General features: G+C 47.3%; 2 protein-coding genes and 1 non-coding gene across 6 annotated transcripts; 2 read left to right on the top strand and 1 right to left on the bottom strand.

The window, feature by feature from the left end:
- Positions 1–17,074: 17,074 nt before the first annotated feature.
- DENND2A (DENN domain containing 2A) lies at positions 17,075–116,335 on the bottom strand. Of its 4 annotated transcripts, XM_055591097.1 has the most exons (21): positions 112,658–114,365; positions 104,353–104,527; positions 86,516–86,615; positions 81,928–83,085; positions 66,292–66,419; positions 64,655–64,776; positions 57,859–58,059; positions 52,636–52,729; positions 52,206–52,256; positions 50,884–51,071; positions 46,110–46,219; positions 44,820–44,889; positions 43,552–43,629; positions 40,033–40,173; positions 37,783–37,931; positions 25,353–25,530; positions 23,273–23,314; positions 20,393–20,510; positions 19,760–20,011; positions 18,274–18,360; positions 17,075–17,414 (listed from the first exon to the last, which is right to left on the bottom strand). In XM_055591097.1, exons 4-21 carry the CDS (start codon positions 82,953–82,955, stop codon positions 17,383–17,385), a joined length of 3,069 nt encoding a protein of 1,022 aa, XP_055447072.1. In that variant the 5' UTR covers positions 82,956–83,085; positions 86,516–86,615; positions 104,353–104,527; positions 112,658–114,365; the 3' UTR covers positions 17,075–17,382. The 4 variants fall into 4 exon arrangements, with proteins under 4 accessions (XP_055447072.1, XP_055447070.1, XP_055447069.1 ...); XM_055591095.1 differs by lacking the exons at positions 104,353–104,527; positions 112,658–114,365 and adding an exon at positions 116,198–116,335 and having other exon boundaries at positions 37,783–37,934; XM_055591094.1 differs by lacking the exon at positions 104,353–104,527 and having other exon boundaries at positions 37,783–37,934; positions 112,658–114,366.
- On the top strand, positions 72,118–72,190 carry TRNAG-UCC (transfer RNA glycine (anticodon UCC)). Its single transcript has one exon. It is a non-coding gene; the product is annotated as a tRNA-Gly (tRNA).
- On the top strand, positions 106,764–121,204 carry LOC129658375 (atherin-like). The gene is made up of 5 exons (XM_055589391.1): positions 106,764–106,777; positions 107,088–107,116; positions 115,888–116,531; positions 120,764–120,893; positions 120,997–121,204. The coding sequence occupies exons 1-4, from the start codon at positions 106,764–106,766 to the stop codon at positions 120,812–120,814; spliced, it is 738 nt and encodes a 245-aa protein (XP_055445366.1). The 3' UTR covers positions 120,815–120,893; positions 120,997–121,204.
- The last annotated feature ends 692 nt before the right edge of the window (positions 121,205–121,896 follow it).

Raw genomic sequence — 121,896 nt, forward strand, 5'->3', positions numbered from 1 at the left:
AAGGATGGTCATGGTTCCACAGCAATGTGAATATGTCCACCACTGGGAGCTCTAGGCTCAGGAATGGCTAAGATGCTGGTTTTATATTCTGTGCAATTTTAAATATTTTTAAAATGTTATTTTTGTTTATTACTTTTGGGTGTGCTGAGTCTTCATTGATCTGCAGGCTTTTCTTTAGCTGAGGAAAGCAGACGCTTGCAGAGCCAGGGCTCTAGGGCACTTGGGCTCCAGTAGTTGCAGCAAGTGGGCTCAGTAGTTGAGACTCCTGGACTCTAGAGCCCAGGCTCAGTAGTTGTGGCGCATGGGCTTAGCTACTCTGTGGCATGTGCGATCTTTCCGGCCCAGGGATTGAACCCATGTCTGCTGCATTGGCAGGAGGATTCTTTACCACTGAGCCACAAGGGAAGGCCCTGTTTTGTGTAATTTAATACATTTAGAAATGAAAAACTATGAATGGGTTTAGGAGTATTTGGAACAGACAACACACACAGTTGCACGCCTGTTCTGTGCAAAGCCCTGTGTAAGTCAGACCTGCACAGGAGCCCGGTGTGCTCACCCGGAAGACAGACTTCACTGCAGAGAGGATGCAGCCGGTGCACAGCAGGCAGCTAGGAAACACAGAGGTGCAGGAGCTATAAATAGCTGCTGAGAATAGCCGAGGCATGCCCTGACTTCCAGATCAGCTCAGCTGTTCACTGCCTGGGAGATGCCAGCACTCCCCGCCTGTTCACTGCCTGGGAGACACTGGTGTTTCCTCTTCCTCACGCCCCCACCTGTCCTGCCATGGTCCCCAGGTCCCCCTCCCTCTTGCATCTTCCCAGCGGCCCCATTAGCTGAAAACCCTGGGGTCCTGCCTTGACTGGGCTTCCAGGCCACTTTTCTGGGCAGCGGCTGCAGGCGTTGCAGCAGATAGTCAAGTCTGGGGTCAGAAGGGACCTCTTCACCTACTTTACAGATGGTGAGACGGAGGGCCAGGAGGTGAGGAGCTGTCCCCCAAGATCCACAGTCAGCTGGAGGCAGAGCTGGGGGAAGATTCTCTCTGTCTCCCTCCTTCCAAACCTCACTGCCCCTTGGGTGCCAGGGCCTCCCCAGGGGACAGGCCAGGATCTGGAACGGTGGCTGAAAGTAATCTCTTTCCTTCCCCAGGTGAGGCTAGGACACTCAGTTTGCCAGTGAGAAGTCCATCTATTCCCCCGGCCCCTACCCCAAACTAGTGCACAAATGTCTATGTGTGTGCGCGCTCAGTCGTGTCCGACTCTTTGCGGCCCCATGGACTGTAGCCTGCCAGACTCCTCTGCCCATGGGATTTTCCAGGCAAGAATACTGGAGGGGGTTGCCATTTCCTCCTCCAGGGGGTCTTCCTGACTCCTGGGTCGAATCTGCGTCTCTTGACTCTCCTGCGTCTCTTTTCTGCCAGTGCCACCTGTCCATTTAGAATTGAAGGCAGTTGAGAACGAATAGATGCGGGCAGGGTTCTCTGCCCTTCTGCCCCCTCTCCTCCAAAAAGCAGGGCACACATTTCCTTTGTGAAGTTTCTAGGAAGAGGGTGCAACTCTTATTCCGGAGATGGAAAGGTCAGCGTGGACATGAGTCTGCACAACCAGATCTTATAACAGAACCCCATCTGTCATCAGTTTCCCACATGCATTTCCTAGTCATTTCTCTACAGTTTATCATCCCTTGAACCCCAAGCCTTGTTTCCTTTGTTACAATGGCATATGGACCCCGAGTCTCACCATTTCTCTGATTTTCACTTACTTTTTGTGAACTTCCATGCACATAAATATCAACAAAAATTGAGCGCCTTTTATCCTGTCAACCTGTCTTTTGCAAGTCTAATTCACAGGCCGTAAGAGTGTAGAGAAAGTTTTTCCTCCAACAAAACACACACCCAGACACCCATATCAAGAGGTAGAATATTATCATGTTCGAAAAGTCCAGTCCTGCGTGCCTCTGGTTGTTGCTTTTCTTTCAGGTGCCCTGGCTTAGCTGCTCTGAGGCATGCAAGATCTTCCTGGACCAGGGATCGAACCCATGTCTCCTGCATTGGCAGGCGGATTCTTTACCACTGAACCACCAGGGAAGCCTGATTTTTTTTAAAGTTAATTTATATTGGAGTGTATTAATAGATAATGTTGTGTTAATTTCAGACGTACAGCAAAGTGAATCAGTTAGACATATATCCCTTTTTTTAAAGATTCTTTTCCCATTATAGGCCATTACAGAGTATTGAGTAGACTTCCTATTTTTTTGAAGCTATCTTTAAAAAAATATTTATTTAGTGCTGGATCGCTCTCTTTTTTTTAAAATAATATTTATTTATTTGGCTCTGCTGGGTGTTAGTTGCTCTGTGGACTTTTCTCTAGTTGCAAAACGTAGGGCTACTCTCTAATTGCAGCGCATGGGCTTCTCATTGCCATGGTTTCTCTTGTTTTGGAGTGCAGGCTCTAGAGCGTTTGGGCATCAGCAGTTGTGGTTCACAGGCTTAGTTGCCACATGGCACGTAGGATCTTCCTGGACTGGGGATCGAACCCACGTCTCCTGCATTGGCAAGTGGATTCTTTACCACTGAGCCACCAAGGAAGCCCGGCTGTGCTGGATCTTAGTCATGGCATGTAGGATCTAGTTCTCTTACCAGGGATTGAACTGGAGGCCCCCTACATTGGGAGCGTTGAGTCGTAGCCACTGGACCACCAGGGAAGCGCCTAGCTACCTATTTTACATTTAGTAGCATGTATGTGTCAATTCCAAGCTCCAGTTTATCCCCTCTCCATCCTGTGTGCCTCTTCTGTAACGCATCCTGATCCTAAGCAAATCATTCTCCTGAATCTTGTGTTAATCTTCCCTTGGGTTTTCTTTACGTTTGTTTTTACCTGCACATGGATTCCTAAATAGTACACTCCTAGGTTTGCCTGTTTTAAAATTCTGTGGAAGTTTAGTGGAATCTAACTCACATCCTCTGTTTCTTGCTGCTTTATCTTGTGTTTGTGAGATTATACTGATGCACATGGCATAGTTTATAGGTTTTTCATTGTTGCATTTGAGGACTGGAAAAGGTCAGTTTTCATCCCAATCCCAAAGAAAGGCAATGCCAAAGAATGCTCAAACTGACACACAATTGCACTCATCTCACACGCTAGTAAAGTAATGCTCAAAATTCTCCAAGCCAGGCTTCAGCAATATGTGAACCGTGAACTTCCTGATGTTCAAGCTGGTTTTAGAAAAGGCAGAGGAACCAGAGATCAAATTGCCCACATCCGCTGGATCATGGAAAAAGCAAGAGAGTTCCAGAAAAACATCTATTTCTGCTTTATTGACTATGTCAAAGCCTTTGACTGTGTGGATCACAATAAACTGTGGAAAATTCTGAAAGAGATGGGAATACCAGACCACCTGATCTGCCTCTTGAGAAATTTGTATGCAGGTCAGGAAGCAACAGTTAGAACTGGACATGGAACAACAGACAAGTTCCAAATAGGAAAAGGAGTTTGTCAAGGCTGTATCTTGTCACCCTGTTTATTTAACTTATATGCAGAGTACATCATGAGAAACGCTGGACTGGAAGAAACACAAACTGGAATCAAGGTTGCCGGGAGAAATATCAATAACCTCAGATATGCAGATGACACCACCCTTATGGCAGAAAGTGAAGAGGAACTCAAAAGCCTCTTGTTGAAGGTGAAAGTGGAGAGTGAAAAAGTTGGCTTAAAGCTCAACATTCAGAAAACGAAGATCATGGCATCCAGTCCCATCACTTCATGGGAAATAGATGGGAAAACAGTGTCAGACTTTATTTTTCTGGGCTCCAAAATCACTGCAGATGGTGACTGCAGCCATGAAATTAAAAGACACTTACTCCTTGGAAGGAAAGTTATGACCAACCTAGACAGCATATTCAAAAGCAGAGACATTACTTTGCCAACAAAGGTCCGACTAGTCAAGGCTATGGTTTTTCCTGTGGTCATGTATGGATGTGAGAGTTGGACTTTGAAGAAGGCTGAGCGCCAAAGAATTGATGCTTTTGAACTGTGGTGTTGGAGAAGACTCTTGAGAGTCCCTTGGACTGCAAGGAGATCCAACCAGTCCATTCTGAAGGAGATCAGCCCTGGGATTTCTTTGGAAGGAATGATGCTAAAGCTGAAACTCCAGTACTTTGGCCACCTCATGCAAAGAGTTGACTCATTGGAAAAGACTCTGATGCTGGGAGGGATTGGGGGCAAGAGGAGAAGGGGACAGCAGAGGATGAGATGGCTGGAGGGCATCACTGACTCGATGGACGTGAGTCTGAGTGAACTCTGGGAGTCAGTGATGGACAGGGAGGCCTGGAGTGCTGTGGTTCATGGGGTCGCAAAGAGTCGGACACGACTGAGCGACTGATCTGATCTGATCTGATCTGGTATCTCAGACGATAAAGTGTCTGCCTGCAATGTGGGAGACCTGGGTTCGATCCCTGGGTTGGGAAGATCTCCTGGAGAAGGGAAAGGCTATCCACTCCAGTCTTCCGGCCTGGAGAATTCCATGGACTGTATAGTCCATGGGGTTGCAAAGAGTGGACATGGTTGAGCGACTTTCACTTTCACCATTGCATAGTGTCCCATTGCACGGTCAGCCCATTTTACAGCTGGTGAACATTTCATTGCCTGCAGTTTTTGGCTATTACAAATGATGCTGCTCTGAATATTCCTGTACGTGTCTTTTGATGCACACGTGCATGTGTTTTGTTGGGTGTATGCTTAGGAGTGGGCTTCCCGGGTGGCTCAGTGGTAAAGAATCTGCCTGCCAATGCCAGAGTCGTGGGTTCAGTCCTGGGTCTGCAAGATCCCCTGGAGAAGGAAATGGCAACCCATTCCAGGATTCTTGTCTAGAAATCCCGTGGACAAGAGGAGCCTGGTGGGCTACAGTCCTTGGGGTCGCAAAGAGTCAGACACGACTTAGTGACTAAACAACGATAGTGCTTAGGAGCAGAATCACTGGGTCGTTGGTAATCCATTACTTGGTCAGTTTTTCAGTGTCGATACTATTTAGTCCTGTCATATCCTGCTGCTCCACATTCTTACATTTTAAACTGTATATCCCAGAGGAACTGAATGCTCTCAAGTCCCTGTTCTTACTCCAGGCTATGGCCCAAGCTGCTGCCCTCAGCAGTTTAAAAAAGATGTAATCTTTCTCAAGTGATCAAAGTGTTCTGGAGTTAAACAGTGCTGATAGCTGTACAACTTCATGACTGTGCTAAAAACCACCAAAAACCACCAACCTCTGCACTTGAAAAGGGCAAATGGTACAGAGTGTGAAGTGAGTTACATTTCGATTAAATAAATTGTCTGACTTGAACTTTTGATCATCTGTGAGGTTGGCAATGGTAACATGTAGTGGTTTGAATGCGTATTTTTCTGATTAAAATTGTATTTGAAAACACTTTCATCTGTTTATAGAACAATTGTGCTTCCGCTTCTTTTGCCTATTTATGCGTATCTTTTGCCTGTTTTTCTGCTAGATTGTTTGCCTTTTCTTATTGATTCCTAGGGGCTATTTATATATTTGAGGTCCTAATCCTTTACTGATTATACTGATTATGTGTACGTGCGCTCAGTCGCTCAGTGGTGTCTGACTCTTTGCGACCCCATGGTTTGTGGCCTGCCAGGCTCCTCTGTCCATAGGATTTCCCAGACAAGAATACTGAAGTGGGTTGCCATGCCCTCTCCTTCAGGGGATCTTCCCAACCCAGGGATCAAACTATTACAAAGTCTCTTACATCTCTTTCTTTGGCAGGCAGGTTCTTTACCACTAGCGCCACCTGGGAAGTCCCTTCAGCCACAAAAGAATGAAACAATGCCATTGCAGCAACATCAGATAAGATCAGATCAGTCGCTCAGTCGTGTCCAACTCTTTGCAACCCCATGAATCACAGCACGCCAGGCCTCCCTGTCCATCACCAACTCCCGGAGTTCACTCAGACTCATGTCCATCGAGTCAGTGATGCCATCCAGATATCTCATCCTCTGTCGTCCCCTTCTCCTCTTGCCCCCAATCCCTCCCAGCATCAGAGTCTTTTCCAATGAGTCAACTCTTTGCATGAGGTGGCCAAAGTACTGGAGTTTCAGCTTTAGCATCATTCCTTCCAAAGAAATCCCAGGGCTGATCTCCTTCAGAATGGACTGGTTGGATCTCCTTGCAGTCCAAGGGACTCTCAAGAGTCTTCTCCAACACCACAGTTCAAAAGCATCAATTCTTTGGCGCTCAGCCTTCTTCAAAGTCCAACTCTCATATCCATACATGACCACTGGAAGAACCATAGCCTTGACTAGATGAACCTTTGTTGGCAAAGTAATGTCTCTGCTTTTGAATATGCTATCTAGGTTGGTCATAACTTTCCTTCCAAGGAGTAAGTGTCTTTTAATTTCATGGCTGCAGTCACCATCTGCACTGATTTTGGAGCCCAGAAAAATAAAGTCTGACACTGTTTCCACTGTTTTCCCATCTATTTCCCATGAAGTGATGGGACTGGATGCCATGATCTTCGTTTTCTTAATGTTGAGCTTTAAGCCAACTATGGCACCCCACTCCAGTACTCTTGCCTAGAAAATCCCATGGACAGAGGAGCCTGGAAGGCTGCAGTCCATGGGGTCGCTGAGGGTTGGACATGACTGAGTGACTTCACTTTCACTTTTCATTATCTGCATTGGAGAAGGAAATGGCAACCCACTCCAGTGTTTTTGCCTGGAGAATCCCAGGGAAGGGGGAGCCTGGTGGACTGCCGTCTATGGGGTCACACAGAGTTGGACACGACTGAAGTGACTTAGCATCATTCACTCTCCACTTTCACTTTCATCAAGAGGCTTTTTAGTTCCTCTTCACTTTCTGCCATAAGGGTGGTGTCATCTGAATATCTGAGGTTATTCATATTTCTCCCGGCAATCTTGATTCCAGCTTGTGTTTCTTCCAGTCCATTTCTATCCAGAACCAGTCTGTTGTTCCATGTCCAGTTCTAACTGTTGCTTCCTGACCTGCATACAAATTTCTCAAGAGGCAGATCAGGTGGTCTGGTATTCCCATGTCTTTCAGAATTTCCCACAGTTTATTGGATCCACACATACACGGATTTAAAGATTATCATAAATGAAGTAAGTCAGACAGAGAAAGACAAATGCGATATCATATGTTAATGCATATACATGGCATCTAGGAAAATGGAACAGATGAACATATTTGCAGGGCAGGAATAGAGACAGACACAGAGGATGGGCCTGTGGACACAGGTGGGGAAGGAGAGGGCGGGACGAACTGGGAGATGAGGATCGACGTGTATACACTGTGCTGTGCTGTGCTGTGCTTAGCAGATTCTTTGCAACCCCGTGGACTGTAGACCACCAGACACCTCTGTCCATGGGGATTCTCCAGGCAAGAACACTGGAGTGGGTTCATAGATACACTATCATGTGTAAAATAGATAGGTAGTGGGAAGCCGCTGTGTGACCCAGGGAGCCCAGCCCAGTGTTCTGTGACAATCTGAAGGGGTGGGATAGGGGTGTGGGAGGGAGGCTCGAGAGGGAGGCGACACAGACACGTACGGCTGATTTCCATTGTGCAGCAGAAACTCACTCAGTGTTGTAAAGCAATTATGCTGCAGTAAAAAATATAAAACAGTGAGGGGCCTGCGGAAGTGTGGGGTGTGGTCTGGGACAGAATGTTCGAGCTGTTTCAGGTTTTGTTTTAGGGCCAAGATTCAGTGAACTATTTGAAGTCTGGATCCAGCCAGCTGATGAGTCTCTGGGAGGAGGATCCATTCGAGAGATACTGCTGGGAGTTTGGTGCGCAGAACACTCAGTAAAGCAGGGAGCGAAGGGTCGGAGGAGATGAGTCTATTAGCTGTTGTTGTGAAAATATGCTTCTCTTTTTAAATTTGTTTTTGGCCGCTCTGCCCAGCCTGTGGCTTGTGTGTTCTTGGTTCCCCTGCCAGGGGTTGAACCTGGGTCCTCTGCAGTGGAAGTGCCAAGTCCTAACCACTGGCCCCCCAGGGAATCCTGAAAACAAGCCCAATGAGCAGCGTATGAGGGGACTGTTAGTAAGACTTTGTGGTAATTATGTTATTGGTCACAGGAGTTGCTGGGGCAGTAGCCACCCCGCTACCAGAGCCGAACCCTAAGAAGGTGGAGGAGGGGTTCTCTCTCCTGAAGGGGGGGTGTGAGCAGTGCTGTTTCTAATTTCTGCAGCCCCTTGGGTCCTGTAACCTGGGGTGGCTGCAGGCTCAGCTTACCCCACACACCAAGCTTACTCTCCTTTGTCCCCCAATGGCTGGTGTCGTCTTTTACTTTCATTGAAATATAGTTCACATACTACAAAGTTCACTTTTTTTTGGTCTTATTTATTTTAAATGAAACAAAGACGAATCTTTTAAATGATTAAAGTGTACACTCCGGGGACTTCCCTGGTGATCCAGTGGTTAAGACTTTGCACTTCGAATGCAGGGGGCACACGTTCCATCCTTGTTCGGGGAACTAAGACCCTTCAAGCTGCAAGCTGCAGCCTAACAATAAATAAATAGTAAAATTAAGGGTACAATCCGGTGGTTTGTGATACAGTCGCAAAGTTGCTGTGACTCTATTAGTTGTATAACCATCACCACTGTCTAATTCCAGAACATTCTCTCATCACTTCAAGAGCTCGCACCTCTCTTCGCCTGCTGTGGGCAGCAGCTTGGGTGATGCTGCAGCGGAGGAGCCGGGCTTCAGGAGGACTCAGACCCTCTCCCACACTCGACTTCAAGTGAGGAGGTTTCAGGGCTGCCCTGAAGGTCTTCGGCGTCTGTACGGGGCACTCAGGCAAGCTGTGGGGCCTCAGACTTTGGCAGGTGTGGGTGCTGGGAAGCTGCTTGGTGAGGCAGGCATGATGGAGACCAGGGTGGGATGGCAATGTCCCCGGGGGGCGGTGACATTCAGGACAGACCCCCCCCACCCCCACCAATGGCATCTTCCCCCCTCCCCCAGCACTGGTCTTAGCTCTGGAATCCACACTTGTGGGGTTATAGCTTAAGAGTCAGCCGTTGAAAATGCCTTATGGGGGTGACTCCCCAAACAGTTATCACCAGAGCCTGATTCTCTGAGAGAGCTTATCTCTGGGCCGAGGGAAGGTGGAGCTCTGAGGCTGGAGGAGGGACTGCCTTCTAGAAAGCAGAGGAAGGAGGGAAGATGAAGGGTTAGCAAAATTCTGCTGGGCCAGGCAGACCACATGCACTTGGTCTTGTTCTCAGCCTCCATTTGTTATCCCCACACCTCTGAGGAATTAAAGGCCTCCTTCACCACCTCCTGGACCAGTCCTGCAATGGTAAGAACTCAAAGTTATAAGATATATTACTTTCCTGGGCTTCCTAGGTAGCTCAGTGGTAAAGAATCTATCTGCCTGCCAGGCAGGAGACACAGGTTCAATCCCTGGGTCAGGAAGATCCCCTGGAGAAGGAAATGGCAACCCAGTCCAGTATTCTTGCCTGGAAAATCCCACGGACAGAGGAGCCCGGTGGGCTACAGTTCGTGGGGTCACAAAACAGTCAGACACGGCTTAGTGACTAAATATTAACAACAACAGTATTTCTTTCCCACGTAGACTTAGAAAGTGTTCCCAGGATCAGTGTCTGGAGAGTGAAAGGAAACAATTGCATAGAGGAAGAAGTTGGTGTTTATCCTGTAGAAATACGGTGTGGACGATACATGTGTGTGCTCAGTCATGTCTGACTCTTTCAATTCTATGGACTATAGCCAGCTAGGCTCTTTTGTCCATGGAATTTCCCAGGCAGGAATACTGGAGTGGGTTGCTATTTCCTTCTCCAGCGGATCTTCCCGACCCAGGGATCAAACCTGCATCTCTTGCATCTCCTGCATCGGCAGGCAGATTCTTTACCATGGCAATGCCTGGAAAGCCCTTGGATAATATATTTGTTGTTGTTTAGTGGCTCAGTCATGTTTGACTGTTTGTGACCCCATGGACTGTAGCCCACCAGGCTCCTCTGTCCATGGAATTTCCTAGGCAAGAATACTGGAGTGGGTTGCTATTTCCTTCTCCTCTTCCCAACTCAGGGATTGAACCCAGGTCTTCTGCATTAGCAGGCGGATTCTTTACCATTGAGGTTAATTTAATTGCACAGAATATAAATGCATTGCAAAGTTATTGCTATGGGCTTTTTAATTGTTTTTCTAAGAAAGCAGGCACATGACATAAAATCTGATAGTTAAATCATTTTTAAGTTTACAGTTCAGTAGCGTTAAGTACATTCACATCATTGTGCAATCATCACCTGCTTTCTGTTTTTACATTTTGATGTGGCTATAAAGTGCACGACAGAGACCATCCCCCTCGGTATGGCAGGGCCCTTACCCTCCACATACCCCCAGAAGGCAAATGTCCCCATCTCGAGAGAGGGGGCTTTCGACAGCCATCTGCTTCCACAGCTCCACCTCCACACAAAGTGGGGCCTGACCAGCCTTGTGGGACCATTTGGGTGGACAGAGCCAGGATGCGGAGCCCACGGACCCCACACTGCTGGGAAGGCACCGACCCCTGACCCTGTGAGTCACCCTAGCTTGGCTGACCCTGGCTTGGCCTTGGCAGGGCTGCATGCCACCTCAGCTCCCGCCCAGAGCTTTCCCAGGCTGGATAAACCAGGGCAGAGAGGGGAGAAAAGCGTCCTCAGCCTGGGAACCACTGGGGCTCTGGTCACCCAGGGCAGCTGTCAGCTGGCCAGGCCCTGCCCTTCTTAGGACCCACGTCAGCTGCCCCCTGGCTTGTCAGGTCCGCTGCCACCCAGAGCCCCTTCAGATAAGAAGCCCTTTCACACCTGTCCAGGGGCCACGACAGCAAAGGGTGGGTCCGCCTGAATCTGCCAGAAAAACAACTCGGCCCACATTCCGCCCATGCAGGTCAGGGAATTAGCTCCGTGGCAGGAAGGACAACCTGTGGTGAGGTTTGGTTGCAGGACTACTGAACTGTGGGCTCTCAGGATTATGGTCAGGCAAGGAGGGGTGAACGTTGAGGGCAAGGAGACTCAGAGGGGCAGGTAGGGAGCCCAGCGTTGATCAAAGGTGAGACGGCTCCCTGGCCCCATGTCAGGGAGGTTGGCAGCAGGCCTCTGCTCACTGTAGCCTGGAAGAAGTTACAGGCTGGCAGCGCAACCCCATGCAACAGCTGGGTGGGGGTGAGGCGTGGCTGCCGGACAAGCCAGGGAGGGAAGTTAATTGGCCTTGACAGGCGCCAGCAGTTAAGCGGCCCTTCTCACCTGCCTACTGCTTTCCTTACTAACCTTTGCTCGGCCAGGAATCTCCCCTTCCTCCTCTGCCTGTTCCAGCCCGTCCCAAGCAGCCAAGTCTGAACTCTCAGCTCATGTCAACCCCCCTGAACTCTGAGCTGAGGCTCCAGCTTCCGCCCGCCCTGCCCTCCTCTGAGTTCACTCCCGCAGCCATCTCTCCTCAGGATTTTGGCGGGGGAGGGTCTAACCTGTACCGTGGTGGGTTTGCTTTTAAGCCTAGGCAAGGTGATTAATGCGCATGCTGTCGTGTCCAACTCTTTGCGACCCCATGGACTGCAGCCTATCAGGCTCCTCTGTCCTTGGGGTTTTCCAGGCAAGAATACTGGAGTGGGTTACCATTTCCTTCTCCAGAGGATCTTCCCGACCCAGGGATCGAACCTGGGTCTCCTGCATTGACAGGTGGATTCTTTACCACTGCACCCCCCACCCCCCAAAAAAAACACAACCTGAATTTACCAGGTCTGTGGACTCTTGTAAGCTTTCGTCAATATTTTTGTTCTTTAAAGCATTTCAGCTCTTATGTAATACTGAACTTGGGCCATGTGTGCAAAAGTCTTAATTTCAAAACTTGGCCCTAAGATTACTGTCAGTGAAACTTACAGGATAATTTACATATAAGGGAGGAGATTGGGTCACCTGAAGAAGTGAGTCATCTAAGACAGAGACCTGTTAAGTACTTGAAGATATTTGGGAAACTTGCAGCCATTCAAGGGCTCTAGGGCTTTAGTCCCAGATAAGTCAAGGTGGATTCCAGGCATCTGTACTTAATATCCCAGGTGGATCTGATGCAGGTGATGCCAATCACCCCTGAGAAACATGGGGTCCCCTCAGAGGTATGGCTGGAAGGTGATGGATATAGTTAAGAAAGCTGGAATCTGTCTGAAGAAAGGGAGGGAACATAGGAAAAGCCGGCACCCCTCATACCTTGTGGGCAGGAGTATAAAATCCTGTAACCTCTGTGGAAAACACTTTGATAGTGCTTCAAAAATTTAAATGTAGATATTAACCTATGACTTGGCGATTCCATTCGTAGGTATATACTTGAAGAAATTGAAAACAGGTACTCAAACCAATGGGTTTCCCAGGTGGCTCCGTGGTAAAGAATCTGCCTGCTATGCAGTGGAATTCCATCCTGGGTCAGGAAGATCCCCTGGAAGAGGAAATGACAATCCACTCCAGTATTCTTGTCTGGAGAATCCCATGGACAGGGCAGCCTGGAGGGCTGCAGTCCATGGGATTACATAGTCAGACACAACTGAGCATGAACAACTCAGTCCACTATTCAAACAAACACATGCGTGCGTGTGCATTAAGTTGCTTCAGTCGTGTCCGACTCTGCAACCCTATGGACTGTAGCCTGCCAGTCTCCTCTATGGAATTCTCCAGGCCAAAATACTGGAGTGGGTTGCCAAGCCCTCCTCCAGGGGGTCTTCCTGACCCGGGGATTAAAACTGTGTCTCTTACATCTCCTGCATTGGCAGGCAGGTTCTTTACCACTAGCACCACCTGGGAAGCCCCAACAAATACATGAACACGTTTGTTGCAGAACTATTCACAATAGCCAGAAGGTGGAAAAAACCCAAGTATCCATTGAGTGATGAATGGACTTCTGTGTTACGTGAATTTCCCCCCAATAAAATAAAACAAAGGAAAAAAAATGGAGGGCAGGGGTGGGGGCAGGGGAAATGTCCAGGGGAACAGACCCGCTGTGAGACAGGGAAGTCTGTTGGGCTCCCCTCCCCTCCTGGGGAGATATCCCTGCAGACTCTCCAACGCCTTTGCTCTGCTTTCCTACTCACCAAGCAACCTTCTGATTATTAATGTGGTCTCCTAGGAGCTTGGTGCTTGTGCTGAAAACAAGATATCTGAGCTACCGGAAGTGGCTGTTACAGTCAGGAGCAGGCTGACGTCTCCTGATGAAGTACTCCTTTGACTTGGAGGGGTACCCATGCATCTCTGCTGAGCTTGTACAGAGTCAGTACAGTCCCACCTTAATACTACTGTGGGAATTGTTGCTTTGGTCAGCAAACATTTACTGAGAGATGACTCTGTGCCAGGCACTGATTTTAGGCTCTGGGAATTCAGCATTGAACGTGATGGACACAGTCCCTTCCCTCATGATGCTTACGTTCAAGTGATCAAATAACACACATGATGAACTGAACACGTGTGCATGCATGCATGCATGCAAAGTCGCTTCAGTCGTGTCCAACTCTATGAGAGCCCATGGACTGCAGCCCACCAGGCTCCTCTGTCCATGGGCTTCTCCAGACAAGAACACTGGAGTGGGTTGCCAAGCCTTCCTCCAGGGGGTCTTCCTGACCCGGGGATTAAAACTGTGTCTCTTACATCTCCTGCATTGGCAGGTGGGTTCTTTACCACGACTGCTACCTGGGAAGCCCGCACTGAACATAGTAATGGGCAAAAAGAAATAATAAATAGCAGATCTTCTCATTGTTTTTGGTCTGCATGAGAAAATGTTTGTGTGATAATTTCTAAGAACTCACTTTCCCTTGTCTCAGCAGTGGTGACAGCCGCCTTCTCTTTCAGATGCCCTGTCTCCCGCCAGTTACCAAGACATGCCAGCCACACCTGCTCCCACTCATCCCTTCCCTTGCCCACCAGTGTCTCGGATAGTCTACAGCAATGAAACCCACCCAGAAGTCCTGCTCCAACTGGTTTTATGACCATGTGATTGACCCTGAATTGAAACATGATAATGGAATGCTTCTAAATACACATTCTTCTTGGAAAATGTATGAAGTTTTTCTCTTAATTTTTTTAATGGAATCAGAGGACTTGGTTCTTGGACAGACTGTTGGTGTGAGGGAAGACGAAAAGGTTGAGTGGCCATGTTCTAACACACCCATGCTTCTTGGTCACACTTGGTTTCTAAACCCAAATAGCATTGTCCATTGAAGGTCTGCCCTGGACTGTGAGCAGGGAATCATAACCCTCTTTTTTTCTCTGGTTTCTGATGCTCCCCATCCTCAGTTACCACTTTGCAAAGTGAAGGCACTTCCTTAGCTGGTTTAGCTTAAACTTAGGCAGAGGAGGGTGGGAGGGATGTTGGTAAGGTGAGCTGCACCCAGTGATATTCTGCTCCTGGGCTGGGTCCACGGATGTGGTCCTTTGTGAAAGTTTGTCATGCTGTGTAGTCATGATCTGAGCACTCTTCTGTAGATATATTTACTTCAAGCAAAAATGAAAATAGGGGCTTCCCTGGTGGCTCAGTGGTAAAGAATCCACCTACCAGTGCAGGAGACACAGACGGGTTTGATCCCTGGTCCGGGAAGATCCCACAGGCCATGGAGCAACTAAACCTGTGTACCACAGCTACTGAGCCTGTGCTCCAGAGTCCATGCTCTGCGACAAGAGAAGCTGCCGCAACAAGAAGCCCGCGCACCGCAGCTAGAGAGTAGTCCCTGCTCGCCACAACCGGAGGAAAGTCCGCGCAGCAACAAAGACCCAGTACAGCCAAAAATAAGTAAATAAATAACTTTTAAAATAGAAAACAAGGCATAGGTACTAAGAAACTTTTACAAAGATGCTTTTCTCAATGCTTTTTATGATATTAAAAATTGGAAATATCTTGCATTCATGAGAGGATTGGTAAAATATCGTTTATCATGTCTGTAAAACAGAATATTACATAGCCACTAGAAATGTTGACAAAAGTGTATATTTATTCACTGAGAGGTGTTGAATAAACAATATAATATGAAATAAGTTAGAAAAGAAAGTATATTCTAAAATATTAAGGAAGTGATCATCTTTGGGCAGAATATTGGTGTTAATGAAGTTAACTAATCTGAGGCACTTGTTACAAATTCCTGAGTCCCCACACCGAGATCCTCTTTCAGTCTTCCCCAACCCCCAGTTATACATATCTATAAAATTAAATAAATAAATTTTCGCTCAGTTGTGTCCAACTCTGCGACCCCGTGGACTGTAGCCTACCAGGCTCCTCTGTCCACGGGATTCTCCAGGCAAGAATATTGGAATGGTTTGCCATTTCCTTCTCCAAGGGATCTTCCGGACCCAGGGATTGAACCCAGGTCTCCCACATTGCAGGCAGACACTTTACCCTCTGAGCCACCAGGGAAGCCCTACATATCTATATATATATACATATCTGTACACCTAGGTAATTGCTATGTTTCTATCCTTTTGGGGGGGCCTTGGACCCCTTTCAGAATCTGATGTAAACTATGGATTCTTGCCCCCCAAACGAATGGACACACCAAATCTTGGATACAATTTGGAGGACCATGACTTTAGTTAAAAATCCCTAGTATGGGGTGAGAGGCCGACCTCTCCTCGTTTTCCTTTCCTTCTTATTTTTTCTCGGAAGACTCTTTGCTCCCATCTCCTTAAAGGTCAAGAACCTCTGCCGGGCAGCCCAGGCCCCAGGGTCAGAGCACATTCCTTTTGTGTGTTTTTGTAGGGTTCCCGGTGCCACCCAGAGGGAACCCACCTGGTGGGGTACCAGGCAGCGGGTTGGCCGCGGGGTGGCCCTGAGGCCTGCTTTAAGAGTGTGCCTGTATCACCCAAGGCTCTCCTCCCACCGGTGCAGGATAGCGCCCCCCGGAATGCAGCCTTCTCCCAACCTCCTGCCTCCTCCCCTCTGGCTGTACGAGTCTGAGGAAGCCGTCCGCAGAGTTTTGATGCTCCTTTTTTTCTAACTTTGTATTTTGTATTGGGGTATAGCCGATTAACAAAGATGTGACAGCTTCAGGTGAGCAGTGAAGGGACTCAGCCATGCATAAACATGCAGCCATTCTCCCCCAAACTCCCCTCCCATCCAGGCTGCCACATAACACTGAGCAGCGTTCTCTGTGCTGTACAGTAGGTCCTTCTTGGTTATCCACTTTAAATATAGCAGTTTGTACACGTCTGTCTCCAACTCCCTAACTGTCCCTTCCCCCCAGCCTCTCCCCCACCTCTCCCAGCAACCACAGGTTCCGTCTCTAAGTCTGTGAGTCTCTTTCTGTTTTGTAAGTTCATTCGAATCATGTATGTACCCAACATTGAAGCTTCTTCTTGACAACAGAAGTCCCTCCATTCATCCTACATGTGTAGTGTGTACGACTTTACATGTGCTGCTCTGGGCCCTACACGGAGATGAGAAAATCTCCTGCAGTAAAATAGGAATGGGGTCGAGGCCGTGGCTTGTGGTCTTTAAGGTGAGCAGCATCGTAAACTTTAGGGCCCTAAGAATATTTTATTAACATCTTACGAAGAGACAGCCTCTTTTTGCGTGTACCTGTTAAAGTCGTGGACTCCCGGGCAGGGGCGGGCTCTGTGGCCTCTGAGGGGAAAAGAGGCCGTCCAGGAGAATCAGGACCGTTTGGGACCAGAGGCGTTGGCGACATGACGACAAGCGGGCTCGGCCAGCAGGTGGCGTCACCGGCCGGGCTGAAAGAGCCGTTCATCCCAGGAAACCAAATCCTGCTGCTGTCCCCTGTCCTCCTTTCCAGCACGGACCTCACTCCACTACCTGCGATCCTTTCCCCGAGAGGACTCCCACCCTGACACCCGCAGCGTGGGGTCTGCATTGCCCACGGGTGTCGCCACGGTGCTTCTCCCTTGACCCCCCCCAACCTGTCCCCAGTTCTGCCCCGGGGAGCATCTCGGTTCCAAGTCCCTGGGGGCCGCTCCTTCCCCGTCTCCTCCTCTTGGCTCCAGGGTGAGCTGTCAGGCAGGATGAACCCGGGAAAGGTTCATGACACAGGGCAGGACAGCTGTCTTAGCCTTGGCATAATAACAAGAAAACCCAAACACTTTTCTTCTTTTTTAATAGCTAAGATTAAAAAAAAAAAAACACCCCAAATCCAACAACCCAAAACAATCCCTTTGAATGTGCCTGGTCCCAGGTCCCATTTCCAGTGCTGTTCTGAAGAAGCTGCCTACCGGCAACTCTGGGGTCCTGTTCCTGGGGACAGCCCAGGGATGAGCAGAAACCATCCAGGCCTTTATCCCAGCACCTGGGACAACCAAGGACTGACTTCTCAGGAAGACCACCAGGACTGTTTTTAAGACATGTGGTTGCCCTGGGAGGAAGATTTCCCTAGAGTCTGGGTTGAGGGCTATTTCTTGTGGAGAAACTTCATTTTATTGCCTAAAAAAAGAAAATGAGAACATTGCATCAGGCAGACAAGAGGAGCCGAGTTAAAATCGTGCCCTTTTCACACCAGCTGTGGTGTGGACAACTGGGGCTCCCACACCACCCCCGAGCTTCACCCCAGGGCCCAGGAGAAGTTGGGGGGATCCCCCTGCCTGGGTGCCCCCTGCACTCATGTGCCTCCCCTGTGAACAGGGATCTTTTGAAGGGAAGACTGTCAGAGCTGCAGGCTGTCAGTTGCTTCCGAAATGGTGACACAGGAAGCATGGACTGTCACGCCTCCCTGGGAGCCCGGCCTTGCAGGAGGTCGGCGGTCCCTTCCCAGGCACCGGCCCCCTGGGTGAGGCTCCAAGCAGGACCCTGCAGGTCCTCCGAGGCGCTGGCCTCACCGGGGCCCGCTCTCTCCTTCCCTCACGCTTTTCACTTTCTTCTCCTCGTCCATTTCCTAGCAAGGGCCTGTTTTGGCTGGTTAAACTGCAGTCCTTGCTGAAATTTTTACATTTCCACTTTTCAGGGTCATCTGGAGACTGGCCCAGGTCTCTACCGCCAGGCCCCCTTCTCTGGTTCCATTCATCATACTTCTAAGCCCCACTCCCCAAAACACTGAAGATGTGGGGGGTAAGAGTGAAAGAAGAGCAACATAGCCGGGGCCCAAGAGGGCAGGGAGAGGGCTGTGTGTCCTTAGCTTCTGCTCCGAGGACAGGGCAGAACAGGAGGGTGGTATGATGCCAACTGGGCCCAGTGGGCGCAGGCCTCAGAGTTCAGCGTCATGAGCCCCGGCCCCGGTGGCAGGAACTGGCCAAGACCCCGTGGCCCCCGGGGGCTGCTGCCGGGAACCTAGACCCCTGGGCCTCACCTAGTCCCTTCAGGAACTTGTTGACACCGCTGTGTTCTCCGCTGGGGAGTGTTTCTAGGTACTCCTGGGCTCGGACCTCAAATAGACCTGTTGACGAGAGAAATCCCAACTGCTTTAGCTCCTTCTCTTGGTGCTTCTGCACGCGTTCGTTTCCTTACTGCCTCAAACAAGAGAAACCTTGCTGCTGAGACGGAGCTCTGCTCTATAAACATGCTCTGAATCGTAAGATTTAAAAGGTTTTTTTCCTGACCTTATAATTGCCCAGCCTCCTGTCTTTGGAAAGCTGTAAAGCTAGCTCGTGCATGAAGTCCTATTTTTCCTGAACGAACACCTTCCAAGCACCTGCACTGTGTCAGGCCCCTGGTTTCAGAGAAGAACCAGATGGTCCCGGTCCTTCCCTTCTCCTTGAGATCTCCCGTAAGAGGGCCCCTGGCAAGTGGCCTGCCTCCTGGGAGCCTTGCTGCTGTCTAGGGACTCAGGAGGGCGGGGTGGGCAGGTCACCTCAGCGGGCAGGGACCTTCAGTTCTCGCCCAGGGCTGGAGCCTCAGGCTACTGTCTTCATCTCCCCCTGATCTTCTATCAGACAGTGATCTGTGGGTGTACCCGGCAGGTCTTCTAGTGAATTCTTTCATCAGGAGTTGTGTGCCTCCTCCTAGGCTCCAATCCACCTTCTTTTGTCTCTCCGGATACCCTCGTCAGAATCATCTGAAGTATGACAGTCCCCCTTTCTGCAATGCACAGAGCTCTGGGGGTGTGGAGCTTTGCTGCCTTAGCTCAGGGTCTGCAATTGCGGGACCAGAGGACACCCAGGCCTGGGCCAGCTGCTCCCGCATCCCCAACCCTCGTCACTGGGTGGCCTCTCCTCGGGGTTAATCATCTATCTCTCTGGTCCTCTGGCCTAGCTCCCACCTGGGGCAGCCTTTCCTGATATTTCTAGCTTTCAGATTCCCCAGACGACTTCAAGAGCATGGAAGAAAGAGACAGGAACGGTTTCATCCTCTTTCGCACACTTCCCGGTCCTGATCTCTAGAGGCGTGATGGAACCCAGCAACAAGGACAGGGACACTGAGGGAGACAAGGAGAACCTGAGGAGCAGGGGACGGGGTGGGTGAGTGTGTGTGTGTGTGGACAGAGGGCCCTCGGACTCCCCAGGCTGGGGGGGTGGGGGTGGGTCTCTGCTGTCCTCCTTCCCCACGGCCAGCCCGCTGGGTGTCGGTGGCAGCACATGGAGCAGAGGGTGCGGGCCAGCCTCTCCTCCTCTGTCCAGCCCCAGGGCCCAGGGAAGAGGGGGAGGAAGGAGGGCAGAAGGGACAAGAGGATATGGAGGAGAGATGCCACAGAGAGAGGAGGGAAAGGGTGTCCCTAAGAGTCTGGTCAAGCTGGGGAGACGAGGACAGAGGAGAACTCGCACCAGAACTGGAAGTGGGGTTCTGGGCGTGGGGAGGAGAGGGAAAGCGACACCCGAGGAGACGGCAGGGCCCCCGACCTTTGGCGTCCTGCCGGCGCAGCTCTCGCTCCTGGATGAAGCCCCGGAACGTCTGGGTCTCCATGAAGACCTCCAGGAACCGGCGGAGGCTCTTGGAGGAGACGGCTTTGCGGAAGGCCTCTCGCTGCAGCTGCAGGGTCCTCTCCTCGCGCTCGCCCACCGTCAGGAACAGCGAGTAGTGGCCCACGATCTCCACGAAGAAGCGGACAAAGGCTTCAGACACCACCTCGTTCAAGGGGCTGGACTCAGGGCCTGAGCAGAGCAGGGGAGGACCAGGACCGCTGAGGGCGGAGGCAGAGCCTCTGGGATAAGCCAGTCAGAAAAGACAAGGATGCTATTCCAGGTTCCTGGAAGGCCGACCGTGATGATCCATGAAAGAGGTTCCCCACAGTGAGCCTGTCATTTCTTCCCTACCTTTAAACAGATTTTTTAGAGCTAAACTGGGGGTGGGGTGGGAAAGGTTTTTCCTACAACTCGCTGCTGAAGGGGATGAACGCCAGCCTCTCTCCTTGTACACCTCGCTGCCCATTTTCCGACTTAACCCCATGTCAAGTGGACATGCCCATAGTCCATTGCTCCCTGACTCCAAGGATGGAGGCGGGGGTGCAGTCTGGGAGGTGGCTGAGCATTTACCTCGCTTGCCATCCGGGGGCCCATCATCCTGCTCACTAGCCAGGTCATTCCTCTGCTCCAGAATGTGTTCCAGGGCTACCTGAAGCTTCCGGGGCAGAATGGAGTCCTCATCGTCCATCTGTAAAACAGAAAAAATGGGAGTCATTGTCCCAGCATTTCCCGGGACGGTGGCTGCACCCTGGCCAGATGTACACAGCGGATTCTTCAGGGCAGGCCCGGCACGGTTCCTGGTTTACTGGAGAGAACGCAACTTCGAACCAGAGGCTTGAATCTTGATTCCACTCTTAACAAGCTACAGGAGCCTCAGCTTCCCCATTTGGTAAAACGGGTTACCTCACTGTGAAGATTAAATGCAACAAATAAGATGGCGATGTATGAAACTGAAGAAGATATAAAATAAATGGAAAGATATTCTGTGTTCATGGATTGAAAGAATAAATAGTTAAAATGGCCATGCTACTCAAAGCCATCTATAGATTCCATGCAAATTCCTATGAAAATTCTAATGATGTTTTTCACAGAAATAGAAAAAAAAAATCCTAAAATGTGTATGGAACCATAAAAGACTGAATAGCCAAAACAATCTTAGGAAAGAAGAACAAAGCCGGAGGCATCCTAAGTCCTGATTTCAAACTTTATCATGGAACTATAGTAATCAAGACAGTATGGGTGTTATTGTTGTTCAGTCGCTCAGTCCTGTCCAAGTCTTTGCATCCCCATGGACTGTAGCACGCCAGGCTTCCCTGTCCTCCCCTACCCTCTCCTGGAGCTTGCTCAAACTCACGTCCATTGAGTTGGTAATGCTATCTAACCATCTTATCCTCTGTTGTCCTTTTCTCCTTCTGCCTTCAGTCTTTCCCAGCATCAACTGGCATAAAAACAGAAACACAGACGAACAGTGGAGGTCAGGGAGGCCTGGCACGCTATAGTCCATGGGGCTCAAAGAGCTGGACACGACTGAGTGACTGAACAACAACAAGATAAACAGAACAGAATCGAGAGGCCAGAAATAAACCCATTCATATACGGTCAATTAACACTTGACAAGGGCGCTGAATATTCAAGGGGAAAAGGGTGGTTGCTTACCTAAATGGTACTGGAAAAACTAGACATACATATATGAAGGAATGAAACTGAACCCCTATCTTGTACCTCTCCCCCAGATTATGTGGATTTAAAAAAAATGGATCACAGACTTAAATGTAAGACCAGAAACTGTAAAACTGCTGGAAGAAAATACAGGTGAAAAGCTATTTGACACTGATCTTGGCAACGATTTTTGGGGATATGACACCAAAAGCACAAGCCACAAAAGCAAGAATTAACAAGTCGGAGTCCACACTGAAAAGCTCCTGCGCAGTCAAACGACCAGTCATCCAAACAGAAAGGCAGCCTCCAAAATGGGAGAAAGTAAGAACACACACACATACGTATATTCGCACGATGGAACAGTATTCAGCCACAAAAGAAAGACATACCGCCTTTGTGACTACACTCATAGGCCTTGAAGACACAATGCTGAGTGAGGTAGACCAGGCGGCAAAAAATAAATACTGTGCGTTCCCCCTTATATGCGGAATCTAAAATACTGAACTCAAAAAATTAATTAAAAAACTGAACTCACAAAAACAGAGTAGAGAGGTGGTTACCAGGGGTGAGGGGTGAGGAAAAGGGCAAATGTTGGTCAAAGGGCACAAATTTCCAGCTAGAAAATGAGTAAATTCTGAGGCATCTAATGTCTAGTTTGGTGACTATAGCTCAAGTACACTTAAACGTTATTGAGAGAGTAAATCTTAAGTGCTATCCCCCCACACACAGGTAATTATGTGACGGGATGGAGGGGTTAACTAATTGTATTGTGGTTCTAATTTCTCAACGTATATGTATATCAACTCATCATGTTGTACGTCTTAAATTTAAATATGTTATTTGTCAATAACAGCTCAGTAAGGCTGGGAGGAATTAAATGCAACACAATTAACTTGAGAAAGTTCCCTGCACCTAAGTGGCTACTCAATAATTGTTTCCCAATGCTCCACCCCGCAAGGTGGCTAATTCTGATCAGGGGGCTTTGGTCAGGGCAGATGACCAGTATGATTGAAAGCTGGCTTTATGATCTGGGTCTCAGAGCCGGAGGGCAGTGGGGATGGGCCTACCCAGAGGGCCCTTGGAAAGTGAAAGTAGATGGAGCTAATAATAAAAAACAGCATTATCATGCATAACTTTTCAGCAGCCACTCCAAGTTTATTTATTTGGCCATGCCACGGAGCGCGTGGGTTCCCCCACCAGGGACTGAACTGCACCCAACCCTCATTCTCTGATAATGAAAGTAGTTTATGACCATTATAAAAAATGTATGAAAATATTAAAATAATCTAAAATTGCTCATAATCTGTCTCCTTTTCAGTCTCCCACTCTAAGACAACCAGAATTGATGTTTTGATGAGTTTTCCTTTCTATCTTTCTATATATATGTATTTTTCCCCTCATTTCTATCCTTTAAAAAACAACATCAGCAAAGTAATGTATATAATTTTTATCCTGATTTTTCCACTTCGTATTATATCATGAAATTTGTTGCCAAATATTTAAAGGCATGTTGAAAAAGGTTAAGTGTCTACAGTTATAACCTATATAAAGATTCTATCAGCAAACCATTTTGTGACAGAGCCCATGGGAATCAATCCTTTGTCCAAACCCCTCTTCTTTGGCCCCTGCCTTCTGTCCTGTCCTCAGTCAAGCCCTGGCCGGGGACTGCCCCAGCCTGCTGGCCTGCTTTGGGATTCCAGGCCCACCACAGAGCTGCAAAGGCGAGCTCTAAACATCAAAGAGGTGCAAACAGAGCAAGCAGTGGTTGAAGCTGGGTTGCTTCCTACTCACCTGCCTGAGGAACCGATTGTTGACGAGGTCGACCACTAGGACCTACGAGGTGAGGAAAAGGGACTGTTACTGTTAGCAGGGAGGGCTTCCAGCATATAGAGACGGACTGTTAACCTTCTTTCTTTCTTGGCACCCAGGGAGGCAGCCGGGTGGGGGTGGAGTAGGCCAATTGTGGTTTTCTGACATTGCCACTGAAGCCACAGATGATGAAGGGGGAGGCGGGGAAAAAGCTTTCCAGACATGCATGCTTTCAACACTGTAACCGCAGGCTAGGATACATGTGGGCCAAAAGCTGGACTTCCTGCCCTGTTCCTGGACTGGCTAAGGCAGAGCCTCTCCGACTGTTTTTTAGCATGTGGGTCACTGAGTCAGAGAGGCTAGAGCCCCAGCTTGTTCCCATTCCACTGGATTCTGCCACCCCCGCCTGGCCTCCCCCTCCTACCTCCCAGTTACCCACTTAGTCTTGTCATTTCTCTTAATGGGATAAAAGGGGAGAGAACCAGAGGACTGGACCCAACGAGACAATAAGCCAAGCTGCAAGTGCTGGGCTTCCATGAGTCAAGGCTTTCAGGTAAAGCACTTTCGTCCTCCTTCCTCAGAGTGAGGCTGAGACCCGGGGCCACAACTAGGGAGAGGCAAGTGAAGGGACTAGGGCACAGAACTTAGGAAGGCGGCCACTCACAGGATCACACAGTGTGGACCACTGGCTATGATGGAGGACGAGTAGGGGGCCTGCATGCCCGCCGTCTTTCCACGACGGCAGGAACCACGGGCTGTAACACAGGAGCTGGGAGCTGAGAGGGGCTGTCCTTCCTTCTCACACCCTCTCCTGGGGGGGCGAACTGAGCCGTCTGCAGGCTCACAGGGCACCCAGGAAAACCCTCTGCAGTTCACAAACACACACTCAAAGACCTGAGTCTGCTGGTTAATCTTTAACAGGACTGTAGGACCACCTGGGCAATTAGAGGCGCTGCATTTCGGGACACCGGGAGGGTTCAGGCCTGGCTGTTCTGTGCAGCATCACTTAGTCCCCACGGTTCTGCTCTGACTGCTGGAAGCTCTCAGTACTGGAGACAGAAACCATTTAGAGAAAGGGGCTGGGACTCAATAATCATAGAGACGCTAAGCAGGGCTTTTCTCATTTGGATCCAGAACTCAATCCCTGAACACATTTAGCTTATTGCCTTTTTAACTGATATGAAAAACGACCTACTTATAGGAACAGAGTCCTTCTCAAGACTTTGTTATTGGCCCAAAGATGATTTCCAGTTACCATTAGCTCTTCGTGTGCTTTCTTCCCATGACAGAGGGGTGGACGGGGGAAGCATAGGGCAGATGGCTCTTTACCTGACTGCTGCTGCTGCTGCTGCTGCTGCTAAGTCGCTTCAGTCGTGTCCGACTCTGTGCGACCCCATAGACGGCAGCCCACGAGGCTCCCCCATCCCTGGGATTCTCCAGGCAAGAACACTGGAGTGGGTTGCCATTTCCTTCTCCAATGCATGAAAGCGAAAAGTGAAGTGAAGTCGCTCAGTCGTGTCCGACTCTGAGCGACCCCATAGACTGCAGCCTACCAAGCTCTTCCATCCATGGGATTTTCCAGGCAAGAGTACTGGAGTGGGGTGCCATTGCCTTCTCCGCTTTACCGACTAGGTGTATTAAAATCGAGTAAATCGTTGGTTGGGCTTCCCTGGTGGCTCAGAGGTAAAGAATCCACCTGCCAGTGCAGGAGACACAGCTTCCCATCCATGGACTGGGAAGATCCCCTGGAGAAGGAAATGGCAGCCCACTCCAGTATTCTTGCTTGGGAAATCCCATGGACAGTGGTCCATGGGGTTGCAAAGAGTGGGACACGACTCAACAACAGCAACAAATTGTTGACTGCAGCCTTTCTCAATGGGTGTACATGGCTGTAGGTACAGAGGGGAGACTGAGTCTGCACACAAGAGGTTCTGCTGAAGGTGACTTGGCAGGAGGGTGCCAACTCACAAAGCCATGGGGTCCCGCTACTCCCCTGACCCTGCCTGCGGGCAGAGCCACAGGCAGCCCCTTCCCCCTACCCCGGCCCCGACAGGGAGCTCACCTCCTCCAGCGGCAGCTCCCTGAGCAGCGGCAGTGAGCTGGTGAGCAGCCCGATGAGGAAGGGCGTTGGCGAGCACACGATGTCGATCATGGCGGGCGGCAGCACGGGGATGTAGGTGTGCTGCCAGGTGAAGGGGTAGATGGCCGCCACCATCGCGTGGCAGCACGTGGACAGGGTGCTGCGGCGGGACGAGAGGGGAGGAAGGGCCGCTTCAGGAGGCTTGTCCGCCTCCACGAAGACGCCAGAGAGAAGGGTTCACACGCCAGCCACACCTCCCCCAGCCACAGAAAAGCCCCAGACAACGAAAGCCTCCTTTCGCATGGGTGCTCCTTCTCTTAGTGAAGAGGCTTTGGCTTGGAGCCCATGTTCTCTCCGCCAAGTGTGAACACCTAGGTGTGGTCAGGGGAGACAGGGTGCGTCCTTCAGTGCTCAGGGGCAGCCGTCCGCTCCAAATGGCTCGGTTGTGTAAAAGCGAAATTCATATACTTCTTGCCCAGAATTCAAAACACAGAAAAATAACGTTGAGAGACAGACTCAGTCTCTTTTAAGGCAGGATGGTCACAGTGTAGCCTTGTACTGGCGAACGCTGAGCCTGACAATTGTGTGGGATTCACAAGGTTTTGCTCCGTGCCGGCATTTGTGCTCGGTTTGTGGAGTGAACGGGTGGATTACCTGGGAGCATCGCTTTATGTCATTTATGCGGAGCTGCAGCACAGTGGCGGCTGTCGGCTTCCGAGACGAGTGAGAGCAGACTTTCTCTTCCTCGAAATCGCTTATCACGAAGTGAGCCTGCTCCCAGCGGTTCCCCTCTCCTCTCATCCTAATATGCTGTTTCTAAAATGCTATGGGGTTGGAAGCTCTAGAAGCTTGTTAGAAGTGTCTAATGCAAGAGTAAACCAAAGTGAGGGTCCAGTGGATTCGCCCAAGAGTATACCGGGTCATCTTCGGTTCCCTGTAACCAGCACTGCATCTGTTAGGACACCTTCTGAATGTTCGCCCTGGTTCTCAGCTGTGCTCTGTTCACGTCAAGTTGCAAGGAAGCAGAGTTCTGGATGGATGAATGAGCCTTTACTGCGTTCCCATGATGCCGTACACCTATAATCTCGTTGCCATAAAACTTTCCTGAGCCCATCAAAAAAATCACTTAGCTCTGGTTTACTTAAGAAGAAAAGAAGTGGACTAAAAGATACTGGCTAGCAAGTGAACTCAGCCAGGCAGAACGAGACACGTACTGTATGATTCCAGTTACACGAGGGACTTAGAATCAGCAAATGCATCGAGACAGAGTAGAAGGGAAGTTAGCAGGGGCTGGAGAAGGGAGAGGGGCACACTGTTGCTTAAAGAGGACAGAATTACAGTTGAGATGATGAAAAAGCTCTGGAAATGGAGTAGTGATGGCTGCAGACACTGTGAATGTGCTAAATGCCCCTGAATTCAACACTTACAGATTATTAAAATGGTAACATTTATGGTTATGTATATTTTACTGCAATAAAAAAGCAACCCTCCCCAAATCATTTAGATTCCTCTCAATCTAGTAAGTTCCTCTGAATCTAGCACCCCCTGAGACGTCCTTAACATATGCACTAACCCTCGTTTTGATCCTGCTTCCATTTGGGGGCTCCTAACCTAATAAGTGAAAGTGAAAGTTGCTCAGTCACGTCGGACTCTTGGCGAACCCATGGACTATACAGTCCGTGGAATTCTCCGGGCCAGAATACTGGAGCTGGTAACCGTTCCCTTCTCCAGGGGATCTACCCAACCCAGGGATTGAACCCAGGTCTCCCGCATTACAGGCGGATTCTTTACCAGTTGAGCCACTAAGGAAGCCAAACCTAATAACAGCCATGTTGAATCTTGTCCATTTACCAGTATGTCTCCTGACCTTCCTGTTCTCTCTCTTAGCAAATAATCAATCTCCTGACACTCACTGGAGTCATGAGATACCTCTCAGTAGTGGAGCAGCCACATATTTCATCGATACCTGGTCTTATGTTTTCTTTCAAATGATCGCCCTCAAAATGAGAAACATGCTACCCCAATATTTTGTTTGTTATCACTATAATGCCTCTTTATTAGCTGAGTAAGGGTGAGACAGACTAAGGTTTGGACTTATACCAAAAGAGCAACATCAATAATTCAGCCAGCAGTGGGCAGTGAAGTGACTTCTGCCTTTTAAAAGATCTTCTTGAACGCCATCTAGCAACTGAACAACAGACACCTCTCAATAGCACTCTGAGGTCGTAACTATTATTATCACCATTTACTCTTTAATAACTAGTAACGGCCTCTTTCTACAACTGAAATATTAGGTTACACTATAAAAATATTAGCAAATATAGTTTTTAAACCTGTAAGTAAACCCTATCCATTATGTCAAATTAAATCCTAAGGCATTCAGACATGACACACACTTTTTTTTTCTATTCTGTAAATCATTGTTTTCTCTCTGGATTCAATAAAGTAAAGACTTAAAAATTGTCTTGAAAAGCATAGGAGCTTTATTTTTTAAGGCATCACTTTCTACCAGATAAGTCAAGAATGTTGATACTTTTGGTGAATTGCTGATCATTTACGTTTAATTTCCTTGATCTATAGATCACTGAATGGGCTGAATTTACTTTGTTCTAAAACTCTGAATTTTTAGGACTAAGCTGTATTTGTGTGTGGCCAATCTATAAAGCTGATCTGCTCAAGTATTATGGGTCATAACTTAGAAAACTAGAAGGACATCATAATATGAACAAGAACAGTTGTGTGTAGAGCAAGTTTTTTCGGACTATAATTTGCACCCTATTGGGGGTCCTGAAATAATTTCAGTAGGTTGTGATCAGTATCAAAAACAACTACAACAAAAAGAATGTAATAGAAAATAAGAGAGTATGATGCATTTTTTTCCCAACTGTAAATAACTATATGTATGTATTATGTGGGGTGTATATTAGGTCTGAATATAAAATGTATTTCTAATTGTGCACTGTAGTAAAAAGGCTTGGAAGCCAATGATTTTGACTAGAGAGCTGGGGGTGAGGTGCAGTGGGGAGTGGGTAGAAAGAGATGGTTGAGCTGGAATTTTGTTATGTTACACCTTTTACTGGGATGTTGGCTTTCATTTCCAAGTGGCTAGTGGGAGTTCTTTAAAAGAGACCCTAAGAAGGAATTTCCTGAAGGAAGCCTTGTGTATGAAACCCACCTCTTTTTTTTTTTTTTAGCACATTTGTTATTAAGCTCCTAAACATCACTTGGAGAAAGAATGGATCATGCAATGGTGTAGGTCGTGGACTCTGGCATCCATGGTCCCTTCAGCAAGTTTCTGAAATTCTCGCTTTTTTAGTCATGGGCTCCCCGAGGGACGCTAGTGGTGAAGAACCTGCCTACCAATGCAAGAGACGTAAGAAACTTGGGTTCATTCCCTGAGGTGGGAAGATCCCCGGGAGGAGAGCCTAGCAACTCATTCCATTATTCTTGCCTGTAGAATCTCATGGACAGAGGAGCCTGACCGGCCACAGTCCATAGGATCACAAAGAATTGGACACGACTGAAGCAAGTTAGCACTTTAGTCAAGTCACTAAAGGAGAATAAAAATGCAGCACTCATGTTTAAGAGTGCATTTACATTTCAGAGGTGTGGTTTAAGCATTTCTGACTCCGGGGAAGTTACAGAAGCACAGAATTTTAGACCTGGAAGCGATTTTAGAACTCCGGGAGATGGTGAAGGACAGGGAAGCCTGGCGTGCTGCAGTCCACAGGGTCACAAAGAGTTGGGTGCTCCTGAGCAACTGAACAACAGTGAACCCCAGGCAAAAAGAAGTTAAAGTAACTTCTGCATTCAGGGTGAGGGCAGGGTGGGGAGCGAGGAGTCCTGCAGATGGGAGAAGGTAGAGAGATACAGACTGAGGAATGCAGGCATGAAGAAGCATAGCCAGAAGCCTTTGGGTTTTTCTTGATTACTGCAATAGAAAAACAAGCCTGGGGACTTCCCCAAAGGTCCAGTGGTTAAGGCTTTGAGCTTCCAATGCAGGGGGTATGGGTTAGATCCCTGGTCAGGGAACTAACATTTTGCATGCCATGTAGCACGACCAAAAAACCCCAAATAAAAAGTTTTTTTCAAAGTCCAATTAAAAATTAAAAAAAGAAAAAGAAATCTGTGTAACTTTCTTTTTTTACCAATTCAGAGAAATGGCCTCCTACCCTTTTGCCTTCTTTTGGCCTCAGCCCTGGAGGGAGGAGGTCTGCAGGGAGTCTCCCCTTCTCTCCACTGCTGCTGTGCTTTGGGTCTCTGGCTGAAGCCCAGGGGTCTCGGAGCGGGGGGAGGGGGAGGGTGTGTGGCTCAGCTGCAGCGAGTGTGAACGAGCTGGGTGGGGAAGGTAGCTGGAACGAGTAGAGAACATGACGATAAGCAATGGCAGCACTAGATACACAGGGCAGGTAAAGAAATGTCATGGAAGAAGAAATGCATTCATTTAACTGGAACACAGGGAGCTGAGGGGCACGGGTACTCAGTCTGCTGTCGTCATTTAGTCGCTAAGTCGCGTACTCAGTCTCGATGGGGACAAATGACAACTCAACGTGTCACCTGTTGGCCATGTAGGTTGGTACTACCATTGTTGATTCTGCTAACAAGTGTTTTTTGTTTGTTTGCTTTTTAAACAGTCTGATCGCTGTTGCAGCTGGGTCCCCATGTTTCCCACCTGGTTTCCACTGCCACCTTGTTAGCTGGCACCTGCGGAGCACAGGCGTCAGGAGCCACCCGAGAGGCAGGCGGTGCTGGCACTGTCGCATCCCTCTTGTTCTCCAGCTCCCTCCAATATTCTAAAACAGAATTCTGCCTCTTGAAACACTAGAAGGACAGGTCAGATTCTGCAAATAATACATCAAGTGGCAGCTGTTGAGGGGCTTCCCTGGTGGTCCAGTGGTTAAGAATCCCCCTTGCAATGCAAAGCACACCAGTTTGATCCCTGGTCTGGGAAGATCCTTCATGCCGCAGAGCAACTAAGCCTGTGGGCCACCCACAACTACCGAGCCTGTGCTCTAGAGCCGAGAGCCCCAACTACTGAAGCCCGTGTGCCCTAGAGCCTGTGTTCCTCAACAAGAGAAGCCACTGTGATGAGAGGCCTGCCCACCATGAGAGAGTAGCCTCTGTTTGCTGCAACTAGAGAAACCCTCCGTATAACAACGAAGACCCACCTCACCCCCAAAATAAGTGAATCTTAAAAAAAAATGGTAGAAGAGAAAAGAAGGGATTATTCTGAGTGTAGCTTGTTGAGATTTTATTCCCCGACCCATAAAGGCTAGAGGCGCTTCCATGGGGGCGGGCACTGCTAGGACTGGTGGTTTCTGAGGAACATGCAAAGAACAGTCTACGGTTCTAGGGATGCTAAGGATGACTGTGCAGGCTCGCTTGCCACTTAATGTGGAGCCTTCTGAGCATCTGCAGTGTTACAGTGTTTTTGAAGGAAGTTCTAGGAGAGAGCCCTGGCAGCTGGCTCGCATTACAGTGGGGGTGGAGGAAAGGAATGCTGGCCCCCCACAGCTGTGATCAATTTGCACAAAAGTGAGGGAGGGAGGAGATGCCCCAGTGGGAGGTTGGCTGGGCCACAAGGTTAAAAGATGGGCACAGGGGAGAAGGGTCAGGTCCCAGAATGCTTTGCTACTTGGTGGTGGTTCCTGAGGGTTGAAGCATTAGTCCAGAGACACCAGGATATACTTGTGAGCACTCAGATTCTCCTGGAGAAGACGCCTCCGTTCTGGCTGCTACAAAGCCCTGTGCCGTATGTGTTGTTTTTGTTTAATCGCTCAGTCGTGTCTGACTCTTTCCGATTCCATGGACTGCAGCAGGCCAGGGTTTCCTGTCCTTCACCATCTCCGGAGTTTGCTCAAGCTCACGTCCATTGAGTCAGTGGTGCCATTCAACCACCTCATCCTCTGTCATCCCCTTCTCCTCATGCCCTCAATCTTGCCCAGCAACAGGGTCCTAGCCCAATTTGCGGTTAGTTATTACTATGCTCAGCAGCCTCCCAATTCACCTAGCAAACACAAAGAGTCAAGTGCAGAGCTTTCTCTAAGATGCTACCAGAAAAGTGAAGGATGAGTTTCCAGAGTTGGAGAGACCCCAGGAGTTTGCAGGGTGAGTCCATCAGCATCCTTTAGGATTCCAGGCAAAGTGTCTCTCCCTTTGTGCGTGATTCCCAGGAACCAGAGCCAGCGGTGACTCTGATGTGGTCTGGTGCCTGATGAGACCTAGTGGGAGGTGGCTGCCATGCTTCCATTACTGTACTTTCAGACCCTGTAGAAATGTGTCACTGAGTTAAAAAAGAACCCAGGCTGGACCTCAACAACACTGGGTTTGCTACACTCTGTGTGATCTCAGGTAAAGCTCTTCTCCAGGCCTCAGCTTCCTCATCTGTAAGGTAAGGAAAGTGGGCGTTCCAGCTTTAAAGTCTGCCAACCATGAACTATGAGAGACAGAGAGAAAGCCAGGAACTGGAAGTAGGAGCCAGGAGCTGAAAATAACCGACACTGAAAAAAACCCAGGCCTGGAGGGTAATTCTAGAGCTCACTGATGGAGACAGGGCAGAAAAGCAATGGTGACATCTCATTCCAAGGAATTAGGGGATACAACGTTGGCGAGTTTTTCAGTTGCCACAGCAAGCCCCTGAAAGGACTACGCTTAGAGCCAGCACAGCCTGGAGGGACCTGGCCCCAGAAGAGAGCTGGAGTATGCTACATCCGAGATTCTGCTGGTGATGGGTTTGGAGTCAAAGACAATTTGTGGCTATGCTATTGTCTAAACCTTGCTTCAAAGTTATCTTGGTGTTCATAGGCAAAAAAAAAAAAGGTAGTTAATACTTCATGTGTAATCAGTCCGATGGCATTTTCCCAGCACTCTGCTGAACTAAACATAGGTGTCTCCCTGTTAGCTTCTTGAGGACCTCTGAAGTAGTACTCTAGGTGTCGGACCACCAAGATGGCGGCTACCCCCACTCCCAAGTAGCCCTTGGCAAGCTCACTTGCCTGGAGAGGGTGTGCCACAAACCCAACCTTCTTCTGAAACACTATGGTGCAACTGATTGAGACAGGATATGGGGCCCCATTTAAACCTACAGAAATGGATTAAAAATGAACTAAAAGGAGCACACAACAAACAAGATGAAGATGCACAGCTACACATGGACTTATCTGTGTAGTCAACTTACGTCGAGGCCAAGATTCAAGCTCTACTATTTGCCCAGATTTGACCACCGAATCCCACTTATCATTCACTAGAAGTCTGTCGTTTAGCTTCTGGTGTGAATGCACTACGGAAAGATAAATAACTTTCTCGAATATTAAAAACCGTCGTCCTGCCTAAAACTTTTACACAAATTGTTTATGTGCAGCTCTGACTCTTACTCAGCCTAGTGTGTAGATTTGGCCAAAACCTTGGGAACTGAAATTAATAAACGAAAAAACAAAATGTTTATCATCAGGGAAATGAAGAAAGGGGTATAGGGAAATATTTATTTAGGTTGTTATGACAACAGAACAAGCGATCACAACAACATTCTTTCTTTCCCATCTGCTAAACTTTGGCTTGACAGAGCCTTAAGGAACACTCAACGTCCACCGTAAAGATGAAACGGAGCAAGAATGTTATTCTAAATTTGATACATTTTTGGCTCCACTTAAAACCCTTTTCTAACTCATACAATATTTGCCACAACTCCCAGCTATTTCCTCTTGCAGTGGGCAGACGCACTTGCAACGATGAGGAAATGAATTGTGTGGTGGGGAGGGTGCTGGTGGCAGTGACCACAGGCCTCCGGCAGGCCAGTGTTCACCCCGGGATGTCATGGGGCCACTCACTGAGTCTGTGGCGGGCCCTGTTCTCATGCCCTGCTCCATGGCCTTGAGAAGATGGGGGGCTACAGAAGGGAACCTGGAGCAGCCTACTTCTACTTCCAGCTGAGCAGGGCTAGAAATCAGGGCGTGCACAGCCCGTAGAGAGCAAGTGGTGCCCACTGATGAGGGCGGAAGCACGGGCTGAACTTAGGCTGAAGGCTTTCTTCAGAGGCTTTTCCAGGTCAGACGACTTGCCGCCAGCCACTGGTTTGTCATGGCCTAGCTGAAGAGTCGGACACAACTGAGCGACTTCACTTTCACTTTTCCCTTTCATGCCTTGGAGAAGGAAATGGCAACCCACTCCAGTGTTCTTGCCTGGAGAATCCCAGGGACGGGGGAGCCTGGTGGGCTGCCATTTATGAGGTCGCACAGAGTCGGACACGACTGAAGCGACTTAGCAGCAGCAGCAGCAGCTGAAGAATGCTTCAATTCCTTAGAGCTATTTTCCCATAAATCAGAAGTAGGTGGTGGCTGATTCCTCCCAGAGGAACCCCTTAGGTGGAACAGGCTGGAGAAGAGAAGATGGGTTCTGGCTTTCTCACTCAGTAACTTCACAAGCACCATGTTCTCTGGAGGCGTTTCTGTGCTCTGATCATTAGCTAGGTCCCTATTTCACAGGTGAGCCAGACTTCCTGTGTGGGCTCTCTGTTAGGGGAGGGGGCAAGTCTGAGGGTCAGAGAGACCCCCAAAGAGGAGGCTGCGCTGAGGCCCCCTCAGAAGAAAGCACTTAAAGCTGCAAGAGGAGGTACAGATGGTGCCCTGACTTCTGAGCACAGGCTAGAGCAGAGGCCTGGGAGTCCTGGGAGAGTGGATCTGTAACACGGGGTGTATTTATCTTCAACCCAGATAAGGTTAAGCGGGGAGTTAGAAGGGCACTCACAGTTAGTTACCTCGGCACCTCACCATCCTGAAGCGCCTACGTTTAGAATCACTCTCAGGAAAATGCTATCCAGATGGTTTCTACTGAACCAGACCCCCTGGGAGAGGAGTAGGCCATGTGAGGGTGGGATCCCAGAGCATCTGAGCTGGAGGGGTCCCATGGGAATCACACAGCTGGGCAGAGGAGGCGGTTGTCCCCTGGGACACAGGATGCCTGAGACGGATGAGTCCTGGGTCAGGAATGGGGGAAGGGTACTTCAGCAGGTCCGGGACCAAGATTGCTGGGTGGGCAGACACCAAGGGGTGTGGCAGACACCTGGGGCACCCCAGCCCATGGACTCAGAGGTCAGAGCTGGGAGAGACTCTGGAGGTTCCCTCAGCCACCTGCCTCATGGGGGTCCCGGCTAGAAGGGTTGGTAGGGTGGGTGGGCCCAGGAGAGGAAAGCACAGATGTCTGAGCTTCCTCAGGAGACAATTCTGGCTGGACTGCCAAGCACGTTGTGATGGCACGTTTTTTAAAAGACTGTCCTTATGTATCTGTATAGACAGACAGCCTCACAGATACTCCTCTATTCCACCCAGGCCATGGCGGCCTGCTCGCCCCCTTGTCTTCTCTGGAGCCAGCTACCCCTGTTTGATCCCAGCTCTCCCACTGACCCCTTCCTTGAGCAAAGTGACTTCACTTCCGTGTGCTTCTTAGTCTCCCGCTAACAGAACCAAACTGATGGAGCTCTCAGGAGGCTGAGAGAATGGAGGAGCCAAGCCCAGGGCAGCTCGCTGGTTCCCCACCTCAGGGCTCAGCTGTTGCTGTTCTCATCAGGTTTAGGCACACTGTGCTTTCTGCCTCAGCGCTCTCAGGGCCTTTCTCTCCTCGCTTCTTCAGATCTGCACTTAACTAGTGTTGGCTGAAAAGCAAATTTATTGAGCAAGAGAGAGAACACTTGAAGCCATTTGTAATGGGATAATCACGGGCTACTTCTGGGGACAATGAGACATCGGAGCCCTAGCAATTCAGAGCTCTGAGTGGCTGGGCACGGAGGAGCCCTTGTTTCCTAAAGGAGGAGACCCAGCGCCAGCAGCTGAGGACATTCAGACCTCCCTGCTGTCTGGGAAGGCCCCTCCCGTGGGATGAGAGCGATGTGCCAGCCTGAATGTCGCAAAGGGTCTGCAGTGTAATTTCGGTATTTCATACACACATGCGAGCACACGCACACGCTGGCTCTGGACCCAAAGAGGGCACCCAAGTTATCCACGTTCCTGCGCCCCACCCGACAAAAATCCTACCTCCTCAGCGCCCCGTGGCTGGTAGCTGCTGCAAAAGAAAACAGCCAGCGGGCAGTGAGAGCCTTACGGCAAGAACAGCGTCCTGCAGCCACGGCTGGCATTTTACCCTCTTGTGGGTGTTTGCTGCTCCGAGAGGCTCAATCTCTCAGGGCAGAGTGCCAGGCACCCTGGGAGGCGGGGTGATGACAGAAACCCCAAAGTCCCTCCAATCAGACCACCGCAGTGACTTGTCTCCTGCCAGGGCAGGAGGGGAGGGGGCTGGGAGGACTGAGCAATACCCGGCAGTGGGCAGGCCCCATGCTCAGGGAGGGGTTCCTTTCATTGTCTCTCATGACAACAGCTCTGTGTGAGTCCCACCTGTCAACCCAGAAGTCTCTCCAGGGACTAGGTGAAGTGGTCAAGGCCTTCCCCAGAGGTCTCTGTCCTAAGCCCTTGCGGGTGTCTCAGCACCCAAAGCCTCTGACATATGCCTGCTGCTGCCCTGCAGGGATGCCTCTGTCTTTGATGCGGCTCCCTCCCTTTCTGTTCCCACTGTCTCCTTTCATTGTCCCTTTGTGAGAAAAATAAATGATATTATCCCTTCTCCTCCCTGCCTGAAGAAAGCCTGGGTTAGAGTGGGGGGCCACGGGCCCTGGTCCCCTGCTCCTCTTGAGTCACATCCGTCTTCTCAGATATTTGGGCAGGCTGGACCCTTCCTGAGCCTGACATCTTTAAACCAGAAGCAAGCGGCCCTCGGGACTATTTGCCCCATCTCCACTCCCTGGAGGGCCTTCCACTTCTGACCTGGGTCTTTCAGAGACCCATCACTTTCCCCTCCTCCCAAGGAAAGCCTGAGAATCCAACAACTAAAAAAAAAAAACGGTGGAGAGTGGGGGATGGTGGGGCTTCCAGAGAATACAGAGTCACTAGAGCACTGGTGAAATCTGATCCTGGTCATGCAGGGGTTATTCCTCATCCTCAGCTTGCAGGCCCCCACCTTGAGAACTCTCTGGTCCAAATCCCCCAGTGCCCAGGGATCTTGGAGAGCTGCCCACAGCACCAGCTGCAGGCTAGAGGCAGGGCCTGCTGACAAGAGTGCACAGAGAGTACAATAACTGTGAATAGCTAACTCTCAGGCAGGCCGGGAGCAGCCTGGGAGGAGCCCGGTGGCTGCGGTCCAACGCCCGAGCGTGAGCAAGGTGACCAGATGGGCTGCGGTGGAGACAGGGCTGGATTCCATCTCCCACCATGCCTGCGGATGGACCCCACGTTCACACGCTTTGTCCTTTGCACTCTTCTTTCCCTTTTCTTCTTCCCTTTTGTTTTCTAGAGTCGAGAGTCATTATTTCCTCTCCAAACCGATTTTTACATGTTTTTGGCACGGCTTCTTTCCAGATGGACTCCCAGCTGGCCTCTCCCGCTTGGCCGGCTTATCTCGAGCCAGGACCCACAGCTCAGCCCTCCCTGGAGCAGCAGCCACCACTTGCGCTTCTGCGCCCTCAGTTCCAAAGAGAGGAAGGCTCTGATTAAGTATTTTGAAATGATGAAAATGCCAAGAATTCTTTTTTTCTTTTTTAAAGTTCAGAATTAACCCCAACCCCTATCTGCATCTTCTTCAGGATCTTCTTTGATCTGTGACCTGTGCTTTGCCAATCACCGAACGTGACCCTAGGATGTGGGTGCACCCTGCTGGGCAGCGAGTCTGTGTGTGTGGATTCTGTTAGCCCTAGACGAAGGCACACCTCTGGCTCTGTCTGTGCCTCCTGCCTGGTCCTGCAGCCCTCCTGGGAGCAGGGCCCTGCCTGCCTGCCTCTGCTGGTCCCTGGCTCTCCTCTCAGTTCCACTACCCTGAGCTGCTCTGCAGTTCCTGGAGGAACTCTTGGCCTCCATTCTCCCTGCTGTTGTACCAACAGCTCCTTTTGCCTGGAACATGCTTTCTACTTGCTCTTGGGCTTAAGATGCAGGGAACTCGTCTTGTCTATGAATAAGAATGCTCTGCCTCTAGTTGGCCTTTACAGTACGGTACTGGGTGGTCTCTTTACTTCTCCATCCCCACCCCGGACCAAGGCCTCTTGAAGCACAGCTCTGTCTTTTCCCCATTTCCCCAGCACATGGTAGGGTGCCCAGAGCCTAGCAGAATGAGTGAGCAGCAGGCCAAGTACCAGATGAGCAGAGTGCAGAAGTGCAGGCTCAGCTCACTTTACACAACTCGGGGGCCTCACAAGCCTCCAGCCTCAGCTGCCTGCTGACTCTTACTCCTTCTGCAGAGGAGCTGCCTCTGAACTCCAGGCGATCCCCCACTACAGGTTCCACCCCGTGTGAGACTGACCGTCACGCAAACACTTTAGAGACAGTGCGAGACTGACTGTTGTGCAAACACTTCAGCGGAAGTTGCCAAGGTTTGATACCTGAGCTTGTCTGCGATGAAGATGACCCTCCTTTCCAGGAGCAGGGAGGCAAAAACGCAGAGCAGGTGTCGGACGCTGAGAGAGGAAAAGAGAGACTCAAAGTCCACGTGTTCGAGCCGGGAGTCCAGCGGACGGCACAGTTCAATCACCTGCTGGGGAACACGAGCCGCATGAGGGGGCCGCCTGGTCAGCCAGGCCTCTCACGCACCGGGCAGGCCTGGGGCCCTGTGGTCCTCAGCAGGGAGGCCCACTGCCAGGGGAGGAGGGAGAGAAAAACAGGAAAACCAAAGGGACTGGGGAAAGAAAGACGGCAGGAGATTGGGAAAGGAGGTACGTTTGGTAGGGACTCAATCTCACCGGTGCGTGTGAGGGTAATTTGCGTGGAGGTGGGGAGACAGGACACAGAACCAGAGCCCCTCGGGCCATGATGGCTGGAGCCCACCCCCTCCCACCCCATCGATGACACACGTGAGCCCCCACAGGGAGTTTTGAGGGCTGGTCCCTTGGAGTCCCACAGCAGAATGTCTGATTTCACAAGGGACTTTCAGGCTCACAAAGAAGGACCAGCAGATCCAAGCACTTCTTTCAAGGCTCCTCTCCTCTACAAGGTGATTCTTAATGAACTCAACCCCATTCCAACCCCTCCCCAGGGATGGCTCTTTCAGCTTGTATGCATAGTGTGCACATATCTCCTCACTCTGTACTTGTTGACATGTTCCTGAGTTCATCTCAAGTCACTATTCATGTGCATGCTCTTGATGGTGAGCAGAACCTGGCTTCTGCTCTCAGCATGGCACTGGCCTGGTGCTGCAAGGACAGCGGGGCTCATTAAGGTTAACATCCCCATGGCCAAGTCACCTGCATCCGTATGGGGTGGTTTAGGATTCTCCAGCAGCAGGCACCCCACTCCACTACTCTTGCCTGGAAAATCCCATGGAGGGAGGAGCCTGGTAGGCTGCAGTCCATGGGGTTGCTAAGAGTTGGACACGACTGAGCGTCTTCACTTTCACTTTTCACTTTCATGCATTGGAGAATGAAATGGCAACCCACTCCAGTGTTCTTGCCTGGAGAATCCCAGGGACGGGGGAGCCTGGTGGGCTGCCGTCTATGGGGTCGCACAGAGTTGGACACGACTGAAGCGACTTAGCAGCAGTAGCAGCAGCAGCAGGGAGACTGCTGATCTCTGTGCTAGGAAGTTGAGCGGTTCCAGAATATCCCAGACACATCCTCGTCCTGCCCGTCCCCAGAGGTGACCCGCTTTTCCGAGGGCCTTTAGAACTGGAGACTCAAGGCTGAATGGGTCACATACAAGGACGGGAAGATGAAAACAAGCTCTGGTATCAAATCCCACCCAGCCAAGGAAAGGGACATGCTTCAAAGTCTGGGATGAATAAAAAGTAGCACCTGAGCTTGTCAGAGACATTACTTTGCCAACAAAGGTCTGTCTAGTCAAGGCTATGGTTTTTCCAGTAGTCATGTATGGATGTGAGAGTTGGACTGTGAAGAAAGTGAGCGCCGAAGAATTAATGCTTTTGAACTGTGGTGTTGGAGAAGACTCTTGAGAGTCCCTTGGACTGCAAGGAGATCCAACCAGTCCATTCTAAAGGAGATCAGCCCTGGGATTTCTTTGGAAGGAATGATGGTAAAGCTGAAACTCCAGTACTTTGGCCACCTCATGTGAATAGTTGACTCATTGGAAAAGACTCTGATGCTGGGAGGGATTGGGGGCAGGAGGAGAAGGGGACAACAGAGGATGAGATGGCTGGATGGCATCACCGACTCGATGGACATGGGTCTGGGTGAACTCCGGGAGTTGGTGATGGACAGGGAGGTCTGGCGTGCTGCAACTCATAGAGTCGCAAAGAGTCAGACACGACTGAGCGACTGAACTGAACTGAACTGAGCTTGTCTTCCCCGAAAAGAATCTGCTTTGCATATTAAGTGGTAGTGGTGATATAGATCAAAATCCTAAAAAGGTTCAAATACAATTTATGAAGGTGGTGGGCTATTAAGAGAAGCTAAAGATGTTCAGTGCCCTGGCACAGTTTTCTCATTCAGCAACCAACGGATGGATTGGACTTAGGGTGGAATTTATGACTCTCTCACAGATGGATGATCTGAGAAAGCTTGAGGAGCAAGAGGCCACCACTGAATGTGACAGGCCACTGAAAGCCAGCCCGTGGGATCACCAGGACCCGATCACTGTCAGGGCTATGCCCCCTGGGACAGGAGAGGAGTCTGATGGCGTACCTCAGTTCCTGACCCAGGCAAGAAGTTCTTGACCATGATGGTTTTGCCCAGGGCTGGGAAGGGGGCTTCCATAACGCTCCTCATGAGAGGCTGGACCAGGGCAGGAGAGATGCCTCGTCGTTTTTCCACCTCATCCAAGATCTGCAAGGGACAGAAAAGTCGGGCTGTGAGGTGGAGCTCTCTTCCAGATGAAGGGGGCCTGCCACCAAGGCTGCGGACCCGTGGGGAAGCCAGGGGGTCCTCATCAGGCCAAACCTCCAGTCTCTTTCACCTTGTGCGTTAAGACCCAGATCCACCCTCTCTGCAGCCACTCTTTTCCATGTGGCTCTACAAATTCTCCCACTTAAAGGGTGAAGTATAGTTCCTGCCCCCTTGACTTTGAAAACTGTCCTTCTGTCCGTTTGCATTCCCCTGTGACATTGATTATGATATACGTTCTCAATGGGAAGAATAGCGCCCCCCAAGGGGGTAAAAATTGGTTGGGGGTTGGTGAAAAAACTTAGGTATCGTGAGGGTTTGTGCCCTTCTAAGGGGCCAAAGTACGTAAACAGATATGTGATATATCTGTAGAAGTGAATTTTCTCTGGGGGGAAGCCATTAGGACCACACAAACCAAAACCAATGAGATGCCACTTGAGCCATTGGACTGTAATAAAAAAAACCAGGTAACAGGTGTTGGTGAGGAAGTGGAGAAATTGGAACCCTCAAACACTGCGGGTGGAGATGTAAACTAGTGGAGTTTTTCTTTTGAAAATCGTCTGGCGGCTTCTCAAGAAATTAAACATACATGACCCAGCAAATCCACTCCTAGGTATTTAACCAACGGAAATGAAAACATGTTCACACGAAAACTTGAACACGAATGTTCAAAGCAGCATTATTCATAGTAGCCAAAAAAGGAAATAATCGAAACATCCATTAACTTATGAATAATAAGCAAAACGTGTTACCTATATAATGGAATCTTATTCAATATGATGGGATAAAATACTGATACATGCTGCAACATGGATGATTTGAAAGTTCTGCTAAGTGAAATAAGCCAGACACAAAAGGGACAAATACTATATGATTCCACTTACATGAGATCCTCGAGTCAAACTCATAAAAGAGACAGAAAGTAGAGTAGAGTGGTGGTTGCCAGGGGCTGGGGGAGGAGAGGACAGAGGGTTAGTGTTTAATGGGCACCGAATTTTAGTCTGGGGAGATGAAAGAGTTCTGGAGATGGATGGTGGAGACGGTGGCACAACAAAGTGAATAAACATAATGCCAATCAACTGTACACTTAGAAATGACTGAAATGGTACGTTTAATGTTATGTACGTTTTAGCACAGTAAAAAGAAAATAATATGACAAAAAGTTAAAAATTTGATGGGAGGAGAGGCAACTGAGGAAAAACAATATCTAAAAAGGCTGTTCACTAGAACAATAATGAGAAAAAGTTGAGGACCACTGGGCAGGCAGGATGAGGCAGAAGTGACCATGTGCCTGTGCTAAGCCCAGGGCTTGGGAGGCAAGCAGAAACTTGCCTTACGTGTTTCTGCTTGCCTCCCTGTGCATGCATGGGACAGCTTCCTATCTCGGGGAGGGGGGGTGACAAACCCACATCCAGACTTGCAGCCTGAAGCACAGCCCAGCCAGCCTGGACCAGCCAACCCCCAGCCTACTGGAAGCACAAGGGTGAGTGAGCCACGGAGTCCAGCAGAGCAGAACCCCAGAGCCCTGCCCCTTTGTGGGAGTCAATGGTAGCTGCTTTAAGCCACTGTGGTTTGTTAACACAGCATCATTGCAACGATACTTATACTTTCTTCAGAGATTCTGAAAGCTGTTCTTATCCATTATCCTTTTGTCTTTACTGAAGGACAATTTGCCATAATGGTCCTTGCCCCTCACCTAGCAATAGCCTGAGGTCTTGGAATCAGTTAGGCCAAAGCTCTGTCTATGGTTCTATGCTGAATATTTGCCATGAGGTCTTCAGCAAGTCTTCATACTATATTCTTAAAAAAATCACAGTCACAAAACTGACATGAAAATGCAGGATTGTGCATCACACGAGTATGTTAGGATATTCGCTTGCTCTGCATCTCCTGCCCATGACGTAGCAATGCAGCTTATGTGAACTTCAGAGCTGCTGCTGGAGGCTGGCCTACCTCGCAGGAGCCATTTACTCCTAGATTCATAAGCGTTCTCACAACAATAGGGTCTCTGACCTACAGCCTCCTCTCCATGTTGAAACAAACCCATGATGAAGACTGGCATGAGCAGCAATGCAAATCTGAGCCAGAGCTTGTGAGTGATTGACTGCAATGTACAATGACTATCTCCTCACGTGGAGTGAAGGCCATGACTCAGGTGACGCTGGTACCATTAATCACTTCTGACTGTGTAAAGTACAAGCTCTACCACAGCCAGAGGTCACACTGCATCAGTCTGATTCAGGCCTCTTCTGAGCTCAGGACAGGGTGGGCAGGAGCAGGAATTTTGGTTCAGAATGCTGAGGGAGTGGGGCTTTCATCCACAGACAGTAGATGCAGGACTTCAATTCTCCAAAAGAAAACCTGGACTGAAATACATGCTTAAGGACTTAAAATACATGTATAGATTAAATATTTATGTCTCATTGACAGAAGAAACAAATGTTGAGTTACACCTAATTTTTGAGATTGGCATCAGACAGCATAGTAATTTATGCCAATCCAGAATACTGGGGTGGCTGTGCCAATTCACCACGGCAATTCCTATGTCCTGATATATTGCTTCATTTTCCAAAAAGAAGGACCAAGTTATACTAAGATTTTGATAGAGGGTTTCCCTGATAGGTCAGTTGGTAAAGAATATGCCTGCAATGCAGAAGACCCCAGTTCGATTCCTGGGTCCTCTGGAGAAGTGGATAGGCTACCCACTCTAGTATTCTTGGGCTTTCCTTATAGCTCAGCTGGTAAAGAATCTGCCTGTAATGTGGGAGACCTGGGTTCGATCCCTGGGTTGGGAAGATCCCCTGGAGAAGGGAAAGGCTGCCCACTCCAGTATTCTGGCCTGGAGAATTCCATGGACTGTATACAGTCCATGGGGTCGCAAAAAGTCGGACATGACTGAGAGACTCTCACTTTCACTTTGACAGACTTAGAGTAGTCTTACAATAACAAATCTCACACATACACAACAAATACACGTAACAAACATACAGCACACATAATGTGACAAAAGATAATGCTTATGAGAGGGAAAGTAAAGCACATGGAACATTCTGGGGGGAGCCTTTGCCCCTCCATCCTCAACTGAAATTAATTTGTCCTTTTCCCCTCCCTCACTTTCTGGGCCACAACCTTCATCCATTCATTTCCTGTCCCAATGATTATCTCAGCGAGGCTCAAGGAAGGGAGGAGGAGGAAGTGGCAAGGAAAACAGGTTGGGGAATAAGAAGATAAAAAGTCCTGGGAGTTGGGGTGTCTCCTGAGTCCTCCTGGGCCCTGCAACTCCCACGCGCTCCCTCCCTTCTCTGGGGCCCAAGTCCTCACCTTTGAAAAGAGGCTGAAGCATCCCAGGCGGCTCACGATGCAGTAGACTTCAGGGAGACGCTTTCCTTTGCCACCAGGCTTTTGGGAGTGAAACACAAGGAGATTATGAGTGTGACCAATCTCAGGGGAGGAAAGACCCCAGATGTTTTTAACATGGTGCCGACTGTTTCCACAAACCAGAGTTTTTGAAAATCAATAAGGTAAGCAGTTACTGATATCCCGTCTTACAGGTGGAACCGCTTCTGGTTACGTAGACGTGTGTTCAAATTCTCCCAAAGGGACCAAATCAAGAGTTTTGTGCACACAGTAGGAGCTCAATGTGGCCTACAGAACCATAAAATGAGGAATCTTGTTTACTCATATCACTTAACTTGTTTACTCATATTACTCATATCACTGTGGTTTTTCTCAAGGAACTTATTTATTCCTTATAATTATTATAACTCCAAATGAGAAATCTTTTCTAAAAATCCTTTTTGGAAACTATTAATTTTCAAAACCAAAAAGGAAAACAATCTCAGTACTTAAACTCCAAAGTAATTATAGTAACAGAATTTATTATCCCACTTAACTTTTTCGATTATTATCCATACTTGTTTTATTCACTAATCAGTGTGCTGCGATGCATGGGGTCGCAGAGTCGGACATGACTGAGCGACTGAACTGAACTGAACAAATATTTACTGAGCAGCCACTATGTGCCACACATTATTCTTGACTCTATTAGCCTATGTATAACAAGACTAAAATACGCTCTCAGTGGAAAATGATTTGCACTACTGAAGGTACTCCCAAAAACGGGCCTCAAAAAGACAAGCTCTAAAATGTTTTGGCATGATCATATCACTGAAGTAAGTGTCTGACTTTTAAAGGTTAATGTTCTGAAGGAGACACTTAAATTATTTGTGTCATGAACCGTAAAGCCATCCTTCTTCGGCCCTTACCAGTATTATGAAAGTTCTCTGTAAGCTCTCAGTGTCTGTTGAGCACACTTTATTAGAAAGGACACCTGCCTTAAGGGGGGATGGTCATTTATTTGGCAGGGAAAGCAGTGGAGAAAGTATTTTCTTTTCAAGGGAGGCAGACAGTGTTTCCATCCACAGTGAGGCTTGCGTGGACCCCCAAACACTCCTCCCCGTGTTTAACGACCCTGACAAACTCGCTACACCTCCAGTCCCTTCTCTTGTGGCCGGTGGTGAATGAGGTCCTAGGAAGCCAGTGGGGGCTCCGCATGGAGCTCTCGCTGCCGGACAGCAGGGGATACTGACCAGCAGTCTTCGGCAGTAACCAAACCTTCTGCTCCCATCTTCTCCAGTTAAGACAAACGAGAATGTTTCACTGTGGTTGGGAAAATGAAAGGCAGTGCGTTACTCTCCGACCACAGCGCTATGAGACTAGGTGTCAATTACAAGAAAAAAGCCGTAGGAAACACAAACACATGGAGATTAAACAAGGCATTTCTAAATAACCAACAGGTGACTGAAGAAATCAAAGGGGAGTCAAAAATCTCTAGAAACAAATGACAATGAAAACACAACTCAAAACCTATGGGATGCAGCAAAAGCAGTTCTAAGAGGGAAGTTTATAGCAATACCATCCCACCTCAAGAAACAAGAAAAACATCAAATAGACAAAGTAACTTTACATCTAAAGCAACTGGAAAAAGAAGACGAAGTGTGTTACAAAACAGAACAAAAGTTGCATCGTGCTGAGCCACCAGGGGACATTCGGGAGGAGGCTGTCAGAAAGTGCAGCTCCCTGTCCCGCCCGTCCATCTCTGGGCTGTGGCTCCGGAGTCTCTGTCAGGGATACGGGGATCTCAAGTGTTGCTGTGTCCTGAGAGGAAGTGAGGACTTTTCTTTCCACCCTCAGCCCTCATATAATCCTATGACCTGGGCCATCCCATAGAACAGACACAGTGCTCATTGGTCCTCTCCTGGGGTGAGCCCGGGAGTGACTCAAGACTGGGGGGTATGGGGGGGAGCTGGGTAGCAGTAGGCAATGGTGGTGCCCTTCTTGGGGCTGCCCATGGGGCAGCTCTCCTGGGCACCGAGGCTGCGACTGTCCTTAAAGACTGCTGGGCCAACTTCAAGGTACTCAGTGTCCCTCGAACACTTAGGATTTGGAGCCTCCTGAGTTTGGTCAGTTGTTGAGACCTCTGATACAAAAAAACCTGTCACCCAACAATATGGGTTAAAGCAGAAATGTAAACTTATGACAATCTGAGTAACGGCTAGATGTGTTGCTGAAGAAGTATTTTCACAGCACTGGACAAGGTTTTCTTGGACTATGAATTACCTTATTGCCCATCACGTCAGCTTATGAAACACATTCCAAGATGGAGTGGGAGGTCTGGGAACCTGCACATTTGGCAAAATGAGTCTTGTCTTCAGGCATGCTTTGCAAACACCGTGGGGGAAATTCATACACTAGAGTCTGTCAGGATCACTTACCAGTAGGACTGACTTATGTACAGGTTCTGCCATCGACGACCTCTCTCTAGCTCTCACTTGAGTCTTGGCAGGGCCGGGGGAGGGCGGGGAGACACCAGCACATACCTGGTAAACTGCTGGACCGGAGTCCAGTCCTTGGCATCGGGGAAACAGAACTGGGGGATAGCCTTCAGCTGGTCCTCAGCTTCTCTCATGAACTTGAACGACCTTTCCAGCTGCAGGGAGAAGGGTGAGAGGAGGCTGGAGAATAAGCTCCGGTGTGAGCAAGACAGACGCTCGACAGGCGCACAGCCCCCACGGCCCTGAAGTCATAACTGTCGCCTTAACCTCCACGCTGAGGAGGGCTTGCAGCTCAGGCTTAAGCTATTTTCTCCCTCAGGGCAGTTTCAACTATAGTCTTATGCGGGGAGCAAGGAGAAAAAAATAGTGTGCTTTAGAGAAATGTTCTCTATGCCTAACATTCTGGAATATAAATTCTAATCAACAAGGAAGAGCTGTCATAGCAACGGCTTCCGGATCCGAGACTCACAAATCTGCAAGGCAGAGCCGCAAACTAGTCGTCTGACGTCTGGACCTAGGCAAAGCTGGCCCTCTTCAATTTCGGCAGAGATGTTTTGCAGCCCTTCTTAGTGAATCCATCCAGGTAAATTACGTTATACAGTGAAATTTAATTCATTTCAGGAGGTCTTTGAATATCAGAATTAAAGGAAAACTAGACACGAGGCTGACATTCTTAGAAGAAAATAAGCCCAGAGAAGTTAAGTGATTTGTCCATGATCACACAGCTAGAATGGAATCCAGGAAAGAATCAAAATGATCTTAATTTCTGTCTTCTTCTTGCTCTCTGATTTATCTGACACATCACAGACTGGAGGAATATCATCTTACTTCAAAACGGAACGAATGGATGAAGTCTGACTTAAGAGATTATATTTAAAGCCGTGACTCTGCTTGTTCTGTGTCTGAATGGGTATCTACTTCAAAAAGCACTCCATTCTGGGGAATCTGTTGGACAGCAATGCACCTGTAGTTAACCACACTGTACTGTACACCTGGAGACGTTGGGATGCTGAATTTTATGCCATGTGTTTTTCTTTTTGCCTCAACTGAAAAAAAAAAAAGGCACTCTAGGTATAAATTTTGGGATACAAAAAAAATAGTTTATAATTAGCATAGTTTGTTTATAAATTGGTACTTCTCAAGCGCTGGGAAGAATTGTTGGCTTTTTGATGTGTTGTTGTTGATAGGTTTACACTTGTTACATTTCCCTTATAAACAGTTAAAGAAAACATAAACCATGATAAAATTGCCTTCAGTCATCTAAAATATCAGCTACTCGAACTGAGTGGAATGTGAATTTCTAAAATTAGGAAATTGTAATGTCTAATTTAAAGTCTTAATATATTATTGTCCATAATTTCTTATTTTGTTTCTCATATCTTTCCATTGGCCTCCACCTTAAACCAGGGCTTCCCAGGTGGCCCTAGTGGTAAAGAACCCGCTTGCTAATGCAGGAGACTTTTTAAGAGACTCAGGTATGACCCCTGGGTAAGGAAGATCCCCTGGAGAAGGAAATGGCAACCCAATCCAGTATTTTTGCCTAGAGAATCCCATGGACAGAGGAGCTTGACACACTACAGTCCTTAGGGTTGCAAAGAATCGGACACGAATGAAGTGACTTAGCACAGCACCACCTTAAACCAGTCTTGCATTTTCTGAGGTCTGTTGGCCAATGGTACCCCTTCACAGAGGATCTGCAAGCCTTCCCAAGGCCATGAAACATCAGAGAGAAGAGGTCTCTGAAGACAGCATCCACAGGAATAGGGCATTGGGCTGATGGCTTTCAACTCAAAAACCCACTTCTAGTATGATCCTTATTCAGCCAGATCAAATTTAACTAAAGCTGCTACTAATATAACGTTAATGCTTGAGACAACTATCGATGAATGAAACACAGTCACCATACGTAGACTTGGAGCCAGTCATTAATTTTTCTTCATCTTTCTTCTTCAGAATAAATAGTCACTCTTCCTCTACTATATAATGGTTCTCTCTTTCATCCATGACTCAGAAGATTCCAACTGGTACTGGAACAGTCTTTGAGTTGACAATTTACTAGCTCAGACTGTTGCCAAAGCAATAGTTTCTGATTACCCTCGGACAGTCTTGCAAAGAATACCAGCCGGGTGTAGTTGTTGGGGGGTCATTAATCACCATAGAGTGATGGACCCCAAACAACAAATAACACAAAAGGAAGGAACAATGACATTTTTCCATAGTGGAAACAGCATTAATTAGAGAACTGAAGAGCAAGCCTTGTAGGAGAGTGAGTTCCAGTGCTTTCAATATGGCCCAGTCACCACCTGAACACACCTGCCCTCAGACCACACGCACGACACCCACAAATATATACATACACATGTATGCATATACACACTGTCATCAACATACAAGTTATCAACTCGTGCACATACATGCTCGGACACACACAGGAGCACATTTATGGGAAGAGACACACAGAGAGCTCTCTTACAAGTACAATCAATCGCAGATGGCTGGGAAACAGCCTGATCTCTGTGAGGTGTCAAGTATTTTAATGGAATATGGCAGGAATGATTGCTAGTGCACAAATGTGGAGTGGAAACCTTGATCAAGGTGTCTATAGGAGTGGGGGATAAAACTCAAGAAAAAGAATTAAAAATGAGGAGAAAGAAGAAGAAAAAGGGGCTTCTAACAGAGGGAGCAGGTGAAGGCAAGGAGATATATGTAGTAGCCTGGCATGCAAAAAACCAGAACATTAAAGATAAACACCTAAAGAAGAGCTGGCAGCAAGATGCATTTCCAACAGAAAGAGAGCTGCTAAACAGATCAGGGCATACCCACATAATGCGGTATTATGGAATTTCAAAAATGATGTTTTAGAATTTGTATGAAACATGTTTGTAAATAATGATAGGTTTACAAAACACGATACGGAAATTACACAATGTCCGACCTCAGTTTTGTAAGAAAATTCTACTCTGAGAAAAGACTGGAGAAAGACAATGAAATGCCAACAAGGACCTCTGTGGGGCTGGAGATGACTTTTTCTCTAAACATTTCTGTATTAGTCTCCCTTTCCACAGTGACTAGGCAACTTTCCATTCAAAAAAAGTTTTAATGTGATGTCTAGGAGGCTGGAGAGTCCACGTTGGAAACTCAAGCATTTGATAGTTAGGGTGGTTCATTAACTAATTCATGGGACACTGACTTTATTCCTGGAACACTGAGCATCACCGTATGTATAACACTGTGCTAGGCCCCGAGGGAAGTAAATAAAATAACAGGCCCATCCCTCGTGTCTTGGTGCTTGCTCTGTGAGGTCCCCAACTAGACATGAGCATACGTAGCACTGAGGTTTTCAGGGATCACCCCTGGAGGAGACGGAGGAAGTGAGTCAGTGCCCGTGTGGAAGGCTGGTGCCTATGGCTTATCTCCCTTATACATATTTCCGTCCTAAACTCCAAGCCAAGGATGCAACTGCTCTGCTGGTCTCCAGTGGGCAGGACGGAAGGAAGAGTGGCTCAGGAGGAGGAGAGGGACAGCTGGACCCCAGGTCTTGGCAGATGCTTGGGTTCTGTTTGGGTGGTGGCAGCGAAGGGAGGCTCTGAGGGGATCAGGACATGAGCGCCCTCCCCTCCTCCCATCTCTGAGCACCACTGTGTGCACTGGACAGAGACTGGAACACTTTACCTCGTGAGTCTCTGGAGTATCTCATGCCCACCTGTCAGAGGGTAAGCTCCCCAAGGACAGGAAACACATTCTGCTCATCTTTGTAATCCCCTGGGGTCAAGCAGAAACCAGCTGGAATGTAATAGGGTCTCAGTAAATCCTGGCTGAGCTGCATTAGAAAGTGATGAAAGCTCTCTATCACTGATGCCAAAGCCTATGGGTCATTTATCTATGATAGGCCATGCCACTTTAGGCTTTATTGAGCGCCGTTTCATTTTAGGAGCCATGATTAATAATATAGGATGGCTTCCCTGGTGGCTCAGACAGTAAAGAATCTGCCTGCAATGCAAGAAACCCAAGTTCGATCCCTGGGTTGGGAAGGTCCCTCGGAAAAGGGAGTGGCTATCCACTCCAGTATTCTTGCCTGGAGAATCCCATGGACAGAGGAGCCTGGTGGGCTACAGTTCATGGGGTCGCCAAGAGTTGGACACAACTGAGTGACTTTCACTTTAATATATGGTAAAGCCAAATCCACACAGGACTGACCCATGTGAGAACAGAACAGGATTCTTGCACGTGCACACACAAGCAGAGGCACGCAGGGGACACAGGCAGCATGGACACAGATGTGACGCTCCTTGTGCAGTCTATGGGGAAGAGGCTTCTAGGGTGGGCTGGGGAGAGATGTGGCCGGATAAGGAGATGAGACAGTGGAGAGAATGGTACCGTCAGCATAGTGACCACAGGAAGTGAGTATTTCTGTCCCTGCTTGAGTCATGCATTGAAGGCAGGAAGAGAAGGGGACAACAGAGGATGAGGTGGTTGGATGGCATCACCAACTCAATGGACATGAGTCTGAGTAAACTCTGGGAGTTGGCAATGGACAGGGAGGCCTGGCGTGCTGCAGTCCATGGGCTCGCAAAGAGTCGGACATGACTGAGCAACTGAACTGAACTGGAGTCATGCATCTCACACCCCTCGAATTTCCTAAATTCTCCAGCAGCGTTTTTTTTTTAAATCAATATACTTTAATTAGGACCCAGTTTTGAAGTTGTGGACACTGAATGTTCCTTGGGCTCCTGCATCTCCCTGAACCGTGAGTCCCAGTAAGATCTTTCCAAGAATGCTGCAGTCCATGGCAGGCCACAGAGCTTGGCCCACTCCATACCTTCAGCGGGAACTGCTGGGTGAGTTCGGGCACGTACGCAGTCCCAGCCTGCTTCTTGTGCAGGGACACAACCACGAAGTACTCGAAAAGTTGCCTCTCCTGGTACTCAACCAGCTCCCGGTCCAGGGACGGGTATCTCGGAGCCTGCTTCAGCCGTGACTTCACATTGACCAGGCGCTGGCTGTGGGCTGGAGAGGGAGCAGAGAGAGACAGAGAGTGGAGGACCACCTGAAAATGGCTCACTCCCAATGTCAAACTGCACAGAGCTGCAACAGGTTATGGAATTCCCAGCTCAAAGTACTTTTCCTAATCCTACAAAAGCGTTCCCACATTTAACAAATTAGGATAAAGCTCTTTACTGGGGATTCTTGCCAAAGTTCTAGGAGCAGCAACCTGCCGCCAGGCTAATTGGGGTACAGAATCCTGGAACCTGGGGCCTCCATTCCACCATGGATTTGCTGTCTGGACTTGGGGCAGCGGCTTGAGTGACCCTTGGGTTCCTGTGTCAGATGGGGTGGGGACTCCTCCCTTCAGCCTCTTCCTTCACCTTTCCTCTTGAGGGCTGGGACAAAATCCAGACCCCAGAGCTTTTGGAGCTGGGAGCTTTGTAAACATCCCATGTGACTCAAGTGGCAGAGGCCTGCCTGGTCTAGAGCTCCCATCTGCCTTCTCTCCTGGCACCGCTCTGCAGTGCGCTCTGTCCACTGCGCTGCAACGGTCGGCCTCATTCCTGAGACGGGTCAGGGAGCAGGTGGGTGTCAGAGGCCGAAGAGGCAGGGCCACTGAGCAGACGGGTGGGTCACCATCACCTCGCTGAGCAGCCCTGGACTACAGCATTCCCTGGCTTGCCCCTGGGGTTCTGAAAAGTTGTGGAAAACTCACTGAGACCTAGACTAAGATCACCAGCCTTAGGTCTACAGGGACCAATAATTTCAGCAACTTCATTTAACAGATGAGGAAGTAGAGGCCCTGGATCTCAATGATTTCCTCCAGATCACAGAGCCATTTTACAGGAGCAGGGCAAGGGCCCCAGGTCTCTGGAGTCCCAGGCCAGCACGCTGTACCTTTCACAGGTGTGAAGAACACCCGTAACGGATGGGTGCAGGGACAGGGAGTCACCGCAGCGGTAGCTACCCCGAGTCTCTAGAGTGTAGCCAGAGGCTCAGGACCGCACAGGCCCACCTGGCCGGGTTCAGACACCCACGCCTTGCCCAGCAAGCTCCTGCAAGGACGCTGTGTCCCCCTCACGCTCAGCTGGAAGGGCCACCTTTGCACCTTCCCCGTCACCAACACGCACCCTGCACAACAACGGCTCTTCTCACCTTTCAGCTTCTCCTCGGTGTCACTGTCAGACTCGCTGTTCTCATCCGTCACTAAACAAAACAACAACAACAAATTGCAAATGTGGTTCTTTCTAATGCAGGAAACTTTTTCATGTGGTAGCACAAATCCCAGAGTTCTAGTTCAGAGGGGCTGTTTTCTTTTTTTTTCTGTTTAAAGGTCATGAACAAATTATGTCTTTGTCCAACTGCATGTGTTTCCAGATTAACTTGGCTGTACTTCAGATAGTACCTCTAGCAAATCCAGTCAAAGATACTGGGCCCTTCCGTGCAAACTAAGCAAAGAAGGTGGCTCCCCCACTGAGGTCACAGCATGCAGCCCTGGGCTGACATGATGGATGGACAAGGAGAGGGGAAGGGAGATCCTGTTTTCAGATTCTTGGGGGAGGAGGGACAGTGGCGGGGCCCCTACCTTTTCCTGAGTTGCTCTCTGTGGACTGGGACAGCCTCTTCACGCGTTTCTTTCCTCTCCGGGCTTCGTAGATGGCATTGATTCGCAATACCAGCTGCCAGACAGGGGGAGAAGGGAAGCCAATGTGAGTAGTCTCCTCCCTGAGAGGGGCTGGGATGCCCTCACTGCCCATTCTCTTTGAGGACCCTGGCAGACGAGGGCTGGGGGCAGGAGGTGGGGGAGACATGTCCCACTGGCCCACTGGCATCTTTTAGTCATTCTTCTCGGCCAGATAGAAGCCCGACCCGTCAGGAGCACGGCCAGCCTCTCTGGTGGGGGGTGGTGGTGTCTGACTCTAATGCATCCTTCAGAGACACAGAGGGAGCCACTTCACTGGCTAATGGTGTGACGGCTGCGCCCTTTGCGACAGTGCCATCTCAGTGTGCTTTGGGAAGAAGCCTTTGCCCTCAAAACAAAACAAGAAAAGGAAGAGACAGGAAAAAAGCTGTCCCCAGACAGGGCCCCTTTCATGGGAACCATGCCAAAGTGTGTCTGAGCAGCAAGCAGGAAGGGAGCAGGGCTGTTGTGGCTCTTGAGTCCAAGCTCGGGTCAGCAGGGAGTCAGGCCAGCCCCTAGCACGCTGCCCTTCCTGCAGGCTGGCCGAGGCCTCTCAGGACCACCCTGGTGCTCAGGAGCTGAGCCGCTCAGCAGATGCCTTCCTAAGCGGCACAACCTCCAGGCTGACTGTAGCAGAGCCGTTGGGTGATGGAGGCCCCCAGGTCACTTCCCATCCGGCTTTACAGCATCCCCTGTAACTTCCAAGAGCAGAAGCTTCCTGGGTTCCACCTGGTTGGGAGAAAGGGAGGTCTACCCATGCATAATTGAGGCGAGCCAACTACTGATGTTAAAGGCGAGCTGGCTGTAAGCTACCTTGGAAAGCTTGAAATTCTTTTGTACGTTGGGACGAACAGGAGGGATGTGCTATGGTAATCTGGGTGTTGGGTCCCAGGTGGGCACAGTTGCCAATACCCATCTCTAGCCTCGCTCTTCTGATCTATTCCCTAAAGGAGTTCACTGGCTCCTCTCTACAAGCATGGGCCTGGCAGGGCGTGGGGGGTTTATCCTCAAGGTCTCCTCGTGGTGGGTCCAGGGTCCACGCCCCCAGCTCTGCAGAGCGCTCCTGACACGGCCCTGCTGGACACCTGTGCCCTCTGGCTCCTGACAGGGAGTCCAGCCCCGGCCATGCCCACTCTCCGTGTCGGCTTCTCTCCCTAACCAGGAATCCCACCTGAACAAGGCCTCTGCCTTCACCCCCAAAGCCCTGCCGTGTGGTGGCTTTCTATGCTCTCAGTAGCCCGCCATCTCCTTAAGAGCACACCCCCCTGAAGTGGCCTTCTCTGCTTTTCAAGCATGTTCTGACTGGTAGGATATGACACTAACCCCATTTCTCCAGCTGTCACATAACTGAACTTTAACAGGACATAATTTTTTTTTTGAGTGTTCTGAAAAAATATAAAGTGTTCTGTACTAGAAGTACTGGCCTCTTTAGAAGCCATTTTTAAGTTGAAAAAAAGATTTTTAACTATAAGCTCATTTGGAAGATGGTGTGTTTCAGAGAGTCATGTGGTACTTAATTCTGCTATGGTGGCTGCCAAAGAAACAGGGCTCCACACAAACCTGCTGTGTGTGCTGAGAGGGAGCTGGCTTCTCGTTAGAAAGGATAGTGCCGTGATTCATGAATCCTGAGGACATCACACTGCTGAGTAAATAACTGCTCGGTTTCAGCTGCTGCGTTAATGAAGGTACAGGGTTGCTAGGAGAATACAGGGAAGGAGTGTCTCTTTCTCTCTCCCCTCCTCCACTGGGACCTTCATTCCTCTTATAGCCAAGGTGGGAGAAACCAAGGGGAGCATCCACGCTTCCAGAAGGGACTCTAAGTTACTCTGTTCAGCAGAGGCAGCTGAAGGAATGCCAACCAACCCACTGTCTCATCAGTTGTGAGTAGACTGTGTAGTCCTTCTTGCTAGATCAAAACACAACAGCCAGGGTTTTGGACAGCAAATGTTTTAAGGGTCCAAAATCTGGAAGTCATGAATGTGCCTGAAAAAGAACCTTTGACTTCAAGAAAAGGATTCAGAGCATCTAGAAAGAAGCTTCATACTCAAGAGTCAGGGTAAGTCTAGGTTAAGTTTAAGTAGCAAGTGACAGAACTGAGGATTCATGAAACTTAGAATAAACTATAATTAGTCATTTGTTTCTCCAGTACTCTTGCCTGGAGAATCCCATGGACGGAGCAGCCTGGTGGGCTGAACTCCATGGGGTTGCTAAGAGTCAGACACGACTTCACTTTCACTTTTCACTTTCATGCATTGGAGAAGGAAATGGCAACCCACTCTAGTGTTCTTGCCTGGAGAATTGCAGGGACGGGGGAGCCTGGTGGGCTGCCGTCTCTGGGGTCGCACAGAGTCGGACACGACTGAAGCGACTTAGCAGCAGCAGCAGCAGCGGACATTTGTTTTCTTTTTAGACATTCCTTGGGACTTCCCTGGTGGTCCAGTGGTTAGGATTCTATGTTTCCAATGCAAAGGGTGTGAGTTCGATCCCTTGTTGGGGAACTAAGATCCCACATGCTTTGTGGTGCAGCCAGAAAATAAAAAAAAATAAGCGTTCCTTTGAAGAATTGTGTACTTCACCTTTATGATTAAAGTTTTAATAGGATTTTGTTGTTGTTGTGAAAGTGACAGGTAAAACACGGTGATTTTTCTCTGGATTTGGTTGTATCTGTCAAAGCTGATTTTTTTCCAGATTTGATTATATCTGTCAAAGCCTATTTGAATAAGTGCCTGGGCACTATTTAAGTGCCACTCACTTTAATTTCAGGCAATAAACTAAGAGGAAACAAACTGCTGCTTGTAAATTAAACACATAGAAAGTGGCAGAAATAATTCTACTTTTCTTTCTACCTCTCTACTTTCATATAATATATGCACACATATTTTCCTCTCCTTAATCAAAAAATCTTTTCTAAATAATAAAATAATATGAAGGTGGTGGAAGACAGAGATTAAGTACTTATTAAGAGATCACACAGTCAAACTTAGAGTTGTATCAAAGCTCTTTTAACCTAAAGCTAATTCATTTGATTGTTCCTGTTTAATTTGCTAAAATAATGGTGGGGTTGTATAGATGTTACACTAGTTATTGTGTAACTGCACAATAATTTGTGCAATTATTCCACGATAGCAGGTTTTTGACATTACAGAGATGTGTGGGCCTTGCTAGAACAAGAAGAGGAGCAGCAAGGGTGATTCACGACCCCACACTTTGGGGTCCCCAAGAGCAGCCACAGTGACAGCACAGGGCAGTGACTCAAAGACAGTCAAAAGGAGACAGAGCGCGACTCCTCCAGGGGTGAAGGAGGCAGGGATCCACACGCTAGTGGGGACTCATCCAGCAGACATCCGATGATCAGCGTGCCATGTGCAGTGCGCCCTGGGAGGGGCAAGGCAGGGCCAGGAGACAGGAGGGGAGCGGGCCCCGAGTCCTGCCCCGGGCCCTCTCGCTGCCCTCTCCCAGCCGCCAGGCTGCAGGTGATAGGTCACCCGACTCTGACTGCCCTTCCCTTCAGAATGCACTCTTGATTATCAAGGTGACTTAATTTCACTTGAAAAAGAATGAAAGGGATGGAGGTGGTATTATGGCTCAAAATACGGATGAACCCAACTGAGTCAGGAGGGACCAGCTGGTGAAAATGTCCCTTGACTTTTAGGTCAGTGGGTCACTTTGAAAAATCGGATGAAACCTATAGACAACCCACCTCCCTTCCTTTTATCCCCTTAAACTCATCCATGCAGCTTTACATGATTTAATGCGTTTCATGATCCCCTGAAGTCCATCTGCGGACTCTGAAATGAAGAATTCCTTCTCTAAAAGTTCCTGTAGTGGGGGCTTCGCTGGTGGTCCAGTGGTTGGGACTCTGCCTTGCAACGCAGGGGACACTGGTTCGATCCCCCTGGTCTGGGAAGATCCCGCATGCTTTGGAGCAACTAAGCCCATGCGCCATAACTACTGAGCACAAGAGCTTCAACTACTGCAGCCCGTGTGCCTGGAGTCCAAGCTCCGCAGTGGGGGAGGTCACTGCAATGAGAAGCCAGCGTACCGCAGTGGAGAGTGGCCCCATTCACCACTAGTGAAAGCTCACAAAAGCAGCAACAAAGACCCACCACAGCCAAAACACAAAAGTTTTTTAAATATATTAAAAAAAAGCTCCTGTAGTAAGTTGGTACGGAAGTGGCCAGTATAGAATGCCAGGCATTGCAGGGGCTGCACTGAGCAAAAGGAAATATAGCACCAGAGGAAGAAAGAGCAGCACACTTCATGCACACCCAAGCCACTGGGCCTGCTTTGCCTTCAGGGCTGAAAAGAGCCAGAAAAGATACATATATAGTTTAATATATATATGTTTTAAAGAGGAGAGCCTTGTTCACATAAGCCCTCCATTGTTTAATTCTTTTTTGGGCCACGCCACAGGGCACGTGGGATCTTAGTTCCCCAACCAGGGACTGAACCTGCACCACGGGCAGGGGGAGCACAGAGCCTGAACCACTGGACCATCGGGGAAGTCCCAGAAAAGACGCATTTCTGACAAGAGCTCCCTCAGCACAGGCTCCATGCGGTGCCCCTCTGCAGTGGGAGGTGATGGAGTCTGAGTCAGAGCACAGTGGAGGGGGCTCTGCTTTTGAGGCCATGAAGGAGGGAGATGTGCCCTTTTTGAGGATGGGCATTGGAAACACAGTTTGGGATCATAAGAGTCGTTAAGCAGGGAAAGGGAGGGCTAAGAGGAAGGCTGTGTGTGTGCACGCTCAGTCATGTCCGCCTCTTTGAGACCCCATGGATTGTAGCCCGACAGGCTCCTCTGTCCATGGAATTTTCCCGGCAAGAATACTAGAGTGGGTAGCCATTTCCTTCTCCAGGGAATCTTCCTCACCCAGGGATTGAACCCATATCTCCTGCTGTGTCTCTCGCATTGTAGGCAGGCTCTTTATCATTAGCGCCACCTGGTAAGCCCTACAGGACCCCAATTATTATGACCAAGGACCAGCTAGCTCAGCTGCTGGCTTCCCCATGTCTACCTGGCCTGTGGTGAAGCAGGTAGGAGGGCCCAGTGATTTGATCTCTGCCCAGACTCCTTGTAGTGTGTATGTGGGGTGTACTCCTGAACACAAAGCTTATTGCAAGCCTTACCTTGGGTATCTTTCTCTTCTTCCTACCATTCTGCAGGTCCCCGAGGTTAAAGAAAGTGTCATCAGGGCTGCTGGGGGTGGAGGGAGGGCTGGTTTTGGAAGGGGACCCAGTTCCATCCCGACTCAACTTCCTTGTGTCCAGCAGTTTGAAGTTCCTCCTTTCTGAATTTTGCCGAAAAAAGGCAGGTTTGGACAAGGACTGCTGTGAGGGCAGAGGAAGAAAGAAGAGTAAATAAATACAAAGAGACCCCCTGAGAGATAAGCGGTGCTGCCAGTGACGGAGACCAAGAAGGTCAAGAGGAGAAGCTTGTCTAAGTCCCCAAGGGCACGCTGAGGTCGTCTATGCTGTTAAGGGCCTAAACACTTATCATCCAATTATGGAAAAGGAGGATGATAAAGGATGCAAGTCTAATCCACTCTCTTTTTAGACAAGTGGAAACTCACCTGGCTCTACGCAGTACCTTTACAAATGAGGCTTTCTGACACCATGTACTGGGAGTTACAAGACTTAAGTTTAGCTTTATCCCTGTCACTGGCAAGGGAAATTCCTTCTAATATAAGGAATTTCACTTCTATGAGCCTCAATATCTGATTTTTAAAAATGAGCCATTCTAAGGTCAAAAGGCCAACAAAAAAACAATAAAAAATCTGCAATTTATAGAACTTATTTGTTTCTAATACATGCTACAAGTTAATGAGAAGACTAACAATTCAAAAGAAAAACAGGCAAAAGATAAGGACTGAAGGTTTACAGAAAAGGAAATATAATAATTTTCAGATACATATAAAAGATTCTTAGCTTTGCTCATCAGAAAAAAAAAAATGAAAACGCCATTGAAGAAATACTTTTTTTTCTTGAAATCTTTATTGGAGTACAGTTGATTTATACCGTTAAGTTTCTGCTGTACAGCAAAGTGAATCCTTATTAATTAGTTATCTATTTTATATATTAATGTGTACGTATCAATTTCAGTCTCCTAATTTATCCCTTCCCCCCTGATCCCCCTTAGGGAAGAGGGGGTGGCAAGGAAGCTACGTGCCTTGAGCCTCGAAGACGGAGCTGACCTGGACTCAGCCAGGGTTCATTCACCCTTCCTGTCTGTGAATGCAGCTGGTGGCTTAACCCCTTGCAGTCCTCACATGTCCCTGTCTTACTGCCCCAGGAGACCGACAGCAGGAAACCCAAAGGGTCCTTGATATAAAATATCCCACCTCGTCTTTACCTATTTCAACCTCACTCCTCTGCTCACTTACAGAGGACTCCCCCAGGAAGCACTGGGACGCCATTCACACACACACACACAGTTGTTCACTTGTGCCCACAGGTACACATATTCACATGAACACTCAGACTATACACCCACAGGAATACATAGGCAGGCATGCGTGTTCTGACAACTGGGGACATTACACTAGCGTACCACCGTGGCATTACGTTAAAACAATGGCATACCTTGCAGGCAATACAAATCATTTTTTAAAAGAAATTAATGGCATGGGGAAATATTCATGATAAATGTAATAGAGCAGCAAAAAAGTATATATGAAAACAAATGTATATACGATATCATCCCAAATCTTTTTTTTATGTACACACACATGCACACACACACACACAGTGTGACACGGTCTGGAAGGAAGTAAACCAGTGTCAACAGTGGTTTTCTCTGGGTGTTGGGATTACATGCAATTGTTAAAAGGCTTTTAAAACACACACACATACACACACATATATACATAATAACCATCTGTTTTAGAAAAAAAATACAGGTGAGTATAAAGAAAAAATACAAATTCCCAATTACAGATGATTTTTCAAATTACACTTGTTGGTATTTAAAAAGAATTTTACAGTGAGAATGTTCTGCTTTTAGAAAACGAGGTAATTTTTTAAAAGGACACATATTGAAAGCCTAATTCTATAGCTTAAGCAAACATACATAAATAATAGTTATGCTGCAGGCACTAGTCTAAGTGGTATACAAGAATTAATTTGATTAACCTTCACAAGACCCCTCAGTTGTTCAGTCGCTCAGTCATGTCTGACTCTTTGTGACCCCATGGAGTGCAGCACGCCAGGCTTCCCCATCCTTCACCATCTCAGAGGAGTGTATTATCATTCCCGATTTTTACCAGTGACATACGGATATACAGCGATAAGATCATTTGCCCACAGTCACACAACTAGCAAGCAGTCTACGTGAGTTTGAACAGAGGCAGTCAGGCTCCAAGACCTGCACGCTTGACCAGACACTGCCCCTACATAGCCACGCGAGGTGACAGATGGTGTGTTGGTGGAAGGTGGTGTGGGTGAGCTACCCAGGTCAACTAGTGATTTTTTCCCCCCTTAAGTGTCAATACATAAGAAAGAACATTAGGTTTCCTTTATTACAAAAAATAGTTTCTACCATATTCGCTGTGCTGTTCTACGTGTGGGAATAACAAGAAAACAGCCCCTTCTCAGGAGCTTGCCTCGTGTGTTTGTAAGCGTCAGCATCGGCCCCCAGCTGCATGTCTCTCGTGTCTGAGGAAAACCTGTCCAGTCACCCCTCACCTCTCTACTAGAAAGAGGCACAATCTAGTTAAATAACCGCCCCCTCCAAGATGTCTTAGGACCTTTCTGTGGCTGGTAGAGGAGGTTGTCATGGAAAGATTGCTTCAGTAAGTTCTAAGTCCCAGATGCAGCCCAGATGTGGCAGACGCTCCATGAATACTGGTGCGCTAATGGAGGTGGTGGAGAGGTCTGCGGCTGTGGCCAAGGACGGGGACACAAACCAGACACCCAGATGTGGGAAAGCAGAGGACTGTGCATGACGCACGGTCTTCCTGATGACTTGCAAAGGCCCCAACAGCCTGCAAATATGAGTGGCAATCAGATGTGCATTGGGCAACTGGGTTATCTTTCTGCAGGATAGCACCTCTGGACTTCAAGTTCTCATTGACAGGATTACTTATTGTGTTTCACTGCTTTAAAAAAAATTAATTATTAAAAATTATTAAAATTTGATTATTTTATTTTTGGTTGCACTGGGTCTTGGTTGCTGCATGCAGGCTTTCTCTAGTTGTGGCTCAGTAGTTACAACTCTCTGGGTCTAGAGTGCAGGCTCAGTAGCTGTGGTGCACAGGCTTAGTTTATCCCTGGTACGTAGATTCTTTGCAGACCAGGGATTGAATTTGTGTCCCCTGCACTGCCAGGCAGATTCCAATCTATTGTACCACCAGGGAAGTCCTCTGTTGCACTGTTTTAGAAGACCAAGGTTTTCTCTAGCTTGGCAGGAAGGGCAAGAAAAGAGCTGCTAAGGGACTTCCCTGGTGGTTCAGGGGATAAGACTTCACCCTCCCAATGCAGGGGGCCTGGGTTCGATCCCTGATTGGGGAATTCCATCCTGCATGCATGCTGCAACTAACAAGCCCGCATTGCTGCAACAAACATGCTGAGAGCTGCAACTAAGATGTAGCACAGCCAAAATAAATGAACATTTGGGGAAAAAAAGAGAAAAGGGCTACTAAGCCTTTATTTTCTGACACTAGGGAGGATCACCCAGTTCTGCAGGCAGATTTGCTTTGGGTAGATGTTTTCCATTGTTCTGAAGAGGCCACAGAGTTCACTCCCTGCATGAAGTGGGGTAGAACTGAGTAAGATACGAACGGGTCAGACTGGGTGTGACAGCCTTCTTTTTCCTTTTTAAAAGATTTTTATTGGAGTACAGTGCATTTACACTGTTGTGTTAGTTTCTGCTGTACAGCAAAGTGATTCAGTTATACATATACATATATCCACTCTTTTTTAGATTCTTTCCCCATCTAGGTCACTGCAGACTACTAAGCAGAGTCCCCTGTGCTATACATAGGTCCTTATTAGTGAACCGTTTTATACACAGTAGTGTGTATATGTCAAACTCAACCTCCCAATCTATCCCCCACCTTTCCCCCCTGGTAACCATAGGTTCATTTACATCTATGACTCTGTCTCTGTTTTATAAATAAGTTCATTTGTACCCTTTTTTTTAGATTTCAGTTATAAGCAATATTATATGACATTTGTCTTTCTCTGTCTGATTTACTTCACTCAGCATGACAATCTCTAGGTCCATCTATGTTTACTGCAAATGGTATTATTTTGTCCTTTTTATGACCGAGTAACATTCCATTGTATACATGTACCACACCTTCCTTTTCTATTCCTCTGCGGATGGACTTCATGACCTAGCTATTGTAAATAGTGCTACAATGACCATTGGGGCATGTATCTTTTCAAATTATGGTTTTCTCTGGATATATTCCCAGGAGTGGGATTGCTGAATCATATGGTAGCTCTATTTTTAGCTTTCTACAGAAACTTCATACTGTTTTCCATAGTGGTTGTTATCAATTTACATTCCTATCAACAGTGTAAGAGGGTTTACTTTTCTTCACACCCTCTCCAGCACTTATTGTTTAAGACTTTTCTCCAAAGAAGACAGACAGATAGCCAAGAGGCACATGAAAAGATGTTCAACATCACTAATTATTAGAGAAACGGAAACCAAAACTACAATGAGGCATCACCTCACATCAGTCAAAATGGCCATCATCAAAAAGTCTACAGACAGCTTTCTTCTAAGCCAGACTCATTCACTGAGGGAAATGAAGGATTCCCTAAATGCTGAGCACATCCAAATTCCAGTGAAAACACAAACAACACATTTCAAAGGCAAGTAGAAACTATTTGTCAATTATTGGCTGTCATGGATTATTCATGATCACGCACTTTTCCATAGGAGGAGAAGACAGCAGTTAATTGGTTTTGGCAAATACTGTAGCAATTGATTTGGGCCAGTAAGATCCAGCCTTTGTGAAAGGTTTGACCTTCCACTGTCTTGAGGAAGATTCCCTTTGTGACTATCAGGCCTTATGTGTATACCCCCCACCTGCCAGCCAACGCTGACCTTGAGTGGAGCCTAGAGAGGAAGTTGGCTTCTTTTCTTAGGCTGGAAACAGATCCTTTTGATGGGATTTAAACTAATACTTGTAGCCTGGATTTGGTCTCCATTTAATTTCTTCAACAACTAAACCACTGTATAACAACTACTTACGGGAAACACAAAGAAACCAAACACATACTTTCTGACCTTGAGGAGTCTACAGTCTAGTTGAGGAGATATTTTTAAGACATATTACATGACTCAATAGATGGTTAGATAGCATCACTGACTCAATGGACATGAATTTGAGCAAACCCCAGGAGATAGTGAAGGACCGGGAAGCCTGGCACGCTGTCATCTATGGGATGGCAAAGAGCTGGACATGACTTAGCGACTAAACAGCAACAGGACTTAAGTCAGACTTCAAACCATCAAAGTAAGAGATGTCATAAGACGGAATAGACAAATTAGTGTAAAATGAATGCTTAGCCCACTGAGTGTTACAGGAGAGCAGAGGGAAACAAGTCCCAGGGACTAAGATGGCCTGGAGGTTTTCTGAAGGAGGCATGATTGAGCTGGGCCTTACAGGACTAGAAGGGAGAGGTCCAGGCAAGAGCCAAGGGCAGAGGCAGAAATGACCTAGCGCGGGGCCGGGCAGAGCACAGCCTGTGGACCACATGTGGGCCACCACCTGTTTCTGTACAGGCCACGAGCCAAGAACAGTTTCACTTTTAAATGACTAAATATATATATATATATATATTTATGTGTCATGAAAATTATATAAAATCAAATTTCAGTGTCTGTAAATAAAGTTTTATTGAAACACAGCCTCACTGACTGGTTTACATATAGTCTGTGGCTGCTCCACACCACAATGGCAGTGCTGAGCAGTCAAAACAGAGACCATATTCCCTGGCTCTCCAGAGAAAACATTTGCTGCTCCTGGAGCTACGACATCAGAGGCAGTTAGTAGGCTTTGGCTGTAGAGAAGATTTTATATGGAGGAACTGTGGGAAATGGGTGCCCAAGGATCGATTATGAAGAATGTGCAATGTTATGTTAAAGAATATGAATTCATACTAATGTGTTCTCTGTTTCTTTAATTTTGTCATTTCAAAAGCATATAAATGAAATCATGTAGTATGTAAACCTATGAGAGTGGCTTTGTTCACTTGCCATAATTCTCTGGAGATTTATCCATGTTGGTATACATCAACAGCTTATTCCTTTTTAATGCTGAATAATATTCTATCATATAAATGTACTGCACTGTATATAACCATTCATCCACTGAAGGACATTGGGGTTGTTTCCAGTTTGGATCATTATGAATAAAACTACATGTGTTAAAGAAAAAGAATATGAATTCAGTTCCTAGGCAATGTGTTGAAGTTATCATGTATGAGAGTACAGTAATATTCTCTGTATGCACATACCACAAAACTGCTGGTTCAAAAAGGTTCAAAAAGATATTCTGAGAAAATGTCAGTGTTCTTTCCTGACCTCTAGATACCCAGACAACTCTGCAGAGGTCCCTGCTAACTCATTCTTAGGGACCATTACAGAGACATTCTTGTGCATTCACAAATATATATGAGTTTGTTTTATGTCAGGACATTCTTCTTCACAGCTGTGTAACGTGGATGTACTATCTTATTTACAGCTGGGGAGAATTCTGAGCCAGACACTACAACGCTTCTTTAGGAAGCCTTGCTGAGCAGAGGGTTCCAGGAGAACTAGAGACAGGAAGTGGAGGCAGGCCACTGACGAACAAATCCAGGAGCCTGCAGTGAGGATGCCTGGCATTCCCGTGTAACCCAGAACCCCAGCCTGCTCAAGGCCATGGTGCTGGGGACCCCCTCCCTGCACCGTTTCTCTGGGGGCTCATACCTTGGCAGGTGTGTCAGGGATGGAAGAGGTGGGAGAACCTGGAAAGTTCAAGACACACTTCTTCCCGAGGCAGCGACCATGTAACTCAACGTCCTCATAAGGGTTTTCCTTCATGGGCGGATCTGCGGTCAAAGGCAATGAACAGATCAGAAACTGGGAACACCAAGGAAGCTCTCCTTATCAGATCTCTAGCCAACGCCTTGGTCTCTCCTTGTGGGGATGTGTGTTGTCTTGCTATGCATTTAGCCTTCCTCTTGGTAATGGATCTCGGTTTTCACTGGGGTAAGTCTCTGTCTCCCCATTCTCAGATGTGTGAATTTAACTCCACTCCTGGTCTCAGAGCTTAAGCCAATCTGAATATTCTGAATCCTGGCCTCAGTGACCATCTTGGAAGGGCTCATATTCCAAGCCTAAGCCCACTGTTGCATGGCATTCCTGGACTCTGAAGGTGAACAGGGACCTAACCCAGTCTAGTAAGAGTGAACCTCGGGGTGTTTGCTGGGACTTGCAGGAGACAGGCTTTCCTTTTGCGCTGCAGGCAGGGACCCTGGGGAACTGATGGCAGCCATCATGGAGATCGTGGGACACCTGCTGAGAAGGGAGCTAACCTGAGAGAGCCAACTAACTCCCTTTGTTGTTTCAGCTGGGTTTTCTGTTCCTTGTAACTGAAAGCTACCCTGCCAGGCACACACTAAGAGATCTCCAGATCTCGTACTCATTTTGGATCTACTGCATTGGCAGGAACCTGTCTCTGGCAGCTTGGACTCAGTAATTCAAATAGCTCGGCTTAGTATCCCGGCTTCTTCAAGTCTCACGTTTCCTCCCACCTAGGAGTTTATTCCAGTGCTGATGACTGTGTGCATGCAGGAACGCGTGTACCTGCCTGATCTGCCCCTTGCATAGGCACACAGATGGGTTTTCCCCTCTCACCAGCTCGTTTCTTCCCCGCCCCCCTCCCACCCCAACATATGCAGACATCTCACTGAAACTGTGATCCTCCCTGAAGATTTTAACTCACCAAATCTAAATGCACACAAGCTCTGTGAATCTGAGTCCTGTTTTGGAATCAGAGAATTCTTGGGAGCGAGGTCAAAGTTACTTTTCAAATATATTTCAGTCTGAAGTTTGATGGCGTTACTGCCGCAGTCCTACAGTTTTGGAATGAGTACAGTAGTCTTCAGTTTTCCCGCGTTCAGTAATCACTACAATTCACCAAGAGTCTGTCACAAGCCAGATATTTTACCTACCATCTTCTCCAGTCCTCTAACAACCCTGTAAGTATCTATCATCCTCCTTAGTTCAGAGATGAGAGAAACGAAGTTCAGAGACGCTAAGTCACCAGCTTAATGTCACACAGCTTACAAGTAGCAGAGTCAAGATTCAGCCATAGATATTGAGGCTCCAGGTCCCGTGGGTTTCCCACTGTGTCCACGCTGCCTCCCTGGCCATTCATCGCCAGTGCTTCCTCTCATTTTCTCTCACGTATTTCACCCTGGGTCACCCGTCCACCCGCCTACCTGGCTCTCTCATTTGAGTGCATGTTTGTCTTCCAGCGTGTGTGTGTTTCAAGCAGCCAGCCCCACCTCCCTCCCCCTCCTTCTCACAGACAGACTCATGCAGACATTTCGGCCTCTTACCTAGAATGTCTTCATAGACGTTCTCCTCCGATAAAGTGCGTGTGAGCCCCAGCTTAGTCTGTGCGTACCAGTCCACCCTGCTGTTCTCAGAGGAAGACTGCAGTAAGTCTTCAAACTCATAGGACTTCCTGGGTTGTACAAGGTGGGAAGAAAAAAACCCAAGAACTTAAATCATATTAGGTTGGTTCAGAGAATATATGCCATAAAAGTTTTTTTTTTTCTTATAAAAATTTCTAATGCCAAAATCAACTCTGTTTCTTGTAAGATAGTGTGAAAATCTTCAAATATGAGACGTGGCTTTTACTTGTGAGAATGTTTATGTTATTATGCCAACTAAAGATTGTAGAGTATACATTTAAATACAAACCCAACTTTGTAAGTAAACATATGTAAGGAGGAGATAAAAAAGAAAGGAAGTGAAACATAGAGCTATCTCAGGACTGAGGGATGGCCTCTCTTCATTTCTGCTTTTCTGGATTTTTCAAATGTTCTACAGAACACACATTAATAACCAGAAAGGAGCAGTGATGGCCAGTTCAGAGCAGAGGAGAGGCCTGGGTCCCTCCCCCTTTCTTTCACCTAAGTGGTTACAATCAGACACCCAAAGGTCAGCTGAGGCACCCCACCGAACTCTGAGATCTGTATAAACATGGCTGGCTCTCTGTCTGGGGCCTGGCTTATTACCACCCTCCCCTCATCCTACATCCACATGGGCTGTTCTAGGATTTAATAAATTTAGACACAGATCCTGAATCCTTCATTCACAAGTTTTTCCTTCTTGGATAAACTACCTGAGCTGAAACTTGGTGTCCTGATTTGTAGATAGTAATTAGGACAGTAGATAGGACTGTCCAAAAAATAGAAAAGAGAATGTCTATAAAATCCTTGGCACCTAATGAGCATGCAACAAATGTTAGTTATCATGGGAGGGGGGATAAATTGGGAGATTGGGATTGACATATCCACATTACTATATACAAACAAGGTAACTAATAAGAACATACTGTACAGGAAACTCCTCAGTGCTGTGTAATGATCCTTATGGGAGTGGAGTCTAGAAGAAAGTGGATACATTCATATGTATGGCTGATTCACTTTGCTGTACAGCAGAAACTCATACAACATTGTAAATCAACTATAGTCCAACAAAAAAATTAAGACCTAAAATGTTAGCTATTATTATACCTGCAGTAGGAATTAGCAACCCACTCCAGTATTCTTTTTTTTTTTTTTCCACTCCAGTATTCTTGCCTGGAAAGTTCCAATGACAGAAGAGCCTGGCGGGCTGCAGTCCTTGGGGTTGCAGAGTTGAACCCAACTGAGTGACTGAGCACACCAGCTATTTTTATTATTGTTGTGGTGCTACTAATTATTTATGTAGCCAGTGCTGGACTTACTGAGGGAGGCACTGTGCTCAGGGTTTGATAATGAAGGACTAAAACAGTCAGAGTCCTTGCTTCAAAGAGCTTACATTCTAAGGAGGAACACACATGTTCAACCAGCTCACACACAAATAAGTTCAATGACAGAAAAGCACAGGTTGGGAGGATATGGAGGTTCAGTTCAGGTTGGGGGATGCATTAGGGGAGGTCTCAATGAGAAAGTCACTCACTGAAGCTGAGATTTGAAGAATAAAAAGAACTTAGGGAAAGAGTGCCCCCAAAAGAGGGATGGGCGTATGAGAAAGTCCTGACGAAGGTTACAGAGACCTCGGTGCTTTTCAGGGAACGGCAGACAGACAGTCAGCTTGCTGGACTGCAGGAACAGGCTGGAGAGTGCCGTGCAACAGAAGGGCAGAAGCAGGCAGAGGCTATCTGCCTATTTGCCAAGCTTTGGGGATTTCTTGCATTTAAAATGTTTCCTTTTCCACTAGCTTCTTTCTCTTTCCTTAAACACGCATGCGACGCTCAGTCACTCAGTTGTGTCTGATTCTTTGTGATCCCGTGGACTGAAGCCTGCCAGGCTCTTCTGTCGTTGGAACTCTTCAGGCAAGAATACTGGAGTGGGTTGCCATTTCCTTTTCCAGGGGATCTTCCTGACCCAGGGATTGAACCTGAGTCTGTGGATTCTTTACCACTGTGCCACCTGGGAAGCCCAAACATGCGTGGGGTTCCTCTATCTTAAAAAGCCTTCCTTTGAAGCAATGGCCCTTGCAGTTCTGCTATTTCTCACCTTCCTTCCTTGCCAACACTTTTAACTGGGGGGAGAGGAGAAGCAGAGGTTATTCTCTTAGTTTACCATAGTTCACTGGTTTTTCTTTCCTTTACTCTCTCAACCTGTCCGTGTGCATCCTTTTTCTGAAATTCCTCCTAAAGGTCACTAGTGAGTTTCTGGTAAAACCTAACCACTCTGCTCCTTTCATTGCATGACACCACTTGGTCTGTACAGTGAAAGGCAGCAGCACTCAAAGTGCGACCCATGGGTCAGAGCTGGGGTGCCAGCTCTTACCAGTCCTTGCTAAGGTAAGTACAGAAATTGACAGTAAGTGTTTACAAACTTCTCAAGCAATCTGAGAGAATGGACTTACAAAAAAAAAAAAACAAACTTACAAAACAAACAAACTGAGGTTTGTATACTAATGAGTTTTTTTCATTTCATACCTCTTGTAATCCTTTTTTACTATATTTTACAAAAGTGTTGTTCACATTGTTCAGCAAAGGAAGGGGCACACCTCTGGAGGGTCTGAGGAGGCGGATGCAAGGCAGCCCTAACTCCACACGCCGTCAGACCACTCTTCCTGGCCTGCACTGGCAGCTCTCTTCCTCTTCCTCTTTCTGGGTGTAGGAGTTTCCCAAGGCTTCTCCTCTTTAGGATCTATACTACTGACTGATTGGTTGGCTGTGCAGCTTGCAGGATCTGAGATCCATGACCAAGGATTGAACGCAGGCCCCAGCAGTGAAAGTGTACTCCTAACCACTAGATAACCAGGGAGTTGCTAGGCCCTATACCTTTAATATCTGCACATCTGAATTCATCACCCCTTATCTCCACCCCACCCTCATTCCTTAATACTTGAACTTGGCACTTAGGAGCACAAAGACAGGGTTCCAGGCTGGATCTCTATGGCCTTAAGTCGGGCTGGGAGGCTCAAACTGTCACCTGGGGTTCTGGGGCTCAGGAGCAGAAGGTCATGCCCCAAAGGAGGGGATACCAACCCACGAGCCCCTTCTTTTTCCCCTTGAGGTGTCCAATGAGGAGAGGAAGGACTGAGCTTCAGAGCTCTAGTAGAAGGGGCTGGGGGAGGGGAAGCAGGTCTGAGCTGTTTCTCTAAGGTGGGAATGGGCTGTGCTGTGAACCCACCCTGAACACTTCCTAGTCCGGGTGCCGTTAGCCCAGGCTGGCAATAGCCAGCAGGTGCCCTGGGGCTGGAGGTGTGGCCCAGAGCACGGTCAAGTAACTGGCCGAGAAGGGCCAGAACTCCTGGGTTTCCCCTGCTGGGCCGACCAAAGTTTACATCCACTAGAGTCCTCAGCACGTGCGCTACAAGGTAGGGCAAAGGCACACTGTTCAGAATCATTCATTCAATACTTACTGAGAGCTGACCGAGGGCCTACCTTGGATCAGCACATTCAAACTTTACAACAACCTTGTGACGGATTACTGTTATTACACGCATGTTATGCATGAAAAAACGGGTCCAGAGACCTAAGGTGAACTGTACCCAGCTACAGCAGGAGAACCCGGGAAAACTGGCTGGAGTAAGGCAAGGCAGGAGGAGAGCTGCAGTCACAGGCCCCAGATTAAAACAGGTGAAGCTTCCAAAGGTTTTTGTGTGGAATCTGAACTAATTTAAAAAATTTATTTGTTTATGTATTGGCCTCACAACTTGTGGGATCACAGTTCCCCAACCAGGGACTAAACCTGGGCCCTAGGCAGGGAGAGCTAACCACTGGACCACCAGTGAATTTCCAAATTAATTCCTATATAAAATGATATTATGCATTACTGAGCACTGCCCAGGTAAGCCCTCTATCTCCCTCTATTTTCCATAATGCAACTAAACTACATGATGAAGAGATGCTATGAACCCTCACGGGACACAGGTTGGGGGCACTTCACTGGGAGCTAAGCAGTTTCTGCCACAGCGGCAGGAAGCTCTACTCCCAGCAGCAGAGGGACAGGATGGTGGCCACTGCCCACAGGTAAAGCCTTGACTGCCTGGGATTCCAGCATGACCCTGGCTAAGGTAGGTCTTTTCTTTGATTGCAGAAGGGGGCTGCAGCTGGGCCTTGCTTTGCCTTGTAGAGAGCTCTATCATTGTCTGCTGTTAAACACCTCGCATCTCATTTGAGGTATCAGTGAAGCAATATTTGTATAGGCCAAATCTTAAAATAATAAATTATATTTATGAAATAGGTGGCTCCCCAGGTGACATAGTGGTCAAGAATCTGCCTGCCAATGCAGGAAACACAACGGATGCTGGTTTGATTCCTGGGTCGGGAAGATTCCCTGGAGGAGGGCATGGCAACCCACTCCAGTACTCTTGCTTGGAGAACCCCATGGACAGAAGAGCCTGGCGGGCTACAGTCCATGGAGTTGCAAAGAATTGGACACGAATGAGTGACTGAGCATGTACACATTTATGAAATAATATCTGAGTAGTTTAAATGTTTTAATAATAAATGCCCTAACAATAAAGATGTCTGTATGCTAAAGGCTCTCCAAGTCCCAGTGGACGGCTCCCTTACTTCAAGCATATGTGACACAAGAATCTGGATCATCTGCTGGGGTTTGTTAGGATGGGATTAGCCTGTAATCCAAGTAGCTGCTGTCAGACACTCTGGGATTTCAAGCTATAATTTGAATGTTATTTATGATCTTTCCATATTTTCAAGAATAAGATGATAATACAAGGTATCAGCTGTATTTTGCATTTGATTACCAACACATAAAAGGTATTAGAAAAGCCCATTTTTAAAATGTTACAAACTTCCATTAAAAAAAAAAAGCTGATTAGAGGACAATTAATCACAGTGCAAAACTCTACCACGCAAAAGAATTCATCACAGGATTTCTTAAAAAGAAGTTCCATTTCTGTATTAAAATGTTGCTTTTCAGGTGGCTAATTCTTATACAGGAAGCCCGAAAAACAGACTTTAAAGCAACATGAAACTACTGTCCACACATGATCAAGAAGAAATCAGAAATCTTTACATGCCCAGCTTCCAGAGGCAGTGGGAAAAGAAAATTCCAAGCACAGAGTTCGCTTTCTCATCGTCCTGTGTTGGTAACATATTTTCAGCAACATCATAGCTTTATTAGGTGGCTGGTTCCTCCTCAGCACTGTCTCTGTCCTCTGCGGAAATGCCCCTTGGGGCTGCAGCCCTGTTGTTCTGAGGCTCATTGATTAAACTAATCATAATATCACTTAGCTGAGTCTTTTCTATGAAAATATTTTTTAACTCAGCAAAAGGTTTTAATACCTTTATTTACGTATTAACTTTAAAAGGAAATTTTGAAAGGCTAATGATAACCACATCTAGACTGGCTTCTTTCTCATTTACTCACTTCCATGTTTGTTCCACATCCAGTTGCATGTTTCATAAGAAAGAGAAGAAAGAAAGCAAAGTCGCTCAGTCATGTCCGACTCTTTGCGATGCCCACCAGGTTCCTCCATCCATGGAATTTTCTAGGCAAGAGTACTGGAGTGGGTTGCCATTTCCTTCTCCAGGGGATCTTCCTGACTCAGGGATCAAACCCAGGTCTCCCGCATTTCTGTCAGATGCTTTACTGTCTGAGCTACCAGGGAATGTTTCATAAGCACCTTCTTAAAGAGTGAAATTGAACTCACAGCTGGTGATGCAAAGGTAAGAAATCCCTGGGACTTCCCCAGTGGTCCAATGGTTAGGACTCCACACTTCCACTGTGGGGGACATGGGTTCAATACCTGGTTGGGGAACTAAGATCCTACATGAAATGTCATGTGGCCAGAAGCAAACAAACAAACCCCAAATCCCTGCAATTTCAAGTAGTATTTTGGATGTCATTTGTGATTTTTTCATATTTTTGTAAATGAAATACTAACGTAAGAGCTCATTCCATGTCTCCACTTATATGACATGTGGGTACTTTCCTGACAGTTCAGTGGTTAAGAATCTGCCTGCCAAGGCAGGGAACATGGGTCTGCTCCCTGGTTCAGGAAGATTCCGCATGCCTCAGGGCAGTTAAGCCCATGCTCTAGAGCCCAGAAGCCACAACTACTGAGCCTGTGCTCTGGAGCCAGTGCTCTGCAACAAGAGAAACCACTGCAATGAGGAGCCCAAGTACTGCAACTAGAAGAAAGCCCACACAGCAGTGAAAACCCAGTGCAGCCAAAAATAAACACACAGATGACGCAGGGGAAGCTCAAAATGAACTGCAAAGGCTGTCACCATCCATCCAAGTGTGTATGCCTTAAACCTGGAAGTCCTGTGCAGGTTCTTCCCCATTACTGCCCACATGGAGCCAATTAACCAGAGTTCTACCTACACAGTATCCTTGAGATCCACCGGCTTCTTTCTGTCCCCTCTGCAGTTACACCGCAGGGTGACCCCAGGTGTGTGATCTTCCTCCCATCCCCCACAACTACCCACCCTGTCCCCTGGTACCCCTGCCAGTCTCCACGCTGCTGTGGAGTGGAGGGGAAAGCTCTTAAAAAACACAAATCGGACTGTGTCTCCCCCTTCTTAAAAACCTTCAAATGCTTCCCGTTCCTCTTTAGTAACAGGCCCAACCGTTGCCTGGGCTACAGTGCTTTTTCAGAGCTGACTCTAGAGGCCCCTGGGTCTCAGCTCACACCTTTCTATTCCTCTGGCCTAACCCTTGCCTTTCACGTCCTCCAGTGGGCTCAAGCCCTTATTGCCCCAGGGTTTTTGCTTGTTTGTTCACTCAAAATGCATCCCTAATCCCGCAGCCCACCCCTGTGCCTGGGGACCTGAGGCCCTTGTACCCAAGCTGGCCCTGTTTCCACGAAAGGCTAGTTACCCCTGCTGAACATTCCCACAGCACCACCGGCTTCCTCACAGTGCTGAGAGTGGTGAATAACAGAACTAGGTGTGTAGTTCTATTACTAGCTTGTAAGTTTCATGAGGGCAGGGTCTCAGTCTACCATGTTCCTTGCTATAACCTAATACTGCATAGAAAAAAGAAAGAAAGCAAGTGAAGTCTCTCAGTCGTGTCCAACTCTTTGCGACCCCATGGACTGTAGCCTACCAGGCTCCTCCGTCCATGGAATTTTCCAGGCAAGTGTACTGGAGTGGATTGCCATTTCCTTCTCCAGGGGATCTTCCCAACTCAGGGATCGAAGCTGGGTATCCTGCATTGCAAGCAAATGTTTTACCATCTGAGCCACCAGGGAAGTCCCAATACTACATAGGTACATAGCAAATATTTGTTGGCTGAATAAATGAGTGAATATTTTAAAAGTTGGTTTTAATGGCCACCTTTACTGCTTACAATTCATCCCTATTTGGGGGTAAAAAAATTTTTATCTGTATTCTGAGAGCTGATTTTTTGAACATATTTCTCCCCCAGAATTATTTTTGGCTGTATTTAGATCTGCTTGGATGGCCTGAGACCCAGCACCTACCTAAAACATGAGCTTGAAACCAAGGATGCCGTGTTCTGAATCCCTCACCCCCGCCCCGAGCTGCCACAGACCCTGCTTCCCTCCATGGCAGTGGGCATCCCCGGTGGCTCAGACGGTAAAGCGTCTGCCTGCAATGTGGGAGACCTGGGTTCAATCCTTGGGTTGGGAAGATCCCTTGGAGAAGGAGGGGAAGATCCCCACTCCAGTACTCTTGCCTGGAAAATTCCATGGACAGAGGAGCCTGGTAGGCCCCAGTCCATGGGGTCGCAAAGAGTCGGCCACGTCTGAGCGCCTTCACTGTCCCTCCATGCCCGGTGACCAGGTGCAGCTCTTCTTCTTGGGAAGGGCATTCATACCACTGCTACCGACCAGGGTTCCTGGCCTCCTTCACCAACAGAAATTGATCAGGGACCAGACCAGCAATTCAGGCAACACTTAATTCAGGTAACTCTGCAGCAGCCGGAGCGAGAACAAACAGCAGGTTCCCTTGCTTGCTCACTGGGGAAGGTGAGCCGGTTCCTTATACCAAGTGAGGGGAGGGCTGTGTCTGGGGGTTGGGCCAGAGGGGTGACTTTGGTGTTTTGCCCATCCCTTAGGTGGCATTGTGTGCCGAAGACACGCACAGTCCCCTGCTTTTGCTCCCGGTTCTTCAGAAGTGGCAGTTGCGTTTTTTGGTCTCTTTGGATCATTTGTTCAGAATTTGCCCCAACAGTGCAGTATTTTGTTGCTGAGGAGCAAGCATTGCAGCATGTAGCAAAGGGTCCCAGGTGCCAGCCTGTCCCCAGGTGATCTGAGTAGGGGGCTAAGCAAGAGTATGCTTATTTCAGCTCTAAGCTCTCACTCTGTTACTGGGTAGCTCCTCCGTCTCACGCTATGACTACACATGTTGCGTTTCCGCTTATCTCTATCCTGGATCCAAAATAAAAAACTATCCATGGAGAAGGAAATGGCAACCCACTCTAGTATTCTTGCCTGGGCAATACCATGGGCGGAGGAGCCTCACGGGCTGCAGTTCATGGAGTCACAAAGGGTCAGGCACAACTGAGCGCACACACACATGCAACCTTACTGTGGCTATAGGAGCGACAGTCTGCCTTTGATATGCAACCATTAAAACTGATCACCTAAAAAAAAATTGGAAGCAATCATTGGTGTCACAAACAGCTGAAGTCTGGAGAAGATTTTAATAGTGTTGTAAGAATAAGACTTGGATATTGGTAGTTGATCTAAAAGGAACAAGCTGAATGACACTGTCAAAGTTAGTCTGGGCACCAGTCCTTCTGTCTCCTTATTACCTCTTCAAAGGATTTTCAAACCAATAAATAAAATATCAAGCCAATTTTACTCCTCTTTGGAGTTAAAAAAAAATCATATTTTACTCCAGGCCCTTATTAGGTATTGAATTGTTCAGTACAAATTCATATTGCTTTAAGGATACTGACCCCCAAAAAATGATATTCAGATACAGACATCCTCAATGGGTACAACCATATTAGATTTTCCTAATACTTTTAGGATGGGGAGGATTTTGGAAAATAAAAAGTTTATGAACAAAGATGATCTATTTCGACCATCTTCATCAAATTCAAAGCTAATATATGACATACTAAGGATAATGAAGCCTAGAAGGAAGCACTATAAAAGAGTGCAGCTGAATTACCCTGCACATTTTGACGCACGTTCAGTATATCCCCCTAAAAAAGGAAAGGGGAAAATACAGCTAACTCAGTTTATGATGGTCCTCAAAATTACCTAGAAAAGCTCTTCAGAGATCCTTTCTTTGCAAGAGATGGTTGTTAATTTCAAAGTAACATTGAAGCTGGGTCAAACAGAAAAATGTAACTATTTCATAGAAGAATGTTTTCCTAGAATGTTGTCAGTCATCATGGAATGCCTAAACTCTTCACAAAGAAGCAAAAACTATTTGCAGACCGTGGAGCATGCAGGACTGTAGCTTTATTCCTGAAGTGAAAAGGCTGATTCATTGCCCTCATTTTGATACCTAACAAACGCTGGAGTTTCAAAGAGAACTACTTTTCATTTTAGCTTTATCAATTTTATATATAACTTTGCTCAAATTACAGACCTTCTATGTCTCTTGCTTTTTATATAAACGCAAAAGTCTACCTTTGAAAGATTAACACAAATTGTATGCTATTTTCTGCAAAAATATGTTAAAAGTATTTTAAGCTTACAGAAAAAAAAATGACACCTTTAAAAAGATATAGCTAAAGAGATGGGACTAGTCAGACGAGAAACACTAAATGATATATTTTCAATATTTGCTTGATTAGAAATCTATAGCTTGATGTAATAAAACTATCTTGAATCATAAAAAAAAAAGAAAAACTATCCTTAGCCACTACTGTGCCTAATATCCATCATTTCCACCTTCTCATGAGAAATAAAACATGACAATTACTGTTCTAATGAAGAATAATGACCACTCTCTCATCTTTTTGTCTTCCAATGCAACTGCTATTGAAATTTTTAAATGAATTTGTAAAGTCAAGCTTCTCAGATGCTTTCAGAGTAACTTTTGCTCTAGATCTCAAATGAATCAAACAATTTGCCCCTTTGAAGATTTTAAAATATTGTTTTTAGGCATGGGAGAGTTGCCTCATGGATGCCACAGTGACCGAGGCAGACTCATAATGACAGGGACAGACCACAACGTGGCTGGCACATGAGAGACCAGACGCATGACAGCTGAGGGTGGCTGCCCAGCTGGACTGCTGAGGGGGTCCCCATCAGTCCTAGAGAAGATGGAAATTATAGAATCAATAACAGTATCATGTGATTTGGCAGCCACTTAATGACTGAGGTTTCATGTCCTCAAAAAGTTCTCGAAGTCTTACACCAAAGCCCCAAGGAAAGGCTGAATCTATGTGATGCCAAGATAATCAGTTGAAAAGTTGAAATTTTGGTCATCATGGCTATTCGGTTTCAAAAAGATCCAAAAAACTCTGTCATGTGATCAAATTAAACTAAAATTTAAAAACATGAATTCAAAACATTTTGGGGATACAGACACATGTGAATTCGGGATGCTACTTACACTTAAAAAATAACTTTTCTTGTTAAATGTCAGCCTCAAGGCATTCCTGCCGAAGTTATTAAACGTATGCCATAAAACATACATAACCAAGTTAATGCTGCTGTAGGAACCTTATCTTTGGAATTTCCTGACATGTGAGGGTTTCTCGTGTTCCATTTTAGGATTGAAGGCGTAAGTCCTTGCATTTAATTTCCTGGGGCTTTAGAGAAATGAAGAAAGAAGAGAGAAGAAGGCAAAGGAGGGAAAGGAGAGAAAAGAGGGGTAAAAAAGAGCATGAAAAAATAGGAAGAGAGAAAGAGAAGAAAAAGAAAAGGCATTTTCTCAAACCCAGAATCAGAATCCATTGGTTTGGCTCTTGCTGAGGTGGACTAATCGGCATATGAAAATAAGCTGGATACGTTCTCGGCAGTGCACAGCCTGGCCGTGTAATTCTAAACCCTCATAACCTCAAAATCCTTAATCATTTCTTTCTTCAACTTGGCTTGGCTTTCCTGCCTCAGAGAGGACAGTAAGTCTGCCAAATTCAGAGTTAAGCCTTTTCTTTTCTTTTTTTTAAGCAACAGGACCACAATAAAGAGCATATTTTGTTTTTTAAGAGTAGAAAGCGAACATCTTGCCCTCATCACCTCCATTGTACAATTTCAAACAAAACTAGAACTCCAAAGCCAAAAGTTCTTTAAACACAGCTGATGCAACCATATCCAAATTGGCCAAAAAAAATTTCATCTTTGGACTGAAACAAAGTAACTTTAGCTGGTTTTAGAGAAAATGCTAAAGGACTGAAAAGAGCAGATGGTAGCTAAGAGAGAAAAGATAATGGGAATAACTGTTCACCAGGTTGATCTGTCTGCCCACAGATGACACAGTTCAAAGACTCCAATTTCCCAGAATGAACCTGCCCCTGGGAAAGAGGCCTTCTTTGGAGGAATAGCCCAGAAAGGGCACAGAAGGGCTTCTCTGGAGAAGCACGGGGACAGAAGCAGAAAAGTCACGAGAGCACCCAGGGCTCTCAGGTTGGCGCTGGTTTGGGAAAGACTTTAGAATTAGAGACGGATTCAAATTTTCTCAGCACATAAAGAAGGAAGCCTATAAATTCTTTTATCCTTCTCCTTCTGGATGCTCAGTCATGTCTGACTTTTTGTGACCCTTGGACTGTAGCTCGCCAGGCTCCTCTGTCCATGGGATTCTCCAGGCAAGAATATTGGAATGGGTTGTCATGCCCTCCTCCAGGGGATCTTCCTGACCCAGGCATCAAGTCCATGTCTCTTATGTCTCCTGCATTGGCAGGCGGATTCTTTACCACTGAGCCACCTGGGAAGCCCTCAAATTCTTTTATAGATATCACAAGACACTAATACCAAAGCTGGTAAAGTTAGTACAATAAAATCCATGTATAGACTAGTCCCATTTATAGAATACTTATATAAAAATCTTAAAGAGAATATTAGAATTAATAGGTCAAAGAAGAAGAACCATATGATCATATGAAGTTTCTGAGAAGTAATTTGACAAAACCCAATCCTAATTTTTAGAACTCTTAGTTAAAAAAAAAAGGATTACCAGGGAACACTACCTTGATAGAATGAAAATGTAAATCCAGCAGGAGTGCTTGAAAGTAGGACACCAGAAGAATTATCATTACAGTTAGGGTGAGACAAGGCTGCCCAGTGCTATCAGCACTATTATTTCACACTGTTATGAAAGTATTAGTGCAATATAGGAAGAGAGAAAATTTGGAGGTAAAATCAAAAAGAAAAGAACTTAAAATGATAACTCTTTGCAAACAATATTATTATATACATGGAAAGTCCAAGATACTCAACTGATAATTAGAAACAGTAATAAATTTCTTCAAGGGCTGTTTTAAATGAGTAATATATAAAACTAGTTTTCTTAAATACAAAGACTATATAATGAGAAAAAAAGATTCCATTAACAATGGCAACAAAAAGATAAAATACCATATACTTAGCAAATGGATGGAATCTCAATTAAAAGCTGACATATTTACTATGTGTGAAATTTCACAGTGATACATAGAATACTTAGAAAAATACATCCAAGAATATTCAAGACATTTTTGAATAAGGAGAATAATCAGGAAACAAATAAGAGCTTTATAATTATTAAAAAGGAGACCAAATGATCACTTGTATATATATTACATGATAGAATATGTAGAATGTCCAAAAGAATCCACTGATTAATTATTAGCAACAATAAGAAATTTTTGTTAAGCTCTACTAAATGGTAAAATAGATTATGAGGTTAAAATATTTACAACTGTTCGGCCCTAGAAAAGAAATACATACCCTGATTAATTAAACAGAATACAGCCAGAAAAAAGTAACAGCTAACATTTATTAATCATTTACTACATACCAGACTCTGTTTTAACTTATGTTTACAAATATCTACTCATCCAATCTTCACAACAAAGCTATGAAGTGGTTACTATAATTATCTCCATTTTACAGATAAGTAAAATGAGGCTCAGACAAATTCAGTAGCTTGCCCAATGTCACACAGGTAGGATGTAGTGGAGTTAGTAAATTCTCTGGCTCTAGAGTCTTCTCTAATGCTATATTCTGCTCATCACAGCATTATTTGTAAACTGGAGACAACCTAAGTGTAAATCAGCAGGGAAATGGTTTAGCCACATGATGTAAAGATGGCAGTTAAAAAAGGAAGGTGAAAAGAAAAAGGTGGCAACATGGAAATATCTCAATGATATCTTCAGTAAAACATGGCTGGTATACAGCATGATTTCATTTTTGAAAGGATATAATACATATGTCTGTATTTCTAGAAACTTTAGAATAGCCAACCCTTTTTCCCCCTAGAAGAGAACATAAGAAATCACACTTTTGGCACCCAAAGAATCCTTCCTGATAGACCATGTTGAGTAGGAAACTGATATGATTGAATCTGTATTTCCAAAAGCCTCCTCTGGCTGCTGGGAAGGACAATACTGGGGTGAGGGGGGCAGGTAGATACAACGTGACTAAGGTGGCAGCAGTGGAGGAGACACACTCAGGCTTAAGAAATGCTGTAACACTAGAACCAAAGGACTTGCTGATGAATTAGACTGGCAGTGTGCGAAAAGAAGAGAAATCATAAATGACTCCTAGGGTTTGGGGCATAAGCAAAATGAAGGGTGATACCATTTAATCAGAGAGATCTATCTGGGGAGAAGATCATTTTAGTAGTGGCCTGGATTGAGAATTTAGGTTTAGACATATTAAGTCCAAGCTATTAGATAACCAAATGGGGACCTAAGCAGGAGATGACTATACAAACCAAAAGCTAGGAGAGGGTCAGGGCCAGAGACTTACGTTTGGGAATCATAAGCATGTAAGGAACATTTAAAAACATGAGTCGGCAAGACCAGTTTATGGGAGTGCATGTAGATGGAGGAGGGGAGACCTGATCCTGGGATGGGGTGTAGATGGGTTGAGGGGGGATGTTACTCAACAGGTAGATGGAGAGAAGGAGCAGCCAGTGAAGTGTGACTATCAGGAAAGCAGGAGGTCTAGAAGCCTACATCGAACATAGGATTTCAAGGGGGTGTGAGTCAAGCTGGTCCGCAAAGGCTGCTGCTAAGTCACTTCAGTCGTGTCCGACTCTGTGCGACCCCATAGACGGCAGCCCACCAGGCTTCCCCGTCCCTGGGATTCTCCAGGCAAGAACACTGGAGTGGGTTGCCATTTCCTTCTCCAATGCATGAAAGCGAAAAGTGAAAGTGAGGTCGCTCAGTCGTGTCCGACTCTTAGCGACCCCGTGGACTGTAGCCTACCAGGCTCCTCTGTCCATGGGATTTTCCAGGCAAGAGTACTGGAGTGGGGTGCCATTGCCTTCTCTGTCCTCAGAGGCTAAGTGAGGTCAATCAAGAAAAGCACAGAGAACTGACAAATTGGATTTAGCAAAGACAGAGGTCACAGGAGGACTTGGCCAACAGAAGTTCTAGGATTAGTAGCAAAAGCCCTACTGCAGGGAGTCAGGTTAAACCCAGGCGGGAAGCAGTGGTCACAGCAGGGACAGACAGCTATTTGGAGGAGTTTTTCCTCAGTAGAGGCTTTCCAGATTAGGAGGTATCAAACCAATTAGCACATGACAGAAACAGACTAGAGATCAGGTTTCAGAACAGAAAAGAAATTGTCTCCAAAGCACAGACTTTACCTTTAAGCATTCACAGGGTTTATTATTTAAAGGTATTTTAATACTGCTGCTGCTACTGCTGCTGCTAAGTCGCTTCAGTTGTGTCCGACTCTCTGTGCGACCCCATAGACGGCAGCCCACGGGGCCCCACCGTCCCTGGGATTCTCCAGGCAAGAACACTGGAGTGGGTTGCCATTTCCTCCTCCAATGCATGAAAGTGAAAAGTGAAAGTGAAGTCGCTCAGTCGTGTCCAACTCTTCGAGACCCCATGGACTGCAGCCCACCAGGCTCCTCCGTCCATGGGATTTTCCAGACAAGAGTACTGGAGTGGAGTGCCATCGACTACTGAATATTTACCGTGTGAGCATCTACACGTATAAATGAGAAAACTGAGGCCTCGAGACGTTAAGTAACTTGTTCCAAGTTAGACAGACTGTGAGAGGGCCAGGATAGGCCAGGCAGTGTGTTTCTAGAGACCAAACTAAGAAAAAACACGAAAGCAAGAGGGAGGAGAGACTTGGAGCACCAGGCACAAAGTGGGGGTGGTAGTGGCAGAATGAGCATCAGTTAGTAGATCACCAGTGTTAACACACGCTTTCATTTAACCTTTGGTTACTGTCTGAATTACAAGCACTCATTCACATCTACAGGGCGATCTTTCGAAGTGAGTATTCTGTTTTTCAGGACAAGGAACAAGCACAAGACACCCGTACATCAGTTATCACGTCTTCAGGTTTAATCAGTGAACCGTCTTAAGCTACGGGTGGTCTCGACTAACTACAAGATCCAATGGTTTAATAAACAGGCTGAGAAGAGATAGTTGCCGTGGGGCATAAAGTCACTGGTCACCTACCTGTGGTCAGCACTGGCTTTTGGTCTCCCGCTCCACAGTCTTCTGTTCACCGAGGAGGGTGGGGGAGAGGAGGGCAGGGGCGGGGGAGGTAGAGAGGGCAGAGGAGGCAGGTTCCTTCTGTCTTTCCGGAAGCGCGTGCCTAGGTTCCCATCCTTGTCCCCTTCTCCATCGTGTTTGAAAGTTCTCCGGGGTTTGGGCAAGGGGTTGATGAAGGGTTTTGTGGGGGGGTCCTCCAAGCCTCTGTACACACTCTCCAGGCTCTGGTCACAGGGCCTCCTGCACAAGCCTTTCCTTTCCTCGGCAGCCTGGAGGGTAGGCTCCCTGGTTTCCAGGTCCAAGCGGTGGGCTTTGAATTCTGAGCCGCCCCCACCCCCACGGTGCTCAGGAAGGGTGGGCGCCTCCTCGGCCTTGTCTGGCAGGCAGTGTGGGGAATAACACGTGCCTGGTAACTGGGGATCCAACCCGGCAGACCCATCCTTCAGAGCCTGCTCGAGTTTCTTGACCTGCTTCAGTACAGAGAGGCTATCGTTCTGAAAGCGCTGTTTGCCAAGCCTGGGCTCCCGGCCTCTGCCCAAGCTGGGAGCCGGCTCCCGGGCTGGCTGGCTCAGGTCCAGCCTCTGCTCAGCGTCCTGTGCCCTGACCTTTACTTTATTCCGCTCATCCCCTCTACTTTCCACGTCCAGCCTCGTTCCGTTCTGAGCCTCGGTGACCCGAGCCCTCGAACCATCACTGCTTCTCCTCTCCGTCACACAGGACATCAGGTAACCCTCCTGGCCATCTGCCTTCCTGCCAGGGGCAGGCGTGGGCAACTCCCTTTTCCCTTCCCATTCTGATATCTTGTCCTTTATGCTGAGGGACGTGTGCCGGGCCTTGCCTTGGGCGGGAGGGCACGGGTCCTGAACACTGCCCAGCTGCCTCTTGCCGGCCCTGCTGGTTCCTTTAGCGCTGAGATCTGACGCTGAGTCACTGATGATCATATCTGAGCTGAACATGTTCTGCTGAAAACAGTCCACTCTTGGCTCCAGCATCAGGTTATAGAGGCTCTCCAGGGGGCTTCTTCGGAAGGCCGGATCCTGATCAGTCTCTAGGAAAGGGATGGAGGACCTAAATGGCTGCCTTTGAGAGTCTTCCCCAGTCTTTGGACCGTCCACTTTGACCCTAAACAAGAAAAACAAACATCGAGTGAGGCATTCGTAGTTATTGTTCTTCACACGTCATAGCGATTTGCTAAAACTTAGATATAAATTGTCGGGCTTCCCTTGTGGCTCAGCTGGTAAAGAATCTGCCTGCGGTGCGGGAGACCTGGGTTCGACCCCTGGGTTGGGAAGATTCCCTAGAGAAGGGAAAGGCTACCCACTCCAGTATTCTGGCTTGAAGAATTCCATGGTCTGTATAGTCAGTCCATGGGGTCAAAAAGAGTCAGATACGACTGAGAGACTTTCACTTTCACTTTCAGATATAAATGTTAGATACCAGTTGCAAGCCACAAACATTGAAACCACCATTTAAAAAATCACTTTATGCTTTTCTCCTGGGGAGACAGCAAAACAGAATGAAAGGAGCTTTTGGACTGTGGCATTCAATCGACTTGGGTGTAAATCCTAATTCAACCGCTGACCAGTTGTGTGACCTTGGCTAAGTTGTTTAACTTCTCTAAACTTCAGTTTCTCATCTGTGAAATGGGAATAACAATAAACATACCTACCAAGGTGGCTGTAAACATTTAATAAGCTAGCTCATATTATGTATCTGGAATGGTGTGAGTGTACAATAAATGGCAGTTATCATTATTGTTAGCTTTTTCCCAATGAAAATAGAAGCTTCATGAGATAGATTATACCAACAGAAGATCCTTTGGAATGATTATTTAAAAATTAAAACAAATGCCATAAGTCATGAAGTTTTCCCTAATTCTGGGCTTGATAAATTGTCCTGACTTGAGTGGGTAAAGTCACAGTGATTGGCTGCATTTGACTGGAACCTCCTCTAGAATGTGAACCCTACTAGACTGGTTTCTCCGGGAGGATAGGGATCGTTTTGTCTATGGCTTCAACCCTAGCACCCCTAACAACACCCGGCAGAGTACATGGTCAATAATACTTGTTGCGTGAATAAGCGAGTAAACAAACAGATTCAGATTTCCTGCATGGCCTAGAACTGCATTGTCTGGTATGGTAGTCACTAGCCACATGTGGCTATTTAAACTAAAATCAGATTAAATCAAAGCTTTGGTTCCTCAGCTGCAGCAGCCACATGTCAAGAACTCAGTAACCAAGTGTGGGTAACAGTTACTATACTGGATGGAGTAGAAAACAATTTCCGTCACTGCAAAAACGTCTCACTCAACACAAACGTATGAGGATATAGGCCTCCAAATGTGATTTTAGAAGATCAGTTAGTGCCATGAAGATGTTAAAAATTATTTAGAAAGAAAAACAGAAGCTCCAATATTTTGGCCACCTGATGTGAAGAGCCGACTCATTGGAAAAGACCCTGCTGCTAGGAAAGACTGAAGGCAGGAGGAGAAGAGGGTGACAGAGGATGAGATGGCTGATGGCATCACCGACTCAATGAGCATGAGTTTGAGAAAGCTCTGGGAGACAGTGAAGGACAGAGAAACCTGGTGTGTTGCAGTCTACGGCATCGCAAAGAGTCAGACACGATTTAGTGACTGAACAACAATGAGCATGAGAGTATCGGTGTTTTGAAATGCAAAGCATTTCTTCCACCAGCAAAGGTCATGACTGAGCACAGTGACCTTAAACGTGCCAAGAAGAGCAAGCATGCATGGACCGACCTCATGGTGCACGTTTTCTAAACACACAGGCTCTTGGAAACTCCAGCTAAGGTTCACATGAGGGATGAGTAACTAGCAATTTCACGCATCCTGTTACCATCTAGCTTTCTAGTCCAGGGACTAATGGTTGTTTATATAAAGACTTCTTCCTGGCTTGAGATATTAACATGTAAATTATGTTGTTCTTGGTTGCTTAGCATAAATCAGAAACTTGTGAAATTGCAAACAAATTTTCATAGGTTAAATATGGCTATCAAAGCAGATTTCCTTATTTAAATAATCAATTACCATTCATAACAGAGCACTTACAAAAAAGAAACACTTTTTTAATAGTTCTGTCACCATTGAGGACATTAGCATAAATTCAAATTTTAGTCAGAATCAGAGTTATAATCAGTTAGCTATTCTACTGAGAATTCAAAAGCCAGAAATTTAACTCCTTGCTCTTACTGTCTAGAGGCAAGATGAAGAGACAGGACACATAAAAACACAATTCAAGTTAGTTCACACTTATTGAGAACTGATGATATAATATATAATCATTAACATCATATGTACTATTAAATAATATTGACAGTAGATGAATATATGACTTTGGAGTTAAAGGGACCTGGGTTTGGATCTTGGTTTCATTTTTCTCACCTTACAATGAGAATACTGAAATTTTATTGGTGCAGAGGCCAAATTTATTTTGTTCGCTATGCTCAATACATAGCAGGTGGTCAATAAGTTAAAAGAGTGAAAGGATGCGTTAATATATGTAAAAGTACCCACAATGTGGCATACATTGTAAGTCTTGATAGCAATAAATGGTAACTAGTGTTATTGTAATAGTTATAGTTATTGTCTAAGATCCCCAACATCTGGAGTGACTTTACAATCACTGAGGGTCCATCTAAAAACTCAAGAGGAAAAAAGGCTAGTCTGTTAGAAAACTACCCTGGAATTACAAAGCTCAAGCAGCAGCGGGAAGGATGATGAAACCAGGGGCAGAGTGCCTTCTGCACATTTGCTGGACCCAAGAACTTCTCTAGTTCCTGTTTCCAGGATTCTGTGGCCCTTGAAGGGGCTCTGGACTGGGGTGCACAGCTGTGAACAGCTCAGTGATCTGTGAACAGCTCAGTGACTGCCAACTCCACTGCAGAATGTGAGACAGGGTACCGGAGGAAAGGGCTCCATCTAGGGAGAAAACAACCCTGCTAATATAAGATGGGTAAAAAGGCTAAGTGGACAGGTGCAGCTGTAAAGCTTTAGGGCTCAACAATAACTAAAATACCTGAACAAAACAGATAACCAACGAGGACCTAGTGTGCAAGCACAGGGAACTCTGCTCAGTGTTATGTGGCAGCCTGGATGGGTGGGGGAGTTTGGAGGAGAATGGATACATGTGTATGTATGGCTGAGTCCCTTTGCTGTTCACCTGAAATTATCACAACATTGTTCACTGGTTATACCCCAATACAAAATAAAAAGCTAAAAATAAATAAATAAAATGAAGTTTTTAAAAAAGAAAAATAAACCCTGGACTGGAAGGCATACATGGGGACAAGGCCTGAAGTGGACCCTGGGCGTCAGCCAGGCCTCCCCTTGCCCACTGCAGTCCTGTGCTGTTGACTGAGCACAGGGCATGGAGACGGTTTACAGGGGAGGGGGCTCATCACGACGACTTAGACCGGAAAGCTTCCTTAGTTCAGGCAGGTGGGGTTCGTGAGGAGGGAAGGGCAGTGGAAAAAGGAAGGAGACTGAGAATCTGAGCCAACTTCTGCAGTCATGGGGGAGAAAAGTTCTTACTTGTCAGCCAACTCGTAGCCCAGGTTTTCAGTCCGGCTGTGGCTGCCCTTGGCTGGCCGGCACAGTCATCATGTCAACACCAAGAGGAGCTCCGAGTTGCCTGGGGGAACAGGGGGGCACATTTAGTGAGTGAGCATGGCAGCAAATCCAGGGCCCACACGCCAAACTACCCCTGGCGGATTCCACCCCGGAGTAGGGGGTGACAGGGTTGCACCGTATAGAATTCCTGATGTGGGGTGGGGTCAGAGGCACAGAATCCAAGGTCCACCCAGATTCAGCCCCCATGCCAACGCTTCTCATGTGTGCAAGCGTGTGTGTGTGTGTGTGTCTTTTAGATAAAAGTAACCAAAAATTTTTAGAAAACATGTAACCTTAGAAAGTGAAACAAATACCAGCACAACTTGACACTCTTTCAAGGCTCTGTAAGAACCGGTGATGTGCTGCTGCTAAGTCGCTTCAGTCGTGTCCGACTCTGTGCGACCCCATAGACGGCAGCCCACCAGACTCCCCCGTCCCTGGGATCCTCCAGGCAAGAACACTGGAGTGGGCTGCCATTTCCTTCTCCAACGCATGAAAGTGAAAAGCGAAAGTGAAGTCGCTCAGTCGTGTCCGACTCTTTGCAACACCATGGACTGCAGCCGACCAGGCTCCTCCATCCATGGGATTTTCCAGGCAAGAGTACTGGAGTGGGGTGCCACTGCCTTCTCCGAGTGATGTGCTAACAGACCCCAAAGAAGAGAAGAGTTGTTACTTAATTTGAAACAAGAAATAAACCACCTGCTTAAGTGGCAATGCCTACACAGAGCTATTCTATTCTGCTGCTGCCCTGGCGCTGGGTATAAACCTGCTGTCTTTGGCTTTAGAGCCCTGCGTGGAGAGACTCTTTCAGAGGCTCAGAATCCAGGAGCGGCAAATGCTCAGCCACTAGGTCATCTGTCTGGTCTATGAAAACTAGGAGATGGTCCTAGCAGACCCAGGCTTCCCACGGAACATCTCAAACCTGCAAGATGCTAAGGACCATGTGGGTACCAAAGGAGCAGTCTCAGTGGAGAAGCAGCAGTTTTATAAAACTTCAGGGCCTGACATCCAAATGAACTGAAGTAACTGATTAAATGTACTACTTCAATAGCAAGTCCCTACAGAACTCTGGACAAACGAGCATGGCTTAGGTGGACGTGGCTAGGAAGATGAGACCCGTTGGCAAATGCCAACAGGATCCGCCCTGCAATTCTTCTGTAAAGCATGAACGCAAGGGACTGGGGTCCCACTTGATGGAGAGAAGGTGACTCCTTGACTAGAGGTTTGGAGAATACTCAGATTCTGGAGATTCACACGTCTTCTCCACTGAAAGTAAAAGTTGCTCAGTCATGTCCAACTCTTTGCGACCTCATGGACTATACAGTCCATGGAATTCTCCAGGCAAGAAAGAATACTGGAGTGGGTAGCCTTTCTTTTCTCCAGGGGATCTTTCCAACTCAGGGTCTCCTGCATTGCAGGCGGATTCTTTACCAACTGAGCTACCAGGGAAGCCCTAACTGAACCTCCCAGGAATCCTGCTTCCAGCTCCTTCTCACATTTCCAATATTCCTAACCCCTCTCCCAGGATGGTTTACCTGCCAGGTGACAGGGTGGCTCCCCAAGGCCCAGCCTAGGCATCCCCTTCCCCCAAGAAACCAAAGGGCCAGGCTTTAAGACATGCATATAACTTTTAGGAATGAGGAAAGAAAGTCTAGAGGGAGAAAGAGAAAAAGAATAATGGACATCGGCAACAAATTAAAAAGAGGGAGGTTAGGAAATGCTGAGCAGAGAAAACAGCAAGAGAAACCCTGTGTTTGGGGAGGAGGATGGAGCTGGGGCCTGGGTGCACAGGGAACCCAGCTGCCCCTTTCCCAGAGAGTGGCACCGTGCATTTTGGGATCTGTCAGTGCTGAAAGCAAGCCTGGTTCTTGAGAGAAGCCAGGTCCCAGGGCTCCCCTCCCGTTAGAAAGGAGAGTCCTGAGAGGCCTTTGGGGGACAGGAAGAACTCAGTGCCCCTCTCATGACGCTCTGCGAAGCTTCTGGAGCCTCTCCACTCTGCTGGGCGGACAGACACTGCTCTTCTGTCGTGATCCTGGCAGAGGCCCCATTGGACTCAGGATAACAGCCACTCTCCACCGCCTTTCACGTGTTGGCATTCCGCCTCCACACAGACCAAGCCCCCAGCGACAGAGCCTTGTTCCTGTGAGCTAGCAACCCTTGCCACCCACCCTCTTCTTTCAGGCTGGCACCCTCTCAGTGGCACTAGGAATAGGTGCTAGGCCCTGTGCTGGAAGCCTTGGGGATTCACAGATGAGTAAGGCATGGCATCTGCACCCGGGGAGAGAGCACTATGTCTGTGCTCGGGTCACCATCAGCCCTACAACCCCCCTTCTCCCTAAAGGAAATGGGTTTCTCTGAAGTTCCCAGGAAGCCACAGCTTTTTCAAAAAGCACAAAGCCCACTGTGTCTAATGCACAGAGAACCATGGGTGAACTTTGAGGTTAAAGATCCAGAGACACACTTAAAAAACACAGGACTTAAGTGAACTTGATTCCCATCAGGCAATAATAACTTCCAGTCCGAAAACCACAGTCTCTAGAGATACAGCTGATACCCTTGTCTGAGAAGCAAGTTCAAGTGGACTTAAGGGGCTGGAACTGAGCAGGGCACGGACCCTGGAGCACACTCAGCAATCAGCTCACCATTTCTGAATTTATAGGAGAACGGAAAACGCTGCTCAAACAAAACTTTGACACTTGCCTTTTGTTTCTGATGTTTCAAGGTCATTAGTTTGGTGACAAGCCTAGCCTAATTTGCTACGTGGGAGTACTCTGTGACCTACATTACCAAGACAAACCTCTCTATCACTTTATAGGTCTGGGATTGCAAGATGGAGCTGTTTTCCAAAGTGTGGTCCACTGAGGATCTGATCTAGTCAAACTGGGAAACTTGTCAGACATGTAGATTCCTGGGCACCAACCCAATGTACCAAAACCAACTGTCTGGGGCCGGCCTGGAACCTGCATTTAAATATGGTGAATCAAGGAATTCCCTGGTGGTCCAGTGGTTAGGTCTTGGAGCTTTCACTGCTGAGGCCCACGTTTGATCCCCGGTTGGAGGAACTATTAGTAAGATCCCACAAGCCTCCCAGCACAACCAAAACAAACAAACAACAAAACCATAAATACGGTAAATCAAAGGCCTCGGGTGATTTTTACACAATCCAAAGTTTCTTTCATTTCTTGCTAGGTAATTTGGCCTTGTGATCTAAACAGGCTGGTTTGCAGGAGGTATTATGAATGCATGACTAGTAATACATTTTCTCATTCAACTGCCACAAAAATATAGAACTTCCCATTCACTAGATGAGCTTAATTAGTACCAATAAACTTAATTAGAATAAAATGTCACATGAAATTTTAAAGCTAGGTGATGGGCATGTGAAGATTCATGTGTTTTGCACATACAAACATTTCCAGAAGTTTTTAAATTGTTTTACAAAGTGAAAAAGATATTTTTTTAAGCCAACATCTATAGCTAATTATATTTTTCAATCTAGTCCATAACTGAATCCTGTTTTTCTCCTTGCTAAAGTGACTACTGTAAAATCTGTTCTTGACCCCTGTTTCTCTTTGGGCTCAATGTCAAGTTGATTGGAGGGCTCAGGTGAAGTTAAAAGGTGGTGGGAGAGTCTTCTAAGCTTTTAATCTGTTAGGGACTCCCTTCAAATGTCTCAGCCTGTTACTCCTAATTACTTCTCTGAATTACCTCTACTTTTTCGAGAGAAAAAGAGAGATTATAGTGAGATGTTTCTGTGAAGTCGCTCAATCGTGTCCGACTCTTTGCGACTCTATGGACTGTAGCCTACCAGGCTCCTCCGTTCATAGGATTTTCCAGGCAAGAGTACTGGAGTGGGTTGCCATTTCTCAAAAGCCCACAGAAAATTTTAACTGCTCCAGACTGACGTTAGTAGATCAAAATGCTATATTATTGTGTGACCCCTTTAAGTTTACCCACTAAGGCTTAAAATTTCAGCCTGATCTCTGAAAACACTTTTTTTGAAGGGGGTTTGGAGTACTGTGAGATCGTTAATTTAAAAACAAGTATTTCCCCCAAAAAGGATCAAGATTTTCAAAGAGATGTAAAGTGTTTTTCCACAAACAGGAAGGAGGCAGTTGACTTATCAGATCTTTCCCTGAGAGCAGTTCTTACAGGAGAACCCAAGGGTGCCTGAGTAAGGAGAGGAGCAGCGCTGTGTGAAAAGAAGCGGGGAGTCCCCAGCTGGCAGATGGTAACTCCTTTAGAGCCCGGCTCGCACCTGCCGCTCTCCCTGGTTCACTGCCACTGAAGGAGCAGCAAAGGCAGGTGAAATCCACCTGCTGGAGCCAGCACCGTCTTCAATACCAGGAGCCCAGGAAGACCGCTGCTCGTGGTCCGAGGCCTGGCTTCTTCCAATGAAGCACTGCTCGTATTTTGTTCTGGGCATTAATTAATTATCCATTTGTGATATTTTAAAATTAAATAGGATGCTACTGATTGTTGATATCACCCAACAGTAATAACCTTCCTTTTAGCTCTGGTGGGGTTTTGATGTTGGGAACAGGGAGATGATAGTAATATATGGTCGACAGAAATTTTGCTATCAAAGTCACTTAAGAAAAGAAGTTTGGATAGTACTGGTTCAGTGACTGCTATAAAAAAAAAAATGCGGACATGTTTAAGTCACAGGGAGATGGGGTGGCGGTGAAGGGAGGAAAAACTGATTCTAAATCTTTCTTTTAAAAAAATACTTAATTTCTTTGGCTGCACCGGGTCTTAGTTGTGTGGGATCTTTGGTCTTTGGTTGTGGCATGAGAGATCTAGTTCCCTGACCAGGGATCAAATCCAGACCCCTTCAAGTGGGAGCTCGACTCTTAGCCCTTGGACCGCCAGGAAAGTCCCCTCCCCAAATCTTATAAAAACAGTGATTTAAATAAAAATTGAAATCTGGAAATGTCAATCAACCGATGAATGGATAAACAAACAGAATGTGGTCTAGCCACACAGTACGTTATTCAGTTCAGTGTTAAAAGGAATAAAGGGTCATTACATGCTACAGCATGGCTGAACCATGAAAACACACTAAGTGAAAAAAGCCAGATACAAAAGGAATATTGCGTGAGTTTATATGAAAAGACCAGAATAGGTAAATCCATGGAGGGAAGGGGGAATTGGGATGATTGCTAATAGGCAAAAGTTTCTTCTGGGGCTGATGGAAGTGATCTGGAAAGAGATAGTAATGATAGCTGCAGAACACTGTGAATACATCACAAATCGCTAAACTGTGCACTTTTATCTTTTAAAATTTTTTGGCTACGCCAGGCAGCATGTAAGACCTTAGTTCCCTAATCAGGGATCAAACCTTCCCCCACACTAGTGGAAGTGCGGAGTCCTAATCACTGCAGCACCAGAGAAGTTCCTAAATTGTGTGCTTTTAAATGGTGAACTTTATGTGAAATATATCTCAACTGAAAATACGGTATAGGGATATTCAAAGGAAAAAAAATAAATTTGGGCAGCGGAGGAGGTGAAGTGAGGAATAAAATATATATAACTGTAATGTTCCCGTGCCTTTAGTGTTCTAAGGCTAGTATGTTGGTTCCAAAATATAGGTAAACATATACATATATATAACTTGATTCATAAAATAGACTTGAGATACTGAGTAAAAAACACAGTTTATATCATAAATGGTATCATGCTAATAAAACTAAATTTTCAGTGGTTTTTATTTCTGTTGCAAATAAAACAAGCTCTTCAGCTTTAATGATTCTAATAACTTAGTTTTATCAGCTTATAAAGAGCAGGCAACAGAACTGAGAAGAAACTATAACAATTACAGCAAAACAAAAATAGTTATTTTCTCAACTGAGTGTTTTGTTTTTTTTTTTAACCAAGCAGTTTGTGGGATCTCAGTTCCCTGACCAGAGATTGATCCCAGGCCATAACAGAAAGCCCAGAATCTTAACCACTGGGCCACCAGGGAACTCCCTGAGCATTTTTCTTATTAGCCAGCATAGCCAGAAGGTGTCTGCTTTCAGAAAATATGTTGAGAAGGGAAAACACACACACACAATCACATAATACCACTCTTGCTGCGTCTAACTGCTTAGTGAAGCTCATTCCTGAGCCTCTTGATGCTTCATTTTCATTATCTTCAAACAAACAAAAATAATTTTAAAAATTAAAACAGGCTGCTCTGGTTCTTTACATAACAGCTTTTGGGGGGAGTATTTTCGCAAAAAAACAAAAGCAATTTTTTTTTTCACATTTGGAAGATGGGGGATTCTGAAACAGATGAGGAATAATCGAAACCAAAGCCTACATGCTGCCTCAAAACCACACCCAGGGACCATTATTTGGGAAAATCACAGTCTGCATTCTTGGACCAAATGCTTAAACCGTGCCTCACACCATGACCAGATACCAGGTCCTCAGCACACACACCAGGTAAAGCCAAGGTAATGGCTTTTCTGTGAACCAAAGTCTTCCTATTTCTAGGAGTTCGGCTTTGAGCCCCGAAGATTCCCCCAAATCAAGTAAAAGTATTCAAGGAATGTTTGTTGAATGAGTGAACACATATACCATATCTTCTTATACTTAACAGATGACTGGATAAACAAAACGTGGTCGAGCCATACAATGGAGTATCACTCAGTTGCTTCAGTCCTGTCTCTTTGTGACCCTATGGACCATAGCCCATTAGACTCCATGGGATTCTCTGGGCAAAAATACTGGAGTGGGTTGCCATTTCCTCCTCCAATGGAGTATTATTCAGCCATTAAAAAAATGAAGGACTATTACATGCTACAACATGGATGAACCTTAAAAACATACTAAGTGGAAAAAAGCCAGCCACAAAAGAAATGTTGTATGATTGCATCTACATGAAGTGTGCAGAACAGATAAATCCATCGAGATGGAAAGTAGATTAGTGTTGCCAGGGGCTGTGTGCGCGGGGAGTGGGTAATGACCGCTGAAAGGTATGGATTTTCAGGGGGAGGAGAGTGATGAAAATGTTCTAAAATTAGATAGTGGTGGTGATGGTTGCAATAGTTAATATGCTAAAAACACACCTGTGTATTTTAAAGGGGTGAATTTTATGGTATGTGAATTATATCTCAATGAGGCTGTTGTTATTATTTTTTTAATCAGCAGGGACAGCTGCTAAAAGTGAGAAGTCCTGGCCCCACCCAGACTGAGTGAATCAGACTGCTAGAACAGGGCCTAGGAATCTGCATTTGTAAGTTTCCCGGGGAATTCACAGGCTTAGAGTCGAACCCTGGAGTCTATTTTCCAGTCACTGTCACTGTCAGTCAGCAGCAGATCCCCTCTCCTTTGTAAGGCAGCCTTTTGCTCCACGTGTCTGTTTGCTCGTTTTCAGAGCATCTCTGAAATCTGACGGAGACACTGTCAGCATACGGCACGTTGCTCCTGTCCCTCGAGCCCAGGTGTAAATGCTCCAAGACGCTCTTTCACAGATCCTCCGTATACAGGCAGGTGTCAACAACAAGGCTTGTTTTCACTCTAAGGGGTGGCCTCAAGACCAAGAGCAAGATCTGAGTAATTTAAGACTTTCTATGGGTATGAATACCCAGTTACTGACAATACTGTTTATTTTGAATAACTTGATCAGTATTTTCTTGACCCACACCTGTCCGTTTTGTGACAAATGAAACCAATGGGAATTTGTGGGCTTGAGCCTGTGGACTGGACCACACTTTGTGATGCTCTTGAGGCCAGAGATAGCAAAAGATGTTTACTGTTCTCATTTTTAGTAAACCCGGGAAGGAGTTTTCCACATCTGCAGAGCATTCTTACATAGAGAGATGTATTTGGCCACCTTAGTAGGATGGAAACACATTTTTCACTTGACAATATTTGCAAATCATGCATTTCCCCTCACTCACTCACAATGTGGAAATACTTCCATATGTTGCCTTTGGCTTCACCATTTTGTGGGGGATAAAAAGCAAAAAAGTACAATTAGGTGGCCATTTTGCCTATGAACACTAAACTACTGTGCGTGTAAGATTTTAGTGGTGTCAGCCCTCCGGAATCAAGGCTTTGTTACTATTCATGTCACCTGTCTAGAAAAAGTTAGTGTGAGTCTGCCATAAACCATAACAGTAGGAGTTATGAGAGTTATAAAATATGCTAATACTGCCAAAATATGGTTTAAAATCTGGATTCAGGTATGTAGTTTTCTTTTAAATAAAAAAGTACACTTCTTTTTGCTTTTAGGTATTACAGGTCACCAAACTGGGAAGAGTCAGGTTCTAACTTCTTTCAGCTCCCAAACAATTAAACTTGTTTTTCCTTCTGTGTTTGGCTAGGCCAGAAGCCACTTCTTATTCCTAACCTCTACAGAAGTCAAGGTCAGTGCTCCTACCATTTTTCTGATGAGGAAATCAAGCTGAGGGAAGCTGTCATTTAAGTTCATACAACAGCTCTTAAGTGACAGAACCAGGAATGAGTCTGTTTGGAGCCCAAGTCTGGTGCGCCTTAGATAGTATCTCCATGGCCTCATATTATATTATCTAAACCAGATGCGAGTTAGACTCTAGCTCATTATTCTGGGTGCTGTTAAGCTCTTTGAGATCAGCAATTGCTTTATCCTTTTACACCACGCTGAATTTAGTAAATACTTTCTGAGTGAGCTGGGAGGGAGACTGAAGGTTTTTTTGTGGGCCTCTCTTTTCATGGTTCTGTGATTCTACATTTCTGTACTTTGGGAGCCTACCTAAAGAATAATCCTGTATATGGAAAAATGTACACAGAAATGTTCATGACTATCTTATTTAAAATACTGAAAACTACAAATAAGTCAAGTGTCAAGCAATGTAATGATAGACTGTAATATATTCAATGAAATATTATGAAGCAAATTAAATTATGTTTAAAACTACTATAATTCTATAGAAATAGAAAGTAGATTAGTGGTTGCCTAGGCCCAAAGTGGGTGGGTGAGAAAAAAGGGGAGTGACTGCTAACGACTTTGGAGTGTCTTTCTGGACTGGTGAAAATATTCTAAAATTGACAGTGATAATGGTTGCATCCCTCTGTGGACACACTAAACACCATTAAAGTGTACACTTTAAATGAGAAAATTGAACTATATGTGAATTATATCTCAATAAAGCTGTTATTTTTAAAAAGGAAATTAAGAAGCTAAAGAAAAAAAAAGACTATTACTAAATGGAGAAAATGTTCATGTTGTGATGTTAGCCAAAAGGAACAAGATCCAAAAGTTTGCACACAATATGAATAAAACATGTTTTTAAAGAGGGTGGTGGGGGGAGAAGAAATCAATTCCTATTTAAAATCTCACACGTAAGAATATGACTGGAAGGAAATATAACAAAGGATTAACAGTAGCTATCATCAGTGAAGAAACTTTGAATAATTTTTTTGTTGTTCACTTACCTACATTTTCAAAAATATATATATTTCCAATGTTTTGGTAATAAACATACATTATCATGGGGGTTCTCAGATGGCTCAAGAAGTAAAGAATCCACCTGCAATGCAGGAATCTCAGGAGCTGCAGTTTTGATCCCTGGGTCAGGAAGATCCCCTGGAGGAGGAAATGGCAACCCACTCCAGCATTCTTGCCTGGAAAATTCCACGGATAGAGGAGCCTGGCAGACTACAGTCCATGGGGTCGCAAAGAGTTGGACAAGACAGAGTAACTGAGCTCACACATGCATCATTGTCACTATTGGCTTCCCTGGTGGCTCAGTGGTAAAGAAACTGCCTGCCAATGCAGGAGACGTGGGTTCAATCCCTGGGTTGGGAAGATGCCCTGGAGAAGTCAATGGCAACCCACTCCAGTATTCTTGCCTGGGAAATCCCATGGACAGAGGAGCCTGGTGGGCTACAGTCAAAGGGGTCGCAAAAATCAGACTCGAATTAGTGACTAAACAACATTATCACTATTCTAAATAACAGGGGAAAAATGTAAACTCTGCTGTTACCTGCGGGTGTCTGGTCTGCCCTGGTGCTCCCAACAGGCCACACAGTTGCTTTTCAGCCACAACCACAACTGCAGGGCATGGGTCTCAGCTGAGCCCATCACTTCATTACTTGTTTGGCTTTGCCACAGTATCTCCTGAACAGAAGGATAAGTGGTACTTTATTCTCATTACCTCCTTTCCCTTAGTGACCACCAAGCCTTGGATCCTGGTCTCCAATAACCACTTCCTAGTACAGAACCCATTCTTTCAGTGGGTTCAAAGAGATTATATGGGGACCTATGGCTATTAGGGCAATTACTCATGTAATTCATTCTTCCAATTATTAGTGTTTACTTCCCACAGGGAACTAAGTGAAACTAGGGGAAATGTGAAATAAATCATTTTTCTTGCCCTCTGAGAGCTTTCATCCTCATCCTGTGAATGTCATATTATTCACATGACAATACTGTATTATATACTTGGAAGTTACTAAGAGAGGAGTAGATCTTAAATGTTTTCACAACACAAACAAAAAAAGTTACCTGTGTGACGTCATGGATGTGTTAACTAATCGAATATGGCAATCATTTCACAACATACACATATATTGAATCATACAGTACATACTTTAAACTTAAACAGTGTGTGTGTTAGTTGCTCAGTCGTGTCCAACTCTTCGCGACCTCATGGACTGCAGCCCACCAGGCTCCTCTATCCATGGAATTCTCCAGGCAAGAATACTGGAGCGGGTTGCCATTTCCTTCTCCAGGGGATCTTCCTGACCTAGGTCTCCTGCATTGCAGGCGGATGCTTTACCATCTGAGCTACTAGGGAAGGCCCTAGTACACAATGTGAAATGTCAATTAAATCTCAAAAAAAGCTGATAGAAAAAAGATGCAAACAAACGTCTCTAATACAAAACATGACACGATAAACAAAACAGGTGACAGCGGTCCCTTTGCGTGGCTGGGCTTAGAGCGTGGGCTGAATTTCCTTTGGGGTGTATGGGTGAAAAGCACAGATGCTTGCATAATCTTCAAATGGCTAAATGTTTAAGGAAGGACAAGCCACTAAATGAAAAGCAGCACTGATTCTTTAAGGAATGACACCTAACTCATTTGCTAGATTTCCTCGCAGGAGTCAGTCGAGATGGGAACTAAGGCAGAATCTGAACACAACTTGTACAGGTTTCTGAAAACGTTACCAAATGTTACCAGAAGCAGGACGACATAATTTTTTTTTTTCAAAGGCATTTCAAGTTTACAGAACAGCTGCAAGAACAGTACAGAAAACTCACATACTCTTTTATCTAAATTCACCAAGTTTTAATATCTCCTTCAATTAAAGTGTTCTAAATTGCTCTTTTGGAGCTTCAGGGAATATGAGTGCTATCCAGCCACCAGAAGCCTTCAGTGCTTATGAATCTAAAAGAAAACAGAATTTTACAAAACCAGTTTACTGAAGTAAGCCAGCACACCATGGTCCAAAAGACAACTCAACCACAACTCACTCCTGACCCTCCACCAGGACCTCTCAGGAGGACACTGAACTCTTTAAAACCAGATTACCAAATATTCAAGAAGAGCTAGGAAAACACAGAAAAATAAAAAAACTGAGGAGCAGAGGTGACTGGCCCTACCAGATATTCACACATACTATAAAGCCTCCACAATTAAAACAGGATGGTACTGCCATAAGAATGGATAAACAGACTGGCAGAACAGACAGTCTAGACATAGACCTAAGTACTCGTGTGTGTGTGTGTTAGTCACTCAGTCGTGTCCAACTCTTTGCGACCCCATGAAGCCTGCCAGGCTTCTCTGTCCATGGAATTCTCCAGGCAAGAATACTGGAGTGGATTGCCATTCTCTTCTTCAGAGGATCTTCCCAACCCAGGGATGGAACCCTGGTCTCCTGCAACAGAAGCAGATTCTTTACCGTTTGAGCTACAGGGAAGTCCTTACTCATAGGACTTAATATATGATCAAGGGGGTATCTTAAATCACTAGCGCAAAGATGGACTTTCTCATAAATGGGGGAATAACTGACCAGCCCAAAGGTGTTCAAGTAAGATCACAACGCAGATCTGATGTGCCTGCGGTCCTGGTAAACTAAGGATGACCCTGGTCTTTCTCTCTCAGAGCCAGAAATCCAGCTGCAGGCAAGAGCTAGTTCCACAGAGGTGCTGCAGCCCTGAGGGGTTGACAGCAGCCCCTGAAGGATCTGACCACTGCCTGCCTTAACCCCTCAAAATCTCCAAATGCCCTCTGAACCTGCTATGATTTGAATGCAGTTTCAAAATTCTGACTCCCCCACCCCGCCCTAGAGTTTATCATACATTCATACAGCACCTGATTTTCACATCATACGCACATTATAACATATATAAGCCATCCTCCCAATTTTCAGGTGTAATTCTTGTTAGGCTTATTTTGAAGAGAAGATTAAGCTTCAGCGACTGGCCTAGGATCACAGTGTTTAAGTAGCATAACAGAGAATCTTATGATTTGTATCTTTCTACTCCAAATTTTATATTTCTCCTGCAAACCTTGTTATCTGCTCTCTTAGTACCTTCAACCAGAACCACCCATCAACATCTCTCACAAGTCTGATGCAAGAATCTGCTATTCAGTGGTGCCAGTACCCTTGGGGACAGTAACCTGAAGGCCTGACCCCTCTTCTTTCAAGGGCGGCAAGCAGGAAATAGCTTTCATTCATAACCTTTGGGAAGGTCAGGGTCAGGAAATGAATGCTGTTTTGTCCTGTGATCTGTCAGGCACTGCATTAAGTACTTAACCAACATAATCATAGAAATAACGCATCTCTCAAGAGAAATGAGGGCTTCCCAGGTGGCACGAGTGGTAAAGAGTTATCCTGCCAATGCTGGAGATGCAGGTTTGATCCCTGGATTGGGAAGATCCCTTGGAGAAGGAAATAGCAACTCACTCCAGTATTCCTGCCTGGAGAGTTCCATGGTCGGAGGAGCACAGCAGGCTACAGCCAATGGGGTCGCAAAGAGTTGGACTTTGACTGAGTGTGTGCATGCGCACATACACAAACGCACACACACATAAATGAAAGAACACATCCACATATGTCCTTGTAAATTAATATTCAGAGCACATTATTTTTGATAGCCATAAAGTCTATGCACTTGGATACAGTCCAAGTGCCATCAACTGATGAATAAACAAAATGTGGTACACCCACACAATGAAATAATATTCAGCCATCAAAGGAATGAAGTACTGACATATGCTACAACATGGATAAGGAGACACTAAGCTAAAGGAATAGAAGCCAATCACAAAAGGCCACATATTGTATAAGTCCATTTTTATAAGATATCTAGAACAGAGGTATCTACAGAGACAGAAAGCAAATTAGTGGTTGCTTAGGGCTGAGGTAGATGGAGCTGGGGTGGGGAGTGGTGGCTAAGGGGTATTGGGTATCTTTGTCCAAATGACAAAAATGTTCTAAGACTGATGGGTGATGGTTGCACAACCTGTGAATATACTAAAAATCATTATACACTTTAAATGGATTAATTTTTATGGTATGTGAATTATTCTTCAATAAGACTGTTATTTTAAAAAGAGAGACAGGAGGAAGGAAGGGAAGGTGGGAGAGAAGAGAAGTGGGGAAGGGAAGAAGAGTGGGTAGGGGGTGGAGAGAGACAGAGACACTAAGCATCTGGCAAGCATGTACCAGGTACATATTAGGAAGCTGTAATAGTATCCCTGGGATTTTAAGAGAGGTGTGTAGCCCCAAAGCCCTCACTCTAGTACATCATTACCTTCTTCACAAGCACTGCTGCTGCTAAGTCACTTTAGTCGTGTCCGACTCTGTGCGACCCCAGAGACGGAAGCCCACCAGGCTCCCCCGTCCTTGGGATTCTCCAGGTAAGAACACTGGAGTGGGTTGCCATTTCCTTCTCCAATGCATGAAAGTGAAAAGTAAAAGGGAAGTCGCTCAGTCATGTCTGACTCTTAGCGACCCCATGGACTGCAGCCTACCAGGCTCCTCCATCCATGGGATTTTCCAGGCAAGAGTACTGGAGTGGGGTGCCATTGCCTTCTCCGTCACAAGCACTAGCTCAAGCAAAGTAGCATGTGAATCTGAGGAACCAGGATTCTTATGAGTACAATGGTTAAGACAAATGAACACATTAGGGTTACAGAAATATAACTGGATAGTAGATCTCACAAGCACTCACTGGTGCTTGCCTACCTCACAAAGCAGCCCCTTTCCTGCAAACTGCCACTTCCCTCCTCCACGGAGGCCACAGGGACCCGGGCAGCCATGTTTGAATGATGAGCCCACCCCCAGCCACAGCTGATTGGCTCTAGAGGAGGCCTAACTGAAAGTCGGGCCAATCAGGTTCCGCTGCCAGGGAGTTGCGTCAATGTGTGTGGCCAGAACACGGAAACATGGTGCTGTGAGGCAGCCATTTTCACCCTGCAGACCAAGGAGCAGAGGGAGCTGGGCTGTTGAGGAGAAGCATGATACCCGCAGCAAGAGGGCTCTGCGCTCCCTCAGTCCAATCTGCTCTTGGGGCCAAGCTGCATTCCTGCCCACAGGTTCCACAAGATATCTTTATACCCTTGTTTGCTTAAGCAACCAAAAGAATCCCCAGTAACACAGTGTCATGTTCAATCTACGTTCAAGTACTTTCCCAAAATGAAAAAAGAAAGCTAGTGTGCATGTGAGTTTTAAACATGAATCTGCACCCATATGGCTGAAGCTGAGCCAACTACAGCTACTAAGGAAACCAAATCCCCATTAGCTTTGCCTCCAGCCTGGCACAGAAGTTGCCTGTGATCTTATCATTCCTGTTACACTATGGAGAGTCAAGAAGTTCCTTCCTCTTCCTGGGGGCACGCATCACTGAAGGTATTGGGAACATCTGAAGCCTTAGTTCATCTTTTTAAAATCAGATGGGTAAAATAACTTAAAAAATAATTAAAAACAATAATATAATTAATATAATGGAATCAAAACCTTAGTAGGCCATGTCATGAGAACTAATCTTTCTAAGGACCTGAACAACATATTATAAGCACTGATACAAGAGAATCTGCTGGACTCGAGGATGAAGTTTTAAATAGGACATGGTATCAGAAGGCCCACAGTTTCCTTCTTCTTAATAAAACCTCACAGAAAACACTCTGGCCTTACATTGGAGTGGGCCAATGGGAGGTCACTGAGGGTAAATGAACAAATAAAGGAATGTGCGCCTTCTTCGGTTCTTATTTTGGATCTACAGTATACAAGAAAGCAGAGCTCACATCACTCCCACACACTGGCAGGGACACATCTGAATGAAAAACATTTAGAGAGGTTGCATTGTCTGCACACCAGGAGAAGAGCTGAGTTGACAGTAGGAAAGGGACGGACAAGTCCTTTTCCCATCCCTCTGTCTATTTATGGGAGTCATTTCCCTTCAGGAAATGCTGAGCCCCTCTCCCAGGACCCTGTTGGGAATGACGCCTGCACTGGCTGACCCAGCCTTCCACATCCTCCTCCTGGCCTCAGCAGCTCTCCCCTTGTGACCCCCATCAGTCACTGGGAACCCAGCCTGCAAAAGACAGTGCTTCTTACAGTCCTCAGTCTAGTGTGGAAATTCAAAGAGGAAAGGGGAGATAAAGATACGTAATGCAGGTAGAAAAGCCCCTGGCATGGAGAAGCTCCTTAATATGAACAGAGGATGGGAGCAGGTAAGAAGGGCTAGAAATGACCACAATGTGGGCCAGGATTTTGTGGCTCATCTAGCCTCAGTCACCTGTCTGGGGGATGGCAGAGGCAAGAACAGGACTCAAGGCTCCTGTCACCCCATGTGGGACTCAATCACCTCCTCCGTGCTCCTTTCTCTTCCCCAGAAAAATGTATAGACTCATGTTTCTATAAGGGGGCTTCCCAGGTGGTGGTGGTGGTTTCGTCGCTAAGTCGTGTCCGACTCTTGCGACTCCATGGACTGTAGCCTGCCAGGCTCCTATCCGTGGGATTCTCCAGGCCAATATATTACAGTGGGTTCCTTCTCTAGGGGATCTTCCCAACCCAGGAATCAAACCTGGAGTGGGGTGCCATTTGCTTCTCCAGGGGATCTTCCTAACCCAGGAACCGAATCCTGCACTGCAGGCAGATTCTTTACCGACTGAGCTATAAGGGAAGCCCAAAATCCCAGGTGGTGCTACTGGTAAAGAAGCAGCCTGCCAATGCAGGAGACTTAAGAGACATGGGTTCAGTCCCTGGGTCAGGAAGATCCCCTGGAGGAGGGCATGGCAACCCACTCTAGTATTCTTGCCTGGAGAATCCCATGGTTGAAGAGCCTGGTGGACTATAGTCCATGGGGTCACAAAGAGTGGGACATGACTAAGCGATTTTTGTTCACACACACACATTTCTATAGAGAAGTTATTCCAGGGGAATCTGGGTCTACTAATTACATATCCTTCTTTTCTTCTTTCTGGGGTTAGCCCTGGCCAAACCCCAAACTGAAGTTCTTCCCCCTGTCCTCTGAATTTCTCTGGATATTTTTTAACTTATCTATACTTGGTAACCCTAATAAACGTGCATAACCATGTGGTATGTCTTTCACGGTTGGCCTCAACGGTTATTTATATGTTTGATTTAGGATTTCAGGTAGTTATGTGTGACACCTCAGATTATAAACTGCAACAGTGAATGAATGGTCACCACTTATCGAACACTGACTATTTTCTAGGCAAGATTCCACACAGATTGCTTCACCAACTCCTCACACCCACTCTACAGTTGCCTCACCTTCACAGATGTGGTAAGCAAGGCCTGGAGAGATGAACTTTCCCCAAGGCCACGTGGATGCCAAATGAATCCAGGTTGTCAGATTCAAGTCCGGGTGCTAACACCAAGTCAAGAGCTCTGGGGGCAGGTTACAGGCCTTCCCCTCCTGGATACAGACTAGCTACTCAGGGAATTGTTTTGATTGGCTTTTATTCACCCCCTCCTCCTCTCCCAGCACACCCTGGCCCCAGGGCACCGCCTGGCCATCCTGTCCATTTCCAGAGGCAGCCCTTGGGCTGCCATTTTGGGATTTATTTTTCCCTCTGAAGGGTTTCCTCATGTTCATTTTAACCTGGCCTCACTGATACTGGGGCTTCCCTGGTGGTTCAGACAGTACAGAAATCACCTGCAATGCGGGAGACCTGGGTTTGATCCCTGGGTCGGGAAGATCTCCTGGAGGGCGTGGCAACCCACTCCAGTATTCTTGCCTGGAGAATTCCATGGACAGAGGAGGCTGGCGGGATGCAGTCCATGGGGTCGCAAAGAGTCGGACATGACTGAGCGACTATCACTCATGCATTGATCAACAGTAGTACTGAGGTGGGGAGGAGGGCCCCTGGTGGGATCTGTCCTGTGTCCTGGGTACCTGGCCACTCACATCACACCAGAAGTAGCCACTTGGAGGGGATGCACAGAAGGCCATGCTTTATTTCCTTCCGGCAGCCCTCCCCGGCTCCAGCTGTGCTGCCCCAAACCCCTCACTCCCCACCTCCTCTCCCTCTCGCCTTCCGGCCCTCCTCTTCCCTTCCTCCCCCCTCAGACCCTTTCCCACCCTCTTTTTGCTGGCTTCTGTTCGCTTTCTTTCCATGAGCAGAGAGTTTCCAGCCTGGATCCCGGCCAGCACATTTGGACAAAAGGCAGCAATCTTGGAGGGAGACGTCATCTCCCATCCCCTTTGCTGGGGCCGGCACCATGGCTCCCCGAGCCCAGAGAGGGAGCCGGGGGCTGGGACCACTCCCACCCAACTCCCAGTTCTGGAAAGGAGCTTGAAAGATGGCGTACTGTGGGGATTAAAAGCAAAGGGTTTGGAAGCACACAGCCCCAGATTCAAACTCCAGCTCTGCTGCTTGACAGTCATGGGACCTCGGGCCAGTTATTTTGCTCAGCCTTGGTTCTCTCTTCTGTAAAGTGGTGACAGGAACAGCTCCTGGTTTGAAAGGCTTACCCAAGATGGCACCTGGAAAACAGTGGGCACAGTGTGTGTCCTGTGAGAAGCTCAACCCAGCTTCTGTTGTTATGAACAGAACTTAATCCTGCCAAATAATACAAGTAAAAATACAGGACTTTGTTATGATATTGATATTAATAATGACAATACTAATACAACCTCCTCAACTTATCTGCAGGGCTGCAGAAAGTGTTAGTCACTCAGTTAGGTCCAACTCTCCACGACCCCATGGACTGTAGTTCACCAGGCTCCTCTGTCCATGGAATTCTCCAGGCAAGAATACTAGAGTGGGGAGCCATTCCCTTCTCCAGGGGATCTTCCACAACCTAGGAACTGAACCCGGGTCCCCTGCATTGCAGGCAGTTTCTATATCATCTGAGTTGCCTGCAGACCAGACCCAGCCTCAATTGTTTGCAAGTGTGGTAAAGCTGTAAAACCTCTCAAACATACCGTTACTGTTACAGTGTAATCTGCGAAAACTGGTTTTGAAATTGGAAAAGGAGCTGACCCCATTCCCTATTCATTAAAGCCAGGGCTCAGCCTCGAAGCCACAAGTGAAAGTTAGGAGGAACCCACCCCATTAGCATGGTCTGCTCGCCTGGACTCCACTTCCCTCCCTCCCTGTTTTCTGGCTCCTTGGAAGCTGAGGCTCCATTTCTGTTTGTTTACTATCTATGCTTGGTGTTTTGTACTCAAGTTGTGTAATGCCTGGGAATGTGCTCTGTTTTATTTAGCTAAGTTTTGAGATACGGGCAATTTTTATTTAACTAATCTGAGCCAGCATGGATGGGTTTGAAATTAATCCACAAGATCAATCAAGGAGCTGAGCACATGAGGTGCTGCTGGGAAATACACACATGTAGGAATGGTCCCTGCCCTAGAGCTAGGGATAAAAGATGCAAACCCAATCAACCAATGGCAATGAAAGATTACAACCTTTCAACACCAAAAGATTAGTTTAAAAGTCTAGGGGATGCCTGACAACATGTTTAACAAAAGCCACAATATGAGAGGGGTTTAGGGACTGAATTCAAACCACAGTGGTAAATGTTATGAAAGAAATATAACTGAGGAATTTAGAAGTGGGCAGGCAATGAGAGTCAGAGGGGTCATGGACTGCTTCAGAGAAGACGCAGAATCTGGTGGCCCTTTGGACTAGTTGGGGGAGTCTTTCAGGTGAGGCAAGAGCATGAAGAAAGGGGACAGTATATCCTGCCCTGGACATGAGACTGACAGTGGGACGGCCGCTCTGGGACATGTGGAAACACGGAGAGGACGACAGAAGGACTGGCAGATGAGACTTGGAGACGTTCTGCAATCAGAAAGCGGAGGTATGGTTTGCTTTCCAAAGAATATAAACAGGATACATGATAGAAGGGGCTTCCCAGGTGGCTCAGTGGTCAAGAATCTGCCTGCCAATGCAGGAGATACGGGTTCAATCCCTGGGTGGGGAAGATCCCCTGGAGTAGGAAATGGCAACCCACTTCAGTATTTTTGCCTGGAGAATCCCATGGACAGGGCAGCCTAGAAGGCTGCAGTCCACAGGGTCACACAGAGTCAGACGCAACTGAGTGACTGAGCAAGCATGTGCATGATGGAAGATATGAACTGATGTATTCAAGAGGAACATATAGATCAAGCAGCCAGAGGTAGAGATCTAAGAGTCTGGTGAGAGAACAACCCTGTGGGGGTGGAGAAGAACTGGGGATGCAGCCAAAGAACCAGTGAACGTGGACAAGTTCTCCCCGGAGGGAAAGTGAAGCCAAAGAAGAGAGTGAGGAACTGAGGTGTGGGGGTGACTCTCTCTTGACTGAGCTCTTTACCATGTTTCTTCATCTGGGTCTTCCAACTGGACAGAGAAGTCTGATGGCAGAACATCTGCCTTGGGCTTCTTTATATTCCTCCATAATGTCTATTTGGACCAGATCTTGGTGTATTGTGGGTGCGGCATGAATGCTTGTTGAATGAGAAGAAAAGGAATCAGCGAAGGAGATCGTCTCCAGAGACAATTAGCATAACCCAGATGGTGTGGTGTCTCAGGGGAGGAAGCATTATTCAAAATGCTTCACAAAGGAGGGGCGTGGACTGCAACCAATTGCCAGGGCCTTACTGTTGACCCTTTCATGGCTGGATCTGGTTGTGGGGGTCCCAAAACGGTGGGACACCAGGAGTGACTATTCAGAGAAGCATTTCAGCCTTTTGACAAGTGGTGCAGACATGTCACCATAGCAGTGTTATATCGACCATGACCTGGGTCAGGCAAGTCACGTAAGGAAGTCATGTTAGGAAGCTCAGAAACCGAGAACAGTGAACTAGCTGTACAGCGGCCGCACCATCAGTAATGGGATGAAGTGTCCACAGACAGTCGGGGATGGAGGCCAGATCTCAGGGACGTGAGGAGGAGCTTGTGGTCCTGCCCTGGGGGCTCGGGCAGGTGTTCTCTCTCTCCATCCTGAAAGCAGCCTTCTTCCTCTCTCATTCTCCAGTCAACAGGCGGCCTGAACCCGGGCTGTGTATGTGTCTAGAAGCACTCTGACTCTTTTCCCTGTCACTCTTCCCTCTGTCCCAGGTCAAGGATCTTGGATTCCCTGAGTGCAGGTGAGAGGAGAGCCTGGAAGAGGAACCTCTCTTGATTCTGCCTCTGCAGTGCCGGAATCGCCAAGTCTCATCACTTGGGGAAGCATCAAGGAGCCCCTCCTCTCTGATGTTTTTCTATCCTGTTAGATGCATCAGTTCAGCTGGTGGGTAAACAGAGCACTGGTCCCTGTTTGATGTCCTGGGAGCTGTGTGTGTTTATTGATTGTCACAGACACAAACGATGAAAAGGACCAGATGGAAAGGGATGTCAGGCGGCCAGGGATTTGTATGTGGGGTTGGCTGACCACACACTTCATTTCACATCTGAACGACTCCCACCTCCAGCTCAGAGCAGCGAGTGGAGAAATCCCTCTGGACCTGCAGCGAGTTAGAGACATTGCCCTGGGAGAAGCCCAGCGCCCCAGCATGCTGCTTTGGTGGTCCGTGTCTTCCCAGCCGCCGCCCTGACCAAGTTGGTGCCTGAGAAACTGGTCCCACTCCAGCTGCAGGGATGCAGGTTCTACGTCTCAGGCTGCCCCAACACTCCTGCCCAGTGACTGCATCAGTGCTCTGTGGTTTCTCCCCCAGCTAACTTCTCTCCTGACCATGCAAGGCCAGTTTTAATCCCGATTTGTGGCACAATTTCCCACAAATACCTCTGCTTGGTCATCTGGGAGGTTGAGTCTGTATTTCCCAGGGATGTGAGAAGCACACATGAAATTATAGAAGGTTCTGCTTTAATGGTTCCAATCTGCTGGGAAAAGGCAGCTGTATTTTCTTCCACAGTGAGCTGCAGGAAGTAGGGACAGTGGTACCCATCTTCTCTGACTCGGTTAGTGGGAAGGAGTTGACACACAGCACTGTGAGCCACAGGACCCCTCCTCCTTCCCTGCACTCAGGTCTCTACCCTAGGGGGGAGTTAAGAAAAGCTGGGGGGCAGAGGGGTGACACGAAATCATGTCCTTGGGTCGGGACACTTAGAGCTGCAGGAAGAATGGATGGGCATGTCCAGCCCTTTGCCAGCTTGCAGTTTGCAGGGACGATCCCAGGACAGACTGGCTGGCTCTATAGCAATTAATAATTTATTTTTTTGTTTGTTTGTTAATGGCAAAATAGCAAGAGACAACTAGAAAACAATATATACCAACCCAGCCAATGTGGTAGATCATATCCTTAGATATGACCAATTCTACTATAAGAATTATTTTTATATTTAAAATTTGATATCGTCCCTTTCAAGTAAATACTTTCACGAGTACTTTAAGAAAAAAATGAAGAGAGGTGTGTTTAAATAAAACAAACAATTTATCTTTAGTGCTCCTTTTTTACTTTCCAAGTGTCCCACTTTGTATATATAGTTACTCTATCTGTTGTACAAAGTTGATTTGCAGAGAACTTAGGGCTAAATCAAGTCCAACCCTTATGACACAGACAGACAGGATTAAAAAGCAGAGACATCACTTTGCCAACAAAGGTCCATATAGTCAAAGCTATGTTTTTTTTTCCAGTAGTCATGAATGGATGTGAAAGTTGGGCCATAAAGAAGGCTGAACACCAAAGAACTGATGCTTTCAAACTATGGTGCTGGAGAAGACTCTTGAGAGTCTCCTGGACTACAAGGAGATCAAACCAGTCAATCCTAAAGGAAATCAACCCTGAATATTCATTGGAAGGACTGATGCTGAAGCTCCAATACTTTGGCCACCTGATGTGAAGAGCCGACCCACTGGTAAAGACCCTGATGCTGGGAAAGTTGAGGACAGGAGGAGAAGGGGGTGGCAGAGGATGAGGTGGTTGGAGGGCATCACTGACTCAGTGGACATGAATTTGAGCAAATTCCAGGAGACAGTGAAGGACAAGGGAGCCTGGGGTGCTGCAGTCCATGGGGTCACAAAGAGTCAGACATGACTGAGCAACTAAACAACAACGTGATAGAGAAAGAGGAAGACACCTTGCATCATTTCCCTGGGCTGGCTCTTATGTGTGACCCGCTCTGCCCATTCTAGGTGTCAGCCTACACCATTATGTGAACTCGTGGTTATAGGAGATCAAGATTTTCGGAACACAAACCGACAGCAAGAGACAATATTGGGACAAATTGTTGGATGACTAGCTATAAGCCATAGAAAAATTCTTAGAAACTCTAGTTTCAATATGTTGCCTTGAAAATTTTAACAAAACTCAAAATAATAGATTGCCTCTATGAATGTACCACACAATTTCTAACTTAAATAGAAATTCATAGTAAATTCAGTGGGGAACGAGGGTGAGAGAGGTAATACTATTTTACAATTTTTGAAAAACTGAGTATCAAAATCTCATTTTATACATATACACAATGGAATATTGCTGCTGCTACTACTGCTAAGTCGCTTCAGTCACGTCCGACTCTATGGACCCCATAGACGGCAACCCACCAGGCTCCCCCGTCCCTGGGATTCTCCAGGCAAGAACACTGGAGTGGGGTGCCATTTCCTTCTCCAGTGCATGAAAGTGAAAAGTGAAAGGGAAATCGCTCAGTCGTGTCCAATCCTCAGCGACCCCATGGACTGCAGCCTTCCACGCTCCTCCATCCATGGGATTTTCCAGGCAAGAGTACTGGAGTGGGGCGCCATTGCCTTCTCCGACAATGGAATATTACTCAGCCATAAAAAGGAATGCATTTGAGTCATTTCTAATGAGGCAGATGAACCTAGAGCCTATTATACAGAGTGATGTAAGTCATAAAGAGAAAAATAAATATCATATACTAACACACATATATGGAATCTAGAAAGATGGTGCTGAAGAATTTATCTGCAGGGCAGCAATGGAGAAACAGACACAGAGAATAGACCTATGGACACAGGGAGAGGGGAGGAGAGGGTGAGATGTATGGAGAGAGTAACATGGAGACATACATTATCATATGTAAAATAGATAGCCAACGGGAATTTGCTGTACGTCTCAGGAAACTCAAACAGGGGCTCTGTATCACCCTAGAGGGGTGAGATGAGAGGGAGGTTCAACACGGAGGGGATACATGTATACCTATGGCTGATTCATGTGGATGTTTGACAGAAAACAACACAATTCTGTAAAGCAATTATCCCTCAATTAAAAAATAAATTGGGCTTCCCTGGTGGCTCAGCTGGTAAAGAATCCACCTGTAATGCAGGAGACCTGGGTTCGAGACCTGGGTTTGATCCCTGGGTTGGGAAGATCCTCTGGACAAGGGAAAGGCTATCCACTCCTGTATTCTGCCCTGGAGAATTCCATGGACTGAATAGTCCATGGGGTTCGCAAAGAGTCGGACATGACTGAGCAACTTTCACTTAAAAAATAAATAAATTAAAAAAAAAAGAATCTCATTTCATTACAATATCCATCACCGGGCACGGACATATTCAATATACATTTGGCTTTGAAATCTTTTAATTTAGCAATTCCACCTCTGGGAATTTATATACAGAAATGTTGGAACAAGTGCTGGAGAGTATTTACAGTGGCTAAAATCAAAAGCAACTAATTACTCATCAATAGACAGTGTGTTAAAGAAATAAAGTCAATTCATACAAAAGAAGACTAGGTAGCTGTTAGAAAGCAAAGGACTATGTTATGTCCCACATGAAATTATTCTCACATAATACTGTTAAGTTATTCTACTTTTCTAACAAACAAACATAATATATTACATGTAAAGAAAACACGTCTAGGGGGATTTAATATACATACCGAACAGTGATCACCTCTGAGGAGGGAGTAAGTATGGGGAAAATTTTCACTGTGTTCTTTTTTTGTTGTTCAGTTGCTAAGTCATGTCCAACTTTTTGCAACCCCATGGACAGCAGCTGCCCTTTTTATGTATTGCTTGGGGCTTCCCTGATGGCTCAGCTGGTAAACGATCCACCTGCAATGCAGGAGACCTGCGCTCGATCCCTGGGTGGGGAAGATCCCCTGGAGAAGGAAATGGCAACCCACTTCAATATTCTTGCCTGGGAAATCCCATGGACAGAAGACCCTCGCAGGCTTTAGTCCATGGTGTCCCAAAGAGTCGGACACACCTGAGCGACTAGCACTTAAATGTTTTATAATAAGGATAGTTTTTATAGTTTACATATAAATACATACATGTGTATATAAAAGTAATCTTAAAGTTTTACTTCTTAAAAAAAATTTTTTTTGGCCACACCATTCAGCAGGTGGGATCCCAGTTCCCTGACCAGGGATCCAACCCGTGTCCCTGCATTGGAAGCACAGAGTCCCAACCACTGGACCCCCAGGGAAATCCTCAATCTGAAAGTTTTAAAGTACACTTTTATAGAAAACAAAAAAGGAAATGTGTTTGCTACTCTGCTTGAACTGGTCTGACAGCCCTCCTGATAAGATACGCAAGCTCTTACCATCCTGCTCTCCTCTCCTGCTGAAGCGAAGCATGGATCCTTGGGTTCCCCAATACAATACAGATCCTCTTCCCTAAGCTTGCTGCAAGGCTGACTCACCCCTTCCTTCTCTAAGGCTCGGGGAGGGGGGAGAGTTGGGAGGGAACCATAACTTGACTGTTAGTAGTTCAGCCAGTTGGAAAACGGGGTCTCAGACTCATCCCTCTTTCAGCTGACCACAGGCCAAGGATGAATGTGTCAAAGGGAAGCCAATTCTGGGCTCCCGTTGGCAAAGGGCTTAACTTCTAGGCAAACTGAGCTGGGATTAATTTTTGCCCATATCGGACAATGATTTTAACACAAGGGTCAGGATGGTCTGATTCTGGCTTCCCTTCTTTTGGGGCTAAATGCAGAGAACTGAGTCAAAGGACTGAGTCACTCAGTCACTCCAGTTCCAGCGCTGACTCGCCTCCCATCATTACAGGGACAGTTGTGTCTGAGTTCCTCAGCTGGGAGGCCAGCGCAGGGGTTTCAAAGAGCCCAAGGTGCCTGTGGCAGCTGTCTGGTTCTGGCGGAGGAAGAAGGGACCATGCCTGGGACACAGGAGACTGGGAATGACACAGGCCCAAGAAGGGGTCTCTGTCACTCTCGAGTAACTGTCAGACATTCCATGGACCCTCAGGAAGCAAAATAAAGGGGGCAGGTTCCAGAGAGCGTGGGGGAGGCTGAGTCACCTTTGCCCACAGCCAAAGCAGCAACTGCTTGCAAGCTATACTTGAGGGTTTTGGGGAAAGCCATTGAGCCTCAAAATACTACTCCTATTATCCTATGATAGATACTGAAATTCAGCTCTTAGAGATTTTTTCCTTTTGACTGAGACTTTATGCATGTTAAATGGCAAGCTACTTCTCCCAGCTTCTTTCCAATCAGGAAGACAGAGGTTGGAGAACATATATACTTGAATATCAGGAGGGAAATAGAAAGAATCCACAGCTTAGAGGCTCAGAAATCCAGACAGACAGAACTATATGGGTCCCAGGCAGAGAGAGAAAGGTACCAAGGCTTTTCAGTTTTGGCTAAGGTGAAGCACTGCATCCGACAGTATTAGACCAAGCAGACCTAACTGTAGAAAGCCTGTGATTATGCTTTTAGACTTTTTGTTAAAAAGTACTTTATACACATATACATACTAGCCTCTTACCTGTATCTGTTCAAGGTGGCTTTAGATCTTGATGGTGAAGGCTGACTAGCCAGCTGATTTCATTGTAAGCAACAGGCTTCCAAATTTTAAATTCTACAAGGTCTTTGTTTTTGGAATCTGCGATTTCAGTTCCCCTCTGGTGCCGAGCCCTCTAGGTGATGGCTAAAAGCAATCTCGCTCAACTGTGGAAGTACCTTAAAATCACCTGGGACCTTTTAAAAATACTGATACCCGGGGCCTGTTCTTAGAAATTTTGATTGACTTGGTCTGGAGCGGGGCCTGGGCATCAGTTGTTTAAAATAAACGCCTCCCCTCAGCATTTAAACGTGTATTCTAAGGTGTACCCTGAGTTTACAATGCTAAGAATTGTGATGGGAGGGCAGATGGGGTTGATTATCATTACCCCGTTGTTAAATTACCTACTCAACTTAAGACTTCTACAGCGGGCAAGCAGTGCTTTAAACTTTGGAGGGTACGTTAAGAATGCATTGACATAGATTCTGCAGCTTCACCCTTCTGCAGAAACCAATAGGAAGGGCCTGGCCAGATGAGCTGCGGAGTGCAGAACCACCCAGCTCACATCCCCTGTTCCTCTGCAACATTCCTTACGTTGCAGTGAACAGTTTTCCTGCCCTCCCTGACCTCAGCAGAGTGGAGCTCTGGTGTCTTGAGCCCCACCCTTTCCCCCACCCCTAGGAGCAGCCTTAACATTAGGTCGGAGGGCACAAAGGCCTGGACAACTGGGAGAACCGGACTTACCCAGCTAAACGGGATCCTCAAATGCTCCTGTCACTGTTTCTCTTTGGTCAGGATTTCTGAAGCCAATCTTCCCAACACTCTGCCTTACCAGGTTCCTTCTCCAGACCAGTCTCAGCCCACCTGCCTATGGGCTATACCAGGATTTTCCTGCTTCCCCCTTCATGGCTGGGCACTGGGATGCTGTGCTCGCTACATTCATCAGAGTAGGTATCATCTCTTCCTCCATTGGAGAGCCCACAGCTCCTCCGTAGGATTCCCTGGGCCCACACTGTCCTACGTCGCCATTGTCCACAGGCCTGAGCTAGCTGCATTCGGCACCCCACAGAAATCCAGTATGTCCTCAAGTCATAACAGGAAGATGGTATAGGAAAATGGTCATGTGGAGATTTATCTTCCCATCTTTTGTAACACTGACAGTGAAGGTTTTTTTTTTTTTTCCCTCTGTTACTCTTTAGTCTTTACACAAACTTCCACATGACAAATTCCCAGTTGAGTTCAATTCCAGGAAAAAATTTGTCCTGAAAATGAATTTGTATGCTTTCTCTTGTCCAAAATCCCAAACTGTGCAATCCAGAGTATTTTTGTTTGTCTCTAAGCTGCCAGAGAATTCCGAGCCAAATTCATTGTCCAAGTGTTGTAATCTGCTAAATACAGGCCATTCAAAATCTCCATTCCTTTTGCTTTGCTCTGTTTTCTCCTGAGCGTCTCTGCATTTAGTTCTCGTCTAAGTCATCTGACCCTGTCCCCAAGTCTGCCACCAGGTCCCACCTCTTTATCTCTTGGCTCTTTCCATCCACGTCACCACTGCCGTCACCCTGCGGGTCAGTAACTGCAGCTTGGGTGCTGCAAGGCCTCCGTCTCCTCCTCTCTGAGCCTCCACCCAGTAAGCAGAGTGAACTTTCTAGAATACAGAGTGATCTCCTGGCTCCTGCTTCAGGGAGATCCTTCTTCCCCCTGGGAATTACAACCATGAATTCTCCCCACACTTGCCTGTTCCTCTCCCTCCCCCTTGGTGACCTGCACAGGCTGTTCCCTCAGCCTGAAACAACCCTCTCTGCTTTTGCTTTGTTGGTGAAGAGTTTTCAGGGCTCAGCCTGGCCTTACCTATTCTGTGGGCATCCCTGCTCTGGGTTCCCCAAGGACACAGCACTCACGGCGAGGCCAGATGCCAACTGGATTTAGTTTTTTGTCTGACTACCCAGCTAGGATGGTAAGCGCCTGGAAGGAAGGCAGATACCTTATGCCCTTAGCCTAGCGCTTAGAGTTGCTAAGTGAATGAATACACAACACAGGAAAAGGGAAAAGAAGGGAAAGTGTTAGTCGCTCAGTCATGTCTGACTCTTTGTGACCCCATGGACTGTTGCCCACCAGGCTGCTCTGTCCATGGGATTCCCCAGGCAAGAATACTGGAATGGGTAGCCATTCCCTTTTCTAGGGGATCTTCACGATCCAGGGAATAAATCCAGGTCACCCATATTGCAGGTAGATTCTTCACCATCTGAGCCACCAGGGAAGCAGGGTTCGAATCTTCCAGAATGAAAGGACTGAAAGAAGGTCAGCCTTTTCACTGCCTTTCCTAAGAACAGTTACTCTTTGCCCTTGACTTCTTGTAGAATTCTGCTCATTGTAGGCAGCCCACCCCAAAGACGCTTCTGCTTCACTCCTCTGGTGTGTTTGATACTTGATGACTGGCAAGAAGAAAGGATATTGTTCTTTTCTCTTATGTAGTAACCATCGCACGTGTAAGTTTAAAAACAAAATTACTGTAGCGCCTACTACAACTCTGGGGCCATTATTATGCTGGAACATCCAGAACCTTAGAGAAGTCATAGTCCTAAAGTGTATCTCAACACCAGCTAAAAGTCCCCTGGCTCCTTCCCCAACTTGCTGTTTTAGTCGCTTGGGCCTGTCTGACTCTGTGAGGGCATGGACCATGGCCCGCCAGGCTCCTCTGTCCATGGCATTTCCCTCGCAAGAATACTGCAGTACGTTGCCATTTCCTTCTCCAGGGGATCTTCCCCACCCAGGGATCCGAACCCGAGTCTCCTGCATTGGCAGGAGGATTCCTTACCACTGAGCCATTGGGAAGCAGCTGGTGAAAAACAAAGTCAGTGCCCTACCCCTGCCCCAATCTCTGACCCTGGAGGGCAACGTCCAGATTCCCCACCCGATGCCCTCCAGGACAGGATTCCTCGGCTGAGGTCTAGCTCTCTGCTGTGGTTTGAATCCAGTTCCCTGTGACCCTCCTAAATATCTTTCTATCCTGTGTTGAGACTCCCCCTGGATTCCATCTGCTGCCAACCCCATCCTGAGGCGGAAAGCGGGAGAAATAAGATCATGCAATCATCTTCACCTTTCTGCTTTCTCAACACTACAAAAAGTCTGACCATAGTTGGGGGCGGGGGGAGGTCTGGCTGCTCAGCTTTTCCCGGTTCTTGCTAAACACACACACTTACGCCCCTGGGACTCAGCTCGGCGGAGGGCGGGGGCTCTGCCCGGTTTCTGCTGGTTTCCCGGGCGCGGGACCACGGCCTCGGGAGCTCCCGGAAGGACGTCCGGACAACACTTTGCTCTAGTCCCGCAGATCGGGCTGCAGCGCCTCTATCCCCACGTCCGCACGCGGGAAACCCCGTCTTTGGTTTGCAAAGAGCCACTCACTTCACGGCTCCGGGTCGAGGCAGCTCCGGCCGTCGTCTTTCTCCCCCCCACAAAACCCTCTCCCCGCGCGTCCCCTCCTTGGTCCCCCCGCGTCCCCTCCAGCGTCCCCCGGCCCGGCCCTACCTCCTGGCTGGCCGCGGCTCCGCGGGCTCCGAGGCGCAGCTCGGGGGCACTCGGGCGGGCGGGGGCGGCGCGCGGCGGGGGCCCGGGGCGCCATGGCCCGCAGTCCCCCGCGCTGTTGTCGGCCGGGCCTCTCCCCGCGCCCAGCGCTCGCGTGCCCGCCGCCTGGCCGCCGTGGGCGAGTGGAGGGCGGCCCCTTCCTCTGGCGGCGGCGGCTCTGAGCCGGGCCGCCCCCCGCCCGCCGGCGCTCGGTGAGCTCACCCGCAGCTGGCGGGCGCCCGGCCCGTTGCCACGGCAACGCCTCTCCCAGGGCAGCGCGGACCCTAGAGCGGCTCCGGTAAACAGGACCTTCTGCCGGACTCTTCCCCTCGCCCTTTTTTTGGGGGGTGGGGGGGTGGGGGGAGGAGATGGCGGCTTAACCCTTTCTTTGCTGGAGACCACCGAGTGGCCGGCTGCGTCTCCACCCGGCCGGGGGGTTTATTCGCGCTCAGCGCTCAGCGGGGCTCTGAGCCCTTGAGACAGATGCTGCGGAGTGGCCGCGACACTCCCTGCCCTCAGTTCACTCCAGTCGTTGTAACGCGTTAGTGGGAGCGCCGACTGGGGTTCGGGCGCAGGACTTGGGGTGGGACGTCCGAGGCAGAGTCAGCCACCACCCTTGGCTCTGCAGCTCCAAGTCGGTCTGCACCGAGACGCTGATCGAGAAAGCCCAGGGCCCCTGAGCGCGGGGCACGAGACTCCGAACCGGGCGCCCGTGGGGGGTGGGGGGGTGGGTGTCAGGAAAAGCTTCCTAGAGGAAAAGCGACTTTATGGCGCCTGCTGCCACCGCTCTCAGAGGACAAAGGATCAGGGGACAAAGCTTGATCTTTTGATTTTGATTTAGAACTGCCAAAGAAGAAGTCCACGTGAAAATGCTGTGGGCAGTTGATGCTGCGGGCCGTGCCGGGACCGCGGAAAGTTGATGAGCAGGAGTTCCCTGCTGAAAGGGAGATGGAGCTGGCAGTGTGACTTGTGGGTGTGGGGGAAGGCTCCACGCCCATCTCTATCTCCCAGGAAAGTCATTCTTGTCTTCAGTCCACGGATTCCTAAAAGGCGGAACTAAAGCCTAAGCAAGGCAAGAGAAGGGAAAGAGAGGCTTAGCCTATGAATAGAGAGAAGAGGTGTGCAGGAGAGAGGGGGAAGAGAAAGGATTGTAGAAAGTGGGGAACATTAGATACCGTCCAGGCAGTTCCTATAGACAGAGGACCTGAGGTCTGAGGGGCTTATTCAGATATCACAGTTACAAAGATGGATAAGCTGTCTCCTCCTTTGCTGAGAGGTTTGCTCATTCTACAAGATCTTTGAAGCTTTTGTAGACTTCCTTAAATCTCCCCAAACTCCACCATACCATACCATTTCAACTGAACACGTTAAACATGCCTGTATGGGATGTGGAACTTCCTTGACCAGGGATCAAACCCAGGCCCCTTGCAGTGCAAGGTATGGAGTCTTAACCACTGGACTACCAGGGAAGTCCTAAACATGGTTAACTTTCCGAATACAAATTTGCAAGGTGTAAGCAGTATTTTTTTTTTAAGTGTAAGCATTTATTGTTTTGTTTGCTAAAGCATCATTCAGTAAGTTTTCACTTCACAAAAAAAGATCAGAGACTTGGCTTCTTGACTCCCCAGTCCTGGGATATCATGAGGCAAACTGGTAAAGAGCAAACGGAGAATAATTGACCTGAGAGGTCCCCCAGGGGGGGTCCCTCAAACCACTGCACAGAACAGGTCAGTCACCTTCAGGGTTGTGGCTTTCAAACCGCCAGTCACATTTCAAATGGGCAATCAGAGAGGAGGCCAGGGAGCCCCTTATGGTGTCCCCTGATGGCAGGCCACCACTCCTTGGTCTGCTCCTTCGTTGTTGAATTCTGGACACTGACTTGTTTTAGAAAAATTTCCCTGCCTTAGCTCATCAGGTCAGACTCTGATGGGCAATGTTGGGGCCTATGTGTTGCAAGTTTCTATCCCTGCCTGCCTGTCACAGCCCCTAACCCCACTGCTCCTTAGGGCTGGCTACTGCATCCCTGGGCCATCCCATGGTTGACCCTGACACCATAGCCCTCCTTCCCTATGTGCTCCCGTCCCAGCTGGCTCCCTGGAGCTTTCCCCAGTTTGATGTTCCCCCTGGTCCCTCCCCAGTCCTGGCTCCCCAGCTCCAGGGGGCAGGGTAGCCCTCCAAGGGATTGGCAGGGAGGTGTGCCTTAGAACTTGGAAGACCCTCTCAGCAGTCCTTTCTTCTCCCTGGTCTCCCTGACTGTCCTCAGATTTTCCCCACATTGGAAAATAGGCTTGGAGCTGGAGGTAGTGCCTGGCTTCAGTATGGAAAGGTGCTGATGGGAGGAGGGGGGACGGAGTTCATTTTTCTTGAACTTGAATCCTGCTTTCTCCACCTAGAGCAGCCACAAGTTACAGCAGACCATCTCTTATCCCTGCCCTCCTCTTCCTTCAGCATCCTGATGAAGAGTACGGGGTCTGGGACAGACGGCCAAATTTGGCTCTAGAGCAGGTTGCTTGGCCTCTCTAACTGGGAGCCTCTTAACTGTGCGCTGGAAATAGCAGGTGTACCCACCGCAGGGTATTGTGGGAATTAAAGCATATCTTCAAGTAAAGGATGTAGTACCAGGCCTGGCCCATGGGGGGCACTCTCCCTCAGCTCCTGTTTGTTGGTGGTGGTGGTTCTGTGGCTAAGTGGCGACATCATGGACTGCAGCACGCCAGGCTTCTCTGTCCTCCACTATCTCCTGGAGTTTGCTCAAACTCACGTCCATTGAGTTGGTGATGCCATCCAACCATCTCATCCTCTGTTGCCTCCTGCTGTCCTCAATCTTTCCCAGCAGCAGGGTCTTTCCCAGTGAGTCGGCTCTTCGCATCAAGTGGCCAGTGTATTGGAGCTTCAACATCAGTCCTTCCAATGAATATTCACGGTTGATTTCCTTTAGGATTGACTGGCTGGATCTCCTTGCAGGCCCAGGGACTCTCAAGAGTCTTCTCCAACACCACAGTTCAATTCTTTAGTGCCTGGAAAATCCCATGGACGGAGGAGCCTGGTGGGCTGCAGTCCATGGGGTCGCTAAGAGTTGGACAGGACTGAGCGACTTCCCTTTCACTTTTCACTTTTGTGCATTGGAGAAGGAAATGGCAACCCACTCCAGTGTTCTTGCCTGGAGAATCCCAGGGACGGGGGAGCCTGGTGGGCTGCCGTCTATGGGGTCACACACAGTCAGACACGACTGAAGTGACTTAGCAGCAGCAGCAGCTTTCTTTATGGTCCAACTCTCACATCTGTAAAACCGTAGTTTTGACTATTCGGGCCTTTGTTAGCAAAGTGATGTCTCTGCTTTTTAATACGCTGTCTAGGTTTGTCATAGCTTTCTTTCCAAGGAGCATTTTTGATTTCATGGCTTCGGTCACCATCCACAGTGATTTTGGAGCCCAAGAAAATAAAATCTGTCACTGCTTCCTCTTTTTTCCCCTTCTGTTTGCCATAAAGTGATGGGACCGGATGCCTGTTTGTTATTCTTTCCCTAATCTCTCATTTCTTTGCAGGAGCATAGTGGCACTCAGGGGTCAAGGAGGGAGGAGGGCAGCAGGCCGTGTTTCTTCTCTCCTGAGTTGAATTTCCGCCTCCCCCTACCCTTTATAGGTCCAGGGCCTTCAGCCCGAGCATGGCCATCAGCCCAGAGCTGACATCCCCTCAGTATAAGCCAAGTGAAGGAGAACCGTGGGACCTGGGGAGGGAGGCTAGTCTAAATAAGACGGGGCGAGAACCTGAGAAGCAGCCGTTGAACCTCTAGTCTCCCCCAAATTGCTGAATGTCTACTTAACTTCCTTTGAGATGCTAAACACTTCCTGAGCATCATCTCCTCAGTCCCAGGCACTTCACCTCTGTCAGGGCACCTGATCCATTCCATGCTCCTGGGCAATTAGAGATCACCCCTACCATTTTCTGGGTGGGAAAACCAAGTTCTAAGAGGTGATGTGACTTATTCGAGGTCACACGGGTCCCAGCCTTTTTGTCAAACCAGGTTGCCTGAGAGCAGGGGCTATCCCCAGTGTCAGTCACTCTGGACGGGGGATTCTGGATAAGCATTTAACCCTCGTCCCATCTGGAAGCCACAGGCATCTCTGACACCCCTCCCTAGAGATAACCCTGCTTGGGTTTGTTGTTTTTTAAGTTGCTGAGTCATCCGATTCTTTGTGACCCCATGGACTGTAGCCCACCAGGCTTCTCTGTCCATGGGATTCTCCAGGCAAGACTATTGGAATAGGTAGCCATTCCCTTCTCCAGGGGATCTTCCTGACGCAGAGATTGAACCTGGGTCTCCTGCACTGCAGGCAGATTCTTTACCATCTGAACCACCAGAGAAGCCTGGTGGGTCACTGTGACCTATTCCTTTCCAAATTCTTGCCAGAATGAACTTCTCTCTCAGTGCCAGTGGCCTGCCAGTGGCATACTTGAAAGTCATGCACAGTGTAGATGATAATTGAGAGGTTTGGTTGTTTTTTTTTAATTTTCTATTATTTTATCTAGAGAGCTGGCATGGAGAGGGGAATCGTTTATCTGTGTTCTGGGCCGTCGTGACATTTGGATGAGGTCGAGCAAGGAAGGAGGCTGTCTTTGGGGCAGACAACGTGCACAGCCCCACCTTGACACACCCTTGGTGAGGATTCTCCTTATCCCTTGACCTGAGCCCGTGGAGCCATCTGGGCTGGCAGCCGGGCTTCCTCCGTCTTCCACAGCCATCCTACTCCTTGCCTCCCCAGGAAGCCGTCTTCTGCCTGCTGTTCTGGGCTCTCATCGCATCCGTGGCCCTTTCTCCCCAGCCTGGAGACAGCTGGATGCGAGCTCCTGCCTGGCCCACCACAACCCCTGGCTGCCTCCCTCTGAGGAAATAAAACCAAGTCAAGCATCCCACCCAAACCTCAGACCCAGGCTTGGTTTGTTCTTGGTCTGGAATCAAATGTTGTCCAGGAGGTATGGGATGGGTGGGGAAGTATGGGGCTGGGGAAGTGGAGGCCACCCAGGGGAAGGGGTGAGAGGAGCCCAGACCAAGGACCCTGGGCCTCCTATATCACCCCCTGGCTTTTTTGGCACACCGCCCGCCCCCCGCCCCCACGCCACTTCATGCTCTCCTGTCCTCTATTTCTTGTACTAGGGCTGGGAGATTGGAAGCTGTGGGGGCCCTGTAGGGGGCGCTGTGGAGTAAGTGGCATTTGTTTATCACTCCCTGGTGGCTCAGACAGTAAAGAATCTGCCTGCAATGCAGGAGACCTGGGTTCCATCCCTGAGTCAGGAAGATCCCCTGGAGAAGGGAAAGGCTACCCACTCCAGTATTCTTGCTTGGAGAATCCCATGGGTGAAGGAGCCTGGCGAGCTACAGTCCATGGGGTTGCACAGTCAGACATGACAGAAGCGACTTACACACACACACACACACACACACACACAGAGGGACTGCAGACATTTGTCAGAATACCCCTGGAAATCTCAAAGAATCACCAAATTGGCAAATATCATGATACTCTGTCATTTCTGCATAAGCACCGTCTATTTTATTCCTATGCCGCTAGCTTACTTTGAAGGGTCATGTTTTTTTTTTTTTTTCACAAAGAATTAAGGCGTTCCTAACTTTACAAGGATGAATGTGTCTTTGACAAAAAGCA

The sequence above is a fragment of the Bubalus kerabau genome, chromosome 8 (genome assembly GCF_029407905.1).
Source record: "Bubalus kerabau isolate K-KA32 ecotype Philippines breed swamp buffalo chromosome 8, PCC_UOA_SB_1v2, whole genome shotgun sequence".
In the NCBI taxonomy this organism is placed as follows: Eukaryota; Metazoa; Chordata; class Mammalia; order Artiodactyla; family Bovidae; genus Bubalus; species Bubalus kerabau.

Bases quoted from the DNA above. Each gene is read 5' to 3' on its own strand.
- DENND2A (XM_055591095.1), bottom strand. From the start codon at position 82,955: ATGCTGGAGCCAAGAGTGGACTGTTTTCAGCAGAACATGTTCAGCTCA. The intron at 37,935-40,032 runs GTACGCCATCAG...CGTGTTCCCCAG, and splicing joins TGCCTGGGTCAGGAACTGAG to CAGGTGATTGAACTGTGCCG. The intron at 18,361-19,759 runs GTCGGGGGCCCT...TCTCGTCAACAG, and splicing joins GCGCCGGCAGGACGCCAAAG to GTCTATTTGAGGTCCGAGCC.
- LOC129658375 (XM_055589391.1), top strand. The intron at 107,117-115,887 runs GTGAGAGGAGAG...CCTGGGACTCAG, and splicing joins CTTGGATTCCCTGAGTGCAG to CTCGGCGGAGGGCGGGGGCT. The intron at 116,532-120,763 runs GTAAACAGGACC...TATTTTATCTAG, and splicing joins CGGACCCTAGAGCGGCTCCG to AGAGCTGGCATGGAGAGGGG.